Source organism: Pinus tabuliformis, chromosome 7, assembly GCF_031772625.1.
Source record: "Pinus tabuliformis cultivar Carrire ecotype Pingquan chromosome 7, CPIR1, whole genome shotgun sequence".
Taxonomy (NCBI): Eukaryota; Viridiplantae; Streptophyta; class Pinopsida; order Pinales; family Pinaceae; genus Pinus; species Pinus tabuliformis.
The window spans coordinates 2,062,885,093-2,063,029,271 of record NC_142293.1 but is presented as its reverse complement, the minus strand read 5'-3'; the positions used below and the strand labels follow the sequence as shown (position 1 = coordinate 2,063,029,271).

Here is a 144,179-nt window from a genome sequence, read left to right as displayed (position 1 = left end):
AGAATTCTTGGCAGCTTTTAGGAAAGCCTTCTGACCCATGTATCTACTATAACCATTCTCAACGAAGACATCAAGGAGATGGGATTTTTCCTTCTCAAAACTCTTTTTATCTGAAATCCTTAGGGCCCGAGTAGCAAGGGTATTGAGAACACCCATCTTCTGAGCTGGGAAATGGTGGGAATTGGCATGAATATACTGCTCCGTATGTGTTTTCTTTCGAAAAACTTGGTGGGAGAGAGAACCATCACTATTCTTAGAAATAAGAATATCTAGGAAAGGGATTCAACCATCAACTTCCTGCTCCTTAGTGAACTTAATGGTCGGGGATTGATTGTTGAGATGATCGAAGAAGAGATCTAATTCCTCTTGGCCGTGAGACCAGATAATATTGGTGTCATCCACATACCTTTTCCAAAGCTTAGGAAGGAGACGGGAAGAGTTTAGAGCCCTAGACTCAAAATCTTCCATAAAAAGATTTGCAACAACAGGGGATAGAGGTGAGCCCATGGCAACTCCACAAGTTTTCTCAAAGAACTCTCCCTCAAAACAGAAAAAGGTGGAAGTGAGGCAAATCTCGACTAACCGAGCGGTGTCAGGATCTGTTAAGCGGTTGATAACCTCCAAGGCCTCATTAATAGGGATGCAGGTGAATAGGGAAACCACATCAAAACTAACAAGGATGTCCCCTGGGTCAAGTTTAATGTCCTTGAGTTCATCAATAAAGGAAGCAAAGTCTTTTAATTTTTTTATTTTTTTTGAAATTCTTTTATGGTTTACGAGATAATTTTATTTTTTTACATTTCCTATATTTTTTTGTCTTTTTATATATATTTCTATATTTTCCTTTTTAAGTAATCAACATTTATAAAAAAGAATTAATCAGTGCTTAGGAAGAGAAGAGAGCTCTAAGACGGTGAGGCGAATTCCAGAGAAACCCTCCTCCATGGACGCTATTTCGGCTGCGCTACAAGAGGTCCAGGATTCCCAAGACGCAGGGACCCTCGTGCCCATAAACCAGGGTAGATTCTTTTCAAACGGCCTCGACCTTCAATGGATCTCTCAGAATCCAGATATCCCCTTGAGCACACTCTGGATCAGGTTTGAAACCCTGCTTGCCTCTGTGGTGAGGCTCAGGATGCCCACCATCGCTGCATCCTGTGGGCACGCTGCGGCCGGAGGTTTCATGCTGGCCTTGGCGCAAGACTACAGGTTCATAAAAGAACACTGATCTGTGCTCTTCACGCGCGAGCTCGACATCGATTTGAAGTTTACCAAGGGTTTCATGGCTGTCATTCGAAGCAAGCTCATGCCCGGTCCCCTAAAGGATGTGGTGTTGGGCGCCCGCAAGTGTAATGCTCAGATGGCTCTAGAAGGCGGCATCGTGGATTCTGTTTACGCGGACTCGCCTCAGACGTTGGAGGCCGCCATTAAAAAAGCTCAGAAATTGGAAGGAAGGAGTTGGAAGAAGGAGATTTACAGTGAACTCAGGGAGAGGGTTACTGTTGCTAATGGAGACAAGGAAGGCCTTCTGAGCCTGGGGGATGCTAATTGTGAGGAGGAAGGAAATGGACTTCTCATGTATCTGCCTCATTCCTCCCCTGTATCTAGAATTGCAACAACACCCTTGTCTGTGGAGAATATCTGCAAAGAAAATCAAATGTCTGATCACTCTGCCTCGTTCCAGATCCAGATCGTGCTCCTTTCTGGCAAAACTCTGCTACACTGGGTATGCTCTTCGGATCTTGTGCAGGAACTCAAGCAAATCTTGTAATTTAAGCTGGGGATCCCCTGTGCATCTCAAAGACTCCTCCACGAAGGTAAACAACTTGAGGATCTTTATCCCCTTTCTTTTTACAGCATTAATAGAAATGCCTCCATCATTTTTACCCTGCGTTTGAGAGGGGGAGCTGTTGGACAGTCATCTTCTGCTGAGGCTTTTTCATACAAAGATGTTGTCCATGCTCAGAGGCCCAAGAAAACAACTCCATCAACGCAGGTTCCCAAACCTTTTTTGGTGGACAAACAGGAGGAAACCCCCTCCATTGAAATAATGCATCCTTCGCTGGATGAGAAATTCCAAGTGTATGCAGAGCATGCCATCATTTGCAGGTTCAATGGGCTATGGCCGCGCACAGCCGATCTCTACCAATGGATTCACTCTAACTGGACCAACAACTGCAAGGTTCTTCTCTGCTCAAAGGGTTTCTTCATTGTAGTATTTGTTCTCAGTGAAGACTACCAAAAAGCATTAACTGAAGGCCCATGGTTTTGGGGCTCAGCAGGTTTATTCCTCACCCCTTGGTTCCCAGATTTTGATCCCTCTTCAGCCATCATCACCAAGCTCCCCATCTCGGTCAGACTTCCTAATCTCTCGGCGCATCTATGGCACTTTACTGTATTCCAAGGAATAGGCGATTCTCTAGGCCGCTTTCTAGCCACAGACACCTCTAGAGGGGAAAAGGGCATATTCACCTACGCCAGAATCTATGCAGAAATAAACATGAGCAAAGGTCTACCTAATCAGATTAATCTCAAAATTGGAGACTTCCATTGGACTCAGTCCCTGGATTACGAGAACACAACCTTCCGCTGCCGAAATTGCCATCACACAGGGCATCTTCAGAGCTCTTGTCCCTCGATGCCCGCCCAAAAGAAGAAAGCCAATCCTAAGCCGAAATCCAAAAGCTGGAAACCTCATGATCCTCCTCCCATGGATGATTTTGATTCCAGCTCAGATGAAGAGGAAGGGGATGCGGAAGATATGGAAGCAAATATGGCACAGGATCCGTCCTCGACTGGTCCTGAGGATTCTGCTGTTCCATCAAACTCACAGAAAAGAACTCATGAGTCCTCTCCCTCGGATTCAGACAAGGAAACCCCTCAGTCAGCCCAGCTCAGCTTGCAGATCATACCAGCACAACAGAGTCATCTTGATTGGGTCAAAGTTGGTAAAAAGAAAGGGAAAAAATGTTGAATAGTTGATTCTACCCACGTTGGGTAGAATCCTTTGTTCTGTTCTTGTTTCTATGTTCTTCTTGTTACTTCTTGCTCAGTACTGCTCTCTTCTTGTTTTCTCTTAGGGGCCGAGGTGGATAGTCTATCCTTTCCGGCTGCCCGTTTTCTTGCCTCTCTTGGTTGTAACTTCATATTGTACCATACTTCCTCTTAATAGAAGTAGTTTTTACCGAGAAAAAAAACATTTAAAAAAAGAAAAATAAAACAACTAGAAAAATTGTTAAGTAATCATGATTTCAAAAAAAATTAGACATAAAAAATTTTAAAGTGTCAAAAAATGTAACATTTAAAAAAAAAGATCCACACTTAATACATTAAAAAATTTAAAGTGTCAAAAATAAGCCCTCTAAAAAAAGGTATCCACACTTAATACATTAAAAAATTTAAAGTGTCAAAAATAAGCCCTCTAAAAAAAAGGTTGATGCTGCATCAACACGTTTCAAAATCGACATGAAAATCACTAACATTTAAAAACAAATATTTATATTTGATACATAAGATAATTTAAAGTGTCAAAAATATGTTCCGAAAAAAAGAGTGTATTCTGCATCGCCACTTTTTGCTACCTCTACGAAACGGGTAATCGTATCAGTTCTCGTTTCAAAGTTTACATTGTTTCTGGCTTAGCTAATTCGAGTTAGGGACATGAAGTTTAGTTGTGCGTAGTGGCTTCCTAAATTTGAGGAGCCTAAGTTGAGTTAATTGTAGTTGTAATAATTTAATTAAGTTAAATTGAGTTATGGTCAGTTAAACTAGTTCTAACTGTTGGAGGAACTGTGGAAGGTCAAGTAGTGGGGTGTGACTTCAGTGATCATCCAAATAACTAATCAATGAACATAAATGAGCTCATGCATGCAGAGAATTTGAGTTACCGTTGATCAGTGGTTGTCATTGATGTCAACCCAAGCAGCACCAAGGGCCACCCCAATCTTGCATGGCAATTTTGACTTGAAAACTTACTCTATTATGAGTTAAGGATCTTCTAGTTGGATTCTACTCGTTGATATATGGCACTCCACGTAATTCTTAATGGTTTGAGAGATATTCGTGTTTGAAGTTAGTAACCCCAATTAGTAGGCTAAAACCCTATAGGGTTGTGGCATGGCACTCATAATTGGTTGTGGTAATTTAATAGTCAATAATTAATAATGTTTTTTTTTTCTCCTAAAATCCCTCCAACATTCACTTGTTGAGGACCCTCTCAACTCAAGACATTCATATAAATAGTGACCCTCATATCCTCCTCTAGTAGGGATTTTGTGGCTTATAACAAGTCATCATGGAATTTTTGCTATAATTTTTTTCTGCGACATTTCAGAAGCTGAAATTAAAACTCAATTGAGCCAAAATCTTGATGAACCGCGCGACTGAATCTCAGATCTTATTTCGCTATATTTTCAGAGATATAGTCTGAGGAAGTTATGGTTTTTGCAGGCTCCCGAATTCCATGTCAAACAGGTGACATTGGGAAAATCGTCATAACTTTCTCTCTAAGAATTCGATTCAAAATTTGTAAATAGTGACAGAAAGAGGATGGAATTTAGTTTTCGGGGTATATTTTTCAGGGCCGAAGATTCAACAGTGACACGTGGCACTACATACAAGTTCGCTCTATTGAACCCATCTATAATTAGGTCATCGTGGGAGAATTGGCATACTCTTTCTTGAAGAATCCAATCTTGATCAAACCTATGGGGTTGGAAAGAGGACTCAACGAGCTACTACAGGATGAAATTAGATCTGAAATTACATAGATATAATAGCTTCAATATCGAGCTCCTAGAGGAAAGAAAAATCATGCATTCAAGGATCACTGCAATAAGGACCACACATCAAGAGTCAAGGGTAAGTCTCCTACAACAAGGTATGTATGATTAGTGTTTACATTTGAATTTTGAGTATCATCTCTGACATATGTTTTTGCAGGACAACGTAAGTATATACGTGGTCTCGGTTATATCTCTATGTCTTTATATGTCACAGTTAGTTTTTTGGATGTCCTATTCTTGATAATACACATCTGATGCTACATATTCTTGATGCTACACCAAGTCTGCTAAATCTATAAGATGTTGTAAGTTCATGTTACTTGTCTTGTAATAGTTGATAGAATGGTCTTTGTTGTACTTAGAACTTGGTTCATCATAAGTCTAAGGTCTGTCATCAATTCTTATTGTATATATCTTTAGGCCATTTTTGGATATAGTCTTTCATAAAGTCCAGGCCTATATCAAGAGTGAGAGTCTTTGTCTACTCCTGCAAAAAGTAAACAAAAAAGTGACAATCACACTTCAGGTATGCATTATAATTTTAATTTGTATTTATTCATTATTATGCACTTACAAGTGTTTTGCAAGCAGAGGTAAGTTGAAGGGTATCTTGTTTGTTTTGGGATTGGTTTCATCGGGCAAATTTGCCATGCAGATAGAAGAAGATTCAAGTACAACATCAAGCAAGAATTCAAGAGAAGAAGTATCAAATCAAAGCAAGCATTGTAGCGGTACATCTTTGAAGACATGACAGCCATCCAGATATCGTGATGTCATCATTGTAAAGTGTTAAAAGAGTCATTTATAAAAGAGTCATCATTGTAAAAGAGCCATTTGAAAAAGAGTCGTCATTGTAAAGTTGTAAAAGATTCATTTGTAAAAGAGGCATCATTGTAAATATTGTAAAAGAGTCATTTGTGAAAGAGTCATTCTGCCTAGAGTCGAAGAGGCAATTTTGGGAGGTATAGGAGTCATTGTTGGGATGATTTCATGGTTGGGTTGCAAGTCATAGAGTGATTAGGTATTAGGTCAAGTCCACGAAAATCATTGTACATCTTATTGTATCATGGATTGTTGTCCCTGGTTTGGGAATCCACAATCTTGTCTTATTTTAGTCTTTATAGGGTGGTAGGGTGGTGCTAGGCAAATGCATGAAGTTGCCTACAGGTTGGAGCCTGTGAACACTTCAGGGTGGTAGGTTGGTCTAGGGTATTGGGGCATTCATTTCAGTTGGGGTTGAATATTAAAGAATTTATTAGAAAATCATTAGAAAAGCATTCGAAGATTTTTGACCCAGAGGGGGCTTTCCACCTAAAATTCTTGTGCCTACTATGATCTTTTATTTATTGTTATTACTAAAACATTAATAATAATTGGAGATTAACTAATGTTCTGTTAAGATTCAAAAGTGTTAATTGCTAAGGAATACTAATTCACCCCCCTTCAGTATTTCCAACAATTGGTATCAGAGCTTGGTTCCTTCAATAACAGTCTCACAACTAGAAGGAGATCATGGACTATACTTAGAATAGTGTTCCTTTGTTCAAAGTAAATAACTATGCACTTTGGAGTGCAAGAATGCAGATTAATTTGATGACGCAATGATACAAACTATGGGAAATCATTAACAAAGGCTTCACACTGATCCATGATGAACAAGGTAAGAAAAATATGGTATATGATGCAAAGGCTAAAGATCTTATTATAAGTGGGCTTATCGAATCTATTTATCTTAAGGTATTGAGTTACAAAATTGTTAAAGAGGTATGAGGTAAGCTTGAAAATATATATGCAGGTGACTCAAAGGTGAAAGAAGCAAAGCTTCAAATTTTCAGGGCAAAATTTCAGCAACTCAAAATGAGGGAAGATGAAGATATTGTTGCATACTTTCAGCATTTTGATAAAGCAACAAATACATTGGAAGGTTTGGGATAACCTGCTGAAACGAAAATTTTTGTCCGAAAGATCATCAGAACCTTGCCAGCATGATTTAACCCTAAGGTATCTATCTTGGAAGATAGATCGAATCTGACCAATCTCAACATATATGAATTTCATGGAATTCTTACGGCATATGAAATGAGGATTGAAGAAGAGGATGGTACATCTCACTTAGAAACGACATTTGCCTCATCCAAGAAGAATGGTAAGGACAAGCAGACTCAGAAAGAAAAAAGTTGGAGTTGTAAGGATGAAGAAAAGGAAGAAGAGGAAGAAGACCTCTCAAATAAAGAATTCACCTACTTCACATGGAAAATGAGAACAGGTACGAGAAAATTCAAAGGTAAACTTCCATTAATATGTTTTTACTATGGTGAGGTTGGGCATTTTGCAGCCAAATGTCCTCACAAAAATTAGGTTGTTACGAATGGAAAGAAAGGTCCTAGGAAGTTCAACAAGCAAGGAAAGAAGAAATGGTTTAAGAAAATTTTCTTCACCAAAGAAGATAGTTCCTCATCCGAAGAAGACAATGATAACAAAGAAGAATTCAATGGAAGAGTATTGTTTATGGCCAAGAACAATAAGCAAGAGGCACCTAACAAAGAAGGAGACAAAGAAGAATAAATGACTGAGGTTGAATTTCAAAACGAAGTGATCAGGGTTATCAAAGAAGCTGAGAAGAAGCATATCAACACTATTCAAGACAAATTGAAGACAGAGAGAGAACAATTCCTCAACCTTAAAATCAAGGTTGAAGAATACAAGTGAATTGAAGAATCTCTCAAGAAATAATTAAAGGAAAACAACAAGGAAAGAGAAGCATTGGAAGCTGAAATGGTTTCTCTATGAAAGGAAGTAAAAAATGGAAAAACTTTTCAAAACTATGCCAATAGTTCAAAGACTTTGGACGAATTCATCAACAACCAACGATCATACAACGACAAGACTGGTCTTGGTTACAAAGAAAAATTTGAAAAGAAGTCGAGTCCTTCTATGACAATTAAATAATATGGATATGAAAAACCTACCAAGCAAATAGATCTTTCAGCTAAAGCAAGAGATTAATATTCACAAGAAGAACCTTGGAAGACAATTCCTCGAAGAAGATTTCCTCCCAGTTACCAACCTATCTTTTATTGTCATTGTTATTCATGTGGAAGGTTTGGACATAGAGCTGTAGAATGTCGCATGTATGTTTGGAATCAATATAATTCTAGGAGATCCTTCAGAAATGGATCTTCCAGAACTAAGCATAATATCAACAAATTTTATCATTTGAGAGATGATGTCAAATGTTACAAATGTAACAATTTTGGACATATGGCTAGGAATTGTGAAATTCCATACATGTACAACTATTATCAGAAAAACCCTAGAAGCAAATTTACAGGATCACTAGATAGACACCAAACAAAATCTTCTATGACTAACATAGAATGTTACAAATGTCATAACTATGGACACATAGCTTGTAACTGCAGGTACAAGATGGAATCAACCATGAATGAAAATCTTGACGACGAAAATAAGAGGTTTGGAAAGGAAAATAGGTACAGGATGAACAAGTAGAAGATGAGAAAGAAAAGAAAGAAGGCAATAATGTCCCAACAATTATACTTTCACGATTCGTAACAGATTTTGAGGAATCAATAGCTTCTTTGGTTAATGACTTGATTCAAGATGGTCTGTTAAATGACACAGTATTCTAAACAATTTAGCTTATCGACTCCTAGAAAATTGAAGATTAGGAGTCTATGAAACAGTATATGACACAAATCTAAGATTGAAAGACAGGTAGTTTTAAAAATATGGTAGTTTCATTACATGTTTATGGGGAGAAGACTAGTTGAAGTATTACAGATTCAAGAAAGGAAGCAATGACAAGCAATCTCTATGTGAAAGTGGATCAAAACAATCTAACGATTATTGAGATATCTTAGCAGGATAAAGGAATATTCATATATAAAACCAAGTACATCAAATAAATGCTCAAGAAATTCCAGATGGAAGATTGCAAGCCAGTCCTTACCCCCATGGTAACAGGTTGCAAGTTAAGATTAGAAGACTCATCAAAGAATGTGGACCAAAGGTTGTATAAATCCATGATTGGTAGACTCCTATATGTGACAACTTCGAGGCCAGGTGTGATGCAGGTAGTTGGAAAAGTAACATGATTCCAAGCAGCACCAAAAGAATCTCATACCATTGCCTTCAAAATAATTCTTCAATATCTTAAGGGTACAACAGAATATGGTCTCTGGTATCCCAAAGGAAATGATCTGGTCATCCAAGCTTATACAGATGTAGATTGGGCAGGAAGTGTTGATGATCGTAAGAGTACCAATGGAGCAACGTTCTACCTAGGTGGTTGCCTTGTCTCATGGTTAAGTAAAAAGCAGTCTTCAATCTTGTTATCCACAGTAGAAGAAGAATACATCGCAGTAGAAGCTTGTTGTACTCAAGTTCTATGGATGAAGAAAACCTTGCAAGATCTTCAAGTTAAGTTTGATGAGCCTATTCCCATCTTCTACGATAACACCAGTGCCATCAGTATCTCCAAAAATCTTTTGATGCATTAAAAAACAAATCACATTCCGATCAAATATCATTTCATTAGAGAGCAAGTCGCCAAAAAGAATATCAAGCTTGAATATGTTGGCACAAAGGAAAAAAATTCTGACATCTTTACCAAACCATTACCTCGTGAAGAATTTAAGTATCTTCACCAAAAGCTTGGGATTCTCCTAAGTTCTCATTAGAATCTTCCTCTTATCTAACTAAGTAGAAAGGGGAAGTGGAGGTGTGTACAGGTCTACAAGGTGATAGCTTGTCATGGGGAGTTACCCTTTTCCATTGGTGACAAAGGGGGAGAGAATGTAGTAGGAAGAAGTGTCATGATTGCAGGGGGGTACTTGTGTTTCCATCAATGTCAAATGGGGAGATTGTTGATCAGTGGTTGTCAATGATGTCAACCCAAGTAGCACCAGGGGCTATCCAGATCTTGCATGGGAATTTTGACTTCACAACTTACTCTATTTTGAGTCAAGGATCTTCTATATGGATTCTAATCGTCGATATGTTTCCGTTGATATATGGCACGCCACTTAATTCTTCACGGTTTGAGATATATTCGTGTTTGAAGTTAGTAACCCCAGTTAGTGGGCTAAAACCCTATGGGGTTGTGGCATGGAACTCATAATTGGTTGTGGTCATTGAATAGTCAATAATTAATAATAATAATAAATTCTCCTAAAATCCCTCCAACATTCACTTTTTGAGGACCCTCTCAACTCAAGACATTCATATAAATAGTGACCCTCATATCCTCCTCTAGTAGGGATCTTGTGGCTTCAAACAGGTCATAGTGAAATTTTCGCTATAAAATTTTTTCTGTGAAGCTTTAGAAACTGAAATTAAAAACTAATTAAGCTGAAATCTTGATGAACCTTGTGACCGAATTTTAGATCGTGGTTCATTATATTTTCGGAGATATGATCTGAGGAAGTTAGAGTTTTTGCAGGCTCTCGAATTCCATGTCAAATAGGTGACGTTGGGAAAATCGTCATAACTTTATCTCTGAGCATTGGATTCAAATTTGGTAAATAGTGATAGAAAGGGGAGGGATTTTAGTTTGTTGGGTATCGTTTTTAGGGATGAAGGTTGCAATAGTGACACGTGGCACTTCGTACAAATTCATTCTACTGAACCAGTCTATAATCAGGCCATCGTGGGAGATTGGGCATAACTCTTTCTTGATGAATCCAATCTTGACCAGACCAGTGAGGTTGGAAAAAGGACTCGAAGTTCTACCACGTGACGAAATTTTAGACCCTGGAGATCCAAAATTACATAGATAACTCAAATTCAATATTGAGCTCCTAGAAGGCCAGAAAAAGCATGCATTCAAGGATCGCTGCAATAAGGACCACACATCAACAGTCAAGGGTAAGTATCCTACTACAAATTATGTATGATTAGTGTTTACATTTTAATTTTGAGTATCATCTCCGAAATATGTTTTTGTAGGACAACATAAGTATATACAGGGTCTCGGTTATATCTCTATGTCTCTATATATCACAGTTAGTTTTTCGGATGTCCTATTCTTGATGCTACACATTCTTAATGCTACACCAAGTCTGCTAAATCTATATGATGTTGTAAGTTCATGTTACATTTCTTGTCATATTCGATAGAATGGTCTCTGTTGTTGTACTTATAAGTTGGTCCATCACAAGTCTAGGGTCTGTCATCAGTTTTTATTGTATATATCTTTAGCTCAGTTTTGGATATAGTCTTGCATAAAGTCCAAGCCTATATCAAGAGTGGGAGTCTTTGTCTACTACTGCAACAAGTCAACAACAAAAGTGACAAGCACACTTCAGGTACACATTGTAATTTTAATTTGTATTTTTTCATTATTATGCACTTACATGTGTTTTGCAGGCAGAGGTAAGTTGAAGGGTATTTTGTTTTGTTTTGGGATTGGTTTCGCCAGGCAAATTTTGCATGCAGGTATAAGAAGATTCAAGTACAACATCAAGCAATAATTCAAGAGAATAAGTATCAAATCAAAGGGAGCATTGCAACGAGACATCCTTGAAGACATGACAACCATTCAGATATCATGAAGTATTGTTAAGGCCAAGAATCATCATTGTAAAGTGTTAAAAGAGTCATTTATAAAAGAGTCATCATTGTAAATTTGTAAAAGAGTCATCATTATAAAGATTGTAAAAGAGTCATTCTGCCTAGAGTCAAAGAGGCATTGTTGGGAGGTATAGGATTCACTGTTGGGATGATGTCATGGTTGGGTTGCAGGTCATAGAGTGATTGGGTATTAGGTCAAGTACACGAAAAGCATTGTACATCTTATTATATCATGGATTGTTGTCCCTGGTTTGGGAATCCACAGTATTGTCTTATTTCAGTCTTTATAGGGTGGTAGGGTGGTTCTAGGTAGGTGCATGAAGTTGCCTACAGGTTGGAGCCTATGAACACTTTAGGGTGGTAGGTTGGTCTAGGGTGTTGGGGAACCCATTCAGTTGATTATTGAAGAAACCAAGGCGTTAGGGCACCCTTCCAGTGGGAGCTGGAGAAGAATGTTTTTCTAAAATTCTAGGAAGTTGCTGCTTTCATTTCAGTTGGAGCTGAAGATTAAAGAATTTATTAGAAAAGTGTTCGATAGTTTTTCAACCAGAGAGGGTTTTCCACCTAAAATTCTTGTGCCTACTGTGTTCTTTTATTTAATGTTATTACTGCATAAACATTAATAATAAGTGAATATTAACTAATGCTCTGAAAAATATTTAAAAGTGCTCATTTCTAAGGAACATTGATTCACCCTCCCTCTTAGTATTTCCAATAGTTACCTAGTTGATATTGGAGTTTAAGGGCAATGTACTATTAGTTGTAAAACATTCCAAGCTGTATAGGTGGTGCACGCAGTCAAAGAATTGACCTAAAGGAATTGTGCAATTCCAGAATGGTAAATTCCTAATTAATAGGGGATTAATTCCCAAGGGAATAACGCAAGGAAATAAGAGCTTGGGAAGGCTTGAAATTGGATAAGTGTTGGGCTAGGTTTATTCAGTTAGGCAGAGAGATAGTTTATACAGTTGCAGGGTGTGCTCATGCTTGAGAAAGCATTGTATTTCTTCTCTATTCTGTAATTAATTCAATATAGATAGTAAGGGGTTTTGATCAGTTGCTTTCCGCTAGATAATTATCGATGTATGTGTGATGTTTCCTTTTGTATGTAAATGATTCTTGTTTTAGATGGCGAATGAACTTCCTCAGATGAGTAGAGTAGCTTCAAGCCTTGTGATTTCGTAAATTTCATGAGCAGTTTTGAATCTACATAGGGTAACTGATATTCTAGAGGAGTTGGGATTGATGTCTTCATAGGGACTTTAAAGGATAACATTCAACATGAGGTTCATATTTGGGAACCTGATTCATTGGGGAAGGCATTTAGGGTGAAAAGAAAAGCTAAAAGAAAAATCATGGCAACAAGGAAGTCTACCACTCACAACTATAAAGATGAAAGTTTTGTTGCTCCCAGCCTTCCACAACCTAGAAGGTTGACACCACAACAATTGGAGGAAAAAAAGAAAAGAAAAAGGGCTTTGGTATAGTTGTGATAAAATGTACACTAAAGGTCATAAGTGTGCTGAGAAAAAAACATTCTACATAGATTGTGAAGAGGAGGAGGAAAAGGAAAAATAAACATCAAAAGAGGAGGATATACACTAGGAAGCAACCCAAGAGGAAGAAGAAATGATTCTGACCATATCTTGTAATGCATTGACATAAATTACCACTCCCCAAAATCTCAAGATAGAAGGATGTGTCAAGAAGAAAAAGGTAATAGTGTTGATTGATTCAGGTAGTACCCATAATTTCATTCATTGTAAGATAACCAAGGAATTGAATTACTTCCTATATCCAACACCAGAGTGTCAAGTGATGGTTGCAAATGGAGGAATTGAAAATTGCTCTGGAAAGTGCCATAATATCAAGCTAACCATGGGGGAATATGTATTGAATAGTCCAATGCTTTCTATTTCAATGGTTGGTGCTAATGTTGTACTAAGAGTCCGATGGTTACAATCTTTGGGGGTGACAACTTTTAATTTTCAAGAACTATTCTTGATTTTTTTTTGGGAAGTTAAAGAAGTTGAATTAAGGTGCATCGAAGGGAAACCAAGCAAGGTAATAAACTCTAATGATGTGACAAATCTTCTGAAGAAAGAACAATGGGGAATAATTGCACAATTATGCTCACTAGAGGTTCAAATATCGAAATCATCTATTTCTCAAGATTCCAAAAAGTCTTGGACAGTCATTACAAGGTATTTGAGACTCCCAAAGGCCTCCCACATATTCGTGATCATGATCATGCTATTCATTTGATCCCAGGAAGTGTTCCTCCAAACATCATACGTTATAGATATCCCTATGCCCAAAAGAGTGAAATTGAATGTACGGTTTCAGAAATGCTAAAGGCCGATATAATTCAACCTAGTCAAAGTTCTTTTTCTTCTCCAGTAGTATTGGTGCACAAGAAGGATGGATCATGGCTTATGTGTCCATATTATAGGGTGCTAAAAAATCTCATCATTAAAGACAAATTTCACATTCCTATCATTGATGAATTTTTGGATAAATTACATGGAACAATTTACTTCACCAAGTTGGATCTTCATTTAGGATACTATCAAATTAGAATGAAGAGTGAAGACATTCTGAAAACAACATTCAAAACTCATGAGGATCATTATGAATTTTTGGTCATGCCTTTGGCCTTACTAATGCACCTTCCACATTTCAAGGTTTGATGAATTCCATTTTCAAACCCTTCCTTAGAAAATTTGTGTTAGTATATTTTGATGATATACTAATTTACAACAAGTCATGGAAGGGTCATGTTCAATATGCAGACAGGATGCTCAAACTATTGGAGGAGAGGAAATTATATGCAAAAAGCTCCAAATGTTTCTTCGGAGAACAAGAGGTGGAATACTTGGGTCATATTGTATCTCATGAGGGTGTTAAGGTAGACCTTAACAAAATTAAAGCCATTAAGGAATTCAAAATCCTCACAACCTGTTGTAGCGGCTACAAGACCCTCCAAAATTTTGGCTCGCATGTAAATTTTGGAGCCTACCTTAGATCCTGCGACCGATCGTCCTTGGTCACTTATTGGTAAGCTGATGATCTCAGGCTTCCCCTCCTTGAACTTAAGAGTTTTTCGCGCTCTCATATTTGTAGCATGTGTCATATGTGGGCATAGGGATTGTTATTTGACATGCAAAGGGAATGTTGTTTTACTTCAAGGGAATCATGTGCTTATGATTTGTTATCATCACATAGACATGTTTCACACTCACTTCACGCACTCTTGTCATGAAGGCTATTGCAACAAGAAAAGTATGTCTTATACATTCTGGATAGTCTATGTTTTATCACTAAGTGTCCGTGTGTGATCACAGTTAAGTCTTATCAATGTTTACATATGTTTCATTTATCTCACACTTAGCCAATTTCCCGAACAACCTAGCCTCATCCAACTTCTCGAAACTGTGCACTTTGCTTCTACAGCCATCAATTTTCTTCCCTTGCCTACTGAAACTCCACAGTGCATAAAGATGCCAACATCCCTTGGCATCCAAAGCTGGTTCCATTGTCATTAGAAACTGAGCAGTATTTCCTCCGAGCTACCTAAGTTGCACTGCAGTCAGAAATTGCGCAGAGGTGTCCTCTCAGGACCCCATACTATAGCAGTGTCATGTGCCTCAAAATTACACAGCAGTTTCCAATTTGCTCTGTCTGTCTTGCATTTAGAAACTATGCAGTTGGGCCTTCCAGGGCTTCGTCTCGACAGCAGTCACTTCCCACTAAAACTGTGCGGATATATCTCTCAGTGACATGCTAAGATCACCCCCAAGGAGTTAAGGAGAAGGACCAATAGACTAAGTGATGGTAAAGGTCATGACCACATGCAAACTCCATTGGATGCATGATCATCTTGAGGGTAAGTATGGTAAGTAAATAAAATCTTTCAAAGTACATCTCATAGTTGAGTTTGAAAGACTGCTTGTCATTGTCATAATATCATGTCTTTAGTAACATGCTTGTGTGCAAACACCAAAAAAGTCATTTCATGTGTTTCTGTTGAAAAGTGTGCAACAAGAAATTCTTGTTGAGATTGCAACAAGATGATGGAGCTTAGTGAAAAGAGTCGCCTTCACTAAGTGGGCCCGCAGGGTATTTTTGGCGCAAGTCTATTTTTAGACTATGTCTATTTTTAGACATATGGATCATGTCTATGTTTATGGATGATTGATCAAGTTGGGAAAAATAGATGGACTTCTATTTTTGATGAAAGTGTGAGTGATCAAAGTGTGAGTGATCACAGTGTGAGTGATCAAAGTCTATTTTTAGACTGGCTGTCAAAAATAGAAAAGTCAAATATTATTATCTCACAATAATATTTGGACTATAAACTTGATCTTATTCTCTTGGAGCACTTCAGTTTGAGCTACAGAGGTGGCACATGCAGCTGTCAGAAGGAAATACGCTTTTCTTATGAGTCAGTTGAGTTGTTGCATGCATGACTTCAGTTAGAACTCAAGTGAGTTGAGTTTAGTGGACTGGAGGTACAGTTGATGGAGTTGTGTTCAGTTTGACTTAGTTAAACTAGTTGTAGTTAGTCTAACTGCAGATAGACTAATGATGAGTTGTTAAAATAATTATTAACTCATAATACAACTAAAGAATACATCAGTTAACTCAGTTGCATGTCAGTGCATGTTCAGTTCAACAGGGACAAGTGGTAGAGAATCAGATTGCTATCAGTTGTGACTATAGTTGTGCATCAGATCTTGCACAATCAAGGGATTGAGTATGCCAATGAGTTTGCTCACGTATTTGGCCCACATTTTAGCCTTTGCTCACATCCACAAAGAGTGAGTGACTATTTTGCAGGTGAAAAACGAGTTTGGGAAGCTATTCTCATCAGTTCTTGAGCAGGTATTGAGCAGTGGAGGCAGGCAAGCAGTGGGATAGATTTGGAGATCAAATCTGAGCTGTATTGTGTGTAACAGAAGGGCATGGTACTGGATTGCTTGTGATAAGCATTGTACTTTGTAATGTTACATGATTCAATCAATATAATATACAGATAGTGTGGGGTTTTTAGCGAGATGCTTTCCCCGGGATACATACTGTGTTTATGAGTTTTATTGATGCTTCTATGTGTGCCTGTGGATGTTTCTGCTTCTATAAATTGATGATCAACGTAGAGGAGATTATGTATTATACATGTTCCGCTTGTAATTGTATGATCAGGATAATCTCTGTGAATACGTGTTAAATTATTCAAAATTTCTACATGGTATCGGAGCTAGATAATTGTAGAAAAAGTTTTTACATGGTATCGGAGCAGCTTGATTTGTAGAAGAGATTTTTACAGGATATCAAGCGAGGATTGATCATCAGATCTACTATTCAGGAAGTGTTTACATTTTATTTCTTCAGGCAGAGTCTGTAATCGGGCCAGGTAGCCTCTGGATTCATCCTTCTTTTGGAAGGTGAGATATCCGGTGAATGCCCATACAGTCCATCTCTGTACAAGAAATACTTTGTTCTCACGAATTCTAGATCAGAAGCGGTTGAGTTTTTGTGCTGGTGGAATTCGAATTTAATTCCAAAGCAAGAGATAAAACTCAGAAACATTCAGTTCGAGAATGGAGATAGTATTCAGTTCGAGAATGGAGATAGTATGCCCCAGTATCTCATGAGGCTCACTCAGTGTCGAGATGAGCTGGGAAGTGTGCGGATTATTGTTGATGATGAGTATGGTGAGTCTAGGACTCCTTGACCTTCCTAAGAGTTGGCATAGCTACCAGGACTCGGTGAATGGAAGGGAGAAACTACCAAATTGGGAACGACCATGGTCGGATTTTATGCAGGAGGAGATTAGACGGAGCACCAAAGACGGTTCTTCATCCATGCAGGATGAGGAGAACTGTGCCTTAGCGAGTAAGGTGAAGAAGGGAAAGAAGAAGGTTTCTCTTTCCGAATCTTGTTCTTCCAGTGATGGGAAGAAGGTTGACAAGTCGAAGGTGAGATGCTTTCGTTGTCATGAGTTGGGTCATTATGCTACTAATTGCCCAAAGAAGAAGTCCAAGAAGGAATCTGAAGGTGAGGCAGCCTCACTTGCTTCACAGTTTGAGTTGGACTTCACACTCTTCGCATGCATGGTTTCATCCATGGTGGGAAGTGGTTGGTTTCTTGACAGTGGAGCTTCTTTCCACATGAGCGGTGACAAAAGTTTGTTCAGTACTTTGGAGGAGAAAGATCTTAAGATACTCATAAGGATGGGTAATGATGAGAAGTATAGTGTCTCAGGTGTAGGCACGGTTATTTTTCAGAGGGAGCATGGAGCTCGCCTTACCTTGACCGATGTCAAGTATGTACCAGGACTGAAGAGAAACTTGGTGTCGATCGCGATGCTGGAAGACAGAGGCTATGATGTAGTCTTCAGTAAGGGAAAGGTTTTCCTTAGACACATCATCACCAGACAGGTGAAGAAGATTGGTTCAAGGGTCAAGAACCTGTATGCTCTTGAGGTTCAAGATGCATGCAAAGCCTTGAGCAGCAAGGCAACTGATGGAGACTTGGTGGTTGAGAGGGAGCGTATATTACCTCTCAACATGCAGAGCCAGAAGAAGTCTCAGACGATTGTGGAGGAGCCACGATTGGTGCAGCAACTTCAGGAGATTGTGGAGGAGCCACAATAGGGGAAGCTGAGAGGAGATCGAGTAGAGACATCTACTCATCAAGAGACCTCCAGTAGGGGGAAACTTCAAGCCAGGTGGGCTGAGGGATCGCATGCATCCATACCTCCAGGTAGGAGGTGGGGTGATGTGGATTGATCATCCCAAGGAGGAGGGGCAAGATCCTTGAGGTACCCAACCTCTTGGATGAGACCTTGCTACGGGAGCCCCGATGTGTAGTAGCAGGAACTGACTGATTGGGTAGAGACAGATGCGGATGGAGCGGCAGAGAGAGCGACAGTGTAGGGAATCCCAGGACAGCGCATAGCTAGCAGGCTGTAGCAATGCGAGAGACACAAGTGTTTTGCACAGTGCTAGGTGGCACAGAGAGGTGTGCAATGGTGCGAGATGCATGGAGATGTTGCAGTAGCGCAGATGTCAGAGAGGGAGCACTTGTCAGCAGCAGGTAGAGCTTCAGCATCAGAGGATGTTTCTATCCCAACAGGGAGGTCAGTTGGGAGGTGCAGTGCGGATGCAATGCTGGGAGATAGAACCAGCAGCAGCACGGATGCAGTCAGAGTTTCAGTCGATAGAGGCAATAGCAGTCAGAGACTTTGATGACAGAGCAAGTGGACCGGCCAGATGTGTTGCATGGAGAACATTCCAGAGTTACAGGATCGGGTTTGAGAGGAAGCTTTTCTTGTTGAGAGGGAGTGTTGAAAAGTGTGCAACAAGAAATTCTTGTTGAGATTGCAACAAGATGATGGAGCTTAGTGAAAAGATTCGCCTTCACTTAGTGGGCCCGCAGGCTATTTTTGGCGCAAGTCTATTTTTAGACTATGTCTATTTTTAGACATATGGATCATGTCTATGTTTATGGATGATTGATCAAGTTGGGAAAAATAGATGGACTTCTATTTTTGATGAAAGTGTGAGTGATCACAGTGTGAGTGATCAAAGTCTATTTTTAGACTGGCTGTCAAAAATAGAAAAGTCAAATATTATTATCTCACAATAATATTTGGACTATAAACTTAATCTTATTCTCTTGGAGCACTTCATTTTGAGCTACAGAGGTGGCACATGCAGTTGTCAGAAGGAAATACGCTTTTCTTATGAGTCAGTTGAGTTGTTCCATGCATGACTTCAGTTAGAACTCAAGTGAGTTGAGTTTAGTGGACTGGAGGTACAGTTGATAGAGTTGTGTTCATTTTGACTTAGTTAAACTAGTTGTAGTTAGTCTAACTACAGATAGACTAATGATGAGTTGTTAAACTAATTATTAACTCATAATACAACTAAAGAATACATCAGTTAACTCAGTTGCATGTCAGTGCATGTTCAGTTCAACAGGGACAAGTGGTAGAGAATCAGATTGCTATCAATTGTGACTATAGTTGTGCATCAGATCTTGCACAATCAAGGGATTGAGTATGCCAATGAGTTTGCTCACGTATTTAGCCCACATTTTAGCCTTTTCTCACGTCCACAACGAGTGAGTGACTATTTTGCAGGTGAAAAACGAGTTTGGGAAGCTATTCTCATCAGTTCTTGAGCAGGTATTGAGCAGTGGAGGCAGGCAAGCAGTGGGATAGATTTGGAGATCAAATCTGAGCTGTATTGTGTGTAACAGAAGGGCATGGTACTGGATTGCTTGTGATAAGCATTGTACTTTGTAATGTTACATGATTCAATCAATATAATATACAAATAGTGTGGGGTTTTTAGCGAGATGCTTTCCCCGGGATACATACTGTGTTTATGAGTTTGATTGATGCTTCTATGTGTGCCTGTGGATGTTTCTGCTTCTGTAAATTGATGATCAACGTAGAGGAGATTATGTATTATACATGTTCCGCTTATAATTGTATGATCAGGATAATCTCTGTGAATATGTGTTAAATTATTCAAAATTTCTACATGGTATCGGAGCTAGATAATTGTAGAAAAAGTTTCTACATGGTATCGGAGCAGCTTGATTTGTAGAAGAGATTTTTACAGGATATCAAGCGAGGATTGATCATCAGATCTACTATTCAGGAAGTGTTTACATTTTATTTCTTCAGGCAGAGTCTGTAATCGGGCCAGGTAGCCTCTGGATTCATCCTTCTTTTGGAAGGTGAGATATCCGGTGAATGCCCATACAGTCCATCTCTGTACAAGAAATACTTTGTTCTCACGAATTCTAGATCAGAAGCGGTTGAGTTTTTGTGCTGGTGGAATTCGAATTTAATTCCAACGCAAGAGATAAAACTCAGAAACATTCAGTTCGAGAATGGAGATAGTATGCCCCAGTATCTCACGAGGTTCACTCAGTGTCGAGATGAGCTGGGAAGTGTGGGGGTTACTGTTGATGATGAGGATGGTGAGTCTAGGACTCCTTGACCTTCCTAAGAGTTGGCATAGCTACCAGGACTTGGTGAATAGAAGGGAGAAACTGCCAAATTGGGAACGACCATGGTCGGATTTGATGCAGGAGGAGATTAGACGGAGCACCAAAGACGGTTCTTCATCCATGCAGGATGAGGAGAACTGTGCCTTAGCGAGTAAGGTGAAGAAGGGAAAGAAGAAGGTTTCTCTTTCCGAATCTTGTTCTTCCAGTGATGGGAAGAAGGTTGACAAGTCGAAGGTGAGATGCTTTCGTTGTCATGAGTTGGGTCATTATGCTACTAATTGCCCAAAGAAGAAGTCCAAGAAGGGATCTGAAGGTGAGGCAGCCTCACTTGCTTCACAGTTTGAGTTGGACTTCACACTCTTCGTATGCATGGTTTCATCCATGGTGGGAAGTGGTTGGTTTCTTGACAGTGGAGCTTCTTTCCACATGAGCGGTGACAAAAGTTTGTTCAGTACTTTGGAGGAGAAAGATCTCCAGATACTCATAGGGATGGGTAATGATGAGAAGTATAGTGTCTCAGGTGTAGGCACGGTTATTTTTCAGAGGGAGCATGGAGCTCACCTTACCTTGACCGATGTCAAGTATGTACCAGGACTGAAGAGAAACTTGGTGTCGATCGCGATGCTGGAAGACAGAGGCTACGATGTAGTCTTCAGTAAGGGAAAGGTTTTCCTTAGACACATCATCACGAGACAGGTGAAGAAGATTGGTTCACGGTTCAAGAACCTGTATGCTCTTGAGGTTCAAGATGCATGCAAAGCCTTGAGCAGCAAGGCAACTGATGGAGACTTGGTGGTTGAGAGGGAGCATATATTACCTCTCAACATGCAGAGCCAGAAGAAGTCTCAGACGATTGTGGAGGAGCCACGATTGGTGCAACAACTTCGGGAGATTGTGGAGGAGCCACAACAGGGGAAGCTGAGAGGAGATCGAGTAGAGACATCTACTCATCCAGAGACCTCCAGTAGGGGGAAACTTCAAGCCAGGTGGGCTGAGGGATCGCATGCATCCATACCTCCAGGTAGGAGGTGGGGTGATGTGGATTGATCATCCCAAGGAGGAGGGGCAAGATCCTTGAGGTACCCAACCTCTTGGATGAGACCTTGCTACGGGAGCCCCGATGTGTAGTAGCAGGAACTGACTGATTGGGTAGAGACAGATGCGGATGGAGCGGCAGAGAGAGCGACAGTGCAGGGAATCCCAGGATAGCGCATAGCTAGCAGGCTGTAGCAATGCGAGAGGCACAAGTGTTTTGCACAGTGCTAGGTGGCACAGAGAGGTGTGCAATGGTGCGAGATGCATGGAGATGTTGCAGTAGCGCAGATGTCAGAGAGGGAGCACTTGTCAGCAGCAGGTAGAGCTTCAGCATCAGAGGATGTTTCTATCCCAACAGGGAGGTCAGTTGGGAGGTGCAGTGCGGATGCAATGCTGGGAGATAGAACCAGCAGCAGCACGGATGCAGTCAGAGACTTTGATGACAGAGCAAGTGGACCGGCCAGATGTGTTGCATGGAGAACATTCCAGAGTTACAGGATCGGGTTTGAGAGGAAGCTTTTCTTGTTGAGAGGGAGTGTTGAAAAGTGTGCAACAAGAAATTCTTGTTGAGATTGCAACAAGATGATGGAGCTTAGTGAAAAGAGTCGCCTTCACTAAGTGGGCCCGCAGGCTATTTTTGGCGCAAGTCTATTTTTAGACTATGTCTATTTTTAGACATATGGATCATGTCTATGTTTATGGATGATTGATCAAGTTGGGAAAAATAGATGGACTTCTATTTTTGATGAAAGTGTGAGTGATCACAGTGTGAGTGATCAAAGTCTATTTTTAGACTGGCTGTCAAAAATAGAAAAGTCAAATATTATTATCTCACAATAATATTTTGACTATAAACTTGATCTTATTCTCTTGGAGCACTTCAATTTGAGCTACAGAGGTGGCACATGTAGTTGTCAGAAGGAAATACGCTTTTCTTATGAGTCAGTTGAGTTGTTGCATGCATGACTTCAGTTAGAACTCAAGTGAGTTGAGTTTAGTGGACTGGAGGTACAATTGATGGAGTTGTGTTCAGTTTGACTTAGTTAAACTAGTTGTAGTTAGTCTAACTGCAGATAGACTAATGATGAGTTGTTAAACTAATTATTAACTCATAATACAACTAAAGAATACATCAGTTAACTCAGTTGCATGTCAGTGCATGTTCAGTTCAACAGGGACAAGTGGTAGAGAATCAGATTGCTATCAGTTGTGACTATAGTTGTGCATCAGATCTTGCACAATCAAGGGATTGAGTATGCCAATGAGTTTGCTCACGTATTTGGCCCACATTTTAGCCTTTTCTCACGTCCACAAAGAGTGAGTGACTATTTTGCAGGTGAAAAACGAGTTTGGGAAGCTATTCTCATCAGTTCTTGAGCAGGTATTGAGTAGTGGAGGCAGGCAAGCAGTGGGATAGATTTGGAGATCAAATATGAGCTGTATTGTGTGTAACAGAAGGGCATGGTACTGGATTGCTTGTGATAAGAATTGTACTTTGTAATGTTACATGATTCAATCAATATAATATACAGATAGTGTGGGGTTTTTAGCGAGATGCTTTCCCCGGGATACATACTGTGTTTATGAGTTTGATTGATGCTTTTATGTGTGCCTGTGGATGTTTCTGCTTCTGTAAATTGATGATCAACGTAGAGGAGATTATGTATTATACATGTTCCGCTTATAATTGTATGATCAGGATAATCGCTGTGAATATGTGTTAAATTATTCAAAATTTCTACAGTTTCCTCTACATGTCTTACTTCCTTTTCGCTTGTTTTACCAACTGTCGTCTTTAGAATGTTGATTTCTATGTCATGCTTGCGACCTTGTTCTAGTGATTTTGAAGGTTTGTGTATGAGTTGAGTTCGCCATGTAAACATATATTGCAGTCACACATGATGTTGTAATAACTATCATGCAAGTGTCATCACGATCGTCTGAAGGTATATCCGAAGTGTCACACTTGTCACTTTCACCATTAGACAGTCCCATAGTCAGTCACACTAAGCATATGTTGTCTTGTGGTTTGGGATCTCTTGTCGTCGAGTCATGTTGAGTGTGTGTTCACAAGGTCATGTATACACAAGTTCAGTCACTCACACACTTAGCCTTTTTTTCTGAAATTCTGTCGACTGGACCACCCTCCATCAATCGAACCTCCACTGAGTTGCACTGCACAGTCTCAACCCTCAGTGACTAAGAATTGTTACCTAGTATTGCACAAAGCTTGAGGCTGCCCTCTAGGCAGTCTGCACTGCACAATCATGGAATCAACCCAGTTGAATGTCACCTATAACAATGCATAAGTTTCCCAAGAAGCTATCTCAATCTGCGCTTCCCGCAATCCTATCCATCAAGCCTCCCGCTGGTCAACCAGAGAATTTGACTTGGGAAGTGACCCAGGGCTGAACTCCTCCCAAAAATTGTGTAGAAGCTTCCAACCTACCTGCTTTCACTACTTGAAGAAATTTCTCAGACAAGAGGGAAAAGCACCCGCTCCCTGTCACTTCACTGTCTCTGGAAATTACGCAGTTCTGTCAATCAGTCCCCCTATTGGCCTGCTTGCTACTCCACCAGAAAATTGTGCAATTTTCATGGAAATTCCACCTGCTACTCGACACCCCACTCAGCCTAGAAATTGCGCAGACATGTCCTGCATGACTACCTCCTAGATCTACACAATTATGGATAGCAAGCTCTCGTATTCCGATCTTGGCCTCCTCTGAAAATCTGCGTAGTTTTCACTACCAGTGCCTCCTATTACCTACATTGCCTTCCCTGAAAAAATTGTGCAGTTTTGCCTCCTAGCTGAGCCAGATCCCACAGATGTCACTATTTTCCCGAACTGCTCAACCCAGCCTCTCAGTGACCTCTGCGTAGTTCTTCTTGACATGGAGCCTCGCATCCCGGCCTGACATGTGCTTTGTGTTGTTTCAAAGCCTTGTCCTCTCTCTCAGTCACCTGCACCCAAAAATGAAAGACAATGCATCATGGTAGACAAGGGGATTTATGGATTTGATGTGGTCTCATCATGAGTGATTGTAGAAACATGTACATGGATGAGACATGGCACGACGACGAACGGGACGAACAAGGAGCGCATCACTTTACTAGATTTCCCCTTGGATACCTCAACGCTCAGTTTCCTTTTCTTCTGAGAAAAATCTTATGAGAGATCTTGAAAATTAAGGGCCATTGTTCCTAACAATTATAACCATTGGACCCATAACAAAACATCAACACCACCAATTTGGATTGCAATAATGAGACTACCAACAAATACTCCCCCATATTCAGTTTAATTATACAACTCATTCATGAACAATTTATGTGCCTCCATCTACAATCATTACTTGAAATTCTGGTGCTGGATACATAAAATACTTAAGAAGATTTTCCAATTTGTAATTGATGAATTTAATGGTATTACCTGAATCAATCAATATTATTACCTTTTGATTTGGATATAACCTTCTATCTTGAAGTTTCATTGAGTATTAATGCCAACTAATGCATGACAAAATATTATTATAGTAATATCTTCTAGCTCTAGATCTTGTGAAGTTTTAATTTCTTGATCCTCTTCATCTTCATAGTCAATGTGGAATAGTTTCCTCGCTGCATTTATGCCCCTTACTATACTTGTTGTCATAGTTGAAACATAATCTCTTTGCTCTTCTTTCATCCTTTTGTTGAGGAGTTGACCTTGTCGATTTAGTAGAGGAAGCATGGTTTTCTCAATAGTTATTAGTGACCAATTTTCTAATGGCCATATTTTTACTTTCAACATTCTTTGCTAGACTGAAAGCATGCTTTAGAGATTCAGGTTCAAAGAGACAAATCCCATGTTGGATGATTTCCTTTAAAGTTCCCATAAATAGGTCTAACAAATTATCCTCTAAAATGTCCTTTACTCTAAGACTCAACTTTTGGAATTGTTGAATGTGCTTTATAACTAGACCTTTTTTCAAAGATTTACCAATCACTGAAGAATGTATTGCTCTTGATATCCCCATAAAGTGCTCAATTCTACGTAAAAATGGACCAAGATATAACGTAATCCTTTTTCCTTTCACAAAGCCATTAATATTGTACATGTTGGTCTTGTTCTAAAAACATGGATGTAGTATTTAACTTTTATAAGGATGCCACTTGGTGTATATTAAAGTATTGCCCCATCTGAAATATCCATGTTACAGGGTCATTACCATCAAACTTCCTCATATCAATCTTCAGAATATAGTAGTTCCTTGGTGTTGACTTGAAGCCCTGATGGCGTGGATCTTAGATTGAAAATTCATGATTATGGTTATGTGATTCAATATTTGTGCTCTCCAATTGTGATAGCATACTCCCCATATGATATTGATTCTCAACACCATGTTTCTTTTTATGTTCATGATTTCCTTCTTATCTCAACATCCCTTTTTGAGAGATTTTTTTTTGTAAGCTTGGTAGGACTACATCCTCATCATGTCCAATATATCACTTTGATCGGGGCGGGGAATTGAACCGGTGACTTCACATCAAGGAGTGCCTTAACAGAGCACCCGATCACCATCTATCCAAGACCCCATGAAACTTTTTGATATATTTTTTAATTGGATGTTTTATAATTCTTTTATTTCTTCCCTCATGGATTTTTGCATTACTTCCTCATTTCATTCATTTTATTTTCTATTTGTTCCTTATATTCATTCTTCTTCTTTTTGTTTCTTCCTTATTTCCATTCATATTTTTTTCCATTTACCTTTCAAGTTTTTTTCAAGAACCTGATAAATCCACCTTTTTCAACATATTATCATCTATTTCATTAACTTTCATCTCTAATTACAATAACCTAAATTCTAGGCCTTCACTTACTTCTTGAGTTAAGGACAAACCTTTAAAAATTTAATTGGTGTAGTAGGTTTCTTTGGAGGCATGTTGGAAAATAATAATAGTACTTGGATTTATCACAACCTCCAATCACTAAAAAAAGGGGCTCTTCAAATCAATAATTAGCTCACTTGTAAGTTACGTAACCTAATTTGGAGAATATTTGAATGGTTGAAGTTTTTCTTGATATATCTATGGGATTTGAATCCTTATGTTGTAGCCGCTACAACCACCCTCCAAAATTTTGCCTATGCTTTGATTTTAGAACCTTCCTTTACACGTCATTTTGTTGCATTAGGCAAATGACAATCATTTTGGATATTTCGTTATCCATCAAAGTGTTCCAATGCATCCCCCTGCAAGGTTAGAACCCAAAATATTCCAAAAAGAATGACATTCATAGATATCAAGGCTCAAAAACCTATTTTTGGCTTCATGCGTAGTTTCCTAATCAGTTTCTGCGCATACGCAAAAGAGACCATTAGAACCCATGCACAAGTACACTTTGTCTAACACTGTGGCCTGCGCACATGACTTAATGCATGTACAAATAAAAAGAAGTCTAGAAGAATTGTTAGTTGAATCTTTCCAACTAACAAAATTCAAATGGATGCTTATTCAGCGTTGATCCCTCCCATCATGGAGTTGCTTCCATCTCTTTATGGAACCCCTATCCCACCATTTATTTCATCCCTTAGGAAATGGATCCCAAAGCTTCTCCTCTTGGCCTATAAAACAAAAACAGGCCTTAGGATTGAGGAGAACTATTGAAAGTAGGTATATGCTGCAGAAATAAGGCTAGGATGCTTTTCATCCAAGGAGAGGATTGGAGATTGTGAGAAGAGGCTTGTAACATCAAAGCTTTGAGGTTGTAAGTCTGTTCCCTATTTTATTTAATAAAAAGCAATTGTTATTTCCTAATTATGTCTTTATTGATGATCCCTTTATCCAACAACCCTTGAATTTGCTTTTTAATTTTTGCACTTTCCATCACTGACATCCTGTACATGCCAATGTTAGGAAGAGGGCTATCTTGTTGCAATTGTATCTCATGTTGGATTCCTCTCTTGGGAGGCAATCCTTTTGGTTCATGAAACATCTCATCATATTGATTAAAAACATCGACCAATTCAGATTTCAATCTTGAGTCACAACCTTGAAAAGCTTCATTATCAATATCATTCTTGGGTTTGATCATCAGAAGCACAAAATTCTTGCTAGAATTCACTAGTCTTTTCATTTGTCATGCATTAACAAATGAAATATTTAGTTTCTTTCTATGGGCTCTTATAATGTATTCTACTCCATCTTTGAACAAATGGTATTTGTTTTCATGTCCATGGAAGATAGATTTTCTGTCATAGAGGTACGGGTTGCCCAAAACTATACCACATATGTCTAATAGCACAACATCAAGTTCCACTTCATCTATGAAATTTGCAGTAATGGCGAATTTCAGTTTACACTTTCTAGTTACTTGCAATTTTGCATTGTCACACACTTATCCTAATGGATATGGCTTACGATGTGAAATGGTTTCCAAGTTTAAACTTTTGACAATTTTTTTAGAGATGAGATTGACTTGAGAGCCAATATCAAAAAGAGTATCGTTTTTGCTATGTTTTGAGATTACCCTTATGTGAAAACATTTTATCTTCTTCTTTTCATTTGGAGTTTCATTATGTAAATTTGAAGTACTAGTGCTAGTAATGGATTCTTTTCCTTTCATAGCCATGGCTGTAATTTTAGTTTCATCACCTGAATTGGATCCCAAATCCTGTTGAGTGGTTGCAGTTGTCTTTTTTTTTCCCTTGTTGTTGAATTTCTTTGGTTTCATCTCATGATGAAGCTTCCAACAATGAGCTTCATCGTGACCCTCTTTGGAACAATGCTTACATGTTAATTTCTCTCATTCCTTCTTAATGGATGCATTTTTCTTTCCTTTCCCTTTGAAACCATTTTGTTAGCCTCAATCTCATGCGTTTAAAACAATTATAAGTCCAAAATAATTAAATTAATTAAAATTAAGAAAGGTGGATTTAATCCTACCTTTCTAGATTGAGTTTGTTCCTCATGGTTAGGAGTCAATTTAGGCTTAGTTGGTTGAGAGATTCTCTCCAAGTAGTTAGGCTCCTAGATTAGTGTTTGGTTGAGAGATTTGCCCAACCATAGTGTCCATCATAGACGTACTATTTTAAGACAAACTTCCTTATGTATTTATTTGTACTATTATCACTATTTGTACATTGGGATTGCATCATGAGAGGAATACAGTGAGGCTGAGGCCTTTTCCCCCATTTCTATGTTTCTGGTATTTTTTATGTGTGTTAATTTTATTTATTATTCTACATGTGGTATCAAAGCCATGGTGATATTTGTAAGCTCCACGACATGAAATCGTAGAGTGGTGGTATTTAACGTTAAATTGTTGTGTGGCGTTGACAACATCGACTACTTGTTCCCTTGATGGCTGCAAGCTTCCTAATCCGACCCAGTTGCTTCGGAGTAATCAGAAGTTCTGGAATTCTTGGTTCAATTTTGTGACAGAACGTTTTTGTTTAGAGCCCGATCTTGTATATTATTTTTAAGAAGGGCCCATGGGCAAGCCATTGACTTCTTTCATATCACAGGTTGCTTCTGTTGCATGGCAAATTCTTGCTTCTAGATGTTGCGAGTCCCTGCAGATCTTGAAAGGTGAAGGGCGTGGACCCTATAAATCGCACCTCGGCACCTTGGCTTGCTACTTCGAATTCATCTCTATCTTCCCACTTTTCTTTTTCTAATAATTCAATTGCAATTTCTGATACCATCGTGAACATGAATGGCATATTAGTCGGGGTCACCATTGTAGAAAAAGAAAGAAGCACAGACCAACGTTGAGGGAGAAGCTTGCGTGGAAGGATCGTTGAGGAGCTGTGTTGAACGAAAACCACCCAAGGAGGATCTCCACCGAACCACCAACGATTTGCATACAACCTGTCTGCAAAATATAGATTTGGTTGCTGGAAAAGGAGCCAACATCCTGGAGGAACTAGCGGAAAAGGAAGAGTCGACTTTGTAAAGCGGCGGAGGAGCCAACAAAATCGTCTTTCCACTCACAGGTCAACGAAATGATTAATTCCTTTTACTTACTTTTCAAATCACTTAAATGAAATCTTCACGTTACTTTTTATAAATCACTTTTGTAAAGTGATTTGAAAGTTTTATTAAATTGTTTTGTAAAGGTTTTTAAATGTGGGCATAAAGTTAATAAAAGGATAATGTATGTAGTATATACTTTTTGGGAGTGATAAGTGAGTGGGGCTAATCTTTTTACAAATCACTTTTGTAAAGTGATTTGAAAGTTTTATTAAATTGTTTTGTAAAGGTTTTTTTAATGTGGGCATAAAGTTAATAAAAGGATAATGTATGTAGTATATACTTTTTGGGAGTGATAAGTGAGTGAGTGATAAGTGAGTGGGGTAATTAGTGATTTTTTAGGGGAGAAATAAGGTAATTTTAAGAGAAGTGGATTAATTTTTTTGAGAGATAAGGTGTGATTTTGTGGAGTGATAAGGTGAAATTATTTTTGTAATTTTGGAGGGATAAGTATTTTGTAATATCTCGAGTGATAAGTGAATTTTTAAGGGAAGGTAACTGTTACAATGTTTTGAAAGCAAATGAGCATAAATTAAAGTTGAATTTCAAAAGTCATTGAATTCAATTTGTTGTTTGAAAAAGAGTCCAAACAAACAAAATATTGTAATTGAAAAGTTGTTCTTGGGTGTAAGAGTTGGTTGTAACCTGTATAGTAAAAGGGCATATTTTTTGTGGTGTTGAAGTGTCCTAGATCCGCCAGAAATTGAATAAGGGGATCTTAAGTACACTGTGAGAGCGATTGTGATGGTGGATGATTCTTGATGTTGCTTATTTTTTTGTGCCTATTTTTGACACTATCCTTCTAATATGGTACACACGAAGCACACAACAAATTAAGGCAATGCATGCACATAAACAATTCCATTCAAGCTTATGTAAACACGCAAACTACAAGCAATCAAGAAGCAACAATACATAATCAAGTTTCCAAAGATGATTCTACTTCAACATCCAATCAAGTTAATGAAGTTGTCATCTACATCAACAACAATTGGATAAATTCAAAAGCATTTTTTTGGAAAATGCAATTGCACCATTTTTTTAAGAATAAGCTCAATACAAAACTGTAGCTTGCAAATGATTATTTGTAAGTTGGCTTGTAATCAAAGTCAAATTAAGTTGAATTGTAAGGGTGCATTCTCAGTTGAAACCAACACCCAAGCTTTGAATTGATAGGGAATCAATTAAACCAAGTGAATCCATTGTTTTTTAACTCGGTCATTCAAATCATTGTAAGCGTTTCTCTTGGGTGCATTTTCGATAGTATTTGACACCCTTTTTTTTATCGATCAAGTGAGTTCGTTTAAGCAAGTGAAAATATCACAACATCAAGTGAGCCTAAAACTGATTGAAGCAAGCATCAAGCGAGTGTGAAAGAAAACAAGTGTGTGATCCGAATTTAAACAGGAATGCAACAAATTATAGAGATAACCATAAACACATAGATGCAGCGGAAATAATACTTCTTCATTAATGTAAAATATTGAAATATGCTTACAAACAGAAATGGAAATAAACCAGCTAGGGCGATGGTAGCTTATATCTGAGAAGATACGTGGCGGCTACATGCCTCTGAACTGCCTTACAATGAGGCTCAAGGGCCTTTTTATTATTGAACAATAAGAGCAAACCCTAAACAACCAAAACCCTAACCCGAGGAGATGTAACACCAAGAGTTTATGGGCCCCGTGGGGGTGAGTTGGACAGCCAACGTCTCGGGGTCGCGACTTGGTCATATTATCTCTGTTTGACGCGCATGATAACCCGTTGGAAAGATATCTCCGAGGACTACAACGAAGAAGACAATTTTAAAATTCAAATCGTTGGCGGTAGATTTCCAAAAAAACATCGTTTAGGGCCTCAAAACGGCTCTGGAAGTTTAGGACCCGAAAAAACTACTAAAAATAGTAAACTGTGCTACAATTACGGAAACTGAAAAACTAAAAGAAGCAATGGTGGGGGTCCAAGTGGAATTGGCAGGTGGACACCAATATCCACCTGGATCATTCCCCCCCCTTAGGAAGGAATGGTCCCGATTGCGTTGAGTTCCTCCATGAGATGAGGAAACTTCTGCTGAACTTGGTCCCTAGTGAGCCACTTGCCCTAGTGAAGGAGTTGGCATGCCTTGACAAATCGATACAGTTGGATATTCTACTGGCGACTGTGCTTGATCTGTGTGTCCATGATCCGAAAAATTGCAGCTTGTTCCATGCAATTTGGATTTAACTTTGTGGGTGTGAGCTATTCTACAATGTTGGATGTGTCTAGTAATGGTGGAAAGTATGGTCGAAGGCGGTCCACATTGAACATTGGATGCAGGCCAAGGAATGGGGGAATGCTGAGCTCAAATGCATTGTCTCCCATAGCCTTGGTAATGGTGTAAGGACCATATCGGAGTGGTCTGAGCTTCCGATAGGCTTCGGTAAGGCATTCTTTTTGCAAATGAAACCAGACTTTGTCGCCCACCTGAAACTTGTGTGGCACCCGATGTTGATCATGTCGTTGCTTGTACTTGGCATTTGATTTCTCCATAATGTCATGGACCTACTGGCAAATATGTTGGATGCGCTCAATGAGGTTGTTTTTCTTATCTGTTTCGAACTGAACATGAGCTGAATCTGCATGAGTAGCTGCAAATGGCATGGCCACATCAATGGGACATAGTGGCTAGAATCCCAAGCCCACCTAAAAAGGGTTGTGGCCAGTCAAGCTGTGGAGAGCCCAGTTGTAGCTGTGCTAAACATAGGGGAGGTTCTCGTCCCATGTGCATGAATTCTTTGAGTTATACATGCGTAGAATGTGTACAATCATCATGTTGACAACCTCTATCTGGCCATTAGTTTGAGGATGGAAGGCTGTGGACTTAGTGAGTTTGGTGTCTAGCATCGACCAAAGACTGAACCAATATGTACTAAGGAACCTGATGTCTCGATTTGAGATGATAGACTGTGGGATCCCAAAGTGTACCCACACTCGTTCAAAGAAGAGTTTAGCAGTGGCTTCTATTATGATATTCTTCTTGCAGGCCACCATAATGGCCATCTTCGAGAACCTGTCGACGACCACAAAAACACAGTCATTTCCATGCTTAGTGCAAGGAAGGCCTGACATGTAATCCATGGAGATGGATTCCCAGGGTCGACTAGGGGTAGGCAATGGGGTATAGAGGCCTTCCTTTTTAATGATCGGTTTGGCAATGGCACAGGCAGTGCATGATCTGATGTACTTCCTGACATCTTGTCGAAGATTCGGCCAATAGAAATACTTCTGTAGCACTGCCATCGTTTTCTCGACCCCGAAATGCCTAGCAGCCAGGCTGTAGTATGCTTCCCAAATCATCTTGGCACACTCGCTTGAAGGAACACAAAAGTGACCCAGGTGGCATAACAGGGCATCCTGGAGGTGAAAATTTGGAACATGATGACCCTCCAAGAGTGTCCGGTATGTATGGCCGAATTCTGGGTCGCTTTTGCAGAGAAGTTGATCCAAATTGGTTCCATAGAAAGACTGTCAAAGAACCATGACTGAATCAGGTCAAACAAATCTCTAAATAAGTGAAAAACAACATCAAAAACACCCTGAACCAATGGCAATGGCAGCCGACATGGAACGACAAGGACCTCGGTCAAAGCGCGCTGACCAAGGCCCATGGAGACCACACAGGAGGCCAAAGTTGCCCCTGGGAGATCGCTAGGCGAACAGGGCCTTGAAGGAAAGCTCGAGCACTCGGTCACATCGGAGCCAAGAAACCGTGGCGGAAAAAGCAAAAAACGCTAACATACGAAGGCGGGACCCGCGCACTGGAAAACCAACGGTATTGATCGGGGCGCCCTTGAATGGTAAAAGGTTTTGGACAGGAGAGGAGCGATTCCATACACCGATCGATGCATGGTAGGCATAGGTGAGAGAAAACCACCATTGATCGTGCGCTATCGGTCGAGCAAGTCAACCGCGCGAAACGTGCATATGGCGTCGGATCTGGAGGGCCCAGATCGGACGACTGAGATCGCGCTCGATGGAAAGAAGCGGAATCGACAGGGAATTAAGTCGCATTCTAAAGGGGTTTGGAATCCGTTTGACTGCCACAGTGGAGGAAGAATGCATCCACAACGTAACTGAAGAAACAAAACGACGAAGCATGCTGGCGCCATTTAGAGGAGGACAAGTGGCCACTCCTTGAGCGTCCATGATGAAGCCGAACACAGGGAGCTCCAAGCGCAGATGCAGAAGGTGAATCGATAGGTGGAAGAGGAACCAAACAGGCATAGGGATCGGATGGCTAAAAGCCATGAACGGAACAGAGGAAGAAGGTAGTCAGAGTTGAGAAGAGTCCAAGTGACCAAGAGAGATAGTGAACAGTGAACCCTGAGAGGAGGACTGAACACAGAGAATAGTAAAGCTAAGCAGAAGAGACAGAGGGCTGAGCTGACCAGAGGCAGCATCGAGCACCAAAGAGCTTAAAGATTCAAGCCTTCCAATAGAGGAATCTGTCCGGACTGAGCATCACATTCAGCTCTTTCCACTATAGACCAAAGGGTCACAGAATTGGTAGGAAGAAGAAGAGTCTGTGTACTCCAAGTGGCTTGGGGAATCCAAGAACCACCCTGCCAAGCAAAATATGCTCCAGGAGAACTCATATTGAGTCCCTATATTGTAATTTCTCTACTTAAAGACACAATAAAACAAGGCCACCACTAAAAGTTGGACCAGAGACGTAGCCTTGGAGGATAGGGTGAACTCCTTATTAAAAATTGTTTGTGTCTTTGTGTTTGCTTACTATATTTCTATGTTGTCTTTCCATTTTATTGTCTATGTATTGACAATCTGATCGATTCGTTGCTTCAATAACGCAAAACACACACCAGCACATGAGTCTGCAATACCTTAGTTTAATAAATCTTTAACTGATGTCACTCATAGGGTGAATATCAGATCAAGTGGTATCAAAGCTCAAGGCTGTAAGGTTAGACAAGTTTGTGTTGGTATAGCTGTGAATGCTCACAAGATCAAAGCTCAAATTAGGAGAAGGAGAGTTGGTGGAAACTAATCCTAAAATTGGGAGAGTATATCCTCGAAAGACCATGTCAGAGGAAGGTTCTATAAGGCCAGACCCTCAATTCATAGAGAGTTTCCTAGCTATAAAGTCTATGGTCGAAGAAATGTACAGAGACTTTAGAAAGCAAAAGGTGGAAGATGCATCAAGCTCTAAGCAAGAGAAAGAAGAAGATGAGTCTCACTTCCATGACAACTCTAAAGGAAAGGGGAAAGAGGAACACTTTCTCACGCCTCCTAATAGCCCTGTGCATAATAAGAAAGCATCTTTGATTAAGTTAGATGTTAAATTTGATTTGCCTATATATGATGGAGAGCTAAATGCTAAAAAATTGGACAATTGGATTAGACAAATTGATGTGTATTGCAGGGTACATAACATAAACTCAGACAAGATTAAGATTCAGCTGGCAAGCCTACGCCTAGGAGGCACTGCCTTGGTTTGGTGGGAAGGTAGAACCAATATAATATGAAAATACATGGCAAGACCATCTCTGTATGGAGTGAATTTGTTGCTGCAATAAAAAAACAGTTCTATCCATTGGCCTACATGCAATAGGCCATGATGAGTTGGCAAACTCTTCGATAGTTGAAAGGGCAAAGTGTGCAAGGGTATACTCAAGAGTTCAGAAATAGAGCATTGATGTTGGGTATTTCATTAGACTCACCAGAGACTCTTTTGAAGTACATTGGTGGTTTACATAGCTACATGAGCCATACCATCCTCATGTTTAATCCCACTAGTATAGATGAAGTATATGTGCAAGCTACTCATCTAGAGGCTAGAGGAAAGAATGGCAATCCAGAAGTTGGGGGACCATCCCAACCCACTGTAAGCAAAAGCAAGGAGAAAAAAAAACAGAAGTGGAAGGCAAGGAAGGCTAACACTGCACAGAAAACCAAAGCTTCATGCACTCACTGTAAAAAGGAAGGGCATGATGATGAGCATTGTTGGATTCTGCATCCAGAGCTGAGACCTAAGAAATCTGAGGGCAAGAAGAAGAAGACCGTTGCAGCTATTCAGAGAGATTTGGGGTCAGACTCAGGAGATGAAACAACTATAGCAGCCACAAGTATAAAAGGTAAGAATTCTGAAGCATCTACTAGTAATTCTTCTCATTCTGTTATTGATGAAGAAAATGAGAGAAAAAGACATGATCTTTTCCATATTCGAGTTATTTCCAAAAATCAAAAGATTGATACTTTGTTTGATAGTGGCTCTCAAGTAAATTTGATTTCTGAAGCAATTGTAAAGAAATTGGGATTAGCAACTACACCTCACAAGAAACCATACCCATTAGGATGGTTGAATGATAAAGCACAACTACAAGTGACTAGATAGTGCAAACTCAAGTTTTCTTTTGGGTCAGCATTTGTAGATGAGGTTGAGTTAGACATAATTCCTTTGGATATATGTGGAATTGTTTTAGGAAGTCCTTACATGTATGATAGAAAGGCTATATTCTATAGAGCTGAGAACAAGTATCTACTGGTTAAAGATGGAATCAAATACTTTGTAAGAGCTCATAAGCTTAAGAATAATTATACTCTCATAAATTCAGGACAGATGAAAAGAATGAGTAATTCATGTAAACAATTCTTACTGATGGTTGTAAAGGAAAAGAAACCTGATAAAACCAATGTATTTGAGGGCTGTAATGCTGAACAACTAGCTGATATAGAAAAGGTTGTTTCAGAGTATGATGTCTTGTTTCAAGAACCCAAAGGTCTGCCTCCCAAAAAAGGAATAATACATGATATTATTTTGCAGCAAGATGTTCCATTGCCTAACATTGGGATGTATAGGTTGTCTGCTTTAGAGAATGTTGAAATCAAGAAGCAGGTGTAGGAGTTGCTCGAGAAGGGCTTCATCAGGCCTAGCACATCACCATGTGGGTCACCAATCGTTTTGGTGAGAAAGAAAGATGGCTCGTGGAGAATTTGCATTGATTACCGAGCACTTAATAAGATAACAATAAAAAATTGTTATCCCCTTCCTTGCATAGATGATCTTCTTGATCAATTAAAAGAAGCTGTTTATTTCACCAAGCTAGATTTGCACAGTGGATACCATCAAGTCAGAGTTGCAAAGCAAGATGCATGGAAGACTGCTTTCAAAACAAAGCAGGGATTGTATGAATGGTTGGTGATGCCTTTTGGCTTAACTAATGCTCCTGCTACTTTCATGAGATTAATGAATGATGTACTCAGACCTTTTCTAGATGATTTTGTTATTGTTTATCTGGATGACATTCTGATTTTTAGTAAAACGTGGGAAGAACATTCAAAGCATGTTAAGCAGACATTAGATGTTTCGAAAAGAGGAAAACTTTATGTTAAACTCTCAAAATGTGAATTTGGCCAAACATCTCTAAACTACTTGGGTCATATAGTAGGGGGAGGTGAATTGAAAATAGATCCCTCTAAAATGGCAGTGATTATGAACTGGCCTAAACCCAGGTCTGCTACAAAAGTGAGAAGCTTCCTAGGAGCAACACAATATTGGAAGAAGTTCATCTCTAACTTCTCCTCGATTGCAACTCCCTTACATGCTTTAACAAGATTGAATAAGGTGTTTCAGTGGGGAGGCAAACATTAGAAAACCTTCAACACCTTGAAAGAGAAAATAAGTACAACACATGTACTAGCACTGCCATATTTACAAAGACAATATGAGATCCAAACTAATGCCAGTGACTATGCCATGGGAGCAGTGTTGACACAGCACGGCAAACCCATATGTTATCATTCTGAGACTTTTAAGCCTGTAGTAGTTAACTATCCTACATATGATAAAGAATTGTATGCATTAGTTCAGAGTGTGAAAAAGTGGAAATATTATTTAATGGGCAAAGAGATAGTTATACATATTGATCATCAGCCACTTCAATATCTACACTCCCAAACTAAGTTGTAACAACCAAGACATTACAGATGGATGGGTTTTCTACAATAGTTTCACTTAGTCATCAGATATAAAAATGGCATACATAACAAGGTTGTAGACATGTTATTTAGACCCATTATGAATGCATCTACCATGCTTAAACATAACTCTGTGCTACATGAGAGCTACATAGAACAATATGCTCAGGATATGGATTTTAAAGATGTATATGCAACTTTGAGTCAAGTCAACAGAGTAGAAGAATTGGACTATCATATAAAGGACCGACTCTTATACCATTGTGGGAAACTCTGCATTCCACAAACTGAGAGGATCAAGATAATTAGGGAAGCACATACTTCTCTGATACCACGTCACTTTGGGGTAAGCAAAATAGTTTCACAGTTGTAAAGATTCTGCTATTGGCCGAAAATGAATGAGACAGTTTCTAGATATGTAAGAGGGTGTGCCATGTGTGCCAAAAGCAAGCCCAGCAATAGAAAACTAGGCTTGTACACTCCATTGCCAATTCCTTCTCAACCTTGGGAAAGTGTTTCCATGGATTTTGTTGGAGGACTTCCTAAATCTAGGAAAGGTCATGATTATCTATATGTTGTTGTGGATAGGTTCAGCAAAATGTGTATTTTTATACCTTGTAGTAAACAGATCACAGCTGAACAAACTACAAAATTGTTCTTTGAACATGTATGGGTTCATTTTGGATTACCCACTTCCATTGTATCTGATCGAGACCCCTGATTTATGGGGAAGTTTTGGTCTAGTCTATGGGAACTGATGGACACCAAGTTAAAGAAAAGCACAACTTTTCATCCACAAACAGATGGCCAGGCAGAAGTGGTAAACAGGACAGTGATCCAGTTACTAAGAGGATATTGCAGTAAACATCCTAAGCTTTGGGATGAACACTTGTCTTATGTGCAACATGCTTACAACAGAGCCAAACACTCTTCTACACAGAGATCTCCTTTTGAGACCTGCTTTGGTTTCACACCAAGGTCTCCTTTGGATTTTGTCTTTGATAAAGATACCATGGTTGATGAACACAGTGATGTGGACAAGGAAACAAGGTTCATTGAACAGATCCAGGAGATCCAGCAGGCAGTACAGGAACAACTAGAAAAGAGCCAGGCCAAGTATAAGGCTATGCATGTTAAGCATCGGATGGAGCATAGTTTTCAAGGTGGAGACCAAGTCTGGTTGTATATCAGCAAAGACTGGATGCAAGGTGAAGGTAAAAGTCTGAAGCATATCAGGTATGGACCTTTTAGGATACCTGAGAAAATTGGTGAAAATGATTTTCGCCTTGATCTACCAGCTTGCATGCACATCTACTCAGTCGTAAATGCAGATTGCTTGAGATTGTTTGAACCTTCAATGATTGAGGACCCTGAAGAGCAAAGTCAGTTGCCTTTTATTGATGACCTGCTACCTGAATACCTCAATGAGTTGCAGGAAGACAAAGTGTTGGACAGGAAGGTGAGGACAACGCACAGGGGAGATGTTGAGTACCTCAGGATTAGGCTCAAAGGTTCAAAGCCGAGCAGCATGAAGTGGATTGAGATTCGACAAGTGAAGAAACAGTATCCTCACTTAGTCGATGCTTGAAAACCAACTTTTGATTGTCCAAAAGATTTTTCAGTGGGAGGCCGTGATCCGAATTGGATCCATAGAAATACTATGAAAGAACCATGACTGAATCAGGTCGAACAAATCTCTAAAGAAGTCCAAAACAACATCAAAAACACCCTGAACCAGTGGCAATGGCAGCTGACGTGGAAGGACGAGGACCTCGGTCAAAGCACACTGACCAAGGCCCATGGAGACCACGCAAGAGGCCAAAGTAGCCCATAGGAGCCCCAGAATGGGAAAAGGAAGGGTTTTTGATGCGTGATTAGCGCTTAGCGCTAATCGCAAATCGCTAGGCGAACAGGGCCCTGCAGGAAAGCCCGAGCACTCGGTCACATCGAGAGCCAGGAAAACGCAGGCAGAAAAAGCGAAAACACTAAAGTACGAAGGCGGGACTCACGCACTGGAAAACCAGCGGTATTGATCGGGGCACCCGTGAACGGTAAGAGGTTTTGGACAGGAGCGGAGCGATTCCATACATCGATCGACGCGTGGCAGGCGAAGGTGAGAGAAAACCGCCGTTGATCGTGCGCTATCAGTCGAGCAAGTCAACCGCCCGAAATGTGCGTATGGCATTGAATCTGGAGCGCCCAGATCGGACGGCCGAGAATGCACCCGATGGAAAGAAGCAGAATCGACAGGGAATTAAGCTGCGTTCTAAAGGGGTTTGGAATCCGTTTGACCGCCACGGTGGAGGAAGAACGCATCCACGGCGTAACTAAAGAAACGAACCCACGAAGCATGCTGGTGCCATTTAGAGGAGGACAAGTGGCCACTCCCTGAGCATCCATGATGACGCCAAACATAGGGAACTCCAAGAGCAGCTGCAGAAGGTGAATCGATAGGCGGAAGAGGAACCGAACAGGCATAGGGATCAGATGGCTAAAAGGCATGAATGGAACAAAGGAAGAAGGCAATCAGAGTTGAGAAGAGTTCAAGCGACCAAGAGAGACAGTGAACAGTGAACCCTGAGAGGAGGACTGGACACAGAGAACAGTAAATCTAAGCAGAAGAGACAGAGGGCCGAGCTGACCAGAGGTAGCATCAAGCACCAGAGAGCTTGAAGATTCAAGCCTTCCCATAGAGGAATCTATCTGGACTAAGCATCACATTCGGCTCTTTCCACTATAGACCAAAGGGTCACAACGCTGGTAGGAAGAAGAAGAGTCTGTGTACTCCAAGTGGCTTGGGGAATCCAAGAACCACCCTGCCAAGAAAAATCTGCTCCAAGAGAACTCATATTGAGTCCCTGTATTGTAATTTCTCTGCTTAAAGACATAATAAAACAAGGCCACCACTGAAAGCTGAACTGGAGATGTAGTCCTGGAGGATAGGGTGAACTCCTTATTAAAAATTGGTTGTGTCTTTGTGTTTGCTTACTGTATTTCTTTGATGTCTTTCCATTTTATTGTCTGTGTATTAGCAATTTGATCGATCTGTTGCTTCAATAACACAGAACACACACCCGCACATGAGTCATTAATACCTTATTTTAATAAATCTTTAACTGATGTCACTCATAGGGTGAATATCAGATCATAAGTGGCCAATCAGAAGTCTCGTGCCCACAAGAGTTGAGCACGGTGGTTAACACCATGATCGATGGTTGACTCAGACAATATGCAGCATTATTGGTGCTGCCCTTCTTATACTTGATATTCAAATGGAACTGTTGTAGGTATGTGGACCACTTCTGATGGCGATCATTCTGCAATTTCACTTGGGTATGTATGAACTGTAGGGGTCGGTGGTCTGTGTGGATGATCGTTTCCTTCCGCAAAATGTAATGCTTCCATTGTCGGCAGGCCTGCATAATGGAATACATCTCTTTGTCATAAGTGGGATACTTCTGGATTGTTTTTGAAAGTCTCTCACTCTGATATGCCACTAGATGCCAGTGTTGAGTAAGGATTTCCCCAATAGCATAGTCAGAGGCATCTGTCTCGACCTCAAATGGTTGTTGCAAGTCTAGTAATGCGAGCACTGGTGCCGAGTAGAGGTGATCTTTCAACTCTTTGAATGCCTTCTGATGAGATTCAGACCAAAAGAATTTTGCTTTCACTCCTCCCTTTATGACTTGACTCAAGGGCCAAGTGATATGAGAAAATCCCAACACAAACCTGCAATAGAAGTTGGCAAGACCTAGAAAGATGTGAAGCTCTGTCAGAGTGGTTGGAGATGGCCCATCCCGAATGACTTGGATCTTGGATGGATCCACATGCACCCCCTGTTCATCAATAATGTATCCCAGATACTGAACCTGGGTCATGCCAAAAGTGCATTTCTCCAAATTGGCACATAACTTGTGTTGCCGCAGTGTTTGGAGAACCTGTCGGATGTGGTGGAGGTGCTCTTCCCAACTCTAGCTGAAGATCAGGATGTCATCCAAGTATACCACTACAAATGAGTTGGTGAATGGCCGCAAGATGTCATCTCGGACGGCTGAGATTGCACCTGATGGAGGAAGCGGAATCGACGAGGGAAATGAGCCGCGATTTAGAAGGATTTGAAGTCTGTTTGATCACCACGGTGGAGGAAGAACTCATTCCACGACGTAACTGAAGAAACGAACCAACGAAGTAGGCTAGCGCGAGTTACAGGAGGACATGTGGCCACTCCCTGAGAGTTGATGATGACGCCGAGCCAGGGAACTCCAAGCACAGCTACAGAAGGTGAATCGACAGAGGCGAAAGAGGAACCGAACAGTCTGGGAACGAATGGCGAAAAGGCCATGAACAAAGACAGAACACACAGTCAAGTCGAAGTCAGTCAGAGAGAGACCAGAACCACGAGAGGAGGACAATACACAGAGAAAGAAGACAGTGAAGCAAAAGCAGCAGAAGATAGAGGGTCGAGCTTACCAAAGGAAGCATCGAGCACTAGAGTGCTTGAGAGATTCAAGCCATCCCAGAGAGGATCTGTGCGAACTAAGCACCACATTGGGCTCTCTCCACTGTAGACCAGAAGGTCACAGAGCTGCTAGGCAAAATAGAGACTGTGCACTCCAGTGGCTTGGGAAATCCAAGAACCACCCTGCCAACAAATCTGCTTCAGGAGAACTCACTTTGAGTCCCTGCATTGTAAGTCTCTGCTTAAAAACACAATAAAACAAGGCCACCATTGAAAACTGGACCGAAGATGTAGCCCTGGAGAATAGGGTGAACTCCTTATTAACTTCTTGTGTTTTTTGTCTGCTTACTGTATTTCTCTGCTGTCTTTCCATTTAATTGTTTGTGTATTGGCAATCTGATTGATCCGTTGCTTAAATAACACGGAACACACACCAGCACATGAGTCTATAATACCTTTGTTTAATAAATCTTCAACTAATGTCACTCATAGGGTGATTATCAAATCAAGTGGTATCAAAGCTCTAGGCTGTAAGGTTAGACAAGCTTGTGTTGGTTTAGCTATGAATGCTCACTAGATCAAAGATCAAATTAGGAGAAGGAGAGTTGGTGGAAACTAATCCTGAAATTGGTAGAGTCTATCCTCGGAAGACAATGTTAGAGGAAGGTTCTGTGGGGCCAGACCCTCAATTCATAGAAAGTTTCCTCGCTATAAATTCTATGGTAGAACAAATGTATAGGGACTTTAGAAAGCATAAGGTTTAAGACTCCTCAGGTTCTAAACAAGATAAAGAAGAAGATGAGTCTCACTACCAAGACCACTCTAAAGGAAAGGAGAAAGAGGAAAGCTTTCTCACACCTCCCAATAGCCCTGTGCATAATAAGAAAGCATCTTTGATTAAGTTAGATGTTAAATGTGATTTGCCTATATATGATGGAGAGTTAAATGTTGAAAAGTTGGACAACTGGATTAGACAAATTGATGTCTATTGCAAGGTACAGAGTATAGACTCAGACAAGAGTAAGATTCAGCTGGGAAGCCTACGCCTAGGAGGCACTGCCTTGGTTTTGTGGAAGGCATAACCCAAACTGATATGAAAAGACATCGTAAGATCATCTTTGTCTAGAGTGTATTTTTTATTGTAATCAAAAAGCAGTTCTATCCATTGACCTACATGCAACAAGCCATGATGAGTTGGCAAACTCTTCGACAGTTGAAAGGGCAAAGTGTGCAAGGGTATACTCAAGAATTCAGAAAGAGAGCATTGATGTTGGGTATCTCATTAGACTCACCAGAGACTCTTTTGAAGTACATTGGTGGTCTACACAGCTACATGAGGCATACCATCCTCATGTTTAATCCCACTAGTATAAATGAGGTATCTGTACAAGCTACTCATATAGAAGCTAGAGGAAAGAATGGAAATCCAGAAGTTGGGGGACCATCCCAACCCACTATAAGCAAGAGCAAGGAGAAAAGAAAGCAGAAGTGGAAAGCAAGGAAGGCTAATACTGCACAGAAAAGCAAACCTTCATGCACTCAATATAAAAAGGATGGGCATGATGATGAGCATTGTTGGATTCTGCATCCAGAGTTGAGACCTAAGAAGTCCGAGCGCAAGAAGAAGAAGACTGCTGCAGTTATTCAGAAAGATTTGGGGTCACACTCAGGAGATGAAAAAACTACAACAGCTACAGGTATAAAAGGTAAGAATTCTGAAGCATTTACTAGTAATTCTGTTCAATCTGTTATTAATGAAGAAAATGAGAGAAAAAGACATGAGGTTTTCCATATTCGAGTTATTTCCAAAAATCAAAAGATTGATACTTTGTTTGATATTGGCTCACAAGTAAATCTAATTTTTGAAGCAATTGTAAAGAAATTGGGATTAGCAACTACACCTCACAAGAAACCATACCCATTAGGATGGTTGAATGATAAAGCACAACTGCAAGTGACTAGACAGTGCAAACTCAAGTTTTATTTTGGGTCAACATTTGTAGATGAGGTTGAGTTAGACATAATTCCTTTGGATATATGTGGAATTATTTTAGGAAGTCCTTATTTGTATGATAGAAGGGTTATTTTCTATAGAGTTGAGAATAAGTATCTACTTGTTAAAGATGGAATCAAATACTTTGTAAGAGCTCATAAGCTCAAGAATAATTATACTCTCATAAACCCGGGGCAGATGAAAAGAATGATTAATTCATGCAAACAATTTTTACTGATGGTTGTAAGGGAAAATAAACCTGATAAAACCAATGTATTTGAGGGCTATAATGCTGAACAATAAGCTGATATAGAAAAGGTTGTTTCAGAGTATGATGTCTTGTTTCAAGAACCTAAAGGTCTACCACCCAAAAAGGGAATAGTACATGATATTATTTTGCAGCAAGATGTTCCATTGCCTAACATTGGAATGTACAGGTTGTCTGCTTTAGAGAATGTTGAAATCAAGAAGCAGGTGTAGGAGTTGCTCGAGAAAGGGTTCATCAGGCCTAGCACATCACCATGTGGGTCACCAATCGTTTTGGTGAGAAAGAAAGATGGCTCGTGGAGAATGTGCATTGATTACCGAGCACTGAATAAGATAACAATAAAAAATTGTTATCCCCTTCCTCGCATAGATGATCTTTTAGATCAATTAAAAGAACTTGTTTATTTCACCAAGTTGGATTTGCACAGTGGATACCATTAGGTCAGAGTTGCAGAGCAAGATGCATAGAAGACTGCTTTCAAAACAAAGGAGGGATTGTATGAATGGTTGGTTATGCCTTTTGGCTTAACTAATGTTCCTGCTACTTTCATGAGATTAATGAATGGAGTACTTAGACCTTTTGTTGATGATTTTATTATTGTGTATCTGGATGACATTCTGATTTTTAGTAAAACATGGGAAGAACATTTAAAGCATGTTAAGCAGGCATTAGATGTTTTGAAAAGAGAAAAACTTTATGTTAAACTCTCAAAATATGAATTTCGCAAAACATCTCTAAACTACTTGGGTCATATAGTAGGGGGAGGTGAATTGAAAATAGATCCCTCTAAAGTGGCAGTCATTGTGAACTAACCTAAACCCAGGTTTGTTACAGAAGTGAGAAGCTTCTTAGGAGCAGCACAATATTGGAGGAAGTTCATTTCTAACTTTTCCTAAATTGCAGCTCCCTTACATGGTTTAACAGGATTGAATAAGGTGTTTCAGTGGGAATGCAAACCTCAGAAAGCCTTTGACACCTTGAAAGAAAAGATTAGTACAACACCTGTACTAGCACTACCAGATCTACAAAGACCATTTGAGATCCAAACTGATGCCAGTGACTATGCCATGGGAGTAGTGTTGACACAACACGGTAAACCCATATGTTATCATTCTGAGACTTTTAATCCTGCAGTAGTTAACTATCCTACATATGATAAAGAATTGTATGCATTAGTTCATAGTGTGAAAAAAGTGGAAACATTACTTAATGGGGAAAGAGACAGTAATACATACTGATCATTAACCACTTCAATATGTACACTCCCAAACTAAGTTGCAGCAATCAAGACATTACAAATGGATGGTTTTTCTACAACAGTTTCATTTAGTCTTTTGATACAGAAAGGGCATACATAACAAGGTTGTAGACATGTTATCTAGACCCATCATAAATGCATCTACCATACTTAAGCATAATTTTGTGCTACATGAAAGCTACATAGAACAATATGCTCAGGATATGGACTTTAAAGATGTATATGCAACTTTGAGTCAAGGTAAAAGAGTAGAAGAATTGGACTATCATGTAAAGGATTAACTCTTATACCATTGTGGGAAACTTTGCATTCCACAAACTAAGAGGATAAAGATAATTAGGGAAGCACACACTTCTCTGATATCAGGTCACTTTGGGGTAAGTAAAACAGTTGCACAACTGCAAAGATTCTGCTATTGGCCGAAAATGAATAAGACAGTTTCTAGATATGTAAGAGGGTGTGCTATGTGTGTTAAAAGCAAGCGCAGTAACAGAAAACTAGGCTTGTACACTCCATTGCCAGTTCCTTCTCACCCTTGGGAAATTGTTTCCATGGATTTTGTTAGAGGACTGCCTAAATATAGGAAAGGTCATGATTATCTATATGTTGTTGTGGATAGGTTCAGCAAAATGTCTATTTTTATACCTTGTAGTAAACAGATTACAATTGAACATACTGCAAAATTGTTCTTTGAACATGTATGGGTTCATTTTGGATTACCCACTTCCATTGTATCTGATCGAGACACCCGATTTGTGGGGAAGTTTTGGTCGGGTCTGTGGGAACTGATGGACACCAAACTAAAGAAAAGCAAAACTTTTCATCCACAAACAGATGGCCAGACAGAAGTAGTAAACATGACAGTGATCCAGTTACTAAGAGGTTATTGCAGTAAACATCCTAAGCTTTGGGATGAACACTTATGTTATGTGCAGCATGCTTACAATAGAGCAAAGCATTCTTCTACACAGAGATCTCCATTTGAGACCTGTTTTGGTTTCACACCAAGGTCTCCTTTGGATTTTGTATTTGGTAAAGATACCATGGTTGATGGACACAGTGATGTGGACAAGGCAACTAGGTTCATTGAATAGATCCAGGAGATCCACCAGGCAGTACAGGAACAACTGGAAAAGAGCCAAGCCAAGTACAAGGCTAGGCATGATAAGCATCGGATGGAGCATAGTTTTCAAGTTGAAGACCAAGTCTGGCTGTATATCAGCCAGGACAAGATGCAAGGTGAAGGTAAAAAGCTAAAACCTATCAGGTATGGACCTTTTAGGATACTTTAGAAGATTGCAGAAAATGTTTTTCGCCTTGATCTACCAGCTTACATGCACATCTACTCAGTCGTAAATGAAGATTGCTTGAGATTGTTTGAACCTTCAATGATTGAGAACCCTGAAGAGCAGAGTCAATTGCCTTCTATTGGTGACCTGCTACCTGAATATCTTAATGAGTTGCAGGAAGACGCAATGCTGGACAGGAAGGTGAGGACAATGTGCAGGGGAGATGTGGAGTACCTCAGAATTGGGCTCAAAGGTTCGAAGCTAAACAGTGCAAAGTGGATTGAAATTGGACAAGTGAGAAAACAATACCCTCACTTAGTCGATGCTTGAAAACCAACTTTTGGTGGTCGAAAAGCTTTTTCAGTGGGAAGGTCATGATCCGAATTGGATCCATAAAGAATTGTCAAAGAACCATGACTGTATTAGGTCGGACAAACTTCTAAGAATTCAAAACAGTGATAAAAAAACACCTTGAACCAGTGGCAATGGCAGCCAGCATGGAACGACGAGGACCTCAGTCAAAGCGCGCTGACCGAGGCCCATGGAGACTGCGCGGGAGGTCAAAGTAGCCCCTAGGAGCCCTGGATCGGGAAGAGGCTGGGTGAACAGGTTTGAAATGGAGAGCCCCAAGCACTCAGACGCATGAGGGAGTCAGAGAACTGCGGGCGAAAAGCGATAAAGGACAAAGGCGGGACCCGCGCTCTGAAGATCGGCGGAATTGATTGGGGCACCCTCAAACGGTAAGCAGTTTTGGATGGAAGTGGAACGATCCCACTCAATGATCGATGTGTGGCAAGCGGAGGTGAGAGAAAACCATTGTTGATCACGCGCTAACAGTCGAGCAAGTCAACCGCGCGAAACATGCATATGGCGTTGGATCTGGAGGCCCCAGATCGAACAACTAAGATCACGCTCGATGGAGGAAGCGGAATCGACGAGGGAAATGAGCTACGATTTAGAAGGATTTGAAGTCTGTTTGATCGCCATAGTGGAGGAAGAACTCATTCCACGACATAACTGAAGAAACGAATCGACGAAGTAGGCTGACGCGAGTTACAGGAGGACATGTGGCCACTCCCTGAGAGCTGATGATGATGCCGAGCCAAGAAACTCCAAGTGCAGCTGCAAAAGGTGAATCGACAGAGGCGGAAGAGGAACTGAACAGTTTGGGAACAAATGGCCTAAAGGCCATGAACAAAGACAGAATACACAGTCAAGTCGAAGTCAGTCAGAGAGAGACCAGAACCCCGAGAGGAGGATGGTACATAGAGAAAGAAGATAGTGAAGCAAAAGCAGCAGAAGACAGAGGGTCGAGTTGACCAAAGGTAGCATCGAGCACCAAAGAGCTTGAGAGGTTCAAGCCATCCCAGAGAGGATCTGTCCGGACTGAGCACCACATTGGGCTCTCTCCACTATAGACCAGAAGGTCACAGAGCTGGTAGGAAAAATAGAGTTTGTGCACTTCATTGGCTTGGGAAATGCAAGAACCACCCTTCCAAGCAAATCTGCTTCAAGAGAACTCACTTTGAGTCCCTACATTTTAATTCTCTGCTTAAAAACACAATAAAACAAGGCCACCACTGAAAGCTGGACCGAAGATGTAGCCTTGGAGAATAGGGTGAGCTCATTATTAACTTCTTGTGTTTTGTGTCTGCTTACTGTATTTCTCTGCTGTCTTTCCATTTAATTGTCTGTGTATTGGCAATCTGATCGATCCGTTGCTTAAATAACACAGAACACACACCAGCACATGAGTTGGTAATACCTTTGTGTAATAAATCTTCAACTGATGTCACTCATAGGGTGATTATCAGATCACACACCTCCACTTTAGTGTAGCAAAGGTCAAGCATTAAAAAATTAGAAAGCTAAACCCAATGTAACAAAGGTCAAGCATTAGAAAATTAGAAAGCTAGACCCATGAGCTTTGCCAATGCATGCATCAAGAGTAGCTCGATTGGGAATGGATTGCCTATATGCAAGATCTATGGATGCACATATCCTGGGGTCAAGACACCAAGCTAAAGAAGACTAAATACTTGTATTGGCATACAAAAACGATGGTAGCTAAGGCCATCAACATGGAAGAGGAATAACAAGGTCTAAAAGAGCGCATGAACTTTTTAGAAAAACAAAACATATTTAACTCCACATTGTTAATGTGGCTCATTAAAAAAACATGACGACATATTGCAGGTTCTACCTCCTAGAGGTTTTCTACAAACAACACCCATTGAAGGTCCTAGTATGTCCAAGGGCAATCCCATAACTCCTTTTGAAGATGGCGCCAAAATAGACCCCTTGTAATGCCTTTGGACCAATTTTTATGTCTTTTTCTTATATATAACAAATGTTGCTAGTGCTTTTACACAATTAGTCTATCATATTTTATTGACGTAAGTCTATGCTGTATTTCACTGGTCTATTGAGCCTGTTTTGAACCAATATTTTGTTTTGATGAACTCTAATGTGACTTGGTTTCTACCTTAGGTGGGGTATGTCTCTTTTTTAAATTTTCAAGTGCCACTGGACAACCCAAAGTATATATATATATTTTTAACTATTTACATGTTGTAAATAAAATATTCTAACTTACCTCCCCCTCCCCACCCCCACACACATATATATTTGTAAGCTTGGCAAGGCCTTCCTTTTTCATTAATATAAAAGCAAGTTACATCCACATAACAAATAATTAAGTGGCCTCAACTTGCCTAGAGGGAAACCAAGTCTGTAGCCCACCTAACAACGTGATATGCCATCCAGTTAAAAAAATAAGAACTCTTTCTAACCAAGCTAGATAAGTCTGAATGTCTTTGCCTTGCTTGAATTCTACATGCCTAAAAACAAAACTATCAGCATTCTGAAAACTAAAAGCTTCCCGCATACAAAAAAGAAAAGAAAACTGAGAGACCAGCTAGCAGACTACTCTGCTCCATTGGCAGACGCAAAATCCACCAAAGTCAGGTCCTTAGCATTGGATCTTGGGAGCTTTGTCTGTGGGAGAATGCAAGGGAGATGTTCTTCTATTCGCCAAAAGGTGGCCATCCTATTTTTGCATCTGAAACTGGAGCTTCTGAAATTCCTGTTTATAATCAGGAAAGTCCTGCACCACTATTGCCATGCCCATAGAGACCTGCTCCAAAGCCTTTCCCAAGATACTCTTCATAGACCAATACAAGAACAAGGTCTGTTTAAATTGAGTGACGCGACCATGGGTGTGCCCTGGATCCGACACCATAGCCCACCAGTCCTCTGCATCGATTTCCATCGTGTCAGCCTGACGATTAAAGTCTACTTCCCATTTCTCAATTAATTGCCAGATTTCCTCAAATGTACCTTCATGATAAGATTGTAGCCACACCATTTATGATGTTGGCAACTGGTTTTGACCCCTCGATTTTCCCCCAGAGGAGTTGGGTTGCCCTGTCGACGCGGTCCCCTTGGTTCTTCTGCCTCGACCCCTTAGGGCTGGGCTTCGTGCCTTTGCAGTCATCAGCCAAACCATTGTCGTACGCTTATGGTTTACAGTGGGGAAAATGGTTAATCGAATTGCTTGCACAGGTGGTAGCCCGAGCCCAGAAGCTCCCAACTTCTAGGTGACACTACTGCCCTGCACACCTGCCAAGGAAGAAACATGAAACAATAATTTCCAATAAAGAACCTGAGGGACTTCCCCCCTTCTCTTCCATTGAATACATTCCTTATTGATCGACCCAAATAGAGATATGACCGCCATAACCAAAAGCCAACTAACATAACAATCATAAATTAGTATGGATAAAACACTAGAGCATATTCCACAAAGACAAACTGACGCAGGAAAAACCTGTAATACCCACAGTATGCATATAAAATGCAGAATCTCATTTGTCCTAGGATTTCTATGACTTGCCCAGTCAAGCATTCATAAATTAAGTTTTAAGGCCCCTTAATTAGTCTCATGCAGAATGAGTTAATAACTAACCCTAGTCTGACCCTTTGGTAATCCTGTTTCCGCGAAACCTTATAACACAACCCTTCAACCTTGGTTAATTCTATAACCACGCATATTAACCAAACCCCACTCTAAGTGCCAACTCATCATATATCGCAATCGTGGAGTTTCAAAGGACTCAATAGAATATGCACTTAGAACTCCCGATTTGCAATATGCAATCGCCCTCTTTTCCACCGTTGATTTCGTCCATCAGATCAACGATTGCTGCAATATCGCATCACACCAACATATGACTTCATCACCTCTCCTCTCCTCTCGCATGCAATATGCGATAACAAAACCAAACTTCAAATAAAATAAAACCGCGACCATAACCTTCTCGGGTCCGCTCTGCCCAAGCCTTATCGCTCAATCTCCACCGTCGATCTTACCTTAAATCCAACGGTTGATGTCTTCCCTTATCAACAGAGTTGCTTGGTGATCCTACGCCGTAGATCAAAACCCATTTGATCCGACAGTCCACAATGATATTGCATCGACCACTTGCACGACGTTTAACTGGCCTTACGGAGCCGATAAGGATTATAAACCTTAACCTATAAATGTTCGGGTCCACCCTTGAAGTTAAAGTTCGATCTCTTTACGGTCTGATATCCGTTGTATGACGGAGGCCCTCAAATCCTACGATATGCGGCCCTTCAACTAGCACGCAAGTTAATTACAGGCCTAATACCGTAGTTGACTATGACGTAAGCATTGACTTTTGCAATCGACGGCTAAGATCAATTGCGGGCCTTCAACCACAATTAAGGTATCCCGTAATCTTCTACCCCGCTGCGGTTGCTAATCACTGTCGATCTAACAGACCAGATTGATTCCCGCCTTTCACCTTCCGCAAGTACTTGGATTTAATCTCCGCCATTCATTTCTTTCTCTTATGTTGTACGACTTAATCTTGGTCATCCATCGCCTTCAGCCTTGTTCGTTGATCTTTAGATCTAATGACTCTTGTACATCGTTGCCTCATTTCTTCGCCCTTCTCTTTACTTTGTTTTTATGTCGTTCTTCAATGTTCTTCTGTGGTTTCGCTGTCTTCAGGGTTATGGTCCTTCGCTATTCTGCCACATAACTCTCTCCTTAACTTAGCTCCGCTCACGCCTTTATGCTTCCTTCACCTTCATTGTAACATTAAGGGCTTCCTCCTGTACTGTCGGTGTGTACAAAGCCGTAACACCTCTCTGTTATTCTTCTCTGTATTTCACCTCTGATTCTACACATGCAACTTCTGTTACATAGAACTTACTTCTAGTTCACACATAGATTACAATTAAATTACTCCATACACACACATAAACTCAGAATTGAGTTGTTTGTATTAATAAACAGGTATTTACACAGTTTCTTCTCTCAGGCTTGATTTCCAATATCAATGGCCTCTATTTCACAATCTGCGCGTAGGTTTACAATCAAACTCTTCACACTCTAACTCCTAATTAACTAGCTAACTCTTGACTATGCCTTTTAGGCTTACATTTATACAAAAGGATTTTACAACCAATTCCTGGTTTAGATCCATAATCTTCTCAACAAAACCTTAAAGTCTCTTCCTTATCTCTAAGGATCCTCTCTAATCCACAAAATCATGAACTAACTCCTAATCTAAGTTTTACAATTAATTCTCAAATCTCTCAATCTCTCAACTACTTTGATTCTCTCATGTTCTCCTATATTTGAGAATATTTACTAATATGCCTCACTATACTTAATTAAATCCCTATTCTAGCTTCTCTCATTAAAATCACTCAAAACCTTAATAATTACATTAATTCAAAACATAGGAAACCAACTTCCTTGAAAATACAAGACCCCCTATGTCTACTAAAATACAATGATATTATTGAGCTGAATGCTCCTGCATCACAAACCTTGTTCCCAAACCAAAGGAGAATCACAAACATACACCAGAGATGGCTCCCATAGGGGCAGAGACCATGGAATCCACATAGGATCCTCCAAGGAGCAATAATGCTCCAATACAACCAGAGAACAAGCCTCGACCCATCCCCAAAAAATTCGGAAAGACCAGACCTAGGAATGAAACTGCAAACTACCCATCCCCAAGTCCAAGCGATGCCAGCCCGAGACAAAAGGATGTCCCAAGGACAAACCGTAGTTACAAATACCCAATATAACCCCATCCTGGATAAGATAATCGCGAACAAAACAGACATAGAGACAATGCCGGGTAGTTGGACCGTTTCAGAAGGCAAACAAACGCATGTAAATGCATGGAGCCCCTCTTTCAAACAAAGCCCAAAGATTGAAAACCATGCAGTCCTAATTCCATCAAACAGTTAAGCCGTTGCATGGAAGAGAGAAAGCAATGGCAGATCACATACTAGTTTACCCATGCTGGGAGAAGCCTAGACTGCCACCTCTCCTGTTTCTGCGTCAATCCACAGAGCCCAACACCACCCTTCAACACTCCTCTACTGTGAACTAGACACTTACCAACTTCGCTCATAAAGCAACTTACCAAATGCCAAAACCAAAACGCAATACCGTTGTCACCTCTTGCAGGAGTATTAACACCATGCATGCATGAAGCCACCATACCATATGCCCCAAGCATGTGGAGGGTGGTGGGTTTGTACTCCGAGAGCGCCTTTATATATATATATATATATACTAGAGTAGTCTTTAAGTGTGACTTTTTGGAAAATTTTATGGTTTATTTTCCAATCTAATTTGTCTAAAATCTGACAAGATTGAAATAACAAATTTGACATATAAACTTTTCAAAATCAAAATATCCCAATAATTTTTAATAATACTCCATCAGAAAAATCCAAATTAAACCCAAAAAAAAATCAAAACCACCATTTCAAAAAAACTACTCATACATCCCATTAACGAGGTGGTTAGTGATGATCCTCGACCCCCGAAAAAAATATAACTCACTTCTAAACTTGTAATCATAGTTTGTGACGGATAACGTAGGACGTGTCCATACAAAATAAACGGCAACGTGTCAGTAGCATGACTTCCGGAACACGTGGCAAGTTCTTAAAAGTTCTCAACTGCAGCCGTGTCAGGCACTCCCGAGCTGCCACGTCCGCAATTGTCTCTAGATATCTGATTGGTCATATGCACCGCGCAGCTGGCAGACCCATACACATATATACACACTAATTATGTTTAGAACGAAAATAGAAATAAGTAAAATCCTACGGCTTGATTAAACCCTAAAGATGGATCAAACCCTAGTACAGGCCTGATGCGAATTTCAGCCATACGATCAGGATCGAACGGTCCAGAAAGCCAGGGATCGTTCGGCCTTGATGTTGGCCCATGCATTCTTACAGGCCTTTTTCCGCCCTGGTCTCTTCGTCTCCATAGCTCCAGGAGATTTTTGTGAATGGACACCTTTTGCTGCGATTGGTCATGTATCGACTTCGGAATCAATTATCATTGTATCGAGAGTCATAGAATTTAATTTTTTAAAGTCAAAATCGATGCATATTTATGGAAGTTTCCAGTTTTTGGTTGTTTTGGCCGTCTTGGCGATTATGTTGCGGTAATGCCTGGATTCTTTGGAAGGACATGTCACAAGCCGAGAAGCATTTGCAGAAGATAGCGGATTTCAGTGCTGTCGAATGGTGTATTTAATCTCTGTAAATGATTGAAAAGAATCAGCGAATTTGGTTTTTGTAGATATTGTATAGCAGATCGTTCTTTACTGTATATTATAATGGCGGCGATGCTGTGAAACAAAGTACGAAATAAAACTGTTTAAGATTCTTCGCTGTGAATGTCGGATTCGATCTAAGTTCCCGATTGATAAACTTGAAATTTACTGATTATTTAACGTTTCTGGACAAGCAACTTTAAATTTATTTGATCATTTGATGTTATAAAGAATTTTGCCTGGTTCGCTTAAAGATGGTTAAAGTCCCATAAAGATTATGTCTGGTTTAAATTTGAGAGGATCCCCAAGCGGGGATCATATGAGAGGTTCTAATGGCGACATTCAGGAGCTTTGCGCGGAAGAGATCGCTAAAGAGCTCGAAATACTGCTTAAAGACAGCCAGCCTCGCTACGAGATGAACGAAAGGGAGCGGGAATATCTTTTCTACAGGAGTGGCAGTGCACCTCCTATTGTGGAAGGTTCCTTGGCCTCTGTTGGGGGTGTATTCTCACAAAACAATTTAAATTCCGCTCTTGGGTCGGATGTTGCGAATAATGGAGAAATGGGGAGTTTAACTCCTGAAGAGGAACTGAGGAATTATTATGAGTCACATGCGAATCCTAATCCTAGGCTACTTTTCCGCGAGGATTGGCGTTCTGCTCACCGTTTGCAAGCAGTGTCAGGTTACGGTGGTATTGGCGATAGGAGAAGGTTGAAGTTGAAGTCTCTTGAAGATGAAAACAGTAAGTCTCTCTTCTCGTCACAGCCTGTTCTTCCTACTCACGAAGAAGAAGGGCTTGAGGTTCCCTTGCAGACACACAGGCAGCAGTCTCATGGCAGCCTTTTCCGGCAAAGCTCAACGGATTGGGTGGAAAGGGGAGCGGATGGTTTAATTGGTCTGTCAACTGGAAGATTGGGCAACAGGGAGAAAAATTTTGTGGATCTTTTACAGGTATTTCTGTGCTCAGAAAATCGAAATTAGATGTTTGATTTTTTATTTCGTTATATGCTTGTTTATTATAATTTATCTAAATATCCTCCCACATTAGCTTACAAAGCCGTTGCGAAAAGATAGGTATCATGTCTAACTAGTGAATCTATCTGATTGGAGATATTCACCCGATAATAACAAAATGACATTTACACTGCTGCTCAAAATTTCTGAGCTTATATTGCATGTGCTGCTATTAGCAAAGCTCCGGTGGTGCATCAGAATCTCCTAGGCAGCATTGACCATAGATAAGACCGCTTACAGATCAAAAAGTGATTCAACCATAATCCTTTATGGACAAAGAAACAAGGTTGGTTTTACTTGTTTGATGGGCTGCTCTGTTTATTATGATTGGTTAGTAAAGGGCGCTGAATCTCGGAATATTGGGTAACTCTTCCCGATAATGACACGAGGCTTGCAGTTTATATTTCTTCTACGAGCATCGTCAAGTGTCTTGATGCCATCCTTTTGAATTCAGACATACGGTTCGTCATCCTGAAGATATTTTCATCAGTTCGCTCTTGCCCGATATTAAGTTTACACATCTGGGATTACATTAAATTTGAGAAGCCTTTCAGCTCTCTGACTTTCTGTACGGGTTAACTCGGCATATCATAGAGTGCTGATGCATTGTCTTACTGCTATCTTTTCCTAGTCTGGTTATGGGTGCTACATTGCTAATGCCTATATTTCTTTCCACTTCTGTCTTTTGCATGAAAATTCTGTTTGATGTGCTCATCCTTAACCATTTTAATTCAGTAATCAAATAACTTTTGAACTATAGTTGTTTTCAATTGTTGTTTAGAATGGGGTTTCCTCTAAATCTGATTTTTGGGGCTTAAATAAACTGTTCTCCTCTCATTCTATCACGTTTATCTTCTTGACGTCTTTTTTGTAGAGTTACACAATTGTTTTGATTGCCTTACGGGAGATTCTATATTTTTCAGGAAGATTTTGGAAAGTCTACACCGGTTTATACCTCTAGAAGTCATTCCAGGCCAGCAAGTCGTGCTGCTTATGATGAAGACGGTAAGCGAGTAGGAGTGATTGAGCTATGGAGTGCTAATTCATGTCATGCCTCTGTATCTCCTCTCACAGGATCGGATATGGCACTTATTGAAGGCCTGCGATCCCGTTCAGCAGCACCATGTCTTACTAGAGTTCAAAGCCTAGCTCCCCAGTCTTCACATGCTTTTTCAACTGCAGAGGGTGTTTCCATCTCGAGGAGCAGTACTCCAGATCCTCGTTTTGTCGGAGCACGGTCAGTAAGTCCCTGTCCACCTATGGTGGGAGGAAGATTTGGATTGGCTGACAAGCAAAATATTACTTTTACTGACACATATAATGTGGTTTCTTCAAGCATAAACGAAACTGAAGAACTTTCTGCTGCTTTATCACATCTAAACATATCACCAAACGGCACAGTTGGCATGAAAGAGAATCATCAGAATATAGAACATCAAAATCACCCTGTACATCTGAAAAGTCCCCAGAATGAAAAGCAGCACTATTCCAAAATAGAAGATCAAGAGACACGAGCTGAGTTTGTACAAACTCCTGTTTTTACAGAGCCCTTCCTAGAATCTAACGTTGGTCCTGACCAAGATAACAGAGGCATTGAAGATCTTAAGCTACCATCTGACTCTTCTGTTTCACAAATTGAAGGTACTCCCATGCAACAACGCTCAGGGTCATTTACTCCAAATTTCTATGCAGCTGCTGCTGGCCGCACTTCTGATTTTAAAGGATCCACTGGACACTATCAGAATGCTCATCTTACTAATACATGCATTCCAAACTATGGCATGAGTGGGTATCCTATCAATCCTGTGTTTCCATCCATGGCTGGCAGTTACATTGATCCCAATACCGTGTCTGATTCATTTGATGATGTTGCTACTGCAACAGCAGTTGGTGCTACTAGCATGGATTCAAGAACTGCAATGAATGGGGTACGAGGAAGATCAGGAAGCACTGCAGATCTACACAATTTGTATAAATTAAATGGCCAAGTGAGAAATGGACTTCAGATGCCATTGTTTAACCCAATTAACATTCAGTATATTCAGAGAATGAATGAATATAATGCGCAGATGGCTGCAAGCTTTTCTGATCCTTCAATGACAGGGAGTTACTTGAATGGCCCTTATGTTGATTTGCTTGAAATGCAGAAACTTTTTTATACGCAGCCGGAGTCGCAGTACCATACACCTTATTTAGAAAAAAATGGTACTGTCAGTTCAGGGTATTTTTGTAACCCTTCATATCATCTTCCCTCGCCCTATACAAATAGTCCAATCTCAAGTCCAGTTCTTCCTAGCTCTCCTGTGGCACACATAACTCCATCTTTCAGACAAATTGAGAGAAGCTCTCGAATAACTCCCAATACAAGGAGTTCAGTTGGGGGAGCAGTTGGCTTATGGCGGTCTGAAAATGGAAGCGATATTGAGGAAAAATATGGTTCCTCTTTGCTGGAAGAATTTAAGACTACCAAGATTCGGAGCTTTCAGCTGTCAGAAATTGTTGGACATGTTTTGGAGTTTAGGTATTTTGTTGTCAATTTCTCTATCTTCCAATCTATCAGAACTTTTTATTTAATTCAAACTGATATTTTGCTTTTGGGTTATAGTGCTGATCAATACGGAAGTCGATTCATTCAACAAAAACTAGAAACTGCATCACTTGAAGAGAAAAATATGGTGTTCCAGGAAATTTTTCCTGAAGCATTGTCTCTAATGACAGATGTTTTTGGTAATTATGTCATACAAAAGGTAAACATGGTTTCCTACTCAATAAATGAAATAAGTTAATAACACATTTCCAGTGTTATGTTATTGATATCTTGTTCAAATCTTTGGCCAGTTCTTTGAGCATGGTACATCAAAACAAAGAAGAGCCCTTGCAAATCAGCTTTCTGGCCATGTTCTGGTTCTTAGTCTTCAAATGTATGGATGCCGAGTTATCCAGAAGGTAAAGTCTCACAATCTTGACTTTCATTAAGTTATCAGTGCTTTGTAAATTTTATGAGGAAGAAAATGATTATCGAGAGTGTTAATGAACTGCTGCTGGTTTGAGGGATTCCACTGTAAACACATTTTGCTGTATTGTTCTTTATAACCTTCAAGTTTTCCTTATTCTTAAGATGTATGGATGCCATTTTATCCAGAACGTAAAACTATGCAATGTTTTTTTCACTAATCGGTTAAGCAATTGCTGTTTCTTTGGTCAACAATTTGGCTTGGTAGGTGTTTTCCAAAGTAAGTGCACTTTACAGGGTTGTTCTTTATAACCTCCAAGTCCGTAATTGGTAGATAGCTTGTTTCCGTTTCGCTGTTACCAAATGCTTCTTGTGATTTCCTTATGAGATGGATGATAAATGAGGTTTGATGAAGGGCCTAGTGTATATCCATGAATACATATAAAATTTAAAAATAAGATGTGAGTTGGTAGGAACTTGTGTGTATATTTAATGATGACTGTATCTAAAACCAATCTAAAATATAAGCTTTCAGTCAATAAACACTACAGAGCACCAGTAATATTGAACACCTGTGATAAGAAATCTCTTTTAAGTTTATTGTAATGGGTATACTATTCAGCATTAGTGATGTGATTCTTTGTTTTTTTATACTTAATATCTCTTCCCACCCTCAAGCCTGTAAGCGAGAATGAGATTGATGGTACCTTGCTAGCCCCAGTCAAGAATTGGTTCATGAAGAGCAAACTTGTCACAAGTTGTTGGGAGGATAACATTTCTCCTCTCAACCACCTGAGCTAGGCCCAGCTGACATTAGTGCTGCAATACTGGGAGAAAGAAAGAACTAACTTATACATCTGGAACTAATATTTTTAATTATATATTTGCCCGAAATATATAGTTGTAGACAATTAACAATACTGCATTTAGTTTGCTCTCTGGAAATTTGATATATTTCATTTCAAAATTGATATAGGAGGTAAATGGTCAATGTATAGTGAAATACCTATAAGGAGTTTATTGAAATTTGACATATCTAAATCAATAAATAATATAGGAGGCAAATGATCAATGTTTGTTTTATCCTAAGTTGGTGCATTATGCTATCTCTGCCACATCCAAGTGGCTGCAAAGATAGTTGCTCTGGTAAAGGATTTAAATCTTTAGTGTTTAATATCTTGTGTGTTTGTTCCGTAGAAATGAATATATGGAAGTTTTGATGCAACTATTATGCAGCCTGGTGTATAAAATATTCACCTTTTGTAAATGTTTTCTGGGACCTTACGGCATATTGTACACTTGCACTTGAGGTTGCAGGCAATTGAGGTGGTTGACGTAGACCAACAAGAAAAGCTGGTTGTTGAGCTTGATGGCCATGTAATGCGCTGTGTGCGTGATCAAAATGGGAACCATGTGATACAAAAATGTATTGAATGTATTCCGCAGGACAGAATTAAGTTTATTATCTCATCTTTTTTTGGCCAAGTTGTGCCATTGTCCACCCATCCATATGGCTGCCGTGTTATACAGGTGAATCTGATTAGCACAAATAATATTTAAATCGACATGAATTTACTGTTTGCTATTTGCATTTGAGTTTATGTTCAAATTTTTAATTTTCTTTTAATTTGGCAGAGAGTGTTGGAGCATTACACAGATGAGAGGACACAGCATACTATGATGGAAGAGATATTGCAATCAGCTTGTACTCTCGCACAAGACCAATATGGAAATTATGTGGTGCAGGTTTGTTGCTCTGTTTATTAAGAACACTATATTTAATAAAATGAAGCTGCTCTTTTGATGGTTTCCTCAATTGCAAAGAATGTTTATAACTTTATCCTTGTCAGATTCCTCTGTTTCTCTAGTTGGTGGAATAAACAGCTACATTTTTAATAATTTTATTAACATGAAAATAATTAATTGGGAGGGAGAAATGAGCAATTCATTAGAGGTGATGTGAAAGTTCTTCCTATTTGCTCATGCAGACATTTATTATGATAGTCTAGAAAAGTTGAAATTTGTATTAATGTTTTTTAAAGACCAAAATTAGGCCAAGGGATTGGTGACTACAACCAACAATAATAGCTAAACAAAAGACAGGTACAAAAGACACCTCTAAAATGAGATGAAATATTGTACTGTTAGACTGTAAGCCCCTAGACAATCACAAAGTCTGAGACCATATTGTCATGAGTTGTAATTCTTATCTTGATGAGGTGTTGTCATCTTTAATTTGAAACTGCTGAACTGAGTTTTGATAAAGATTTGCTTGAAAAACCGCCAATACTTGAATATCTGGAAGTGAACAGCTGCTATATTTGAACATTTCTGTTGAATAATTGAAATGATTGTAAATTTTTTGTTGAGGAGACCAATTTCTATTCTGGAATTCCCAATTGTTGACTGAATGGTGATTGAAATTTGACTGATAAGACTTTCAAACTTGAAGCCTGATGTCTGATATTCCCCCTTGTCAGGTGCAAGGTGAGAAGTTTTTCAAAAGTTCATTTCTGGATTCTTTAGGTGGTGATTTTGTTGGTTGACCTCTAATCTCTATAGGAACTGTTGGTTTACCACTAAATAGTCTGCTTTGAATAATGTGGTGGTTTCTGGATGACCATTAGCCAATCTGGTTTTGAATAATGTGGTGGTTTTTGGACTAACCAATCTTTAGTTCATCAATTCACTCCCCCCCCCCTTAATGGTGTATGAGAGTTTCTTTTATCATCGTGCTCCCGCTCTTGAGGTGTGGAGAGTACCATCTTTGACTCTTGTTTTTCTTGTGTCTTTACCTCTGACTTTACCTGGTGGTAAGACTGATGTAGTTGCTTCACTTGTAGGTTTCATCTCCAAGAATTTATCCATCCATAATTGATTGTTTTTTAGCCTTCTTCGACTTTCAACATTTTTTTAATAATTGATTTGTCTTTTCCACAATGATTATATCTTTGATAATACTGACATTTTTTATCAATACACTTAACATCTTCAAGAAATCTTGCATTAACAAATTGCACTAGTTTGAAGTATTCTGAAATATGAAAACTGTTTTCTTTGGTTTATCCCAATCCATGTTGATTTTTGTTGAATGATATTTCTTCCCAAAGTTTGACAACTATCGTGGACAACAAGATGCATTAACAATTTGGATAATATCTTGTGTCACACATTGCGTTTATCTTTGCTGTAGATTTTGTATCAAACATATTATCAAGTTGATCTTTCCTTATCCATTTTTCACTTGACTTTACGTTTCTTTAGTGTGCCTTCTTCTACCGATCATGCGCCCTAGAATGTGATTACAATGATTGACGTTAGAAGACTCACTTGACCTCCTTATTCAATTTTAGGCTGGTCTTATTGCAATTCACTTTTGTTTTGAATATGTCTTTTGTCTTGAACAGATTTCAGTCAATTTTAGTTTGACAATGCTTCAATCAATTTGATTTACTCCATATACAATGTGACAAATTGCAATTAAGTGCCAAAATCATACATTTAAGAACAAATGTCCTTAAACCCCCTTATTCAATTTTAGGGTGGTTTAGGACTGTTGAAAAGTGTCCATGAAGGCGCTTAGTCATGAATTGACTCAAAGTGTTTATTGCAAAGCATATATCTGGATGGGTATTCACAAGGAACATCAATGCCCCAATCAATTGTCGATATCAGAAGGATTCACCAAATCAAGTCCAACAACATCTCCGCATAGCTTCTTGAAGTTCATCTCCCTCAGTGTGGCTAGGGACTTGCATTCTATCATTCCAAATATTTCCTACAACTTCACGACATATTTTCCTTGAGAAAGGAAAATCTCGCCGGGTCTTTGCCACACCTCTAGTCCCAAAAAGTAATGCATTATACCAAGGTCCTTCATTTCGAACTCGGAGACCAACTCCCTCTTACATTCAAGTATCATTCGAGTGTCAGGGGCTCATTATTTGTCAAAAATAAATCATCAACATATAAAACCAAAATCAAAGGCATACATTGGACCACTTTGAAGTAGAGGTTCGGATTGGCATTTCTTCTCGTGAATCCAAGCTTCACTAGGTAACTAACGTTGTAGGCATACCAGGCTCTGGGGGCTTGCTTCAAACCATATAATGTTTTCTTCGACCTACAAACGTGGGTCTTCTCGTCCTTCACTTCAAATCCCTGAGGCTGCTCATCATCAACCTCTTTTTTTTCGGCTCGAGCATAGAGGGACCTTCTAGTAGGTCCATATCATCATCTCTCTTCTCAGGAGGAGGCAGAGGAAGGTCTCTTGCTTTTCCAAGGGCAACATCTTAATGAAAGTTATATCCTTGCTAAACTCAATCTTCCTTTGACCAGATATATATATTCTAAATGCTTTAGAACTTTCACAATATCCAACAAGCGTACCTTTCTTTTTGGTGGCTTCCAACTTGTTCCTGTTGTTTTTTGGCACATGGAAATATATGGGGCAACGAAGTATCCTAAGATGCCCATGTCGTGCTTCACACTCCTGAATACTCCTTCAGGAGTCTTGCCATCCAAAGCTTGATGAGGAACCCTGTTTTGTACATAGAACACTGTATTTGTAGCTTCTCCCAGAGGAACTTCATCAACATTTGATCATGGAACATAGCTCGAGCAACTTCCACGATGGACTTGTTCTTTCTTTTAGCCACTCCATTCTACTCGGGGTTATAAGGTATAATAGTTTTCTTCTTGATTCCAGCCTGCTTGCAAAAGTCAACGAACTCATTTGACGTATACTCTCCACCATTGTCAGACCTGAAGACCTTGATCTTCTTCCTTGTTTGATTCTCTATCAGTGCCTTGAAGTCCTTGAACATATTGAAAGCCTCATCCTTATGCTTCAAGTAGTATATCCATGTCTTCTTGGAGAAGTCATCAATGAAGATTATGTAGTAGAGATGTCCACCAATAGAGTGCACTGGCATGGGTCCACATAGGTCAAAATGAATGAGTTAAAGAATATATCAAACTTGTTCTTACTAGTTGGGAATGGTCCCCATGTCTTCTTTCCATTGGCACATCCCAGATATACTCCATTATGACTAGCTTGAACATCAGGCGTCCCAAAGACTTTCTACAATTTCGATAGGGCTTCATATGTAGGTGTGCCAACCTTTGATGCCATAACTCACTTTGATGATTGGTGTGTTGGACCATTGCCAACAGTGGTTTTCCATCGAGTCTATAGAGTCCTTCAATTCGAGATCCCAAAGTAAAAGCATCCCTCATGTGGGATTCCATAGGCCATGTGAGGACTTTTCCATTGATGAAAGCTACTCATGCGTTTGTCTTCCAAGGCAGATATGGATACCAAGTTTTTCTTTAGTATTGGAACATACATAACATCATGAAGACGAACAAATTCAACAGTGTCTAATTGAAATTTGACGGAACCAAAACCCTTCACAGGATGAGTAGTGTTGTCTCCAAGGATGATTTTCAAATTTGTCTCCCTCTCAACTAGGTTTGAGAGGACTTCTCGATATCTAGAGAAATGTCTAGAAGCCCCACTATCTACCAACCAACTATCATACAAATCCGGAGGAGAAGAACTAGAAAGAGCGAAAATAAGAATATATTTAGATTGACTAACAACTGCATTATTTTCATACTTGGAGTTCCTTAACCTCTTTTGAGGACGATGACCTTCTTCTCGATCATCCAGAGCATCTCTTCTTCTTCTATCATTCCTTCTTTGATCATCTCCTCTTCTTTGATCATTGAACTTGTTATTGTTGAAGCCTTGATTGTTGTTGTAATTGGATCTTGAATCATTTCTCTTTTCCGGACAATCTCGAGTATAGTGGCCATGCGTGTGGCCTGTCTTTTCTTCTCTTGGAATCCGTGGATTGGATTAGATGGTCTCCCTCTCTCTTTCCTTTTCTTGGCCAGAGTAACAAATGCAGAGGGCTCTCCTTCTTCATGCTTCTGAATTCTTCCTCTGACAATCATCCTGGTCTCCTCTTGAGTGCATTTACCAACGAGCTCATCAAATGTCGGAAGAATGTTATTGTTGCTTAGAGTAGTAATGAAGGCTTCCCAAATAGGAGGAATACCTTGAAGAGTCACCACCACCAACTTGTAAAAATTTCTCATTTCCCACCCCGGTTTTTAGTTTCACCTTATTTATCCCATATAGTTAAATGCCCTTTCCCATATCCATACATTCAACAACTGAAAAAATAAATTTTTGCTGAAAACACAAATTCTGGAAATTTTACATAACGCTGGAAAATGCAGAAATAAAAATCAGCAGGTACAAACAGCCTTTAAAACAAATTTAAACACAGAGATTTTTGGTCAAGGTGACCTTGGAAAAACCCCCTACAACTCTTGGGGAAAATCAGTTCGAGAGCTCTTTCTTATTTATGGAAAATTCCTTTTACAGTGAGAAATATTCAGCAAAAAATTCAGCAAACAAATTTTACAATTTATCTCGATTTCCAAGCCTCACAGCCCATTAGAAATTTCCAAACAGCAAAACAAAACACTGAAAACTGATGTACGGTTGTAGTACCGACTGTACGGACTGTACGAACGTGCTGTATGGACGGGCTGTACGGACGGACTGTATAGACCTCTATTTTTGTGCAGAAAATCAGCTGTATGGTCCTTTATTTCTGTGCAAAAAATCTGCCTTTACTAGCTCATTCAGCTGTATGGATTTGCTTAAATGCTGCCTTGGTATGTGTGCCAAGCTGCTGCCTCCTTCTCCTCCCTGTCCAGAAATCTCCCTTGCTCTCTCTCTCAATCTGCTCATGAAAGAATGAATGATATTTTCCTCTTTTTCCTCCCCTAATCCAACCCTAAGTGACTTTTGGGTGATCCCTAAATCCAATGGCTGAAATAGATTGAGATCTAGGGCTGAGATTAAATGCTTATTTAAATCTCACTTTCTATTTTTTAATTCACCCTACTTTAATAAATACCCACTTAGTCATTTATTTCCAAAGTCAATTTTCCTTTTTAATTTTCATTGACTTTATAAAAGTCACTTTAAAATTAGACTTTAGTAACTTTATCACTTAAAATCAATTTTAAATTAGATTTGACTTTGTAAAAATTATAAAGTCACTTTAGGAGAAAAATTAAATTCTTTTGGACACTTTTCCCTAGGCCAAAGATCAAAGCCTAAGGGAACCCCCTGTCCTCTGGTACCAAATTTCAACACAACTCTCTGTCAGATATTTGTTCTCAAGCAGATTGCAATTGATCCCTTAGGCAGGATACTCTTATGATATAGGATTGCATGGATTCCCCCTTGTTCATCTTCATCTCTTTGAGTTGATTTTTCAAAGAAAGTATGTAATTCAAGTTGTTGACTTCAAACATCCCAACTAGCTTATCATAGATATCCTTAGACTTCTTCAAGCTACCAACATAAACAAGTAAATGATCTTGCAAACCATCAATGGTAATTTTCTTGGCTTTGAGCTCACCTTTCTTGTACTTGGATTTGGTAGCAGCAGTAGCATTTTTTGGAGCTACAAAAACTTTTATTTCCACATATTCCAAGACATAATTTCCATCCAATATTACTTCCAACCTGATCTTCCAAGCAACAAAGTTAGATGTGTCTACCAACTTCTCAAAATCCTTGAAGCAAGAGGTAGACATCTTGACCAAATCAAGTAGACTCCTTCAACTTCTTTCAAGAATGATTACTCTTGTCTCTTGTCTCATTGGGCTTGTCTTCACCTTGGCTCTGATACCATGTTAATTTTTCACTATTTTATGCTGTTACAATCACTTTAGCCCAATTCTTAACTTCAATTAGCAATCAATCTTCCAATAATAAGTAACATTTGTAGATAGAGTAGTAAATGCAGTGCCAGTAGAAGATAATCAAGAGCAATAACAAGAGACAACACGATTGGTCAAAGACCCCATAAGGGGGAAAAGCCTTTCAAATTCTTCTTCTTATTAGATTGTCATAAAATGTTTAGTAGAGAGAGTACAATGTTCCAATTCATCAATCAAGAGTCAAAGTCAATCCTTTGGCTATCCAACAAAACCAACTAGAGAATATCTAAGAGATGAGACCAATAAACAAATCTGATCAATGCAATGTCTCCAAAATTGATCCAAGTTTGCGGTCAACGGTCAATGGAATTTTAGGTCACAACCACAGGGACCTAGTGCAGCTATAGCCCTCCAACCACAGGGATCACCCTATCAACCGAGCAACTATAGCCAAATTTTCCTCATTCCAACCCTGCGACTCCATCTTAATTTCTTCTTCTTACACGTGTGAGCTTGGACCCTACAATTTCAGACCTGAGTGAATTAATTTTAGACTTGCACAAAGCAATCCAAAGAAGAGAGAGAAGAAGATGATTGTCGATGATGTCCAAATGAGGTTGACTTGTCTTGTATTTATATGCTTCCAAGGGGTGCCCAATTTCTCTTTAAATCCGACTTAAACTTTTGTGCACATGTGGGTTTTCACCTTAAAAATACATTTTTCCTTAACCAAATTAAATTCTTCCGAGGGCTAGGAGAGGGGTCTTTCTTGATGAGGAGGGCTGTCCAAAGGAGGGAATTTGTACCTGAGCTATCAAATTAACAACATTCATAGATGATTTTTCTAGGAAGACTTGGGTCTACTTCTTGAAGACCAAGGGTGAGTTCTTCGGTCGATTTCAGGAGTTTAAAGCTCTTGTGGAGAACCAAACCAGGAAGAAGATTAAGTTGTTGAGATTGGATAATGGGGGCAAGTATACCTCTAATTATTTCTAGGATTTTTGCAAGGCAGCTGGGATCAAGAAGCTCACGATACCTTACAACCCTCAAAAGAATAGGGTTGTTGAGAGGAAAAACAAGAGCATAATGGAGGCAGCGAGGGAAATGATATATGTTCAGGGACTGCCTATGTTTTTGTGGACAGAGGCTTGCAATACAATTGTGTATTTATAGAACAAGAGTCCTCACAAAGTGTTGGAGGATATGACTCTTGAGGAGATGTTTATAAGAGTGAATCCAAAGATAAGTGATTTGTGCATCTTTCGTTGTCTAGTTTATGTTCACACTCCTAAGGTTGAGCATGGAACAACAACACCAATAGCAGGGACAGAACCTGTAGATTTGGAGGAGCGAGATTTTTCTTCAAGCTTTACCAGGAGGAGGCCGAGATGTGCCGAGCAAACTTTGAGGGATGCTAAGGAGCATATGGAGGCTCTTAGCAACACCTTTAGGTAGAGTAGACCACCAGTGAGATTTTTCAGTTTTTTGGTCTTGTTGAGCAACATTAGTGAATTTAGGTTTCCAGTTTTGAGGAGGATGCAAATCTGCAGGTCTAGAAGGATGTCATGGTGGAGTATAGCTCCATCATGAGGAATGATGTGTGGGACATAGTGCTGAGATCAAAGTGAAAGTCTGTGTTCACTTCTTGATGGATCTATAAGAGCGAACATGCAACTGATGGTAGTGTCAAGAAGTACAAAGCAAGGTTCACAGCGAGAGGGTTCTCCCAGAAGGGAGTGGACTGCCAGGATACATTCGCACCTATTGCTAGATATGCATCCATTAGAGTAGTCATGTCCATTGCATCAAAGATGGGGTGGAGGATACATTAGATGGATGTGGAGATTGATTTTCTCAACGAGGTGATTCATGAGGCATATATTGAGTAGCCTCTAGGCTTTGAGGTGCATGGGAGAGAGTCTCACGTGTACAGAATGAAGAAGACCCTTTATGGGCTGAAGTAGGCTCCGCGTGCATGGTACGCCAGGATTGATGGATATCTTCTTGGTTTGGGTTTCACCAAGAATGAGGCAGACTCTAATTTGTATTATGTACTTGTTGAGGGTGGGCCGCTCATATTGGTCCTTTATGTTGATGATCTTTTCTTGATGGGATCAGAGAAGCTCATAGGGATGTGCAAGGAGGACCTTGCTTTGAAGTTCGAGATGAAGAACATTAGCTTGATGCACTACTTTTTGGGATTGGAGATGTGGCAGCAACAAGGATAATTTTCCTTGGGCAGGGTAAGTATGTAGTCGAGATCTTGAAAAGGTTGAGGATCGAGGATTGCAGGCCTATGTCTACATCGATGATCATTAAATTGAAGAAGCTGAATGCTTTTGAGGGCAAGTTGGTGGATTCCATACTGTGTAGGAAGCTAATAGGTTCCTTGATGTATCTTGTCAACACCGGTCTTGATATCTGTTTCGGTGTGAACACATTCATCCAACTCATGCTAGAGTCGAGACATGTTCATTTGGTGGTAGCAAAGCATGTGTTGAGATACTTGCGAGGTACAATGGACTTTGGGCCCAAATATGTTGGAGTTGGTGAAGTGAAGCTGCACAGGTGCACAAATTTTGATTGGGTAGGGAGTGGTGTGGATAGAAAATCCACGTCTAGATGTTGTTTCATCTTGGGATTTGCCATGATCTCGTAGTACAATAGGAAGCAACAATGGATGGCACTTAGTTCAATAGAGGTAGAGTACATGGCAACAATTATGGCAACAATTATGGCAAGTTGTGAGGTAGTATGGCTTCGTAAGATGCTCACAGGATTATTTGGTCTGGAGATGGGGCCAATAGTGATTCACTATGATAATTAGAGTTGTATGAAGCTCTCTAAGAAGCCTTTGTTTCATGCTTGGTCCAAGCACATCGAGATTAGATATCACTTTGTTAGAGACAGAGTTTAGAGAAGTGCTGTGAGATTGCAATACATTTCCACAAAACATATGGCAGATATTCTCACTAAGCCTCTACTGAAAGGGAAGTTTGTGAAGTACAAAGACAAGCTGGGGGTAGTGGAGAATCCCTTCCTTGCTAGGAGGGAGTGTTGAAATTTGTAATAGCTTTGGAAGGTCTTCTGCATAGGCTTGGTGTCTTAGCATGTAGAAGATGATTTTTTGCCTCTTTAGGTGCTTGCTTGATGGAGTAAGTGATTTATGTCTTCTTTCCTAGGTCTAAATTAGGAAAAGTACAATAATTAAAGGCGTTTAATTATTTAAGTGACTTAGAAATTCAACCATTGATCTCCTAGATATTCCAGAAGGGTGATTAGGGTTAGGGATTTGGGCTTCATGAAGACTATAAAATAAGCCTAAAGGAGAGGTGAAGACATAATAAGAAGAGAAGGTGATTTTTCTCTAGAGCGAGGGGCTTAGTTAGACAGCAGCACAGAGTTAGAGTGCAGGTGGATTTGCGAGCATTTTCGGGAGGCCAAATTGTTGGAGATTGTAGGGCCGAATTGCTAAAGCAGGAAGGAGGTCGATTTGTTGTAGAGGCTGATTAGCCAAGGCTGAATTTCTTGAGGCGTAGAGGTTGTGCGAGGGGGAGGCACAGAGTTGAGTTGCTGGTGAAGAGGTGGGTCAAATTCTCTAGGCCGAATTTCATTAGAGGCTGAATTCCAGTAGGCTGAAATTCCTAAGGCTGAATTCTTCCAGTGGGGCTCTTGTTTTATTTCTGCTGCAAATAATTTTTTGGAAGTTAAAATACCAATGATTTTATTTTTCAACAATTTAGAATTTATTTGGTTAATAAAATAAATTGTTGGGAATAAATATTTGTTGCGAGAAAATAAGTCTAGGATAGTATTAAGAGATTTAACATTAATGCCTATTTTGGTGAGTATAATCATATTTGGCATTGATGCTTTGATCTCAGTAAGGAAGTCGTAATGTGTTTTGCACCCTTCGCTTCTGACCCCATTTGTTTTCCCATTTGGATGTACTTGGGTCCCCTATCTTGCACCCATATAGTAGAATTGGTTCGATGGGCAGTTTGAATGGGTTATTGATATTTTTCCAATCTCAAGTCTTTACTGTCTTGCATGTATTTTGCAAGAGGAATGTTACTGTCAAATTGCCTTGCATCTTTTTCCTTGAACTCCTCCTCTGCTCTCAAGAACTCCTGCCCCAACATCACATCATCATTCTCTGAAGGAACAATACGGGACTTGTCTCTCCTTTCTCCTATCCAAGTTTGATTGACACATGTTTGACTGCACTAACCACCCTTTACTCTCCTAAGTTAACGGCCTTGAAAGTGTTGGCCACATTGGGTTCAATATTCCCCCTCGTTTTTCATGACAAACTACCTCTTGTGGAACTCTGGTGATTGTAGCAGAGACCAATGCTTGCGGGTTTTGGTCTAACGGCAATTGAAAGTCCACCAAGTGGTATTAGAGTAGTAGGTTTCTAGTTTGAAACTCACCCGGCTTGCGCTAGGGGGGAGATTGTTGGACGGTGGGTTCAATGCTTTGCATGTGTTTCACGACATGGACTAATTGCTTCTTGTGGATCCTATGTTGTAGTGCAGACTAATGCTTGCAGGTTTCGGTTTAACAACAATCGTAAATCCAACAAAAAGAAGTATGCATCGGCTCGAGTTTCCACCTAAGCTGTCTCCTGTTGAACTTTGTGCGAATATAACTCAGTTGGGTTGCCCCATGGTTTTGTGTTGATATGAACCGAGCCTCCATGATCGTACCCAAAACCTATAACTCTACAACTACTGGCTTCTCTGTCTATTCCAAAGCTGACAACTTTTGCTCCAAAGGACAGTCCATCACATAATGCTCCTTAGTGCAGAACCAACATGATACTGGTTTCTTCTCTTTTGCGGCATTTGTCTTCTTGGCTTCTCTATCTTTGGACACCTTTGCCTTCCCTTTGTCTTTCTTCGTTTTGCTGTTGTCACCATGCTCATCTTCTCTGTTCTTTGGACTAGACATGCTCTCACCTCTATAGTCCAACAGTTTATCTGTGGTGGTGATAGTTGCTGCAAGAGTCTGCACATTTTGTTGTTTCAACTCACGTTGTGCTCATGATTGCAGACCATTCACGACACCTGTTTTCAGCCTGTCCAAAGAGATATCAGAGGAAGACAAACTGTTTCATTTCTTGAATGGTCTGCAATCATGGGCAATTATTGCAGACCATTCCCTGTAGCTTCTAATGCAGCCCTTGATGACCTATTTAGAGTCTTGAATTTTGGTAACAGGGAAATAATGGTTGTCTTTGTGAAATATTAGAGTTCTCTTTCACTGGTATCCCAAGTGACATTGCTTCCTCGATTCTGGCCTAAATCCTTGGCGATTATGACAATCTGACCGCACCTGGTAAGACGAGTAACAAATTCCTCAATTGGAGGCAGCTTTGATTCCAAAAATGCAAAAAACCTTGAGATTTTGACTCTGATCCATGATTCCATTACACAAACTCAAGGGAAAAATAATAAAAATATCATAATCTCATAGACTCTAGAAGTATGCATGCTTTTCTATAGTAGAAAGATTCATATAATAGAAGGATGACAGGAAATCCCCTTCATGGTATATAGTTTTATGGTTGGTACAGGTGCACTTTCATGGCTGAGTCAAAGGCCACATGCAATGTCTTTTCCCTCCATTGAATGAGGGTATAGAGCGACAATTAGTGTAGCTTGTGAGGAGATAAATTTGAGCCAAGGTTTGATTTTGACAAAATTAGCATGCTTTCCAACTGGGATAATAAGGCGAACTAGTTTACATGCAAGAATGTCAACCAAGAATAGTAAAACTTTTTCAAAACTAGCAAGCAAGACAACTAGCTCTAGTAATTCAACCTAAGTTTTTGATTTGATATTTATGACAAGACAAATCTCAGATAATTGTTGATCTGCAAATATCACAAGCTGATTCTACAACATTCCACTATGACAATCATGGTGTACTTACTTGGCAAAGAACCCTATGTTTCATGATTGTAACAAACACGTGGAAGTGCATTGCCATTTCATTTGACTGATGACAGAGAACAAGCAAATTGAGCTGCAATATTGTGCAACCCAAGTCAATTCTTTAGGGCACCTACAACTTCATCGCCTTTTATTGAAAATGTATTGTAGTAGTAAATTTTTGCATTGAAATGCCGATGTTAAAACTAATACGTGGTTTTCACCTAGAAATGTGGAATATAATAATGATATTGAAATTTCTTACTTAGCTTTTTATGGAAATTTCTTGCTCACCTTTTTATGGAAATTGTACTGTGGATTCCACTTTGTCAACCTTGTTATGTTTGTTGAAGAAAAAGAACTGGAGCAAGGTTTCCAAGTTATGCAAAGATTTTTTAGAGAAAGAGAACTGGAGCAGGTTTCAAATTTATTGATATGTGGTATAAATAAAAAGAAGGAAATTTGTTGGGCTTATTCAGATACGATGATAAACCATCCACACACAGGCTATTTTAAACACATACCCTGTTTATTTTTGATAGCTATCTTGTTTAGACCTGCTTTCAATATTCGTAGTACACAGAAGTTAGAATTTGGAATTGTTCAAACTTTTACAAGTATTTTCTTAATCTGGTCAATGTCTTGGTCTTTCTTGTGTCTTGTTATATTGCAGCATGTGCTTGAGCATGGCAGACCACATGAGCGCTGTGCTGTAATCAAGAAACTAGCAGGACAAATAGTGAAAATGAGTCAACAAAAGTTTGCCTCAAATGTTGTAGAGAAATGCTTAGCATTTGGAGGCCCTGCTGATCGACAAATTTTGATCAATGAGATGCTTGGCTCAACAGATGAAAATGAGCCTTTGCAGGTATGGCTTATTTGGGCTCTTGACACTTTTATGTATAAATGTTGTGATGATTGCAAAATTTTCTTTTTGGTGTTTTCAATCTTTTCCAAACTATTATTCTAGCCACCAAAGGTAATTCATCCTCCCAATTTCTATTTATGTACTCTGATATAGCATCTGAGCGAGGGTATATGAGGTAATTATTGCTAATCAATCCAAACAATAGCCATTGGCCATGGATCTAATTACCTTTCTGTTAAAAGGTGTAGATATGGATGTAGAAGATGATGATCTTCCAAATAGGTGAAGTACTGTATTTTTGACAAGGAGGGCTGGGCTTTTACAGGGTTTAGCCTTTAGGTTGGTATGTTACCCTTTGGAGAATATAGAGGAGGGATTTAAGGCTTTCAATTAGTTAGTGATCAAATTAGGTCTGATTTAAACAAAAACAAAGGGCTGCACATGTTTCAATAAATGGCAATGCTGTCATGTTAGTTGGAGTAAATGAATGATGGATTCAAAGAAGATTTGAAACATTTCTTTTTTGGATGATATAAATAAAAAGACAGTGCTTGTAGGGAGTGTATTTTTGTTGGGAGAAATGGAGGGATTGGATATAATTAATAGAAATCAAAATTAGGTCTTATTTTGGTGTTCTATAATGGGTTGGAGTTTTTTATGTGTTAAATTAAGGGAGTTGTGCAATAGTGCTACCTCAATGAGTAGTTGGCTGCTTCGCACTCCCCAGCAGCGTGCTTTCTCTACTTAGCACAAGACAGATCAACATTCTAATAAATTCCATTAGTTGGTGCTTGGATATTGTTAGTGTTCCCTCGACAACCAATGCATCTTCATTGAGCAACATCATTTTTGGATTAATCAGCTGTGTGCCACTTGGCATATATGATGACATATAAGAATTCAGGCTCTACCAAATTACTACAGCAAATTTGTATCCATTGGTGGAAGTCAGCCCTCATTTACTTGTGGCGTTATTCCCAACATGCATCCCACTGCCTTTCGACTTTATGTAATCATGTGAAAGCATGAGATTTTGCTTATAGAATTCTGGAGATCCTGCTGAGATTGTCTCATGTGCTTGGTGTTAGTAAATGCATACAACAATAGAAGAATGTTTACCTGAACAATTGAGAAAAAAAACCCATATGAATGCATTATTAATTCCTCAAAATCCTTTAATATGAGTGCATAAAGGAAGTCACCACTATTCTACCCTCCCAACAGTTTTTGGTAGCACTGATTCTTGCTTTTATAGGAGTGGCCTTGCACGCTCATTTGGTATCACCACTTCTGTATGGAGCAGTCCCATTGGCCTAACTTTGGTCTTTTTTTGGAAATAAACGAACTTATCCTATTACCGAATTTGGGTCATATTTCAAACCTTTGCGCAGTTGTGGCTCAAGAGGGCATTTTGCAAGATCACTACTCTCGAGAGATTTGAACACCTGATCTTTACTTCCACTGAAGTCCCTTACATGTTGCCTTTCCATTGTCAAGTTCCCCAGCAGAATGACTCACTAGTCACTAAACCAATATGCCTCCTCTTCAACGTCTATAAGTTTTATTTTTTTGATATTGCTGCTCAATTGGACTCACAACACTTAGGTTTTCAACCACCTCGACTCCCATCATTTCTGTTGCTTCCTTTGACTTCCAACACTTTAGCACAATACTAGATAGTGTTCACTGAAGCTTCAAGGACAAGGCAATGGCCAGATAATGTTTCGCTTAGTTAACCCTTGATAGGTAATTAACATTGCTTTGATAATGATTGGCTGTTTTCCGCTCCCAGGTAGTGCGTTTTCTCTAGTTAGTACAAGTCAAATTAGTGCCTTGAGCATAAGTCCACTAATTGGCGCTTAGATCTAATTAGTATGCACTTAGTAGTTAATGCTTCAGCTGAGAATGATTTTATTTGAACAAATTAGCAATGTGCCACTTTGGAGATCTCTTGATTTATGGGAGTTTGGATTATGTCAAATTACCACCACCATATAATTATAGGCAACTAATCAAGGTCAACCACTTGTTTATATTAATATCACAGAACCTGTATGCAATTTGACATAATATTCTTGGCTGGTGTGGCTGCAATTTTCGATATGCACCCATTGCCTTTTCAGTATATGTAACTGTGCAAGAGCATGTTTTCATGCTCCGCATAAGGTTAGTGGATGATTATAATTGTAATTTACATTTTTTTGTTGGCAAATAGATCACATTATATTAATAGGTGAAAATACATAGAGTACAAGTAGAAGGATCGAGGAGGCCATTGTCCTTGGGGCACCTTAGAGATGAGCAGGTGGGAGGTTAAAAAATTCAAAATTTAAAATCATTACATCTCTTGAGAGAAACAAAACGAGAAACATAGTTTACATTCAATCAACATCCATGGAAAAGACAAACATCAAAACTAGCCATGCCAAGGAGAACCTGAATTTGTTTAGTTGGCGCACCTTAGAGATGAGTAGGAGGGAGGTTAAAAAATTCAAAATTTAAAATCATTACATCTCTTGAGAGAAACAAAACGATAAATATAGTTGCCATTCAATCAACATCCATGGAAAAGACAAACATCAAAACTAGCCATGCCAAGGAGAACCTGAATTTGTTTAGTTGGTGCCATGTGGACTAGGAGGGGCATTGACCTGACTGTGCGAAGCTCGATCGTCAATGGAAGGGCCATGAGTGACATCATTTCTAGTGTCGAAGGGGTCAGCTGTAGGTTGCTCTCCGATGATGTAGCATCCATATTGACTTGGGCGAGGAGGGGAGAGCCTGGAGGCATTTTGCTAGGTGTTCACGGGAAGAGACAAGGTTGCCTACGACTTGCAAGTTGGCGAAGTGCGACCATCATACAAATGGACTGTGGAGGGTGATGAGGAGCCCAGAGGAACAAAGGCAGAGGTGGAAGGGCCAAGGGAGGGAAAGGAAGGAATTTTTGGAGGATAGGCTATGCCCAATTCATGGGAGAGGTGGCAGAGGGAGGAGAGAATGTTGTAGGTGTTGGTGGATATTTCAGCTATCCACTTGGTAACATTGGTTCGGTCATGTTCCCGGGTGAGAAGATGAAGAGGGAGGAGATTGCGGAGCGCCCAATGCAGTGTTTAAAAATTGGCTGGTCTGAACAGGGAACCGGTCAAACCGACCGGTTAGCTAGCACATCGGGTTAAACCGACAGAAAAACCCGGTTTGACCCTCCATTTCGCAAAAAAAGTGGACAGACTGGTCTTAACCGGCCGGTTTAGGACGAAACTGGTCAGTTTGCGGTCAAACCGGCCGGTTTAGGATGAAACTGGTCACTTTGTGGTCAACCCGACCGGTTTATTGCTAGGGCAAATATCAACCCCACAAAATGCATTTTTGTGAGTTTTGAAGCTGTTTTGAGGGAATTTGGGGTTGTTTTCCTCCAAAAATAGTCCCTCCAAGAAAAACATGCGTACCCTCTCATTTTCTCGACACATCTTAACTCTAAATTTCATTTAATTTTCATTTTCATCCTTTTACTTAAATTTTTAACATTACCATGAAATGACTCAGGATGTTTGAGAGTGGTTTCGACCTCATTGGATTTCATATGGAGAAACTAGAATTTTAGATTTCACTCAAAATTCAGCAGACTTAATGGTTTTTAGGATTTCATGGTTTGGGGGTTTGCAATGTTTCCATTTGATTCTACCATGCGTAAGGGTATGAGATTGGCATTTGATCAAGAGCATGAAGCCCTTTAAGAACCTTGATCGTGGTGGCATTGATTGTTGAACTCCTCTACCATGGCCTTAACAAGAATGCACCCTTCACTCAAAGGAAAACAACTGGTTAGGCATGCTAAGCTTTTTCTACCACATTATAAGGTTGAGGAGATGAACCCTTCACTCAAACCAAAATCATTGGTTAGGCATGTTAAGCCTTTTCAATTTCTATCATGTTATTGTTGGAAATATTGAGAGGGGGGTGAATCAGTGTCTATATTTTTTTGTTGTTCTTGTTGTTACCGAAAGCGCGCGCACACACACACATATATGAAACACAGAAACAGATAGGTGGAATTAATGCTTTTATTAATACAAAAACAATGCAATGAAATGAATACAATATATAAATATAACTGGTTGCAATTAGCTGCCAAGCTCCAACTTGGACTTCAGTGAGGCTCCAACCTCCAGAGCACCAACTCTGTCTTGCAATAGTTCTGCACTTAGGAGCACCAACTCCCAAGGATTTCAATCCTGTTTAGTTCAGAGGCTCCAACCTCTTGGGCTCCAACCCAAACCTGGTATCAACTGTTTTGCTGCAGTTTTCTGCACCCAACACTGTTGAGCTTTTGCCTTTCTCCAGTTCTCCTGCTTCTCTGGTCTCTCCTGCCTCTTGCTTGTTCTTCGGCTTCCTCTCTTACAGATTATGCATTCATCAATAGTACTTCCCCTTGTTTTTTTGTTTTTATGTGTTTCATACACCTCTGACTGATCGTTTCCACTTTCCACTGCCTCTTTGGCTTCCTCCTCCATCGCTGTAGATTCCTTTGCCTCACTTGATCTTTCGGCTTCCCTCCGCAATCGCTGTGGCTTCCTCTGAGCTATTAGAGTCTATGTTGCCAGGAAACGTGGGTTCGGGGACGGGGACGGGGACAACATTTTTGGAAACAGGGTGCGTGGGTTAGTTGGGTAATATAATAATATTAAATTTTAATAATTAAATTTTATAAATTATAATTAATAATATATATGAAATTTGAATTTGTATATTTTTTCAACTTTAAACAAGAAAACTTTAATCATTTAAACATGCACATCATTGAACATTCAACATTGACATTGAAATTTCAAAATTTATCACCAAAAAACTGTTCATTTTTTACATATTAATAAGAATCATGAATCATGATATATGTCCATTGTCATACTACATTCAAAATTTGCCTTAAGGCATCTTCAAACATGAACTAGGAAATTTTAAAGTACTAAAATAAAAATACTAAATAGCTAAAGCCTAAGGAACAATGGCTTCCTCAAAGACCAAAACACTGGAAAATACAAGTTATTTGACCTCCAATATTATTGCATCCCTTTTTATTAAAAAAGAACTAATAGGTATAAGAACCAAGGCTGCTTGGAAGTGGGAGCCAGAGTGGGGGACGCAATTTTTAGAAGCTTCCGGATTGAGAGCATTTTTTATACTATATATATTTTGAATCATTACATATAAATTCACTGGTTTTTTTTAGGCTTGTGGCTACATTAAAGTATAAATTATGGTTGCTGGTAGCATATATTTCACTGCTGTCTCACCAAACACACAAGGCAGCCCAATAAAATAAAGTTTAAAATGTTGAGCCTTTGAGAACTCAGAATACTTTAGGATTTTTGAGCGTACTCCTGAGTTTGTAGGAAACTTGGCTAGTGTATCTCAGTCAGCTGTGTGTGACAAAATCTGTCCCAAGTTTCACCAAAATAGTTGAGTCTAGCATTTACTTAAGTTAAGTAAATGTTGGACTCGCTGCTTTGGCATTAGACATCTTAGTATCTTACAATGTTACATGTAAATTCTTATTTTATGTTTGAATTTTCGAAATAACTTATAAAGTTATAAGTAGCATAAACATGTCATTCATGTATGCCGTATCCTAGTATGTATTTTCAAAATATAGTTTTTTAATATAGTTTTTTTTAGGAAGAACCTAAAGAACTCAACCCGAAGAACTCGAAGAACCCAAAGAACCCAACCCGAAGAACCCGAAGAACCCAAGAACCCGAAGAACCCCAGAACCCAAGAACCCATTAAAGGAAAAGAACCCAATTTTTTTTTTGAAGGCCCCGGTTCTTCATGTAAGAACTCGGTTCTTCTGGGAAGAACCTGTACCCGAATCCGGTACTTAGGTGCGGGAACCCAGGACGGGTTCAAGAACCCCACCCCCGAGTGTGGGAACCCGTGCAACATAGATTAGAGTTCACTGATACTCCATGGACACGTAACTTCATAAGAGAAGTCCAAAGAGAACTCAGAGAAATCATTGTAACGCGTTACACCGTAACAACGTTTCATTTTCCAATCATTATGGACATACACAGGGTTTTTTCAGTTTAACAGAGATGTCATGTCCCAATCGCAATCACACTCGCCATAAATCACCCCATTTAACTGACGTTCAGCCTCCTGAACCATCAGAACAACTATGGTAAGCCTTTCGGCCTAAAACACCCCACACAAGCCAAATATTTCATTACACAGAGTATATGAGAAAAACCAGTAAAAAAGACTAAAGGGCAGACTTCAGGAAATATTACCCCCACACCTATTCTTGTATTGGATTCGTAGTGAAATCGCAATCAACGCGTTCTTGAAGGTCTTTACTAAGTCATGCCCTATTGCATAGTCGATGGCTGATGGCCAATTCCCCTGCTTCGATGGACCGGATGTGATATGGTATTAAACCATAGTTAATATGCCCGTCGGGTCCGTAGCCTTATTGCAATCAGCGCTTTCATGTGGCAAGGCTTTACAGCTTGCGATATAGCGACGGATGCGATATTACAATAAGCGTGATATAATAGGACCATCGGGTCCGCAATTGTATATCGCAATTGGGGGTTTTAATGTGGCAGGGCCTTAACCACTTGCGATACATAATCCCGACGCAGCGGAAGCGATATTAAATTGCAACATATTGCAATGGTCCCTTGGGTCCGCGCATATATTATCGCAATCAGAGGGATATATATATATATATATATATATATATATATATATATATATATATTGCTTCACTTTTTTCGCTTTGTTTATATATATATCTTGCTTCGCTTATGCTCCACTTATGCACCTTACTCTTGGCATATGCGATATCTCTACTCCTCCGATAGAGTATTCGCCATAGTATATTTGCCGGGATTTCACGCTGATAGTGTATTTGCCTTATAACTCAGTCTTTCTGCCTCCGATAGTGTAAATGCCATATACCTTAGTCTTCCTTCCTCCGATAGTGTATATGCCATATATGCATAGTTTTTTGGCCACCAATAGTGTTAGAGCATATATATATGGGTTTTTGGCCTCTGTTTGCGTTAAATGCATATATATATATATATATATATATGGTTTTCTCCTTCGATAGTGTACAAGCGCACGCGCGCACACATAGACACACATATATATAATATGCTCCTCTGCCTGTGTTTGCATGCATATACCTCTTTTGTGGCTCGATAACTCTCGATAACATAAATGCACCCATTGCTCCTCTAATGGCTCTGTCTGCTTTCTCTGATTGCTGTTTGCGTCCTTTGTTGCTCCGATGGCTGTCTGCGACATCTGTTTGCGCTGTTTGCCCCTGTACTTTGTTCCTCATGCCTCTTTTATGCTCCTCTTGGCTTCGTCTGCTCCTCGAATACTGCCATATTGACATTAATGACAATCCGTGTCCAACAGTTATAAGGTTGAGCAATCCAAGTATGAAGACTTTGAGCTAGATGATGTTCATGTATCTCTTGTTGATGATGTTTAGGTATTTCTAGTAGCATTGAATCAATGATGAGTTTCATGAGTGACCATGTTGATCAATGATATTATTTATGTAGCTCATGTTAATGATCTCTTGTCTAGTAGTGGTGATGAGTTTGATCATGATGAGGAGTGATCATGTTGTTGATCACTAATATGTGGACTTGTAATAGTTCAATGACCCCATAGCTTAGAGCATTGTTTTTGAACTGTAGAGGCCATTTAGAGCCTCATTGATTATGTATTTTGTTGCGGATATGTTTTGCACTCAATGCCATTTTGATATATTCATATTTACATGGTATATAGATGAGCAAACCTTGCATATTTTGTTTCTATTGGCTTTTAATCATGGTTTTAAATCTTAAAAATGGTTTTGTTTTTCATTAAAAAGTAATTATTTAATGTATTTTTTAAAACTGGTTTGTTTAGACCTGACCAGTCCTGGTTCGAAACCCAGATCATTTGGTGGACTGGTTCGGTTTTTAAAACATTGGCCTAATGTATGTTCCTCCCCTGTCGAATCTCCTCGGTTTCCATTTCATTAACCCGACGCCGGATGTTAGTTGGAACTTGGAATAACATTATCATACAAATCATTGTTGTTGTCTGCAACAAGGTCTATAGGCGGATGACCTTTGCCCCTTCCATGACCAGTGCGATGAACTCTCCCCCACTAATGAATCATGGAGGCATAAGTGGAGTCGAGGAGATTGAGGGTAGAAGCAAAACAGGTGGGCCAAGCGTTGAGCGAAAGAAATGGAGACGGAGGAAGAATGCTCCAGAATGTATGCATGATGAGGAGAGTAAATGAACAATAGGTGAAATGAGGTGAGCATTAGTTCTAGGCATGTGAGGTCGCTGTGAGGAGCGGGTAATTAAGGAGGTCGATAGCATGGTGAATCGAGCGAAGGAGAAGGATGCCGGGTGGTGGGCGAAATCAATTTGACCGCGAGCAAGTGGCTGGGCTGACTATGACACCTGGATTATCATTGTAATTTACATTATTTGTGCTCTAGACACCAATTTTATATAGATACCTAGGGAATCCTTGTAGATGATTGAATGTGATCCGAGTACTTGATTACATAATCTAATCTACTTTCAGTTTGGCATTACTATTGAGATTCCTTGTCATGTGCTTGAAATATATTTTGTTATACTTTATGTTATGAACAATATGTTTATTAATGATAAAGCATCCAATCCGTGTATATATATATATATATGTCTATATATATATATATATAGATATATGATTGTGACTTACAAGAGTTCTTAGGATGTTACAAGTACTCATTGATTGGTCATGAGGTTGAAGGTTTATGAATCTTGGTAATTAATTATTTTTGTTATTATTATGTAAATGATAGTGTATACATGTACATCACTTGACCCCGCTCTTAAAAGATTGCTTTTTTCTCAAAGCATAATTATAATTAGCACAAGGGTACGTCTTTGTTTCAACTTGAACTTTCTTCACTGATGTTGCGATGGTTGAAGAAACAAGACAATAAGATTTTCAACGGTTTGAACAATATTGTTGCATTGAAAAGGGGTCAATGCACCCTAAGTTGATCCTTTTTGGTATTATACGATGAGAAATTTTATTGGAACTTCTCTGATTGTACTTCTTAGTATACCTTTTGCATTAAGTAGAATTAGTGTCGCTATATATCAGAATGTGGAATGAGTTTTGTTTTGGATGATGTTCTTATAATTATTGTAGCATTCAACGATTTCTGTAGAACTTCTTTCTGATATATTGAATGTGTACGCCATGTCCTTGGTATCTACTGATGTGTTGACACTTTTAGGCTAAGATATGATTTTGTTAGCAGTGGCAAATGAACTTTCAACTGTCGGTGAATATCTCAGTGTTGCCTTCAATCTGTCTCTGTCAGCACCAGTCTCTAGGTCTTCATGTTCTCATAGATTCCATAGCTCTAAGATTGCTAAAGTTACAAATAGTGGAAACTTTGTCTTTCAAAGGCTCGAGACTCTTGATATGACCTCTAATTGTTAGACTTTTAATAGCTTTGATACCATATCATAGAAATCAAACACAATGAAAACCACCATACATGAAAGTGAAAGCTTCCTTATAAATGGTCACAAGCTAGTCAAGCTCGTCCACTTTATGAATATGGGATAGACCTAGAAATAAACAAAAGTGAAATAACACAAAGGCATAAAATAACTTGGTGGCTTTATTGGTTCCTATGTCAAAATATCTAACTGGCCATTATAATCTAACATTTACTTTAATAGATAGAGACTGCCTCTTCCCTCTTCATTTTTTTAATAAATAATTTCATGGGCAGCTTGCATAATCTCTGGGTTGATTTAGTACAAATCCCAACCTCATTCCCTTTGATTCTAGCCAAACAGTACTTAACCAGTTAGTTCCTCCGGTCACGGGCTACCCTCACAGCTTCCAAGTCAATCTTTTTTGGTTTGTCCCATCTTCATGTTCACCATACTACCAGAATGGGTCCAGAGCCTTCGGCATATTGGCAATGCAATACTGAACATCTAACTTCAAACTTAGGGCAAAATAAAATGGAAAAAATGAACATCAACACTGCTGGAAAAGAAAAATAGCTTGTTGGTAAGAAAAACAGACCTCCAAATTGTTTTATGAGCCATGAAAATGATAGTAAGGGTCAAGCAGCATGTACTTTGAAGACCCTGCATAAATCTAAAAAGGAAAGTAGTTCAGATGACGGAATTTGAGGAAATACCTAGGATTTGAGAATATGAAAGGGTGATGAGAACAATGGTTTGGCCTTGCTAAGATTGGTTGCTGATGATTCCTTCCCTTTCATTCCCCAACAACTATGAAGACAAACAAGTAAAAAAAATAAAATTGGCACTTTAAGAGGGTCAAAATCTGCCTAGCAATTTGTTTCATCATGGTGTGATTCTTCAAAAAACTGTGATTTGTTATTTATTTTGTCCCCAAAATTTGTGATTTTTTTATGCCAATATTTTGTTTGGGGTTCAGTATCGAAAAATATTGTAAAGCTACTGATAGTTCTGTATTTTTTCCTCTATTGGAAACACAACGGCAAATCCGCCCTTACATTATTCAATTATAATGTTAAATCACTTAACATATTCACTCCTAACTTGTGTCAAATCAGCGAGACATTGTGCTGGAATTTAGAAATCATGAAGAATATTGATGGCTGAAAATCAAATATGCAATTTACACAAGTGCTGGACTGTTAGACACTTAAGTAGTATACATAAAAGATGAAACCCATGTTCATACCATAGCCTTATCACAAGGCTAGTACAATTCTCTAGCTCTCCAAAACTGTAGTTAGGGAAAACCTAGGAGATCCAACAAGCATGCATCATGCAAGCATGTTTTGCAAGGCAAGACGTCTCTTCTTCATCACTACAAAAAGTAAAACCTTGGGTTTCAACTTTCATCTCAGACACTAATCTCCAAATCTCCAAGGGATGAAACCCTAGGCCTTGTCTTCACGATACTGCAACAAGCTCAAGAAACCTTAGTTACATCAAGTGAGAGATCAAGTACATAAGAAGATCCAAGAGATAGAAGCAGTGTGCTCCTCTTTGTAACATCTCTAACAAGAATGGATTATGAATGATTGATGAATGAGTGAACGAGTCTTTCCTTCTTTTATGCATATGAGAGGTAAGGGAGGTCCTGCATACATATGTGGGCTTATGACCTTACAAGCAACCTACTATAACACATGTACTGTCAAACATGTGGAGTAATATACTCCAAGGGTACACATGTCAAAATCCAAGCCAAAGTTTCCCACAAGCAAGGCTCCATGCAAGCCTACAAGGTGTGTCCAACGCTCCTATAGTACTCCAGTGCGTCCAACAATCCTCCTAAGCCATGTACTGCATTGAGTCCAACAATCCTCCTAAGCTATATACTCCATTGGGTCTAGTTACCTTGAATGAACATTGTAGCAACTTTTTAACCCCTAAATTTTCCCCCCTTTTCCCCTTGCAAATCAGAGGGTTAATGACTAGCGCATTTCATCATGGTGGAGGTTCAAAGACACACATGTACAATTTTGCTTAGGCTAGAGGTTGGTTCCGAGGTTGATTGATTGCAATATAGATTTGTTGATGTTTGTAGCTTGGGCAGGTACTGCATAGGCCTAAGTGTCTATGCGTGCGGAAGTCGCCTAATACACCCTTAACCTTGGCATTTACTTTAGTTCTAAAGTACTTTCTTTCATAGGAAAAAGTGTGAGTTAATCTAATGAAATTTGAACTATCAAATCTCAAGTGAGGTGAGGTCTAATCTCAACTATCAATCACTTGGAGATTAGTGTTGTCTTTTTGGTCATAACCCAAGCTTATAAAAGAAAGGCTAGTCAATTCCTCCAACATTGATTTGGATAACAGTGTTTACATGGTTAAAAACCTGTGTAGTGGGAAAATAGCCAGGTACTAAAGACAATCTATAAATGTAGTAAAGCAGTTACATGAACATCTATGTTGGAAATACTGAGGGAGGGGGGTGAATCAATATTTCTTTTCAGTTGTTAAATTATTCTAGATATGATCTTTAATTAACCAGAACACTAGATGTACAAGAAAAGAATAATTTTATAAATAAAAAATGATGAGGACTCTAGTCCTCTGATAAAAAACTCAAGATCCAATCTGTACAATAAAACCTATAACTCTTTCAAGGCTCCAACCCTTGGTGAGGACTCCAATCTTCAATTACAAATCAGGCACCAACCTGTACTACAACTCCAAGCTCCAACTTAGTCTATTTGAGGACTCCAATCCTCTCAACAATTCAGACTCTGACCTGGCTTTCCACAAGGATCCAACCTTATGTGACGACTCCAATCCTCTAGGGCTCCAACCATCTTAATTTGCTTCAGTTCTTCAAGGTGGCTTCAATGTTACTTCAAGACTCAATGTCTTATTCAATATGTCCTAATGCTCCATGAATGTTATGAGTTTCTCCTGAAACCTTTTCAGGGTTTTGGAGATCTTGTGTTCTTTAGCCTCTCTGACACAAGTCGAGACTAGAACACTTGTTTGATGCTACAAAAACTAACACTCCCTCTTAGTGAGGAAGGTGTTATGTCTTTCTCCCATAACATCTTGCCTCACGTTGTCGATGTCTAACATCTGTGACAATCTGCCATTGCGCACCATGCCACTACACATACTTTGATTCATCTGCTAACTCTATAGCTGAACCACCCTGCATGCATGCGCACGTTGTTGCTACAAGTACTGCAATTGAGAACAAAACTCTGAATCAACTGTCCCTGTACTCACTCTACCACTGTCTCCCGAGTCTCTGACAACAACTAGCCTCTGCACTGTCTACTGAGTATCTGTCTGTGCCCCTCAATAACTGGTTGCACCTAGTTCTACAATTGTCCCTCAAGATCTGACTTGGTCATGTTCACACTGTTTGGACTGCTACTGAATGTTGTGGGCCCCTATAGCAAGGGTAATGATCCTTGAGGAAACATTTGTGTGATGCTATCCTCCATGGATCCTGCTGAAACCTTTGCAACTTTGGGAACTAGTGCTCAAGATCTCCCCACCTCTCTCCTGGAGGTATAGCTACATACAAAGCGAATTCGTCCTCCGACTTGTTGGACAAATTATCAATCTCTGCTGAAGTTGCTGCTTGCTCCTACCTTCCATCTTCTCCTTCTTCTTCTTGGGACACTGAGTACTGTAGTGACCAAACTCGCCACATCTGAAGCATTTATCTTCAATAGATATGTCTTCTTCTTTTCTTATCCCTTTGAGCCTTGTCCCTGACTAGGACCATTCTTCGCCTTTCCTTTAGATGAAAGGGCTACATTCTCCTCGTCTTTCACACTCTTCGGTCCTTTGCTATTGCTGCAACTAATATTACTCTCGACTAGAGCAAGCCTCATCTCTTCCCGAGTGAAATCGCTCCACAATGTAGAAATTTCTCATTTCCCACCCCGAAAATTTCTCATTTCCCACCCCGGTTTTCAGTTTCTCCTTATTTCTCCCATATAGTTAAATGCCCTTTCCCATAACCATACATTTAACAAGCTGGAAAAAATAAATTTGCTGAAAACACAAATTCTGGAAATTTTACAGAATGCTGGAAATTGCAGAAATAAAAATCAGCAGTAATAAACAACGATTAAAACACATTTAAACACTGAGATTTTTGGTCAATGTGACCCTGGAAAAACCCCCTACAACTCTTGGGGAAAACCAGTTTGAGAGCTTTTCTTTATTTTTGGAAAATGCCTTTTTACAGTAAGAGAAATATTCAGCAAAAATCAGCAAGCAAACTTTTACAACTTATCTCAGCCTTGCTGAAACTCTGCCCTGCTGAAACTCCGCTGTACAGACTTGCTGAAACTCCGCCCTGCTGAAACTCCGCTGCTGATACTCCGCTACTGATACTCCGCTGCTGAAACTCCGCTGCTGATACTCCGTTGCTGAAATTCCGCTGCTGAAATTCCGCTGCTGATACTCCGCAGCTCACTGTCCAGAAATCTCCCTTGCTCTCTTGCTCTCCTTCTCTCAATTTGCTCATGAAAGAATTAATGACCTTTTCCTCCTTTAATCCAACCCCAAGTGACTTTTGGGTGATCCAAGTGACTTTTGGGTGATCCCTAAATCCAATGGTTGAAATAGATTGAGATCTAAGGCTGAGATTAAATGCTCATTTAAATCTCACTTTTTATTTTTTTAAGTCACCCCACTTTAATAAAGACCCACTTAGTCATTTATTTCCAAAGTCACTTTTCCTTTCTAATTTTTCATTGACTTTATAAAAGTCACTTTAAAATTAGACTTAGTAACTTTATCACTTAAAGTCACTTTTAAATAAGATTTAATTTTATAAAATTATAAAGTCACTTTAGGAGAAAAATTAAATTCTTTTGGACACTTTTCCCTAGGCCAAAGATCAAAGCCTAAGGGAACCACCTGTCCTCCGGTACCAAATTTCAACACTCCCTTTTACCGAGGAAGGTGTTCCTCACCACACCCATCTTGTCTCTGAAGTAGACATGCTTGCCCCGTGGTAAGGCTTTGGTAAGAATATCTGCAACCTGCTCATCAGTGGAAATATACTCAAGCTTCACAGCTCCCTTCTGAACATAGTTTCTGATGAAATGATATCTGATCCCGATATGCTTTGACCTGTCATGAAATACTGGATTCTCCGTGAGTTTAATGCAACTCTGATTATCACAGTAAATCACTGAAGGTCTCAACGGCTGACCAAATAAGCCAAACAACATCTTGCGAAGCCAGATACCCTCACAACTAGCTAGACTGACTGCCATATACTCTGCTTCCGCTGAACTCAGTGCTACTGACTGCTGCTTCCGGCTTAACCATGACACTACTGCTGAACCCAACCCAAAACAACACCTTGAAGTGCTCTTCGTATCAGAAGCACAACCTGCCCAATCAGAATCAGTGTATCCTGCCAATCTCACTCCATCTCCCTGCCTGTAGTCCAGACCATAATCCATTGTCCCCTGCAAGTACCGCAAAATGTGTTTTGCAGCCACCCAGTGAACCTTCCTAGGCTCACACATAAACTGACTCATCGTGTTGACTGCAAAACATATATTTGGTCTAGTGTTGACCAAATACATCAAGGAACTAATCAGCTCCCTGTACAATCTGGGATCCACCAACTCAGAGTCCGAAGCATGAAGATTCTTCCAGTTGGTGATCATCGGTGTCGACATGGGTCTACAATCCTCCATGTAGAATTTGCTAAGGATGTCTACAATATACTTCCCCTGCCCCAGGAAGAAATGCCCCTTCTCCTGCCATACCTCCAAGCCCAAAAAGTAATGCATCAAGCCGATGTCCTTCATCTCAAACTCCGTCGCAAGATCTCTCTTGCAGTGCTTTATGAGTCTCTCTGCACCTGTAATGACCAAGTCATCCACATACAGCACCAGAATGAGAGGCTCCTCACCAATCACAATAAAATAAAGGTTCGGATCTGCCTCACTCTTTGTGAAACCCTTCCCATGCACCTCAAAGCCCTGTGGCTGCTCAATGTACACCTCCTGTATGAAGCCATTGAGAAATGCAGTCTTCACATCCATCTGGTGGATCTTCCAACCCATCTCTGCTGCTATCGATATAATGGAGCGGATCGAAGTATATCGAGCCACGGGAGCGAAGGTCTCCTCATAATCAACTCCCTCTACTTGGGAGAACCCTCTAGCCACAAACTTTGCTTTGAATTTCTCAATGCTGCCATCTGCATCATGCTTTACCTTGTAAAGCCATCTGGAAGTAACCACGGATTTGCCCGCAGGCCTCGGCACCACCTCCCAAACATCATTCTTCATGATAGAAGAATACTCCTCTTGCATGGCCTCTCTCCAGACCTGCTGGCTAGCTGCCTCCTCATAGCTAGAAGGCTCAGAGTCAAGGATGTTGGTAACCATCACCATATAGCTACAAAACCTCTTAGGTGGTCTACTCTCTCTGACCGGCCTCTTCGGTTCAGCAACAGATGACGCATCTCTCAAGGTGTCCTGAAGCCACTTGGGCTTCCTCTTTCCTGAGCGCACTTCTCCCACCGGAGAATGAAACTCCTCCTCCTCATCATCATCAAGAGCCTGAACACCTGACTGTCTGTCTGCTATCCTCTTGCCTGCACCTGAACTTGTAGAAGCTGAGGTACCGTGTGAACTGTCCATCAATGGACTCCCTAGTGAACTGCTCTGCATGCTGCCCGGAGCACCACCCTTCTGGCTCGGCGAGCCACTGCTCATTGACGGACCTGACATCCTCATAGATGTACCTCCGGATCCTCCTGATCCCTGCCCACTGGATCCCTGCGACTGACTCAACTGCTGCTGAGGGTCTGGCTGATCCAGATACTCTAACTCCTGTGACCTCCTAAAGGCCCTGTCCTTCTCGAGCTTCACATCCCGTCTGACAACAACTCTCCTCTGTGCGGGAATGTAAATCCGAAAGGCCTTTGAGGTCTCACTGTAGCCCATAAAGATACCCTTCTCTGCGGTGGGCTCTAGTTTGGTCCTCTTCTCCTTGGGTATATAGGAGTATGTAATGCATCCAAAGATATGAAGATGACCAATATCAGGTCCCAGAGAAAGTCTCCTCCGGAGTCATGTGCCCCAAGGCACGATGCAGACTCCTGTTCTGCAAGTAAACAGCTGTGTTGCAGGCCTCTGCCCACAAGAACAATGGCAACCCCTGATCATGTAACATGGCTTTGGCAGCCCCTATGATGGATCTGTTCTTCCTCTCTGCAACCCCGTTCTGCTGGGGGTTGTAAGGAACAGTGAACTCCCTCCTAATCCTTGCCTCCGCACAATAGTCAACAAGGGTGTACTCTCCTCCATTGTCCGACCTCAGGGACTTGATCTTTCGACCTATCTGTGTCTCCACAAGAGCTCTGAACTCCTGAAACCGCTTGAAGACCTCACTCTTGGTCTTCAAAAAATAAATCCAGGTCCTCCTGGAGTAATCATCAATGAATAAAACATAGTACTCATATCCACTCAAGGAAACATGCGACATCCGATCGCTCACATCGGAATGAATCAAATCGAGTATCCCAGTCGCTCTTCTGTCACTGCTGGGAAAAGGGGATTTGGCAAACTTGCCCATCGCACAACCTCTGCAAGTATCAAAGTGATCAGTACTGAAATCTGGCACACCTGTAGTGATCTCCCGCAATGTCTTTAAGGTTCCATGATACATATGTCCCATCCTGCGGTGCCAAATCTCACACAGCTCAGAACTGCTAGCTCTGCTGTCAGTACTACTGCTCAATGCCAAAAGGGGTTGGAATGCAAACTTGTACACCTTTGCATGGCGTACACCTATCACTCTAGCTGAATCAGCTGGAGTGCCCCTGGGATACATCAACACATGTCCTCCCCTGAACAGTACCTCATATCCTCTGTCCTCCAAAGCTGAGACGGATATGAGGTTCTTCCTCATCCCTGGCACATAAAGAACATATGACACTTTCAAAGGAGGTTTGGACTCCCTCTGAAATGTCAGTGTCCCCACCCCGACTGCTCTAACAACTCTGTCATCACTGAGTACTACCTCTATATCAGTGCCACTCTCTGAAAGCTCTGAGAAGTACTCACGGACTCCTGTCATGTGACGTGAAGCCCCATTGTCCACATACCAGATACCTGAAGATGCTCCGCTTATCGAGGGAAAAGCATGCTCCCTTTGAACCTGTGAGGCAGGTGATCCTGCACTAGAGGACTCACACGTAGTGAACGCAAACTCCCGGTCAAAACGACCTGCAAAGTCCTCAATTTCTGCTGAAGCTGCCACGTCCTGGTTCTTCCCCTTCTTCTTCTTCTCTGGACACACAACTGCATAGTGTCCCATCTTTTGACAATTCCAACACTTCACCTTGGAATAGTCCTTCTGTGTGTTATCCTGTTTACCTTTACCTTTGCCTTTGCCCCCACCACTGCTTGTGGAAGCCTGCTTCTTCCCTTTACCTTTCTTGCCTCCTGCCACCAGTGCTACATCCTCATCCTGCTCAACTGGCTTGGCTGCCCCAAGCTGACCTTTTCTGATCTTTGTCTGAATGCAATCATCCCAAAACCTCTCCCATGTGGGAAGGGTCTCACGTGCACAAACCCCATCAGCAAAGTTCAACCATGAATGGGGAAGGCCATTCACTGCAATCCACACTAACCCAGTGGGTGGAATGGCCTCTCCAATCGCTGCCAACTCATCTCTCACATTAGTAATCTTTGTGAGATATCTAGCTGCACTATCATTACCCATCTTAATGTTCTTCAACTTCTCCTTCAGGACCATCTTCCGGTTCTCATTGGTACTCTGGTAGAGATTGGACAATGCTGTCCACATCTCATGGGTATTGCTCTTTCCTCTCACACGAGGAATGCAATGGTCTTTGATTCCGTTTAGAATCAACCTCTTACCCTTGTTGTTCTTTTTATTATAAGCTGTCAACTGAGTAGCATCAGTAGGCACAACAACAGGGTTCCGTGTGGTATGCACCATGATATCCCAGACTTCTGCTTCCTCAAAGATACTCTGCATTTTCTCCTTCCAAACGCTGTAATTTGTATGCCCATCCAACCTATCCTCCACCCTCAATCCCAATGACATCTTGTTGTCCTAAAACTGAAAAATAACACTGCTGTAGTGAAGATAAAACTGTTGTTTATGAAAAAAATCAGCTTGCTGGAATTTTGTGAGTGAAAAATTAGCAGTTGTAATTTTTCCTTTTGCTGTCCCAAACTGTCCTTCAGCACTTAAACTCTGATACCATGTAGAAATTTCTCATTTCCCACCCCGGTTTTCAGTTTCTCCTTATTTCTCCCATATAGTTAAATGCTCTTTCCCATAACCATACATTTAACAAGTTGGAAAAAGTAAATTTGCTGAAAACATAAATTCTGGAAGTTTTACAGAATGCTGGAAATTGCAGAAATAAAAATCAGCAGTAATAAACAACCATTAAAACACATTTAAACACTGAGATTTTTGGTCAATGTGATCTTGGAAAAACCCTCTACAACTTTTGGAAAATGCCTTTTTACAATAAGAGAAATATTCAACAAAAATCAGCAAGCAAACTTTTACAACTTATCTCAGCCTTGCTGAAACTCCGCCCTGCTGAAACTCTGTTATACAGACTTGCTGAAACTCCGCTTTGCTGAAACTCCGCTGCTGAAACTCCGCTGCTGATACTTCGCAGCTCATTGTCCAGAAATCTCGCTTGCTCTCTTGCTCTCCTTCTCTCAATTTGCTCATGAAAGAATTAATGACCTTTTCCTCCTTTAATCTAACCCCAAGTGACTTTTGGGTGATCCAAGTGACTTCTGGGTGATCCCTAAATCCAATGGCTGAAATAGATTGAGATCTAAGGCTGAGATTAAATGCTCATTTAAATCTCACTTTTTATTTTTTAATTCACCCCACTTTAATAAAGACCCACTTAGTCATTTATTTCCAAAGTCACTTTTCCTTTCTAATTTTTCATTGACTTTATAAAAGTCACTTTAAAATTAGACTTAGTAATTTTATCACTTAAAGTCACTTTTAAATTAGATTTAACTTTATAAAATTATAAAGTCACTTTAGGAGAAAACTTAAATTCTTTTGGACACTTTTCCTTAGGCCAAATATCAAAGCCTAAGGGAACCACCTGTCCTCCGGTACCAAATTTCAACACATAACCGATCCCATCCAAGTAGCTGATCTCGTCTAGTAATACCTTGAGCGGAAGTTGCCCACTCCTTGGTGAAACGATTGAGAGGTACACGCATTAGCTCACTCTTGAGAGGTGTCTCTCCAACGGCTGCAAGCTCATCTAAGATATTCTGAATTCTAGTGAGATAAGGAGCAACTCCCTCACCCTTATGCATTCTGGTGGTCCTCAACTTCTCTTTTAAGAACATCTTCCGGTTCTCGGAAGGATTCTGGAAAAGCATTGTGATAACATCCCACATTTCTTTGGCAGTATTCTTGCCAGCTAGATGTGAGACTATATGATCTCGAACTCCATCGAGGATCATTCTCTTCGCCTTGACCATCTCTTTATTGTAGTTCTCTAGCTGCTGCGGGTTTGTAGGTATGGTTGTAACTCTTTCTGCATACGTCTTCAGACCATTCTCATCTAACAAGAAAGTCATTATGGCTTTCCAGATACAATATTTAAAGGCTCCATCAAGCATATCCTGATCTTGAAGTCCCGCTAAGGCCATTTTTTGCAAAACTCAAATCTGGGAAAATAAACAGGAATCTCCTCCCTTTCCTACTCGGTTGCTTGCTTTGCTTCTCCCATCCCCTCCTAGAATGCGCAGATCTGCTATGCTATTGCCTTCTGCTATGGAAATTTCAGATTTCCTCCAAAAAATTAGATCTAGAAACCCTCAGGGAAATTCTGGAAAATTCCTTCCTTTGTGTGCTTTCTCTCTTCCTCCCAGTGCTGATTTGCGATTGGAAAACTTGCTGCAAAATTACTGCGCCCAAATCTGCTCAATGAAATTTCTGATTTGTTTATCAGAACTGTGTCCCAGCAGCACCATTGCTTGCAAATTACTGCAACTGAGGCTCTTCGAATTTTCTGTTGCCTACAAATTGAAAATGAAACCCATGCCTTTGCTAATTCACACTCTTGGTTGGCCTCTACGCAGATCCAAAAATTTTGCCCAGAAACTCCCTTTGAAGCTGCAAAATTTCTCCCTCGTTACTGAGCCACTAATCTGTCTTTAAACACACTCTGATACCATGTGAAATTTTCACTATTGCAACAATTGGAAATTATTCTTGTAACTGAATATTATTATGTGTGGTTTATTTGCTATTACAACAAACAATGAATAAAATCACAATTGCAATTTTCACAAAAAATAAAATGCAGTGCGGAAATAAATTTGGAATGGAGAAAATTAGCGCATACACAATAAAATGACACCATTATTTTGGACAAATTTCCTTGGAAAAACCCAATGTGGGAAAACCGGTGCATCAGATGAGGGTTTTGTTATTATTATGCAACAGTGAAATCTGAGTACAAAAATTTGGATGCCAAACTGACAATCCTCGGCAAAAATAATTTGGGCAAAAAATTAGTGAGAAAATTTTTGTCTCAAACTCTCACCCGACATTGATCTTAGCTTTGAAATTGGCTCAAATTGGCTGCTCAAACTCCTTCCTCTTATAGGGCCACATTAACAACCATTATGTTAAGGAGGACCCAATCGCATTGGGGTTTTTCGCGGACTTTTGTCCAAAAATAAGAGTGTCATTTGATTATGTGAGTTGTATTTTTCCGAGTTACATATTTATTTCTGCAGTGCATTTTATTTTTTGGTGAAAATTGCAGTTGTGATAATATTCGTTGTTTGCCATAATAACAAATAAACTACACATAATAATATTCAGTTAGAAGAATAATTTCCAGTTGTTGCAATAGTGAAAATTTCACATGGTACCACCGTTGTCTCTCGGTGTTTTCTCCCGAAACCTTTTTTGGGTTTTGGAGATCTTGTGTTGTGCAGCCCCTCAGACACAAGTTGAGACTAGACACCTATCAGATGCTACAAAAGCTAAAACGAATATCACAAGGGAACTTTAGTACAAGGAATATAGGAGGATAGTCTGTTATAAAGACCAAGACTTTTGTGCGACAAGATCGATGTCTGTGTACTACGTATCATTCATATATGACTTCTCAAGTAATGCATGGATACATTCCCTCAGAAAGAAATCTGAAGTCTTTGACAGGTTTAAAGAATTTAAGGCTCTGGTGGAAAACCAGACAGAGAAGAAGATAAAGGTGTTGAGGACAGATAACAATGGAGAATTTTGCAACAAGCAATTTAAAGAATTTTGTAAGAAGTGTGGTATAGCACGACAGAAAACTACTCCATACACACCTGAGCAAAATGGAGTTGCAGAAAGAATGAACAAGATGTTCATGGAAAGGACGAGAAGCATGCTCAGTGGTGCCGGGTTAGGACAAGAATTCTGGGTAGAGGCGGTGGAGACATGTTACCTGGTCAACAGATCACTTTCATCAATGTTGGAGGATAAGACTCCACAAGAGGTATGGACTGGTAAGAAACCTTTTCCTTCACATATGAAGGTATTTGGATGTGATGCGTATGTACATGTTCCAAAGGAGAAAAGAACCAAGTTGGATAGTAAATCTGAAAAGTACATCTTTATTGGGTATAAGGATGGTTTAAAGGGTTATAAGCTTTGGAATCCAGTAACAAGGAAGGTTGTGTACAACCGAGATGTGGTGTTTGGAGAGGTAAAAGATGTTATTAAACATGAAGTCCAAACAAAGGAAACTGAGAAGATAGAGTTTTAGCTTAAGGAGGAAGAATCAGACTCTACAGTAGGAGAGGAATCAGAAGATGAAGAGCCACAAACTCTGGGTGTGAGAAGATCAGTTCGAGAAAGAAAAGGTAGCCAGAAAGGTATAGTCCATTTGCTTTCTGTTCAAATTTTGCTTTATCTATTACTGATGATGATCCCAAAACTATGAAGGAAGCAGTGGATTAAGAAGATGGAAAACTCTGAAAAGGGGCCATGGTTGATGAAATGGCATCTTTGCACAAAAATGAGGCTTAGGATCTGGTGGAGTTGCCGGTTGGAAGGAAACCCATTGACAACAAATGGGTGTTCAAGAAGAAGACAAATGCAGAAGGGAAGGTGGAGAAATACAAAGCTCGGTTGGTAGCAAAAAGTTATTCCTAGGTGTTGGGGATTGATTTTGGTGATATTTTTTCTCCTGTTGCCAAGGTAGCTTTTATCTCTTGTTGTTGCTTTTGATTTCGAGGTAGAACAGATGGGATGTGAAGACAACATTCCTTCACGGGGATCTGGAAGAGGAGATCTACATGAAGCAACCTGAAGGCTTTGTGGTGAAGGGTAAGAAAGAACTGGTATGCAAGTTAAAGAAGTCTTTGTATGGGTTAAAACAGTCACCAAGGATGTGGTATAAAAAATTTGATACATTTATACGGGGACTGAGTTCACTAGAAGCAAGGCAGATCACTGTGTGTATTTTAAATTAATTGGTGACCATGTTATTTATTTGGTCTTGTATGTGGATGATATGTTGTTGGTTGGAAATGACAAAGAAATTATCCAGGATTTGAAGACCCAATTGTCCTCCAAATTCGACATGAAAGATCTTGGTGCTGCAAACTATATTTTGGGCATGGAAATTAAAAGAGATCGAATGCTAACTACAAGCATCGTCATGATATGGATGGGATGCCACACAAGGTCCAGGTCGGTGACGAAGTTTGGATATATTTGCTGAAGGAGAGCCTCGTTGGGACCAACCGGACAAAGAGGAAGCTCTGGTTAAACTAGAGGAAGTGTGTCGACACAATACTGCAGAGGTTTAATATGCAGAATAGTAAATCGATGAAGGTTCCTATTCCTGTAGGTGTGAAGTTATCTGCTGAACAGTGTCCCAAGACACAAGAAGAGGAAGAGGACATGTCCCGTGTTCCATATGCAAGTGCAGTCGATAGCTTAATGTATGCAATGGTCTGTACTAGACGAGACATTGCACATGCAGTGGGAGTATTGAGCAGGTTTATGTGAAAACCAGGGAAGGAGCATTAGACAGTAGTAAAGCGAGTTTTCAGATATTTGCATGGCATTAGTGATTATGGTTTGTGCTACTAAGGAAGACCAAGATTGGACAGTTTTGGATATTCGTGACTTTGTTGATGCAGACTGGGTTGGAGATCTCGATCAGAGAAGATCTACAAGTGGGTATGTGTTTAACCAATTTGGAGGTGCAGTCAATTGGATGAGTAAGAAACAATCTGTAGTGGCACTATCAACTACAGAGGCAGAATACATGGCAGCATCTCATGCAAGCAAGGAAGCAATTTGGTTGCAAATATTGTGTTCAAGTATGGGGTTAGTACGGGGAGCTATAAGGATCAACGTGGAAAAAGTCGAAGTTGGGATTAAATCGGCAAGGGTCTAGAAATTGAAAAAGTCGGCAAAATAAAAAAAAAACCAAAAATATTCATTTTTTAAAAAATCCCGACTTTTTCAATAAAATCCCGATTTAAAAAAAAAAAAAAAAAATCGTTAAAGAAACTACCTCATTCACGATTTTTTGGAAAAAGTCCCGATTTAATCCCGACTTTTTCAACTGGGAAAAATTCGGCAAAAAATCGGCCGATTTAAGCAGCCAATCAAAAAAATCGCATTTTGGGGATTTAATCCCGATTTTTTACCAACTTTTTCCACACTGATAAGAATAGACTGTGACAACCAAAGTGCAATTTTCTTGGCAAAGAACCCTGCTTACCATTCAAAGACAAAGCACATTGATGTCTGGTATCACTTTGTGAGGGATATGATAGAAGACAAAAAGGTGTTGTTGGTAAAGGTGGACACTTTGAAGAATATTGCAGATGCATTGACAAAATCTGTGAGCTCTGAGAAGTTCACTTGGTGTAGAGAAACAATGGGCATTGCAAGGCTGGATAAATGACTAAGCTCTCTTGTGGCCCCCTGTGGAAAGAAAACAATAAGTGAGAGAATGTTGGGTTGTGTTATATTCTTTCCATGAATAGATATCCTAGTTAATTGGGGGGGTAGAGAGGGGGGGGGAGATTCTGATATTATTTGTCAAAAATAATGATGGAACTTTGAGGTTATGCATTTACTATAGACAACTGAACAAGGTAACCATCAAGAATAAGTACCCATTGCCAAGAATTGATGATCTCTTTGATCAGTTAAGAGGAGCAACAATCTTCTCCAAAATTGACTTGAGGTCGGGCTACCATCAAGTAAGAATCAAGGAAGAGGACATTCATAAGACTGCCTTCCGGATGAGATATGGGCACTACGAATTTGTGGTAGTACCCTTTGGACTTACAAATTCTCTTGTCGCGTTCATGTGTTTGATGAACAATGTTGCGACCATACTTAGATAAGTTCGTCATTGTATTTGTGGATGACATTTTGGTCTATTCAAGAGCAAAAGGAGAACATGAGCAACACCTAGCCGTTGTGTTTCAGTTGTTGAGAGAGCACCATCTCTATGCAAAGTTAGATAAGTGTGAATTCTTTCAGACACAGATACACTACTTAGGGCACGCCATATCCAAGGAAGGCATGTCGGTTGATCTAGATAAGGTCAAAGCCATCAAGGAGTGACCAACTCTAAGCAATGTAGATGGGATTAGATCATTCATGGGACTGGCAGGATATTGCAGGAGATTTATCGGAAACTTCTCCAAAATAGGCCACCCTATCACAACCCTGCAGAGAAAAGGGAAGAGATTTGAATGGACTGCACAATGTGCAGATAACTTTGACCAGTTAAAATGACTGCTCACCAATGCACCAATCTTGAGAATTACGGATCCTGACAAGGAGGGACTCAGGGGAGTCTTAATGCAAGAGGGCCAAGTGGTGTGCTACGAGTCCAGAAAATTGAGTAAACATGAGGAAATTATGTGACACATGACCTAGAATTGGCGCTATTATTCATGCTTTGAAAATGTGGAGGCACTTGCCACTACCTACTTGGTCAAAAGTTCATGCTCATGACAGATCATAGTGGGCTGAAATATTTATTTGGGCAGCCAAAGTTAAACGCTAGGCAAGCCAGATGGTTGGCCATGCTTAACGAATTTGACTTCGAGAGCAAGTACAGAAAAGACAAACAAAACAAGGTCACAGACGCCTTGAGCTGGAGAATCCAAGCAAGTCATTTAGCAATTGTGAGCTCGTTTGTGACAAGTCTGGATAAAAAGATCATAAATTCTGGACTGCAGGATGAAGCATACTAGCGAGTGAAGGAGGAACTACAACGAGGTAGTGAGGAGCGAGAATACCACCTCACTGAGGACAAACTGATCTGATTTAAAGGCAGAATTTATGTGCCTAACAATGACGAAATGAAGGGACTAGTAATGAGAGAATTCCATACTAAGCCCTATTGAGGACACCCAGAGTATCAAAAGACCCTCACAACCATCAAAAGAAGCTACTACTGGCCAAACTTGAAGAAAGAAGTGGCAGGCTCCATGGCACAATGCTTGGAATGCCAGCAGGTGAAGGTCGAATGCAGACATCTTGCGGGATTACTACAACCTATCCATATTCCGGAATGGAAGTGGGAGGTGATATCTATGGATTTTGTCACGGGATTACCCAAAGAAGTGAAGTAACATGATGTAATTATGGTAGTGGTGGACAAACTCAGCAAGGAAGCTCATTTCGTTGCGGTCAAATCCACCCATTCCGCTAGCAAAATAGCACAAATCTTGATAAGAGAGATCGTGAAATTGTATGACATCCCCAAAAGGACCGTGTTTGATAAAGATGCTAAATTCATGTCTAGGTTTTGGAAAGAACTATTTGCAAGCTTGGGAACAAAGTTAGCATTTAGTACTGCATATCATCCGCAGACCGACAGGGAAACCTAGAGGTCCAATCGAATCCTGGAGGATATGCTTAGAATGTATGTGATGCATTAGCCCAAAAAATGGGAAGAGTATCTTCCACTAGTGGAATTTGCATATAACAATGGACACAAAGAATCCATAAGGATGAGCCCCTTTGAAGCATTGTATGGCAGGAAGTGTAACAACCCTATTAGATGGAATGACCCAGTTAACAAAGTCTATATAGGACTTGATATGCTCAAGGATATGGAACAACAAGTCTAGGTCATGAGGCAAAATCTGAAAGCGACACAGGATAGACAAAATAAATATGCAGATAAGCATAGGATCCACAAGGAATTCCCAGTCGGAGAACATGTTTATTTCTAGATTAAACCCAAAAGGAGTTCCCTCAAGGCAGGGACATGTGCTAAGTTGGCACCGTCATATTGTGGCCTATTTGAAATCCTCGAGAGGATAGGACCAATAGCATATAGACTGGCTTTACCTCCATCAGTTAGAGTTCATGATGTTTTTCATGTTTCTTAAAAAGTATGTACAAGGTTGTAATCATGTGATTGATTGGTCTATGCTACTGGTGGAACCAGACGGAGAATTCCAACTAGAGCCAATGTGCCTACTGGATTGGAGGAGTCTCATTCTTCGGAATCGAGCCATAGAGCAAATCAAGGTACAATGGAAGCACTATGGGCCAGAGGAGGCCACGTGGGAAATGGCTGATGCTATGAAAATCAATTATCCTTTCTTGTTTGATGGTTAAAACAAGCATGTACAATTGTACATACTGTATAGAGCTGTGTGTATAAAGCTCCACAAACAATATATGTTGCCTTTTGATTTTGTGATTGTATATGGAAAAATTGAAAACTGAGGAAGACGTTCCCTCAAGGGGGAGGGGATTGTGACAACCCCACCCAAGGTCCCCAATAAAGAGGGCATTGTAAATGCATTGAAAGTGTTGTACTACGAATTTAAATGAGGAATGGGGATTGAGTCAGGGACACAGATTCCAAATCCGGGAAGGGAGTTGCTGCTTGGGACGTTATGGGTTTCTTGTGTAAGGGTGAAACTTGGAAACGCAGGACAAATGTTATGAATATAATTCATATCAAAATAAAATAAATATAAATGATGTAAATGACAAATAATCAAATAATGATTATGTTAATTAGTCATCAAGGTAAGTGAAACAACATGTCTGAAAAGACATGCCCAATCGTGAAGGGACACCTGCCTAGTATATATGCGGGTCCTCATTGTAACATTCATCACTTATATATATATATATATATATATATATATATATATATATATATATATATATATATATATATATATATATATATATATATATATATATATATATATATATATATTCTTACAAATACCTCGTGTATTTTTACATTAAATTCAACAAGCTATAAGTTTTGTTGCTTCAGTGGTATCAAAGCCATGTCGAACAATATAACCTTGCGAGTTCTTGAACGATGTTCGCCGCACAATATGTCGTTAAGTTTTTGCCCTTGTCAGGCCAGGGTAACTCCAGAATGGCAGAGAAAAACTGATTGCATAATTCATTAGCTAACTATCATTTATATACAGAAATAGGACAGATCAGTTCATCTTCTTGATGACTGATCGCGTTCCAGTTCACCCATCCGTTGAGGATTAGGTGTCAACATTCCCCCCCTTAATCTGAAGGGATGTTGGTGAGTCCAAGCATCGTTCTGAATCTTTCAAGCTTTTCTCTTCCAAGCGCTTTGGTGAAGATGTCTGCAATTTGCTCGTTTGTGGAACAATGACGGAGATGGATTGTTTTGGCCTCAACATGATGTCGGATCAGATGATATTTAGTATTGATGTGCTTAGTACGATCATGGAACTTTGGGTTCTTGGCCAACTTTATTGCAGAGGTGTTATCAATCATGAGTGGAGTTGATTGTATTTGTTTTACCTGCAAATCTTCAAGAATTTTCCTGAGCCACACAATTTCTTTCGTTGCTTCAGCTGCTGCCACATATTCTGCTTCTGTTGTGGAATCTGCTGGTACTGATTGTTTGCGTGATCTCCAGGAGACAGCTCCTGATCCAAGACTCATAGCATATCCTGAAGTAGATACCCCAGTTTCTTTGTCTCCATCGAAGTCTAAATCAGAGTATCCAATCAAGTTGAAGTCGTCCACCTGTGTATACTTGATTCCAAGGTCTTGAGTTCCCTTCAAGTACCTTAGAACTCTTTTTGCAGCAGACCAATGTCCCTCACAAGGCTTTTGCATAAACCTAAAGAGGATTCCAATAGCAAATGAAATGTCTGGTCTGGTAGTAGTGAGGTAGATGAGACTTCCTACAAGCTGTTTATGCTTTGTTGCATCCTCAAATTCCTTTCCTTCAATAGATGTGAGCTTCAAGTTTTGTTCCATTGGAGTAGAAAGAGGATTGCACTCTGTCATGCCAAATCTGTTTAACAAATCTCCATTGTATTTCTTTTGAGAAAGAAATATGGATTTTGGATGTTGGGTTACTTCAATGCCAAGATAGTAATGAACATAGCCCAAATCAGTCATTTCAAATTTTTTTCCTAATTCTTTCTTTATGGATGCAATATAGCTTTCATTGTTCCCTGTCATTAAAAGATCATCTACATATACCACAAGATATACAACTGTTTTGCCAACTTTCTTGACAAATAAAGTTGCATCATCAAGATCAAAATGATTGAAGTTGAGTTTCAGAAGATGCTCAGTTAGTTTTTCATACCAGGCTCGTGGTGCTTGTTTGAGGCCATACAAGGACTTCACAAGTTTGCATACTTTATGTTCATGTCCTTTCACAACAAATCCTTCAGGCTAGGACATAAAAACATTCTCTTTTAGATCTCCATTCAAGAATGCAGGTTTTACATCCATTTGATGGACTTTCCAACCGTTCTGAGCAGCTAGTGCAAAGAGTGTCCGGATGGTGGCCCATTTTGCTGTGGGGGCAAAAGTTTCCTCATAATCGACCCCTTCCTTCTGTGCAAAACCTTTTGCCACAAGCCTAGCCTTGTGATTGTCAAGTGAGCCATCAGCTTTGTACTTGTTCTTGTAGACCCACTTGCAGCCAATTGGTTTGGTTCCAAATGGAGGATCAACCAGCTTCCAAGTGCCATTCTTTATGAGGGCATCATACTCCTTCTGCACCGCTTCTTTCCATTCATCATGAGAAGCAGCTTCTTTGAAGGAAGTTGGTTAAAAATCTGTAGACAAGTTCAATTCACAATCATAAGTAACATCCATATCAACAGGTGAATAAGAGTTATCTACATCACCTCCATCTTGTCGGTTTGTATTTCTGGTTCCTGTTTTTCCAATTTCATCAGGATGAACACTTTCAAGTGTCTTTGTCAGCCACTTTGGGGGACCTTTCTGAGATGGTCCAGGCTGCTCTGTTGATTGAGTTGGGACTGAATCAAGATTGAGTCTCCCAATTCTATCAATTACATCACTTAAAGCATCATCCGTTGTTGGAGTTTCATGCAGGGGAGATTGTTCTTCAGAAGAAGATTCCACATGTTGTTCTAGTATAGGAATCCCCCCTTCAAGATGTGGAATCTGATTATCAAACTCTTGAAATGATTTTGGTTTTGTGAATCTATCCAAGCGATCAAGTTGCCGCTCAACAACACTGTCAGATTTGGATGATTCAAGAAAAATGACATCTCTAGATACAACAAACTTTTTATTTACTTCATCATAGAGACGGTATGCTTTAGATGTGTTTGAATACCCCAGGAAGATACACTTACGACTTCTAGTACCAAGTTTGTTTCTATGTACCTTTGGTATTAAAGCATAACAGGTGGAACCAAAGATCCTGAGATGTTTTACCGAAGGAACATGTCCATACCATAATTCATAAGGAGTCTTGTTTCTTATAGCACTAGATGGACATCTATTCTTTATATATGCAGCACATAGAACAACATCAGCCCAAAACATTATCTTTACATTTTTGAAGAAAAGCATGGATCGTACCATATTCAAAATTGTTCTGTTCATTCTTTCAGCTACACCATTTTGTTGAGGATTATAAGGCACAGTTGTTTGATGTTTAATCCCATGTTGGCGAAGATAGTGTTCAAATTCATTTGATGTATATTCTTTTCCATTATCAGTGCGAATAGACCCAATATGAGATTGTGCATCATTTTCAATCCACTTATGAAAATTTTTGAATGTTTGAAAAGCATCAGATTTGTTCTTCAATAAATAAACCCAACACATTCTGGTGTAATCATCAATAAATGTCATGATATATTTATTTCCATTTGCAGAAGGAACAGGCATTGGACCACATAAATCTGAATGAATGAGTTCAAGCTTCCTATGTGCTCTTGAATGTGAATCATGAAAAGACTGTTTGCTATGCTTTCCTAGAATGCAAGTATCACATTGCTTCTGTTTTCTAGGAATTGTAGGCAAACCAGCAACACCATTTTTCTTCAACAAGCGGAGACTATCATAGTTTAAATGTCCAAATCTAGCATGCCATAATAAACTTGACGGAAGTGTACCTTCTTCATGATGAGAAATATATGAGAAATGTTGTGCATGAGCAGAAGTTCCTTGCAGTTTAAGAAGTCTTTCTTCTTCTATACCCCTCATGACAAGTGAGTGGTCAGATGCCTTTCTTACCTGAAGCTTGCCATCAAACATATGAATGGAGTGACCTTGCTGGCGGATGTGGACCAGGGACAACAAGTTTTTCTTGAGCTGTGGGAGATATAGAACATGGTCCAAAAGAAAGTCTGGAAGACCAGGCAGTTTAAGCCTGATTGTGCCAAGCCCTGATGGCTTGATTTTTGACTGATCTGCAAAGTATACTGCTCCATCAACATTGTCAGTGAAATCTTCAAAAAAATCTTTCCTATGAGTCATATGACAGGTTGCTCCTGAATCAAGCAACCAGTCATTTTTCGAAGAAGCAAGTGAAACATTAAACAAATCTTCATTTACTCCAATGTTACATTGTGCCTCAATATAGTGAGCGGATTCAGGTGCTTTACCTTTGTCTGTGTCATCAGTTTTACCTTTCTGCTGATTTCTTCTCTGCTCAATTTTGTCCCATGGTAGCTTGCATGTAGAAGCATCATGTGATCCATTTCGTTTGCAGCGAATGCAATGCAGATCTGCCTTTTCTGCTTGAGAATGTCTGCCCCCCTGCCTCTGAAGTATCTTCCTCTTCCTCTTCGTCCACCTCTTCCTCTTGTAGAATCTTGAGTAGGATGCTTTTCTTTATGAGCAAGGCAAACAGTGTCTTCAGAAGATTCAGGGACTGTTTTCTTTCCAAAGGCTTTCTCTCTTTCAGCAAACTTTTTCACAAGAGACTCAAAGGTTATGTCTTTAAGATTTCCATTTGCTTGTAAAGACTCAAGATAATTGGAGTAGGTAGGATAGAGTGCTTTGAGAAAGGCAATAAGAGAGATATCCAGCTCAACCTTAGTGGATTTAATATCATGCATTATAGACTTTATTTCAGATGCAAGAGCAAGGGGATCATTATTTTTCAGTTCAAGAGTGAAGAGTTTAATCATGAGCTGAACAACTTCAAGTGCAGAATGTGAATCATAGAGTTCTTTCAGCTTTTGTAAAGCTTCAAAGGCAGTGGAATATGATGAAATATGACGACTTACTTCTTCATTTACAGATGCTGCGATCAATACATAGGCTTTGCTGTTCTTGTTTTCCCAAATGACAAGTTCTTTATCTGATGTAGGCTGCACAGGGTCTTTGTCTTCTTCTCCGACACACACTCCTTTCCACAACTCATTGTAGATGAGGGTGTGTTTTACCATCCGAGACCATTCAGAATAGTTCTCCTTGCCAGTGAGAACTATTCCGACCATAGAAATGATTGAATGCATTCTGTAAAAAAAAATGTCTCTGCTGAAAAAAAAACTTCTGTTGGTAAAAAAAACTTCTGCTGATATACAGTGAAGTGGTATTCAAAAAAGGCAACAGATTTTAAATACTTTTATATCCTGTTTCTTCAAAACCCTCCGAGGATACTGTATCCACTATATTTCATATCTACAAACTCAGTTTGAAGACCATAGTATATATATATACTGGTTAATATAACCACAGCGCACAAATAGATATATATATATATATATATATACAGGATTCAATAGTGAAATATTTTTTTTTTGCTAAACTCGATACCTCAATGATTACCCAAGAGCACGGGCTTTATCTTTCTCGAACTGCCAGGAGCACGGTTTATCAGCAAAAAGGAGCACGGTTTATCTCTCAAGCGACTAAAACTATACCATATCCTCCTTAAACTATTCAAACAGCTTCCAAAACAGCGTCCAAATAACTTATTCAAGCAGCGCATTCAAAAACTTATTGAAAAACTGATTGAAACAGCGCATTGAAGCAGCTGGTCAATATGTATGCTGGTCAATCAAGGCATATACATACAATTTCATTGAGCATAGGTCGTTGGCTCCAAAAACAAGCTATGGAGATCAAGTTATTTTGCAATCGCATAACAGCCGTTGGCTTTATGCAAGAACCGACTCTAACTAAAGGAATACTCTTCCGCAACCATCTCGGGTTCAAATAGGGCTTATGCCTTGAAATCTCCACCAATTCCGTGCTTCTGGCTCTAAGCCAAAACCAAGGTCTTCTTGCTTACGGTGCAGAATATTTGGAGGCCGCTATCTACATTCGTGAAGAGTTTTCAGCAATTCTACGGCTGCAACCTCAAGCATTCAAAATACTACCTTTTAAATCACACGGAAGAAAGAACTTCACTCAGATCATAACACTGGAAACACAAACCATGATTGTGGTAAAGATCACAGCTCTGAACCGGTAAAGAATGGGTATGTGAAGACGGCCATGAAGAAATTGAATCTAATAGTCACGCCAGACCAAGGACGATTGATTTCAACGTTCTTTGCGCAGAGCAGAAAGTAAAGCCCGCCTGGAAACACACGCCGATCAAATGCTTCAAAGGAGCCACAATGTCGTGGTCTCACCACGCTCAAATTGTTGGTACCGACAATCTGGTCGATAGGCGGTGGTTTTCCCGTTACACGACATAGTATGCGTTGGTGTCTGCCAGAGGCAGTGGCAGCGCTATGTCAGGACAGAGGCAGCGCTCAGGAGAATGCAAACGTTCAGGCATATGCGCAGAGAGACTAACGTTCAGGCAGACAATCAATGCGCAGAGAGACTAACGTTCAGGCAGGCAGAGGCGTTATAGCCAGGCAAACGTTTCAGGCAGAGGAGTTACAAGGAATCTGGGACCTGTGCTCTGATACCATGTCAGGCCAGGGTAACTCCAGAATGGCAGAGAAAAACTGATTGCATAATTCATTAGCTAACTATCATTTATATACAGAAATAGGACGGATCAGTTCATCTTCTTGATGACCGATCGCGTTCCAGTTCACCCATCCGTTGAGGATTAGGTGTCAACAACTCTGAATTCATTGAAAAGTTTAGTAAAATCCAAGAAGCATTTCAACGATTAGAAAAATCATGTGTAGAAGTTACAACATGTCTAAAGAAAAGTTATGCAGAGGAAGACAATTGCGATGTTGAAGAAACGAAACAAGGTGAAGGAGGAGAAGAAGATTTTGATTAGAATGATGATAATGAAAATGAAGATGTAATAGATAATGATGAAAATGAAGATGTAATAGATAATGATGAAAATGATATCAATCAAGATGAGGATCCAGATGAAGCTGATCTTGATGTGGATGAGGATAATATAGATCAAAATGATGATACAGATGAAGATGATGTGGATGGGGACTATCTTGAGAAACAAGAAGATGAACAATATCATAACAGTTTGGGAGATGTTGAAGAGGAAAATGTGGTCATAGAAAAAGAAGAAGAAAATGCTTTTGAGGAAGAAACTAATATAAATATGGAAAATTTTGAAGAAGAGGTTATGTCAAATACGGATTATGAGGGTGATGATGACGACAATGATAATGAGGATGACAATGAGTATAACAATGACTCTGTTATCGTTGCAGAGCGATGGGAATTATCAGGTGTGAATACAGGAAAAAAGATTAAGCAGGATTTTGAGGAATCCTAGCAAACCATGCCATGGCCTGCCTAGTATTGCGGAGGGTCGACGAAGCCTTGTTGTTTGCACTAGACAAAGGAGCAATTCGGTTATTCTTCAGTTATTCATATTTTAACTCCTCTTTTAATGCATACACATGGACAAGATGGAGCGACAGTAGGATGACACGATGGACTGGTAGCAGAATAATGTGGAACCTGAAGTTATGTATGGTCACTTCTTTAAAATGGATACTTCCTATTACTCGGACAATGGAAAACTTATGTACACTATTGTCACAACAAACGACGATGGAAAACTTACGTACAGATATGGTGTCATTCCAGAGGACGATGGAAAACTTATGTAAAGATATGTTGTCATTCTAGAGGACTTCTAGGTTGGTGACAAGAATCTCGACACTAGACTTTTGACAGACGAGGAATTATATGATAACCTACAAATCAAACACAATTGTCGATGGAAGCATGTTGGTTATCATTTAGAGAATGAACCCCATATATTAGTGTTTCAATATGGCCCTTCCCCGCATGTCAACCCCCCAACACAAGAGGAAATTGACCGGAAAAAATGCAATTAGAGGAAGAAAAAAGGAAAATCAGAGAACCACTAGAGAATTATTGGCAGAGAGAACGATGAATCTATGAGGAAATGCAAAAGTTGCTGCCAACATCATACCCCGAAGATGAAATACCGTATTGAACGGTTGATCCAAGAGGGAGGTTGGTCATTCCTCGACCCCAGTCGCTTCTCAAATCATACTGTTCGCCAAGATCTCATGAAGGTAGTCGACTGCGACAAATGAATAATCTTGTAAAAGAATGGGCAATTCAAAAAATGAAGAAAGCTCTGTTTGAGAGGGCAATTGAAACTAGCTAGGAGGATACCAGCTGGGAGGAAACTAACCGTGAAAGCCCCAGACTGTCAATTTCAATTTCACGGACAAAAAGTATGACTTCGATTTGCGAGGAAGGAATGCGGTCTGACACAGTTAAAAAAACACTATTGTCCTCTCGCTGTCAAGCATTGTATCCATGGTCGGAAGGTCAACGGGTGTGAAGCATGATCCCTGGCGGCGATTCATACTGGCTCAATGTATGTATAAGGTTGGTCAATATTTTGCCTTCGATACATCGTGATTAATATATAGTCCCGCTTAATAAACATTACAATATAGTTAAAATCTATCGTAAACTTGATATTGGATCACAAAAGCCTCAGTTCAACAATAATTTAATTAGTTAAAATGATTTAATTAATTAAATTATTTAATTATTACAAACAAAAAAAATTATTATTATTTAAAAAATCTGAAGGAGAAATCGAAATACCTGGATTCCAAGACATTGGTACCGAAGAGGAAGGCAATGTTATGAATATAATTCATAACAAAATAAAATAAATATAAATGATGTAAATGATAAATAATCAAATAATGATTATGTTAATTAGTCATCAAGTTACGTGAAAAGGCATGTCTAAAAAGACATGCCCAATCATGAAGGGACACCTGCCTAGTATATATGCATGTCCTCATTGTAACATTCATCACTTGAACATTATATATATATATATATATATATATATATATATATATATATAAAATTATTCTTACAAATACCTCTTGTGTATTTTTACATTAAAGTCAACAAGCTCTAATTTTTGTTGCTTCAACAACCAATAAAGATTGGCCGACGCCAGAATTAAAGAAGAGAGCTCCTGAAATTAAAGGAGGCAAAGAAGTATGCATGGCCATGCTACTTGGGAAGCTACCCCAAGAAAGAAGGGAAAAGAATTTATGGAAGAGAAGACGGACTGCAGACAAAAGAAAGGATGAAGCAGTAACAACAGCCGAGGAAGAAAAACCAAAGAAAAGGGAGAATGTGAGGGAGAGGGAAAAGAGGGTGTGATAAGGAGGATGTGTGTGCGTAAGTGGAGAGGGAGTTTTCCGCAGGTGACGTGGAGAGAAGAGGAGAGAAGTGAAGGGGTTGGCTCTCAATCCCTGGAGGCTGTGGGTTGAGATGCTAGTCTTTGGAGCCCTGTAACAACTTGGGGTCCCTGGAGGTTGTGGGTTGAGATGGAATCCTTGGAGCCTTGTAACAGCTTGGGTCTCTGGGGGTTGTGGGTTGAGACAGAGGTCTCTGGAGCCCTGTAACAGTTTAGGTCCTTGGAGGCTGTGGGTTGGGATGGAACCTCTGGAGCTCTAGAGCAGCTTGGGTCCCCTAGAGGCCGTGGGATGAGATAGCAACTCTGGAGCCATGTAACAACTTTGGGTAGAGGCCATCTTGAAGCAGAAGCTGTTGAAGACCAGAACGACGACTAGTGGTTAATGCCCAGATGGCACAGTGGATTTTGGATTCCCAGGAAAGGGGTGAATCATAGTGAGAACACCTTGAGTGAGGTTGGGCACCTTTGGACCCCCAATGTTGGTTAAGCAAGACACTGTCAATTGGTGGGAGTTGAGGAAGGAGCCCTCTGGAGTCCTAGAATCCAATAACTGATTGGTGTGTTAGTCCCTGAAACATGCACTCTTCCCCGACTTTGGAATCAGGGTCGGGGGTAACGGCTGCAAGTAATTGTGGTTGCAATTGTCTATGGTTGGACTGAGAGTCCTTGTACTAAGCTCAGTTGCCTTGTTCACTCCAAGATAAGTAATTGTGCATTTTGTATAATGTATGATGAATGCTGTTACCGTGTTTTTGGACAATGACTTGAATGTGGGAACTACTTGGTAATGCTTAAAGCGTGCTTATAATTAATATTCCATTAGTGATGTGATAACTGACTGCATCTGTGAGTATATCTGTATGGAATATGTGCATACATGCTTGATTAAGCGAGAAACAAATATGCGTTATGAATCATTAATTGGCAGGCATGAGCCATGCTATGTACAAATGTATGTTATCAATATGTTAGCTAATAAGATTAACTCGTAACTTAATATTGGGCCATAAGAGCTGAGGTGAATGCATAAAGAATTGTGGGCTCTGCAACCCCTTTTATTATTAAAGATTACAAGGAGAGAGATCTCCTGCATGGTGGAGTCCGCATGTGATTGTGAGCCACCGTGGTCATGTTGTAAGTCTCTGAGTTGATCGATGAGCACGAATTTAACATCCAAGAGATATTTCCCTATATTCATTGAGCCACCTGCTTTACCTAAATGGCCTTCAACCTTGCATTTCTAGCAAGAATGTATGCTTGTTGTTGGCGTTGTAAACTGACGGTCGAGGGGCCTGAAAGCTTGAAGCATCATCGTAGAGCTGTTTGTAGGCTGACACACAGTTTGGCACTGTCGGCGTGTAGTAGGAGAGGCTTGAGACCCTTTTGGAGACTCCGCCAAGCCCGTGGTAGGTAATCTATGCAGGAGTGCCTATGCCTCCCTTGGTGGATTTTCCTCCTTGTGGAATGAGAAGAATCGCGGGCCAAGGACTCACTGAAGGATCAACCATTCAAGCTTGAGAGGGATAACATCGAAAATTGGCCTAAGCGACCAAGCATGTTTCCATGGATCTGTAAATCTTGTCGGGAGGTCTATTGAACTCATAAGGAAGAGCCTCATCCGGTAAGAATCGTTTAGGTAACCTTGTGCGGTAGCAGGATTGACAAATGGGAACGTTTTCCACTTCTCCTTCTAAGGCACCATGTGGTGCAAGGCCAAAAGCCTTTGATTGGGTCATGACGGGAAGGAACTGTAAAGCTACTCGCAGCTTCAGGATAGGAGTTCTTGAACTTATAGGAAAGATTAGGCCAGTCCTATCAATAGAGCGGTCAAGACCTTAGTCAAAAGAATCCCTATTTGTGGAAGGAGATTCCCTTACGAGATTCGTCAGAATGACAATCTCCTTCATGGGATTGGTTAGAATGACAATGTCCTTCATGGGATTGGTTAGGGTGACTGAGTGGAGATCGAGGAGTGGAAGGCCGGAAGGGGATTCGAAGTGGTGAGCCGGGGACTTAACGACAGTCGAGCACCGAGGTTCCGGCAAAAGGCAATGAAAATGGTTAACTCGATTGCGTAGGAAGGGATGGTCATCGGGAGGAGGAACCACCCTGGAAGCTTGGAAGGTTGGGACCCTGGGATGTTGCGGAGTCAATTGTCGAAAGCGTCACGGGCTTGCGGGTCCGACCACTTGTGGGGACATGGCACGAAAGCAGTCTCGAATGGGTCACTGTTCTCTTTGCGTGGAAGAAATACTGGCATGATCTCCTAGGAGACATGTGGCTAGTGGGGAAGCACCTTGGGTGCCAGTGGGCCATATGTTGCCAACGTGTGATATGTTGTTGGGTGGGGCTGAAGGCATGGAGGACGCCCTGCGGGCAAAGTCAGATCTTAGAGGACGGAACCCGAGAGAGGGGGGAAAGTATCTGGGGAGCCCTCGTCGGTGATTGGCACAAAACTTGATGTGGAAGCCATTATAGGGGCAACAGATTGTCAACTGATAAGTCGTTCCGGTGAGGACTCTTGGCTCGATAGTAGATGGTATCGCGAGGTCCCAGAGACGAGACACGTCAGCCGGGCGGATCGATTTCAGGGGATTGGTTATGGCTTTACAACTCATTTCTAATCATATCCAACCTTCCAACTTGTGATCTTTGACATCAATGACAATCCTTTCATCAATGTATTGATTGATCATGAACTAATGACCCTCCATGCTCAAAATTTGTTAATATCATTCTTGTAGGACATGATTGTGATTGTCGGATTAGTAATAATACAAAGCACACTTTAAAACACAAAAAACATTCTTTAACCTAACAACACCTTAAACTTAGTTGTACTCAAACTAACACCTAGTGTCCACATATTGCACATCACGTAAAAGATAAACGCTGGATGTATAGGGGTTAAACCTCTAGAATGTGTAGAGGAAACATTCACCTTCAAAATCAGAGCTTTATTCTAGTGCCATGTCTCCACAAGTGAGTGTTCAAGTACATGAGAGGGCTCCATCATATAGGAGTTGGTCTCATAACCATATGGAGAGAATTGCTTTGAACTTATAAATAGCTAGGTTGTACTAAAACATATACGGGGTTTGAAACGGGTACGACAAATTTTCAAAAAATCTGGATACAATACGACAAGGAAACACCATATATATATATATGATAAAATAAAAAATTCATATTATCATTCATCTTTTAGTCTTTAGAATCTAGATTCTATATTTAAAAATACATATTCATCATCATGAATTCAACATAAACAAATAGTCATCATCAATTTAGTATAAACATTGTCATCATCATCATCAATGATTATTATAACATTCAAGTTGCAACTTTTGATTAAAATGTCAATACCCATTCACATTTTAAAGGAATATGAGATTGTTTTCAGAGTCAGATTATAATTATATATTTTTCTAATCAAGCGAGCAAGTACACATGAGTGTGTTAAAGACCAAAATGGGTAAAGGAGGAGAGCGCCTGCAAAATGCATCTCAGGGAATTAAAGAATTGCAAGAGTGAAATCATGAATTGCACAACAAAATTGAAGTACTTGAGTGGAAGTTAAAGCAAAATCAAAACATAATTAATCAAATGACTAGCACATTAGAAGCAACAAAATATCTTCAAAATGAACTAGATATGAAAGAACAACTCATTAATGCACTCCAGATAAAATTGAGGCAAAAACAAGATCTACTTGATGCAAGATGTACAGAAAAGATAGATGCAGTATGTGACATAGAAGACCTCATCCAAACAACAAATGCAATTTGTGAAACAAATGACCTCATTCAACATGTTGATGAAAGTTGTGACACAAATGATCTAATCCACTAGGTTGATGAAAGTTGTGACATAGATGATCTCATCCAACAAGTTGTGCTACTAAATAAAAATGATGCAACTAGTTGTACTGAAGATCTAATTGAAAATTTTGATGCAACATGCGATACAAATGAATTGTTAATAGAGATGATTGATGCTCAGTGTGATACAAATGACTTAATGAATCAAGCACAAAATATCAACAACAATAGCTGGTGTGAAGAAAAACAAGAAAGTGGTCTTTCCAAGATGGTGATAAGAGTCATCAGACCTTGGGAAGAAATTTCATTCAACAAAGATTGACATGGTTTGGGGTAAAACATTTTATTTTTATTTTTGTTATGTGCCAGATTTCTCAAAACCAATTCAGTTTGTAAGTATAGGTTTTCTAGAAAATACCCAGAATCTTGTTATGTGTAACCATTGTAAAATAAATGGTCATATGGAGAATAAATGTTTTGACCTCCATTATTGTCTTCATTGTGGGAAGAAAAATCATCTATCAGAGAATTGTCAAATGCAGAAGAAGACTAAAATGACAGTTAATTATGGATGGATAAACTCTTGGAGATGGAAACTCTTGGAGATGTTATAAGTCCTACAATCTACTCAAGGCAAAGGTAAAGACAAAGTTGTCTGAAGAATTGAACAAAATTAAAAAGAGAAACTCTCCTACACCTTAAGGGTGGGAATTCAAAAATCAAATGTAGATGATAAGTGGTCAAACAAAAACCACATGTTGTCTCTCTTTTCAGTTGACATTAATGATGAAATTGAAATTAAATTGATGATGATGGTTGTTAGACTGAAAGTTTTAACAACACAATTTTCCAAGGGGAATCAAAATTTGTCAGTGGACAAGCAATTGGGATGCTGATTGAGAGCAAATGTGGGCCTTTTTGTTCATTTGGATGTTCATTGGACCCAACAAAGGATAGATAGATCCTTTTGCATTGCCGTTTGGCATTTGATTGAGTTGCCAAGCATTTTCAGGGATGCATGAGTCATGCAATTGATTCACTTTTCTTGGTTCACTCTCTTCATATTAGAGTTTTTGGCATCCAGTTTTTGGCGGTTTTTCAGGCATTTTTTCATCGAGGCTCAGCTCAACAGTTTCAGCATGAAGACTTGGAGATACCAGGTTCTTACTCTGGACTTATGATTGAGTGGGGGAATGTTAGCCTCATACTCACAATCAATAAGTCCAAAATAATAAAATAATGAAAATTGGAAAATATAATTCCTCCTTGTCTTTGATGTGCTCATCAATTCTAGAATGAGTCTGTTTTTAATACTTGGGAGTTTGTTGAGGTCTAGTCGGTTGAGAGATTCTCTCCAAGTAGTTAGACTCCTAGATTAGTGTGTGGTTGAGATATTCACTCAACCAAGAGATTGCATGTCCAAGATAGGCTAACTATCTTGAGATATAGCTTGATGTATTTATATTGTATCATTATCATTATTTGTGAATACAATACGCCAAGTTTCTGTGTCTTGAATTATTATTTTATTTTTATTAATTATTTTCATTTGACAACAATAACACAAAAGCAACATAGTGAATTTGACTTTGTAAATAGTATGTTGCACAGTTTCTTGGTCTAGACTCTAAAGGAGTCATGACATAGAAATATTGTTTAGTATCACGGAATATAATGTAAATTTAATCGTTGTAAATAACAACATCTACACCTTATAAATTGGACTGTATTCCAGTATAGCTACATCAGGAGATGCTCTGGAATTCATAGAAAGAAGTAAGCTGGATTTATTTATTCACAACCTAAGATCATATGACCAAGAATCAAGATGCCACAATTTAAGCAATTAAGTATTGTGAAGTATGATACTAGTAAAGAAATGCTGAGAAATTTAACCTAATGCAAAGAAACTGCTTCCACCAGCCAACTTTGTGGGTAACAACTTTCCTTCTTGATTTCATAGATACCTTATGAGTTTCCATTCCAAATTCCAGGTTTCCATCCTTTAGATCTGGCATTGTTGAAAACTTGTTGGCAAATACCTCTATCATGTCATGAATCCTTTTTCAAGATAAATGTTCACTTTCAGATGAGCTGTAATCAGTGGATATAAGGTCTGCAAAGAATTCAGCTGGATTTACATGCTCTGGACAAACAAACCTGGAATATATTCTTGCAATAAAGTGCCTGGAACATTGGAAACCTGGAAACTTGGAAACGTATCCATATTTTCTGGAAACGGATCAAATTTTCTTGAAACTCCTTTGAAACGTTTACGATCTCAGGCTAGCCGTTTCCAAAAAAGTGAAACGTGGCAGAAACATTTCCATGCTGTTTCGTATGCGTTTCCATATCCGAAACGCTGAACGGCGTTTCCAGGAGTTGGGGGCAACGTTTCCAGTAACCTAGCTAAATAGGCCTTAACAAGATGTACAGGATTAGGAATTCATAACAACTTGACACAATATTAGGATTAGGTCTTTAACTACCCAAATAATGTGACGTATTGTTTAATTAGCCAAGTAGGAGTTTATGAAATATAATATCTCTAAATCAAGATTACAAACAAATAATGAGTAGCTATAATGATTATTGCTAACAGAATGTCTCCAAGCACCAACCTGCCGATGGATGTGAAGTGCTGATCTGAAAGTTAACACTAGGATCTTGTGGAGGTAATCTAATTTTAGTACTTTATCACATATATGGAATTTGCTAGGGTGGACATTTGAGGGACTTCCCTTTTAGCTGTTCCGCTAGAGGAGACGAGTATCACTTGAACATCATTAGGAGAACAAAGTCCTTGGATAGTTCACAAGGAAGGGATTTAGAATATTCAAACTAAACATGCATGGGAGATACTTAGAAGGGCACTTATCCCTAGGAAGACATGGTGTTGTGCTATTCTAGGAAAGGTTCATGCAGGAGAGAAATTCTCATGCTTCTCTCTCGTGCATGCACACATTCTCATGTATTCTTTTATTTGCTGTTTTGCTAGGTTTATTTAATATTAGTGTTCAGATTCCTAGATTAGGGTTTCAGTTATAGGAGTGCACCCCTTACCATGTGCGGAAATTTTTGGGAGTTTCAGGTGATAATGTTGCATGCAAACATACTTGATTAACTTTTCATGCTTAATATTTTCATTTATTGATGTGATACTAAAACAAACGAAAATTTACAGGCAATGATGAAAGATCAGTATGCAAATTATGTTGTACAGAAGGTTTTAGAAATTTGCAGTGATCAGCAACGTGAACTGATTCTTTCCCGAATTAAAGTGCATTTGAGTGCTTTGAAGAAGTATACTTACGGGAAACATATTGTTGCCCGTGTTGAGAAGCTTGTTGCAGCTGGAGGTATGTAAAACTAAAATTTTCTTTTGCTACTGTTCTTTCCAAAATGTATACTTATACGTGTATTGCTTGCAGAAAAACGGGTTGGAACAAAATATATGTATCTATCATAATGTTTTCGGATACATTAGTGAGGATTTGTACAGCTGAGGATGGGTTTATAATATTTAAGATGACATTCCTTGTTATAAGGTGTTGCCATCATTCCATTTATCTTTACTTTCCTCCAAAGAGGAGTACAAACTAGTGTATATGCTTACAGTAAAAAAATCTTTGCATATTCTGTACTGTAAATTCTTTAAGTTGTATGATTGTGGGATTTAGGATTATTCTTCATATTTGAGTCATAGATGAGGTTCGATCCCAAGCAAATATGACCACTAACAAAGGTCTTGGGTGGTCTGTGAGTCTAATATTTGTGGTGGAAGACTCAGTGTCTTGCAACGATGGTCCTCTTAAAAAAGACTGTAAGATGAGGTCGTTATAAAATTACTGTCAATATGTTCATCATGCCATTCAATTGGAAATGGTCATTGCTCCAGGGGCCCTGTATTTGGCAACAGGTTTTGCATTTAATCTGAGGTTCTGGCTGAACTATATTATTTCTGTATTGATTGAATACTCAGAATTTCGGCCTCTTTCCAATAATTGATGATGATGATGATGATAATGTTGTTTTCATGATGGAATAAATTGGAGATGACATTTTCGAGTTTCTGTTTGCTGCTTGCATTGAACGCTATATCTATTGTCTTTTGTCAGTTGGCTGTCCAAGAAAGTGATTTTCATCCTCTACTTATTTCTAGCACAAATTTTACAACGTAATTGAGACCAAACTAACAAGCTTATTAAAGAAAGAAGCTAGTAAGTCTTATCAATAAAAGAAAGAAACAAAGGAAACGTGTTCCATTTTTTCCCAAGGATAACCTGTGGGAAAATGCAAGGGTCTTGCTTTCCCATTTTGTGGATAACATTAGTAAACCAGTGGGTGTGGAAAAGTGCATATAAGTGAGGGGATGCAAACCAGGGACTTGTTGGGATGGAACTAGCCAAATGCCTGGTAACACTGGGGGCAACCAGTTGAGCTAACCTACTGGACTTAACTGCTCAACCTACTGGACTTTACTAAAAAATAAAACATGTTTGTCTATGTTCATACATGTTTTTACATATACATTTTTTGAATTTGTCAGTCTAGTTGAATATTCTTGCATGTTTAATACAATTTGTCTGTAATCTATCTACAATATTCTTGTCAATATTTGCAAGCTATTGAACGTCTACTAGGAAGGATATGTGTGGCATCAAAGAGGGAGAATTTTATGTATTTTCGTTGAGCAAACACCTTGTGGCCAAACAAGCCTTTAGAAGAAATCAAAAGAAGAGTATATTTCCAAATCGGGTATTCAGTTTTAGCCTGTCTTTGAAAATGCTCTTTATTGTCTGGACGCAATATTGTCAAAATATTTTTAAAAGACGGGTTTAGTGTATGGACACATTATTGTTGAAATAGTATGAGCGTTGTTGGACAGTAAAATCTGTGAACAGTGTTAATCAAACAGTTTAAATCAAATATTTAGTATCCCAAAATCATTTCTTTAATCTGATATCCCTTTAGATGCGCTTTTAATTAGGAAACGTATTGAATGGATAATATCAGGAAGGACAATTTGTACATTGCAGTGGTTAATATGCCGCCATTCTTTTAACAAATTTTCAGTCAATTTAGTCATCAATTTCTTCAGACAAACAACCAAAGTGTTATCTGGGTTGTTCAAGAAAGCAATACATATATGCAAAATATTTGTCTCTTGAACATGCCAGATAAACCATTGTGATTGGGATCAACTAGATTGGATCAGAACTGGCCAATTAGGAGCGTTTTTATTGAAAACCAACGAGGACAGGGACTGACTCGGCCCTGAACTAGGTGGTTCCGTGTCTCTAGCCCATGCACCAAAAAACACTAAAAGATGAGATTGAGATGGAATTGGATTAAAATTTTAATATTAATTCTAAAGTTAATGTTGACATTTATTCTAATTTATATTATATAATATTTGAACCAATGTTTTTAAAACCGGAAGCGGTGACCGGACCGGTCCACCTAATGAACCGGTTTACCGACCAGAACCGGTCTAACCGGGACTGGTTTGGTCTAAACGAACTGGTTTTAAAAAAATATATTAAATAATTAATTTTTAATGAAACAAAACTATTTTTAAGATGTAAAACCATGATTCCAAGCCAATAGAGACAAAATATGCAAAGTTTGCTCATTTATATACCATGTAAAGGTGAATATATCAAAATGGCACCGAGTGCAATACATATCATCGACAAAATAGCAAAATACACAAGAAATGAGGCTCTAAATGGCCTATAAAGTCCAAAAACAATGCTGCAAGCTATGAGGCCATTGGCCTACTACAATTCTATGGTGTACACATGATCAATCATCAAGTTCATCACCACTACTAGACATAGGATCATCATCAGGAGCTACATAGACATCATCTGGTTCAGAGGCTAAGCATGCCTCAACCTGATCTGCAACCTCAGTATCAATGCCACTAATGACAATAGAAGTGGACCTAATGGAAGCACAAGTTTGTCGACCTGCATGACTAGTGCCTTCCATTGGTTTTTAGCCTTTCCTTGATGCGCTACTGATCCTGGTTTTGATGCCACCACATAATCTGCTTCATCCCCTGCTAAAGCCATGTCGATATCAAAATCAGCCTCAAGCACAGGTTCTTCAGTCTCCACCCATTCTGATGTTGGATCAATATCGTCCAACACAATGGGATATAGATCAGGAGTTTTGCTCATCATTTGGAGCTCCGATTGCATTTATTGTTTACCCCCAAACCATGAAATCCTGAAAACCATTAAGTCTGCTGAATTTTGAGTGAAATCTAAAATTCTAGTTTCTCCATATGAAATCCAATGAGGTCGAAACCACTCTCAAACATCATATGCTTTTTTAACTTTACAGTGGGTGTGCGCCTAAAACCGACCGGTTTAGGACAGAACCGGCCGGTTTGATACAAGCCGACCGTTTCCGTCATAAACCGGCCGACCGGTTTGATACAAGCCGACCGTTTCCGTCATAAACCGGCCGGTTTTCACCGCTTAGGGCAAAAAAATGGCGAAATGGCCTTTCCAACTGGGTTTTTTGGCTGGTTTAGACCGGCGGCCTTGCTAATCGGCCGGTTAGACCGGTAACCAGTTTTTAAAAACGGTTTTGAAAACACTGATTTGAACATTATCTTGATTTTAGATTCATCTTCCTTGATGAGATTGCGATGAAATTTGATTAAAATTTTAATATTAATTCTAGAGTTAATGTTGACATTTATTCTAATTTATATTATATAATATTTGAACATTATCTTGGTTTTTTTGCCGAGACTCCAGTATGGAAGAGATGTTATGATATCATGTCATCTAAACATATTGACTCTGAAATTACATAAAATTAAATAAAATGAAAATACAAATAAAAGAATAAAAAATAATAAAATTATCAATTAAAAAAATTGAAGTAAAAAAAGAAGTAAATAGGCTTTGTTACAATAACATGGATTATCAATACCATGTGTCCTACATGTATATAGTACCAACCCATATTCATTTTAAATCTGGATATACCAAATGTTGAGAGGGATCAAATATGGCGCAAACCTCTTTTAGAGTGAAAAGAGATTTGATCTCTCTCGGTGTTTGGTAGATTTGAAGTTAAAATGTATCTAGGCCGGTAATGTCAAAGTGTGCTCTCTGTTTCAGGTTGTTTAGTGATGGAATCAATCCCATTTGATCTTAGATGGATAAGATAGAAAAACAATTGTCTTTTAGCTTTCGACACACTTTTAACTGTTAAACACACATGGATAGCAAGACAATAGGAAAGATAAATCATTCAATGCATTTTTTTATTAACAACAGATATACATTTATAGTACAAATATGTGACTCTTGGGATTCAGATCCCAAGGTCTCTTGCACTGCTTTTGTCCATTCGACTTCCACACTAACCCATTAGGATTAGGTGTCCAACATTCCCCCCCTTAATCCGAAGGGTTATGTATGAGTCCAAGAAGAGAGCTGTAATACAAAATGTGCAAAAAATGCATGGTAGCACTAGACTGAATTTGCTCTATGAAATGTTGGTAAAAAGGGCGGTGGTTTAAGGATGACCACCAACACTGGAACGCTTAGTGCAGTTCCCGCAACTCTTCCAAAACTGGTGTCTTCTGCTAGAGGAAGTGTTCTCAATCTGTGATGGTTTAAGGATGACCAACAACTCTGGAATGCTTAATGCAATTCCTGGAACTCTTCCAAAACTGGCAAGAAGCTGGTGTCTTCTGCTAGAGGAAGTGTTCTCAATCTGTGATGGTTTAAGGATGACCAACAACTCTGTAATTCCTGGAACTCTTCCAAAACTGGCAAGAAACTGGAGTCTTCTGCTAGAGGAAGTGTCCCAGATTGCCAACTGAAGGCATGTTCATGCATCTTTGTCTCTGGCTACAACTCTGAAACTGGTGTGGCAGGTTGTGGCTCAGGCTCGCTTGATGTGACTTCGAAGCTTGTAGATGACCATCATTTCCCCCCCTGTCAGATACAAGGTGAGAAAATGGAGAAAACTCAACTGCAAGACTGTTCAATATTCTGGAACAAGTTCTGACATGTGTTTGGAATATCTTCTTGACTGTTGATGCCCATTGCCAAGAAGCGACGTTTGTTTTTGAAGCATCTGTTTGAAGAATGGCTGGTTTTATGACAGTGCTCACATGGATGAAGATCAAAACAGTGATCTTTCAGATGGCCAACTCGATCACAGTGTTGGCATTTCACGATCTGTTGTTGTTGTTGTTGTTGTTGCTGTGGAAGAGGGGCACAATCTGGAACGGCTGGAGGTGAACTGTTATGAGGAGCAAGTGAACTGTTATAAATGAATCCAGCACTCTGAAACTGAATGGGCTTGGCATAGTCTGGAATATGAAAGGACAAGTCCTTGTCATATCCAAGACCAGTTTTGTGCTTGTTGTGGACAAGTTGTTCCCAAAGTCCGATGATGGGCTTGGGAAGTGCAGCCTGAGTTTCTGCATCTGCATATACAACTGCTGCTTTATTTGAATGAACTGTAACATTATTAACATGCTGCTGATGGGTGGTTGTCTCAATGTTCTGAACAAAAACAGGTTCAGAATGATGACTCCACTGCTGTAATTCTTCTTGCTGTAGCTTTGTCTCCAACTGCAAAAACTCAATATTTTCCTGTGCATTTTGTAGATATGTTTGAATTTCTGAGAGAAAATCCTTACTGATTCTGACTGTCCCATCAACAGTGGAAAATATTAGACTATTTAGTAACTGTAATGCATCATCAATTTGCTCCATTTAATGACAATGTTGCACAAATATCTCATACAATGCCAAATAACCGCAACTTTAAAGAATATAAATAGCCCCCAATGCTTATGAACCTTGAACTCTGTCGTTCCAATTAATCCTCCAATTGATGAGGATGCCCTTTTAACAGCTCAAACCACATTAATAGAAATGTCTCAGTTCTTTGATGGAATGGATGAGGATGTAAATCTTCGAAATACCAATGGACATGACACAGATGGAGATGCTGGTTATTTTGAAAAATAATGCAAAGTGGCACCTTCTAGTAATGGCAAACAGCAATGCTATAAGGGAAAGTGCAATCAGTGGTAAACAAGAAACCCAAATTAGATTGTGCATCTTTTGAGCATTATATACGTTATAGAATTCATCGAGCCCTGAGTGGATGTATACGGCACTTATCTCAAAAATCCTGGCACAGTGAAGTCAGGTTATATATATACGCGGTTCTCTCAATGTTTATGGGACTATACTATTTTGAAGTTCATCAACCATATGACCAATCTCGATCACTGAATTATGCTAACAACCTGCTATAGGAACTTTCCATTTGATGCAAATAGAAATGCATATCATGGCAAAATTTTCATATAGAATAGCTGGAAATTAATCAAATAATGCAAGAAATATTCTTGGCGTTGTCCTGTTCGGATTTGTGAGAAGTCCGTGGCATTTTCGGGTAAATATGCGACACACAAGGCTTTCTGCTGCCAGATTATTTACAGTTATTGGTTGAGATCTGACTTGACATACATAGTATATTGATGATCCATGGCCGCCGGATTATTGCTGTTGCTTTGTGCCGCCATTTTCAAAACGAAATTCAATACCTTCTGGCTGGATTACATAACAGAGCCGCGGTTAGGTAAACATAAAATCTCTGCTAATTTCAGAAGCTTGTTCATTAAAAACTACAACATAGCCGTGCTCTGGAAGACAAGCAACCACTTGGTACCAAAATACGGCTTTCGGCTTCTCACTCAGCCTGATCCTGCTCTTCCATTGGAATGAAGAGACGTACAACACATTCATGATATGATACACACTCTACATCAACTTTACATTGCAAACCTCAGATCGAACATCGCTCCTCTTGTGCAAATATCTCAAAACGTATTTTTTGATTCCCTTTAGCTGCTTCAAATTTTTTTTGTTCAAAATCCGCTGTGGCTGCTCCTTTGTCTGGACGGAAGTTTGAGAGCTCCGGTCTCTTCAACCCGCGGCAGTGGCCCTTTTAGATAAAAAATACACCAATTTCTATTTGATAGTTTAATTCAAAACCATACACAGTAATGGAGTTGCTCAGTTTGCAGAAGATATGTTCCATTACATAACCCTGACTTATTTTGATGTTTTAATACAAATACCTACAACGAGATGGAAGGCCCTCGTCGGCAAAGAAGCGGAATGAAGAGGATGAAGGCAAAGGAGAGGGATAACGATGATGAAGAAGATGATGTGGATGTGGATGAATGCGTAGGCTTAGCGGACGGTGAGAAGAGGGGGAAGCAGCGTCGCCCCTCTCGGAAATCCCGTCAATTTCAGCCACTTTCTGCTGCTACTGATTGTAATGCAATTGAAAATCTAGTACTGGATTTGCACAAGATTGTAACTCACAGTTTTCATGCATACCCCCATTTCTGAAAGAAGAAGCAGTCGAGGGTTCCAGTTCCTTCGCTAAGTCATCCTCGGAAATGCATGTGGACATCGAATGTCGTCATTCACTGGTATCAAATTCATTGGAGGTTACAAGAGAGGAGTTACGAGCAAAAGAGGAGCATGTCAAGTGTCAGGCCAACGTTTATGGACAGACAGGCGTTACAAAGGCAGCGCTGGTGCGCCAGACAATATCATCGACAGACTGGCGTTACTGGTGCGGCAGAGGAGTTACAACTATTTCTGGAACCTGGGACCTGTGCTCAAGTCAGAATGACAAAGGCCAGTGCTCAGACCAGTTGCACAAAACTACACAGGCCACACAACCTGGCTCTGATACCATGTTAAACCCACATGGATAGCAAGACAATAGGAAAGATAAATCATTCAATGCATTTTTTTATTAACAACAGATATACATTTATAGTACAAATATGTGACTCTTGGGATTCAGATCCCAAGGTCTCTTGGACTGCTTTTGTCCATTCGACTTCCACACTAACCCATTAGGATTAGGTGTCCAACATTAACAATGTTTCCAAAATTTCAACATTTTTTTTCGAAACAAGATTTTGTATCCCTTTATCTTCCACCCCTTCAATGATGAATTGTAAGATTTTAATATTAAAGCCCAGAAGTGGAACATGTTTCTCAATGGTGCTACCTAAACCTCTTCTTAATCATCCTGCAAGCTGAGAATTTTGGGATTTTGATATTGAAATTGTTGAAAATGGTTGTTATTGATATCGAAGGCTATCCAAATGAAGGAGATGGTTGCATAGTCAAATAGAGTACATTCGAGACCTTTTTGATGATATATGACACACTTAACTCCTCATTGATGAGGACATGAACTATATATATATATATATATATATATATATATATATATATATATTCTTGATTTGAAATGGGGCTCTTAGGCTTCTTGTCTAACTTACAAAAACCTCTCCCACTTCCAAAGCTTTAAATTTTCCCAAGTTTATTTGATTAACCAATGTGGAAATAAGAAATGCTTGAAAATATGGGTGTATGCTTGTATTTGTTTTCGGCTGATTATTTGCTCTAAAATTTGTTGTTTGTGCTAACACAGGAAGATACTTAAACTGATATATAAATGCATATAACAATAGTTAAAACAACAATAAAAACAAACACATAAGACAACAGTATAATATGGAGTTCACTTTGATATCTTGGGCTACATCTCCTTGAGCTATAATCAACTCGACTAGGCTCTCTGGGATTATGGCAATAGTTCTTTTACAAGTGCTACACTTAACTCCAATGTTTTATGCAGGAACATTGGGTTGAGAACACCATCTTATCCCTTGGCTCTTGGAGCTCTTCAGCTTTATAGCTTTGGTTCTAGCTATGGCTCTGACTTTGGCTGTGGTTCTGTGGCTCGGGCTGTGGTTCTGGGTCTTAGCTCTTGCTTCTGGCGCTCGCTTTGGCTCTTGGCTCTGGCTGTGGCTCGAGGCTCTCTGCTCTGGCTTTTCTAAGCTCTTTCTCCCGGCCTTTTACGTACCTCTGTGAGTCGCTCGACTTCCAAGCAACTCCAACAACAATATGCCACTATCAATTGAGCTCTTTGGCTTTTCCACTCGACCTCCGAGTGACTCCCCAGACTCTTTGCACATTCAGTGTCTTCTCGCTGTTTGCTTTTTTTTTCTCCTTCTTTACTCTGTCTGTTCGTGGCTCTTAAAACCAGTTCGTTCCCCGACTGTTTGTTTCCTCTCCCGGTGCTTTGATTTGCCTGCCTCGGTGCTGGAATTCCCATGCTTCACAGAGAGGTGGCCACTTGTCTACTCACGAGCTGAGCCAACTCTTCCTCAAATGGTTCGTTACTTCGGTTACTTTGTGAAATGATTCATCTGCCAACTCAGGGGTCCAATCGGACTTCAACCTTTATGTGTCGAAGCTTGTTTTCTCTGTTGAATCCGGTTTCCCATCCGGGGCAATATCCGCCATTAGATCTGGGGCCTCCAGATCCTACGGTTATCGCTTTTATCGCGCGGTTGACTTGCTCGACCGTTAGCCCACGATGAGGGCGGTTTTCTCTCTCATTCGCTAGACATGCGTCAATCAACGTATGGCATCGCTGGGTCCTTTGACAATTCCGCTTACCGCCCAAAACGCTTTCGATATTCCGCCGGTTTTGGAGCGCAGGACCCGCCTGTTGCTTCAATGCTTTTCCCATGGTTTTCGGGTTTTCCTTGTGACCGTGCACTCAGGGCTTTTCCTTCTCAAGGGGTTTTGCCTAGCGATGCGTGATTGTGCTAATCGCACATCAGAAATAGCCTCCGTTTTCTGGTTTGAGCCTCCTAACTGCCCTTTTTGCGCCATGCACAGTCCCCATGGGCCACCAGTCAATGCGCTTTGACCAAAGGTCCTCGTTGCTCTGTGCTGGCTGCAAATTTTCGTTGTTTAGAGGTTATTTTTGATAGGCTTCGACATCCATAAGACTTTAAACTTTGGTATGAGCTTTCACAGAGTTCGGGTAGCTTTAAGAGAGTTTAAGGATTTAGAAGGGGTGGCCTTCAAACAAACACACACATATTATCTTGCTAGCCCACAAGTTAGTACAAACATTGACAAGTCACACCCCAAAGAACACTATATATGGGTGTTGAGGAGTCGTCATTTAGGCAACTCCCTCAAGCGCACTTTTGATTTGTTTTAGGGCAACAAAGGTGTGGTTTTGAGGTTCATAGCGCATGAACCAAGAAGTCAAGTGAAGCCTAGCCGATGCATCATTTTGTGGAAAGGTGTTGGCGCATCTTTTGAAGAGTTTTTTGGCACTTTTTCTTGGGGATGGTTCTTGGTTTGTTTAAGGTATGATTTAAAGGCTGGTTGCTACTCCATTGAGGTCAAGTTGTAGGTCCTGTTGAGGCCAAGTTGCAGGTAGAGTTACTACCCTATTGAGGCCGAGTTTGTTTCCTTGTTAAAGTTGAATTCAAGTTGTTTTGAGGGTTGACTACTAGGCCGAATTCAGGTTGTTTTGAGGGTTGACTACAAGGCTGAATTCCGGTTGTTTTGAGGGCTGACTACAAGGATGAATTCAAGTTGTTTTGAGCACTGAATATCGGGCTGAATTTAGGTTGTTTTGAGGGTTGACTATATAGCCAAGTTCAGGCTGTTTTTGAGGGTTGTTTACCTAGCCAAGTTTAAGCCAATTTGTAGAGATCCAAGTATAAGGGTGAAGGAGGTTAAGGTGTGGTTATCAGAAAATCCCAAAGCGTTTACAATAGTATTGTGTGAAGGAGAGTGGAGCAACTTCCAGGAAGGAAAACGTTCTTTGACTAAGAATTGACTTTTGAATAAGTTGGAAGTTGGACCTCATTGAGGATTGGTGTTCTCATCTTGTTGGTAGTCCTTTGTACTCAACCCTTTCAGTCCTCTTGTCCACTGCTCTTGGTTGTCCTTTGCTTCCAATCTTCACACAATGATCAACTCCCTTTAGATCATCGTCAAATTGTTGCTCACAGAGGGAATGTTCCTTTAGTCGTTTGTATTATACCAACAACTAAAATATCTTGCTGTTAGGTAGTCCTTTACCCAACAAACTTCACTCTTAGCTTTGTATTATCCCTCTTTCTTAGCTGTCTATTACTGTAGGCTTTAGGGTTTCATTCTACCCTTAACTAGAGCTCGTATCTTTCTACCAGTCAGAGGTCCACCCCTTATTCATGCGGCCTAGACTTAACCTACCTCCTATTTGCCATATATAACTTCATATGCCTTCCTTTCTCCATGCAGATGGTTCGCTGCACTATGGCCAGGATAAACACCAATCCAGCCTCCTCCTTAAGGCATTAGAGCTGTTCCAACTAGCACAAACAAACGTCCCTTTGCACAAAAATTTCATCCTACTCGAGGAAGGCTACTTCGGCTGCCTGAAACATATAGAGTAACTCAGATAGATAAGTCACAGATCTCGATCCACTTGATTTGCTCCTTGACATATCCTAACAACCCATTATTAGGTCTTAATCATCTCGTTGTCTTATGTGTGAATTCCTTTGTGCTCCTAACTATACCTCCTTGTGCCCTTAGTGTCACTAGTTTGAGCTGTTTTCCTTCTTATGATGGCCCCCTTTAAGCTAGGCCAGCCCTAGAACCTCAAACCAGACTTCGACCCTTCTCTTGGAGACTACACAAAACTTGGCTTCACCTTGACAAAAGGTCAACCTTGCTCTCAAGAGCATATCTATTTTCCTAGAACCCCTACTTGGGCTTCTTGAACAATTGAGGTTACTTAAGGGCCTGGGGCCTTCTTGGCCAAAACTCCTCTTGCTCCCATTAGGGGAATTTTGAGGTCTAAAATGGGCCTCCTAAGGAAATTATAAAATAATAGTGGAAATAAAAAAATAATATTAGATTACATCATCAAATTTTAGAGGGAAAAAAGAAAAAATTACTTTTTCAATTTGTATTTTCATCTTATTTCCCTATCGATTTACTCAAATTTAGAGTGGGAACACTTCTTGGATGCAGAATTTGATTCCTCATCCAAGCAGTACCCATGTTTCATATTTTTGATGGACCCTGCTACACAAAAAATGAGAGATCCAAGAAAAACGATATTGCAATCACATTTTTCCATGTATTTCTCATTTTTCTTGTAGTAGGGTCCATAAAAAATATGCAACATGGGTGTTCCTTGGATGATGAATTAAATTTTGCATCCAATGAGTACTCCCGCTCAAAATTTGAGTAAAACCTTAGGGAGATAAGTTGAAAATACAAGTTGAAAAAATAGGTTTATTATTTTATTATTTTTTGATCTTTTTATTTTTTAACCCCAAAAATGGTGATTCATCCCCCATGGTTGACATCATCATCTTGAATCATATTGGTCCTTATAAAGTTTATTTTGGTTGTACATTTTTCTTAGGAGGCCCATTTTAGACCTCAAAAGTTCTCTAATGTAGGGCTCACTTTACTCACACGTTGTCTTTCACAAGTGTGATTTGCCTCTCCACATGCTCTCTATTTATACTTTTCCTTTAGGTTATTTAGGGAACCCTTGCTCCTTTAGGTTATTTAGGGAACCATTGCTCCTTTAAGGTTTTGTCCACTCAACCATTTAAAAAATATTTAGAATATATAATTAGTTAACTTAGGTCCTAAACCCAAAACCCCAACTATTTGGGTGTAACTTGCCCAACAACTTCCTTTTGTAGGTTTTCACGACTCAGAATACCTTGTGAGCTACCCAAAATTCAAAAGGGAAATCTTTAGACATACTAGAGACAAATTGAAAGCCTAGAAATGAATAATGAAGATGTTGTTGATTATTTTCTTTGAGTAGATGAAGTGATTAATTCTGTCAAAAGACTTGGTGAAAAAATTGAAGAAACAATGGTTGTCCAATTTTTTTTGAGATAACTTCCTCTTCGTTTTGACGCCAACGACTCAACCATAGAAGAATTAAAGGATTTGGAGAACCTAAAAATGGATGAACTTCACGAGATTCTCACTGCATATCAAATGAGGATAGGAAAGTCAGCACATAAAGAAGCAACATTTAAAGTATCAAAGAAGTTAAGAAGACACAAGACTGGTGATTGTTGCAACGATGAATCTGATACAAAAATGGTAAAACCAGTTAGGAAACAAAAGAAAGGACCCAATCTCAAGGTAAGTTACCTCTCATTTGTTTTAAATGTGGTAGAATAGGACATTTTTTTTCCAAGTGTCCTCTCAGGGATGACAGTGATGATGAGGAAGAACATAGAAAATGGGTCTTCATAGGAAAATCCTTGAAAAAGAAGAATCTCTACTCCAAAAAGGATAGTGGTTTTTTCTGAAGAAGAAGAATATGATTATGATGATGATAGAAGAGAGATCTTACTCTTAGCCACAAATCGAAGGAGCTTAAAGAAAAAACAAAATAAGAAAGTGTTGAGGCATTATAGATTTTGAAACAGAATTTATTACTGCATTAGAAGAGATTGATAACCTCAAGAAGAAAAACAAAAATCTATTCAAGGAAATAATCTCTCTCAAGATTGAAAAGGTGGAAGCAAGAAGAATAGAAGCGTTGAATAGTTAATAAAGGAAAATAAAGAAATTCGTGAGAAGCTTGAAGCATAAATCGTCTCTTTAAGGAAAGAGCTAGATAAGCTCAACAAAAACCTTGAAATCGCTCAAACCTTGAAATCTCCCAAACCTTGACATCCAACATACACAAATCGAAGGAGCTTAAAAAAAGAAGAAGGTGTTAGGGCATTGTAGATCTTGAAGCAAAACTTATCACTGCATTAGAAGAGATTGATAACCTTAAGAAGAAAAACAAAAAAACTATTCAAGGAAATAATCCCTCTCAAGACTGAAAAGGTAGAAGTAAGAAGAATAGAAGTGTTGAATAGTTAACTGAAGGAAAATAAAGAAAGTCGTGAAAAACTTGAAACATAAATTGTCTCTTTAAGGAAAGAACTAGATAAGCTCAACAAAACCTTAAAATCTCTCAAACCTTGAATGCTATTCTCAATAGTAAATGATCACCATATGACAAGGCTGGTCTCAGTTATATGGGTGAGGCCTCATACAAGGAAGATGCAAAGACACCAAAGAAGGCAGTTAGAGAAATGCTTGAAAGCTCCAATCCCTGAGACAAAAGTGAGGAGAAGTCTAGAAATATTGCTACACCAAAAAACTATGTTGATGCTTTCAAGGGCTCTATTCACAACGCAAGCAACAATATGATAAGGGACAAGGACCAACACAAATTTGGATTATCTCCAAAGTGGATCAACTTTAGAGGAACTGATCCATCAAAGCAACCTTATATAGCAAGATATCAAAGTATCTTTCTTGGTCACTGTTTTTCATGCAAAAATGTTGAACATCAAGCAAGAGATTGCAAAGCTTATGTGAAAAATGATTATAAAAAAGGTTCTCATCAAACCTCTAGAAACAAGCCCATAGATAACATAATTACAGATACCAATAATAGTAGAAATCATAATTCATTTGCTCCATTATCCATGTATAGTATAGCGTTATAGATGCGAACATTTTGGACATGTGGCACGAGATTGTCCTACAAGATCTAGAGAAGGATTTTGGAAGAGAAAGTAGAAAGAACCACCAAGAGAAAAATGTTGACTAGTAATGTATGCTTGAAACAATCAAAGTCAGTGGTACGTTCACAGTGGGTGCCCTAGGCACATGACCATAGGATAGAAGAAATTTATTACTCTAAAAGAAGAAAAAGGGGGAAATGTATTCTTTGGAGACAATGGATATGAAAGAATTGCTGGAAAAGGTACCATAAGCCTTGACAATGTTAGAACTAAAGAAAAAATGTTTTATTTGTTGAAGGACTGAAACATATCCTTTTAAGTGTTAGTGAGATGTGTGATCAAGGTTATGATATCACTTTTCGTGCTAAAGAATTTGAAATAAGGAAGACCAATTTTGGAAGAGTGGTGGGAAGAGCGATAAGGACTTCTAGTAATGTATGCGTTTCTGCTGAAACTCAAGGAAAAAAATGCTACATTGGACAAACACATGAGAGTTGGTTATGGCATAAATGGCTAAGGCACTTGAGAGCTTTGATAGTTTGGTAAACATCAACAGAACGCAAGCAATGAGAGATATGCCCAAAATTTGGAAACCAACAAGCGCCATATGTGAATCTTGTCAACATGGGAAACAAACAACAGTAAGCTTCCAGTCAAAGGAATGCTTGACATGAATACCACTAGAGCTTGTTCACACAACTCTATATGGACCAACACAAATACCAACCCTGCAAGGAGAAAGGTACTTTATGTTGTTTATTGATGATAATACTAGAATGGTTTGGGTTCATTTCTTTAAGCAAAATTATAAGAACTAGATTTTTTCATATTATTTAAAGCCTTGGTTGAAAATGAAACCGATCTAAGAATCAAATATCTACGATTAGATATAGGAGGTCAATTTACATCAAATGATTTTAATGAATTTTGTGAGAAGTATGGAATCAAGAGACAACTTTTAGTTGCAAGCGCTCCATAATAGAATGGAGTCGTAGAAAGAAAGAATAGATTAGTGCAAGAAACAACAAGAAATATGTTGTTAGCAGCCAAATTACTATATAAGTTTTGGAGAGAAGCAGTTGTTACAACTGTGTATATCATTAATAGAGTGTAACTCCAAGTTAACAATGAGGAGACACCATATGAGCTGTGGAAAGGTAGACCAACATCTGTTAAGTATTTTATAATCTTCGGAAGCAAATGTTACATGAATATAAATGATGATAAATTGAAAAAATATAATTCCAGAGTAGATGAGGGAATTTTATTTGGATACTATTGTAGCTGCTACAACAACACCCAAATTCTTTAGCCTGTATATGTAAATTTTGGATCCCCTTGTGCTTTTCAAGATCTTAATGAGTATCCCTGCGGCTCGAACTGGTCAAAACCCTTTAATAACCTAGTTATCATCAAGGCTATAAGTGCTTGTCTATCCACAAGGCATACTGCCTATGCTTTCTTGTCCTGCTTCATCCTCGACAGTAGGGTTCATGGCATTTTGCATTCATTCATTTTGCAAAATATTTTTTGGCATTGCCTCCCCATTTATGTTTATGTATGTTAAAGGAATTAAGTTTATAAGAAGCTATCAAAACTATGCTTATGTGTGCCTTTTGTTTGCCCAAGGTTTGGGTGACGCTGTGATTAGGCTAGAAGGCTTAATACCACTAAGAGCAATGCTTAATGAGAAGCATAACACTAATCTGTCAGCAGGGTTATGAGATGCATTAGGGTTCATCAGTGGTTTAACTTCGGCATATTGTTGCAAGAATCAACTTGGCTTCATCAACACTTGAGTTTACAGGTGACAATGGGCTTTGCCTTAAGCCTTGAAAAACTTGTATTTTCTGGCTTTGTTGCAAGTCACAATCACAAATTACAGTGCTAGTTTGCCTGGCCTCTGGAAGTGCGACTTGCGACTTACACCATGAAGCTCATCCTCTTAAGTCACAAGTCACATTTGTAGAGCTTAGTGGCTTATGATTGCCTTTTGCAAATGCAATTTGTGATCAAGCTCTTCCTCATCACATGCGACAAAGCCAAGTCACGCTTTTAAACTGCGATCCCCTCACATGTCATCATTATTTTTTTTCTTATTCACTGGGAATATAATTGATTTATCTACCCTAGCCTTGAATACTTAGATACGTAACACACATTTCTCATTCTATATGCATCTAGCCATGAAATATACCCCTTCGACATCGCCTTTGACTGTCTAAACCGTACCCTTGCAGAAGCACCCAAATCTTGTCTCAATTCACAGTCCTAACCACAGTTTTCTCAAACCCTCGCCCCTTCTTCCTTATGCAATTGTTCTTGCCTTGAATTTGACCTGCAATGTTGCCTTCCGATTCCCCATTTTACACAAAGTTGTATTGTTACCATCACATGAATCCTTTATTGTGTCGAGAGACGCTCTACAACCTAGTATAGGGGTAGATGTGTAAGTATATTGATATTTGACATTTAACATTTATATGTCAGCTCAATTAAAATAAAAAAAAGGTTAAAAGTAATATAGAACTAATTATGGTGGAGATGTTGTGGTGTAAACATTTAAATCTTTGCTCAATTAAGAATAAAAAGTTAAAGTAATAAAAAAATAAAATTCAATTTGTCATATTGTAATTTTATTTTGCAAGATAGCTTAGAAAACATAAATAATGGTATATTTTTTACGTCCTATTCCCATCCATTTTTTATGCAAACACTGCTTAAATGAGCTGCAGTCTCATGTGAATGTATTTGCAAGATTTATAAATCAATCCTAAGGTTTATTTGTGATGCTCCAAGATTTTACCTTTGTTTTAGCCATAGTGAATTTTGTGTATTTATTAAGTCTCTACAATAGCTCCGTGAAATCCAAGTCTGCGAGATCAGCTTCGCGAATGTCATAGACCTTCGTGAAATCACCTCCGTGGTGCGCGAAAGTAGCTTCGTGAAAGATCTCACTCTGCCTCTCCGCATAAATTCTGTCAATTTTTCTAAAATGGTATCAGAGCGGGTTCAATATTGTTAGTGTAAAAACAAGTGTTTTTACTAGCAGTAAGAATTGTTTTGAGGGCAGATTGTTTTTAGCATATTTACCAATAGGTAGAAAGATTTTTTACGCTCAGAAATGGCAACATCAAGCACAAGCTTGACTAATCCTCAAATAACTCAGTTTAATGGAAAAAATATGATTATTGGGCTATTACAATGAAGGCCTTTTTTTCTTCTCAAGATATTTGGGATTTGGTAGAGAGTGGTTTTAAAGAACCAACAGATGCAACAACATACAATACTTTATCTCAACAAGAAAGAGATTTGTTAAGGGACAACAGGAAGAAGGATTCAAAAGCCCCGTTCTATATTTTTCAAGTAGTTCAAGAACGTATTTTCCCAAGGATTGCAGTAGCAACAAAGTCCAAGAAAGCATGGGACATCCTCCAGACAGCCTACCAAGGCATGGAAAAAGTCAAGACAATAAAGCTGCAAATGTTGAGGAGATATTTTGAAACACTTTGTATGAAAGAGTATGAGAATATAGACTCGTTTTTTACACATGTAAGTGGGTTGCTCACTCAAATCAGGTCTCATGGCGAGACACTTGAGGAAAGAGGAATAGTTGAGAAATTTTTGAGAATTTTGCTAGCAAGGTTTGAGGCCATTGTTGTGGCCATAGAAGAGACAAAGGATCTCTCACAGTTCTCAGCGGATGAGGTTAATGCATCATTGATTTCTCATGAACATAGACTGAATAGAGCAACAAGCTCCTCTTTGGAGCATGCGTTCAAGGCACAATTATCATTTGGTCAAGGTCGAGGCAGAGGAAGATCATATGCTAGAGGAAGAGGAAGAAACCCACACAATGGTGGAAGAAGCAATAACTGTAACAAAAAATAAGAAGCTCAAGTCAAGGCCCAAGCCAAATCAAGCACAAGGTTAGAGGTATGATAAATCTCAAGTTCTCAGCGGATGAGGTTAATGCATCATTGATTTCTCATGAACATAGACTGAATAGAGCAGCAAGCTCCTCATTGGAGCATGCGTTCAAGGCACAAGTATCATTTGGTCAAGGTCGAGGCAGAGGAAGATCATATGCTAGAGGAAGAGGAAGAAGCCCACACAATGGTGGAAGAAGCAATAACTGTAACAAAAAATAAGAAGCTCAAGTCAAGGCCCAAGCCAAATCAAGCACAAGGTTAGAGGTATGATAAATCTCAAGTTCAATGTCATTACTGTAAGAAGTATGGTCATTATGCAAATGAATGTAGAAAGAAGAAATATGACATTAGTAACAAACCAAGTGTAAATTTTACAAGAGAAAATCAGAACCATGATAGCATGTTTTTAGCTTGTAATGTAGCACAAGAAAAACAGAGTGATATATGGTATCTAGATTCAGGTTCACATGCCAGGAAACACAAAAATGTTTTATAATTTAGATGAGAGTGTGAAATCTGAAGTGACATTAGGGACTGATAGCGAAGTCTTTGTCATGGGAAAAGGAAGAAGAAGTACATCTCATATGTTTACTTTGTCCCCGGTCTGAAACATAATCTCATGAGTGTTGGACAGCTCATGCAGAAAGGATATAATGTCTTTTTCAAGAATGCACAATTTTGGATAGGCCTCCAAGAATACAGTAGATTGCAAAGGTTCATGTGACAAGCAACAGAATGTTTCCCTTAAAATTAAAATCAGATTTGCAGAAAGAAGAAGCACAAGCACAACTCTTAATGAACTCACAAGAAGATGGAAGAAAAGAGGCAGTTGTCACACAAGTAAACTTTCAAGCAAAGGTAAAAGATGAAAACTAGTTATGGAATTTGAGATTTGGACATCTCAACTTTGGAGGTTTGAATTTGCTACATAGGAAATGCATGGTGAAGGGTTTACCACTCATAGAAAAACTAGACAACATATGTGAAGGATGTATCTTGGGCAAGCAACATAGATAGACATTTCCAGTAGGAAAGTCAATAAGGTAAAAGGCATCTTTGGAGATTGTCCACTCAGATTTATGTGGACCAATGCAGATACCATCAATTGGTGGCAGCCACTATGTATTGACAGTCATAGATGACTACACAAGGAAGACATAGGTCTATCTTCTAAAATAGAAAAGTGAAGTGTTTGAGCGCTTCGCCAATACAAAGCTCTTGTTGAGAAGCAAAGTGGACACTACATCAAAGTCCTCAGAACTGACATAGGTGGTGAATATATCTCAAATGATTTCCTTAGATTTTGAAGGGAGCATGGAATTCACAAGAAATTTACAAGAAGGTATACATCTCAACAAAATGGTGTGGCAGAAAGGAAGAATAGGACGATTATGGAGATGGCAAGGAGTATGTTGAAGGAAAAGCATTTGCCAAATGACTATTGGGTTGAAGCTGTCGCTTGTGCAACATATATCTTGAATAAATGTCCAACCAAAAGTGTCTAGAACATTGTTCTTGAAGAGGCATGGAGTGGAAGAAAGCATAGTGTCACTCACATGAGAGTTTTTGGATGTGTGGCGTATGCACATGTCCCAGATGAGTTAAGGAAGAAGTTGGACAGCAAGGGGGAGAAATGTATATTTATTGGATACAGTGATGAATCCAAAGCATACAAACTCTACAATCCATCAACCAAGAAATTCATAATCAACAGAGATGTGCAGTTCATAGAAGAGGAAGCATGGGATGGAAGTTTAGAAAAGACAGTTCAATGTCAAAGTATGCATACCACATGAGGACAAAGAGGAATTAACAACAACAAGTAATTCATCAACAGTGACTCCCTCTACTCCTATTCAAGCGCAACAAAGCAGACAAGAAGCAACGCCATCAACAAATAATTGCATAGTTTCGCGCAGACAAGCAAGTGCTTCTCCAAGTACACCACGAAGTGCAACACCAAGTGACATGTCGAGCCCATCTTCAACAAGCACAAAAAGACCAAAATTCAGAAATTTAAATGAAATTTATGAGCAAGATGAAGTTGATAGTAGCGCTGGTCTGAAGTCCTTATATGCCTTGTTTTTTCATGTTGATGACCCAACCATTTTGAGGATGCAGTCAAAGAAGAAAAGTGGGTTGTGGTAATGGAGGAATAATTAGAAGCAATAGAAAGGAATGACACATGGGAGTTAGTGAACCTTCCGAAAGGAAAACATGTCATTGGAGTGAAGTGGGTCTATAAGACCAAAAACAACATTGAGGGAAAGGTTGAAAGGCACAAAGCAAGACTAGTTGTCAAAGGATACAAGTAACAACATGGAAGAGATTACGCAAAGACATTCGTGCCAGTCGCGCGAATGGAAACAATTCGCGTAGTTGTGGCGATTGCTGCTCAACATAAATGGAAAGTGTATCAGATGGACGTAAAATCAGAGTTCTTGAATGGAGTGCTGAAAGTGGAAGTGTATGTTGCAGAACCGCCTGGTTATGAGGTAGAAGGCCAAGAAGAAAAAGTGTATCGATTGAGGAAATCTCTTTATGGTTTGAAGCAAGCACCGCGCGCATGGTACAACATGATAGATACCTATTTGTTGGAAAATGGTTTCCACAAATGTGATGGTGAACCCTCTCTCTACATCAAAGAGAGCGAAGGTAAGATTCTCATTGTCGTCTTATATGTAGATGATTTGATTTTTACAGACAGTGATGATTTCCTTATCGTTGATTTCAAACAAGTCATGAAGAGTGAATTTGAAATGACTAATTTGGGATTGCTAAGATATTTTTTGGGCATAAAAGTGAAGCAAACAAAAAATGGCATTTTTATCTCTCAAGCGAAGTATGTGGTAGACATTTTGGAGAGATTTAAAATGCAAAACAACAAGTCCACACCAACTCCAACTGTCATAGGGTTGAAGTTGAGCAAAGAATATTGCAACAACAATGTCAATCTGACATTATACAAAAGCATGATAGGCAGCTTGATGTATTTAATCGCCACTAGGGTGGATATAATGTATGCAGTAAGTTTGGTGTCAAGATTCATGGAGACACCCTAGGAGACACATTGGCAAGCAGTGAAAATGATTTTAAGGTATATCAATGGGATAAAAACAATATTGCATTTTGTACACAACAACAAGTGATTTCAGGCTGGTTGGTTACATTGACAGTGTTTGGGCAGGTAGTGTCGATGATAGAAAGAGTACCTTAGGATATGTTTTTCATTTGTGTTCTGGAGCCATTTCATAGGCCTCCAAGAAGCAACCAATAGTGTCACTGTCAACAACAAAAGCTGAATATGTCGCAACAACAACATTAGCGTGTCAGGTAGTTTGGATGAGAAGGATGTTGAGGGATCTTCGTCATGACCAAGAGGGAGCTACAACTATTTTCTGTGACAACACCTCAACAACTGCATTGTCAAAGAATTTTGTCTTCCACAAAAGGACCAAGCATATTGATGCTAAATATCATTTTATTAAAAATTTGATTAATAGTGATGAAATTGTTTTGCAACACTGCAGGTCACAGGAACAATTTGTTGATATCTTCACAAAGCCATTGGCATGTGAAAGTTTTGTTTATCTCAGAAACTATTTGGGAATTGTCAATGGCGGCAATTGTGATTAAGGGGGAGTGTTGGAAATAATAATCCCAACCACCGCAATAAACAACCTGACAACAACCATACTTGTCAGAAGTATTTTTGCAGGTTGCGTCTTTGTTTGAAGATGGAAGGACTAAAGCCAGGCGCGAACCATTCCGAAACTCAGCAAATGCATTTAAGGCATTTAATGTATTTTGGTAAATAGATATGGGCAAGCATTCATTCCGCGACTATTTCCCATACTCCACAAACCCCTGTGCGATTCTGATCACACCCAACAACAACGTCATACTAAGTCATTTTGTATGCTGAGTTAAATATGAATGTAAAAGTCATTTTGTGCAGGTTAGAGGGTAAGAGAGTTAAAGAAAAAGAGCGCGAGTCTCTGAGGAGAAAATGGTGGAGCAAATTTTGGTGGGCGCGTGAAAACAACAGTTACTGTGTTTTACTGTGTGTTATTCCACGTGAAGTGTTTTGTTTTTACTTGGTGAATGAGCTGCAGTCTCATGTGAATGCATTTGCAAGATTTAGAAATCAATCCTAAGTTTTATTTGTGATGCTCAAAGATTTTACCTTTGTTTTTGCCATAAGTGAATTGTGTATTTATTAAGTCTCTGCAATAGCTCCACGAAATCAGCTTCACGAATGTCATAGACCTCTGCGGTTCGCGAAGGTGAGCTGCGCAAAAGTAGCTTTGCGAAAGATATTACTCTGCCTCTCTCCGTAAATTCTGTCAATTTTTCTAACACCAGTGACACTAAGGAATGAATTTTCGATTAGTTTGGGAGAGTCCCCTTTAGGTCGTAAGTTTCACTTGTATTTTGCAGTGGGATTAAAATTTGAAAGTTTGAATGATGCTAAAACTTGAAACTGCGACTAGAGTTTTAGAGGAGAGTAATTGCAATACATGCCTCACTATAATGAGGATTGGAAGGCTACAAATCCAGGAGTGCCTAGGTCTTGTTGAAAATGGCAACAAGGAATGCTAAAACTAGAAATGCTAAAAATAGGATTGCTATAAATATCATATCAGGATATACTCCAACACTGTTTGAAATAGCAAAAAAAAGAAATGCTAAAAATAACATTGCTATAAATAGCATTTCAGGATAGATTCCAATTTTAATTAGTCCCTGAATCAAAATTGAGAATTAAAATTTGAATTTGGTCTCAACAGATGTTTGAAAAATAATTAATTAATTCATCTTGAGTTAATTAGTTGGAGAAAATCAAACATGAAGTCTATGTGAAGACATGCAGTAGTTATCCCTTTGATTGAGGAAGTTATCCCCTAATTAGGGAGATACAGATGAGTTTTAATTAATTAGCTCAGTTAACTGAGTTAAGTCCAGTTAAATTAGGTCCAAACAGTTGGAGGAACTAATTGTGAGTTCAGTGAGTTAATGCATGCATGCATGCAACTAGTGTTCTCCAAATAACTGAATATTCTCTCACAAATAACTCATGCATGTTAGTTCAGAGAATGACCCAGTTGAGATTAAAGGAAGGGACAACATACTATCAGTTGGAGGAATTTTCCTTTAAAGGAAACTCATCCATGCAGAAGGAATTATCTCCTTCAGGATTGCGTAGTTATTTCAGAGGTTAGAGCAGTGTGTGAGGTGAGAATCACATAGGATACAACTAGAGGACCCAGGAGAAACTATGCAAGGAAATAGGAGGCTTGGAGGAGTGAAGGAAGGCATATGTGTTTTCTATTCTGTCTATGAGAAGCAGTGAGGGATTATACTAAGAGCTGGATAGCTTGTTAGCTAAATCTTTGTGTAATCCTGAGATATTTCCACTTGTATGATAATACAAATAGCGGGGTTTTTAGGTGAGGCATTTCCCAGAGTATTCTTATGTGTTTCATGTGTGATTGAATCTTCTTCTCTATTATATGTCTTCTATTTGATCTTGCTCAAATCGATTAAGCTTCCACAAGTTTGATTGTAGAAGTAGATTAAGTATTTTGCTTTAGTACATTGCATAATCAATTTAATATACTGTTTCTCTACAAGATGTGTAGAGTGCAGAATTTCTACATGGTATCAGAACAAAGGTGATCGAAGCAGAGAACAATATACAAAGAAGGGAGAAGTTCGAAGTTTGAAGTTCTTGATTGTAGGTACAAAATCGATTTCTTATCACATCTCAAAGTTCACCAATGGCGTTCAATGGCTTGAGACTCGAGTATGCCTTGGATGGCAGCTCCAATTACATAGCATGGAAGGATCGCATGGAGGCAGTATCAAAGGACAATGGTTTGAAGGAATTCATTGATCAAGAAGTCCCTAAGCCAGCAAAAACTAATGTCCAAGAACTGGCGGAATGGAAGAAATGTGTGGCGAGAGCGAGGAGAATTCTTCTAGAGGGAGTTCGAAACCATATTGTCTCGAGTCTCCATGGGAAGGAGACTCTATTTTCAATGTGGAAGACATTGAAGGACCTATATCAGAACAACGACGACAAGAGGAAGGTAGCGCTGAAGGACAAGCTTCAGAAAATCAAGTGTGAAAAGGGCGACACGATCTCTACATATCTGAACAAGCTCAACACCTGCAGAGATGAGCTTGGAAGTGTAGGAATCACGACAGCTGATCATGATATGGTGAGTCTTGCTCTCCTTAGTCTTCCTAAGAGCTGGTATAGCTACCAAGACTCAGTGAATGGAAGAGAGAAACTGCCAGATTGAGAACAACTATGTTCGGATCTCATTCAAGAGGAGATAAGGAGGAGCACCAGAGATGGTTCTTCATCCAAGGATGATGAAGAAAATATAGCCTTAGCCAGTAAGGAAAGGAAAGGGAAGGAGAAGGATTCTCATCCCAAATCAAGTTCTTCTCATGCTGGGAAAAATATTGACAAATCTAAAGTGCAATGCTTTAATTGTCACGAGGTGGGCCATTATGCAACTAATTGTCCATTGAAGAAATCAAAGAAGGGATCCTTGGAAGGATCTGTAGGTGAGGCATTGGCCTCTCAGTTTCGAATTGGATTTTACCCTCATCGCATGCATGGTTTCATCGATGATGGGTTGTGTTTGGTATATTGATAGTGGAGCCTCATTCCACATGACCGACAATAAAAGTTTATTCAGTACCTTGGAGGAGAAGGACCTCCATATGCACATAGAGATGGTCGATGATGAAAAGTACCGTGTTTCAGGTGAAGGTACGGTTGTGTTTCAGAGGGAGCATGGAGCTCCTCTCACCTTGACAGATGTGAAGTATGTGCCTCTACTGAAGAAGAAATTGGTATTGATCGTGATGTTGGAGGACAAAGGCTAATATGTAGTCTTCAGAAAGGGAAAGGTTTTCCTTAGACACATCACCACAAGACAGGTGAAGCAGATTGAGGTTCAAGATGCATGCGAAGCCTTGAGGAGCAAGGCAACTATTAGAGACTTGGTGGTTGAGAGGGAGAGTACATTACCTCTCAACATGCAGTGCCAGAAGAAGTCTCAGATAATTGTGGAGGAGCCACAATTGGGGAAGTAGCTTTAGGAGGTTGTGCAATAGCCACAACTAGAGAAGCATAGAGGAGACCGAGTGGAGGCATCCACTCATGCATAGGCCTCCAGTAGGGGGAAATTTCGAGCCAAGTGGGGAGAGGGATCTCATGCAGCCATACCTCTAGGTGGCAGGTGGGGCGATGTGAAGTGATAATCCCAAGAAGGCTGAAATAGGGGTAGGATCCTTGAGGTACCCAGCCTCTTTGATTAGACCTTGCTACGGGAGCCCTGACGAGGAGTAAAAGAACTGGCTGAGTGGGTAGAGACAGATGCGGATGAAGCGGCAGAGGAAGCTTCAGCATCAGAGGATGTTTCTAGGCCAACAGGGAGGTCAGTTACTTACTTCTCAGTAACTGAGTTGCAGTGAAACAGTGGGAAACACGATGCAACATGATGAGAGGAGGTGCAGTGTGGATGCAGTGCTGGGAGACAGGACCAGCAGTAGCACGAATGTAGCAGGAGGAATCAGTGTGATTGATGCAGTTAGAGATCAAAGTGATAGAGGCTAGAGTAGTGAGATACTGAAGAGTACAAAGGTGCAGAGTTTTCAGTTGACAGAGGCAATAACAACCAGATACTTTGATGACAGAGGCATCATATCGATTCAGGTTGGATATTTTTTGTTTCTAGAGTTGCTGGAGCAACAAAACTTGAGAGAAGTATTGTATGCGGAACATTCCAAAGGTTTAGGATCAGGTTCAAGTTGAATGCCTTTCTTGTTGAGAGGGAGTGTTGAAAATTGCAATAAGAAATGCTAAAAATAGCATTTTAGGACATACTCCAACACTGTTGGAAATAGAAAAAAATAGAAATGCTAAAAATAGAATTGCTATAAATAACATTTCGGGATAGATTCGAATTTTAATTAGTCCTTGAATTAAAATTCGAATTTGGTCTCAGCAACTATTTATAAATAATTAATTAATTCATCTTGAGTTAATTAGTTGGAGAAAATCAAACATGAAGTCTATGTGAAGACATGCAACAATTATCCCTTTGATTGAGAAAGTTATCCCCTAATTAAGGAGATAAGGATGAGTTGTAATTAGTTAGCTCAGTTAACTGAGTTAAGTCCACTGAAATTAGTTCCAAATAGTTGGAGGAACTAATTATGAGTTCAGTCAGTTAAATTTTAATGCATGCATGCATGTAGCTAGTGTTCTCCAGATAACTGAATATTCTCTCATAAATAACTCATGCATTTCAGTTCAGAGAAAGACCCAGTTGAGATTAAGGAAGGGACTTGAGAAGATGACGGACTTGGAATCCCTGAATACATGTATGGTATTCATGGAAAGTTAAATTTTAATTCATGCATGCATGTAGCTAGTGTTCTCCAGATAACTGAATATTCTCTCATAAATAACTCATGCATGTTAGTTTATAGAAAGACCCAGTTGAGATTAAGGAAGGGACCTGAGAAGATGAGGGACTTGGAATCCCTGAATACATGTATGGTATTCATGGAAATCTTCTTTGCAAACCAAATAAGTCCCCATAGTGCCAAGATCTCAACCCTCATGTTAATGCCTCTGCCACCATGCCAAGATATCTTGTATTGTTTTCTACCACTGATCCTAAGCCATGCACCACTGTTATAAAATTATATATTATGGAGCAATGGAACACATAAAATATTGCAGAAATATAAACACAGAAAACACATAAAACAAGAGAGACACATATATACGTGGTTCACCCAGTTTGGGCTACGTCCACCCCGAACAGCCAGTCCTTCCTTTGTATTATCCAGCAAAATGAAGAGACACAATGTACATCAGATAGATGTAAAATTGCCTTGTAAAAGTATAGTAATTTCTAGTCAATCTGGGCTGTTCATTAGGCAGATGATTTGACGGTAGAACTTATGTTTAGTTTAGGGTTTTTTTCCCTAGAAGGCAACCCCTCTCTTTGTATGAGGGCATTGTATTGAGTCTGTGTAATATATGTGTATTCTCTGAGCGAGAAGCAGAGAGGTGAGACTGTGAGAGAAAACAGAGGATATTACAGCGGATCTGCTGTAGGTTGTGTCTCTTCATTTTGCTGGATAATAGAAAGGAAGGACTGGCTGTTTGGGTTGGACGTAGCCCAAACTGGGTGAACCACGTATATCTGTGTCTCTCTTGTTTTATGCGTTTTCTGTGTTTATATTTCTGCACTATTTTATGTGTTCCATGGCTCCGTAATATATAATTTTCTAACAACTAGTATCAGAGCCAAAGGTCTATTTGGCCGATAAACTCGCAGGAAAGAAGGGTTCCTTGTTCGAGTGGGAGCAATGGTGGAAGATGGTAAGTTTAGGGTCGAGAAATTTAACGACCAAAACTTCTCGTTGTGGAAGATGCATATGGAATATTATCTATATCAGAAAGATCTATACCTACAATTGGGTGGAAAAACAAAGATGCCGACGGGTATGACAGATGAAGAATGGAACCTTCTCGATAGAAAGGCACTTGGAACAGTACGATTGTGCCTTTCAGCGTCGGTCACCTTCAACAT

General features: G+C 39.5%; 1 protein-coding gene and 1 pseudogene across 1 annotated transcript; both read left to right on the top strand.

Annotated features, from left to right (window-relative positions):
- The first annotated feature begins 640 nt into the window (after nt 1-640).
- Nucleotides 641-1,771, top strand: LOC149256792 (enoyl-CoA delta isomerase 1, peroxisomal-like; annotated as a pseudogene).
- A 52,094-nt stretch (nt 1,772-53,865) lies between these two features.
- On the top strand, nt 53,866-117,233 carry LOC149256791 (pumilio homolog 2-like). Its single transcript, XM_089460875.1, has 9 exons — nt 53,866-55,280; nt 56,267-57,864; nt 57,949-58,090; nt 58,182-58,289; nt 59,614-59,826; nt 59,932-60,042; nt 72,658-72,852; nt 116,345-116,519; nt 116,592-117,233. The coding sequence occupies exons 1-9, from the start codon at nt 54,606-54,608 to the stop codon at nt 116,627-116,629; spliced, it is 3,255 nt and encodes a 1,084-aa protein (XP_089317001.1). The 5' UTR covers nt 53,866-54,605; the 3' UTR covers nt 116,630-117,233.
- The last annotated feature ends 26,946 nt before the right edge of the window (nt 117,234-144,179 follow it).

What these genes read in the sequence shown, in the direction of transcription:
- LOC149256791 (XM_089460875.1), top strand. Translation starts at nt 54,606, where the DNA reads ATGTCTGGTTTAAATTTGAGAGGATCCCCAAGCGGGGATCATATGAGA. An exon ending in GTAATTATGTCATACAAAAG is followed by an intron (nt 58,091 to 58,181) that starts GTAAACATGGTT and finishes ATCTTTGGCCAG; the next exon opens with TTCTTTGAGCATGGTACATC. An exon ending in ATGAAAATGAGCCTTTGCAG is followed by an intron (nt 72,853 to 116,344) that starts GTATGGCTTATT and finishes GAAAATTTACAG; the next exon opens with GCAATGATGAAAGATCAGTA.